At 40.1% G+C, this 126,052-nt stretch overlaps 4 protein-coding genes, 1 long non-coding RNA gene and 1 pseudogene across 5 annotated transcripts; all 6 read right to left on the reverse strand.

The window, feature by feature from the left end:
- Nucleotides 1–29,453: 29,453 nt before the first annotated feature.
- On the reverse strand, nt 29,454–30,395 carry LOC139036978 (olfactory receptor 5AK2-like). The gene has a single exon (XM_070472822.1). The coding sequence runs from the start codon at nt 30,393–30,395 to the stop codon at nt 29,454–29,456; it is 942 nt and encodes a 313-aa protein (XP_070328923.1).
- A 17,663-nt stretch (nt 30,396–48,058) lies between these two features.
- Nucleotides 48,059–71,589, reverse strand: LOC110150410 (olfactory receptor 5AK2-like). Its single transcript, XM_070473715.1, has 3 exons — nt 71,388–71,589; nt 55,686–55,833; nt 48,059–49,016 (listed from the first exon to the last, which is right to left on the reverse strand). The coding sequence occupies exon 3, from the start codon at nt 48,992–48,994 to the stop codon at nt 48,059–48,061; it is 936 nt and encodes a 311-aa protein (XP_070329816.1). The 5' UTR covers nt 48,995–49,016; nt 55,686–55,833; nt 71,388–71,589.
- LOC110150746 (putative olfactory receptor 5AK3) lies at nt 61,073–62,002 on the reverse strand. Its single transcript, XM_070472823.1, has one exon. It carries the CDS (start codon nt 62,000–62,002, stop codon nt 61,073–61,075), a length of 930 nt encoding a protein of 309 aa, XP_070328924.1.
- A 5,716-nt stretch (nt 71,590–77,305) lies between the features above and the next one.
- LOC139029639 (olfactory receptor 5AK2-like) lies at nt 77,306–78,675 on the reverse strand (annotated as a pseudogene).
- A 5,383-nt stretch (nt 78,676–84,058) lies between these two features.
- LOC110150747 (uncharacterized) lies at nt 84,059–101,265 on the reverse strand. The gene is made up of 3 exons (XR_002317853.2): nt 101,123–101,265; nt 84,984–85,085; nt 84,059–84,393 (listed from the first exon to the last, which is right to left on the reverse strand). It is a non-coding gene; the product is annotated as an uncharacterized lncRNA (long non-coding RNA).
- On the reverse strand, nt 94,643–95,921 carry LOC110150745 (putative olfactory receptor 5AK3). The gene has a single exon (XM_020913807.2). The coding sequence runs from the start codon at nt 95,711–95,713 to the stop codon at nt 94,643–94,645; it is 1,071 nt and encodes a 356-aa protein (XP_020769466.2). The 5' UTR covers nt 95,714–95,921.
- Nucleotides 101,266–126,052: the final 24,787 nt, after the last annotated feature.

Here is a 126,052-nt window from a genome sequence, read left to right on the forward strand (position 1 = left end):
CCAGAGGTAGAAGAAGCAAGATTGTCATGTTAGAGAAACAGCAAGGCTGAAGTAAAGTGAGGAAGGGATTCAGTAGTGGGTGCCAGGGTCAGAGAGGAGCTGGGTCAGCCCTGCAGAGCCCTGGAGCGCATGGTGAGAAACTTGGATTAGGACCCACTGAAGGGATTTAACCTGCTGCTGCTGCTGCTGCGTCTCTTCAGTCGTGTCCGACTCTGTGCGACCCCATAGACGGCAGCCCACCAGGCTCGCCCATCCCTGGGATTCTCCAGGCAAGAACGCTGGAGTGGGTTGCCATTTCCTTCTCCAATGCAGGAAAGTGAAGAGTGAAAGTGAAGTTGCTCAGTCGTGCCCGACTCTTCGCAACCCCATGGACAGCAGCCCACCAGGCTCCTCCACCCATGGGATTTTCCAGGCAAGAGTACTGGGTAGGGTGCCATTGCCTTCTCTGGAAGGGTTTTAAGCAGATGGAGACAATGTCTGACCTACACCTTAAAAAATTATATTTATTTTTTTTAGCTGCATTGGGTCTTAGGTGCAGCATGTAAGATCTTTTTGGTGGCAGCATGTGGGATCTGTTCCCTAACCAGGGATCAAACCTGGGTTCCCTGCATTGAGAGTGCAGAGTCTTCGCCACTGGAGCACCAGGGAAGCCTCCTGATTGATGCTTTAACATGGATCCTGTCTGTGGGCAGCTTGCAGGGCACACCGAGGAATAGGCAGATAGTGAGGAGGCTGTAGATATGACGCGGCGTGGGGGAGGTGACGGCAGCCTGGTTTAGATCAGGATCACAGCAGTGGAAATTGGGAGAAGCGATAGAATTCTGTATGTATCTTGAAGATGTAGACACAGGAAGAGGCTGTTTCTTCGAAGATTTGCCAACAGATTGGATGTGAGAAAAGGTAGGAATTAAGGATGACTCCAGGGTGTTTGACCTGAGTAACTGGAAGGATGAATTCACCCTTAAATGGTACAGGAAATACTGTGGGATGAGCAGGTTTTAGGGAGGGACAGTCTGGTTATTTGCAACAGATACAGTGAATTTGAGATATTTACTAGACATTCAAGTAGAAATATAAAGCAAGCTGTTGGGTATAAGAATCTAGATAAAGGGGAGGGTCCTGGCTAGATATTTGAATTTGGAAGGTATAGGCATCTAATGCAACCTCAAGAGGTAGTGCAGGCGCGGTTTCATGGTGTGAGATTAAGAGCTTTAATTTTGTTGACGAGGAAGGAGGGAGCATGATCTTGAAGCATCAGTGAAGCAATAAAGAGGGTATTTGCCCCAACTCCAGTTCCAGTGCCACAAGGAGTGGACGAGAAGAGGGCAGGCATTTGAGATGACTTCAGGCTCCTTGAGGAAGAACCAGGTTTCAGTTAGAGGGGAGAGGCAAGAGCGTGCGGATCCAGGGGAATTTACTGATGAGAGATTTTGAGTTCCAGAGTCATTGGGAAATGAGTTTAGAAGGACAAAGGTGGAGAATGAGTTCAAAAAATGTGGTAGAGCCATATAGGCCTTAGAATCGGTGGATGGGGATGAGCTGGGAGTCCTGGGTCTCATGGGGTATCTGACATGAACAAGGAGAAGGACCATAGGCAAATGATCTTAATGGTCCTAAGGCAGGAGTTGAGAGAGAAACCTAGTGTTGAAAGGAAGGAAAAATTGATAAGACTGGATCTCTCCGACTTGACATGCAGTATATTCTTGGGACCTAGCTGTTGGGATGGGAATGGATTTGAGTAATAGCCTTATGCTGAACTCAGAATTGTGGCTTCTTTCAGGTGAATAAGATTGTTTCTGAGTTAAGTTTTTAAGTTTTTTTGTGCGTGTGTGTGTTGGGCTCCTTCCTTTTTAGAAGGCTGGAGTATAATTGCTTTACACTATTGTGTTAGTTACTGTTGTACAACAACACGAATCAGGTACATGTATACATATATCCCTCTAGACAGCATGTTGAAAAGCAGAGACATCTCTTTGCCAACAAAGGTCCAGTCAAGTCTTTGGTTTTTCCAGCAGTCATGTATGGATGTGAGAGTTGGACTATAAAGAAAGCTGAGCAGAGAAGATTGATGCATTTGAACTGTGGTATTGGAGAAGACTCTTGAGAGACCCTTGGACTGCAAGGAGATCCAACCAGTCCATCCTAAAGGAAATCAGTCCTGGGTGTTCATTGGAGGGACTGATGCTGAAGCTGAAACTGCAATACTTTGGCCTCCTGATGCAAAGAGCTGACTCATTGGAAAAGACCTCGATGCTGGGAGGGATTGTGGGCAGGAGGAGAAGGGGACAACAGAGGATGAGATGGCTGGATGGCATCACCGACTCAATGGACATGAGTTTGAGTAAACTCTGGGAGTTGGTGATGGACAGGGAGGCCTGGCGTGCTGCAGTCCATGGGGTTGCACACGACTGAGTGACTGAACTGAACTGAACTGAACTGAATATCCCTCTAGAGCCTGTCTCCAACCCCCCTCCACCCTCTAGGTCATCCCAGAGCACCGAGCCGAGAATCCTGTTCTCTACGGCAGGTTCCCACTAGCTGTCTATGGGCTTTGTCAATGCTACTCTTTCAATCCATCCCACCTTCCGCTTCCTCCCTGTCCACATATCCATTCTTTATGCCTACCTCTGCATCCTTATTCCTGCCCTGTGAATCGGTTCGTCTGTACCATTTTTCTAGATTCCACATATATGCATTAAGTTTCTGTATTGATTCTCAGCAGCTGTTCTGAAAAGAGACTGTGGCCAGGATTTCTCCAGTTTCCCAGAGGCCCTTGACCCCAGTCAAGAGTCCAGGTGCAATCACAGCTACCCGTGAGATAAATCCTGGCATGTGACACAGTTGCCTTATCTCCTTTGTCCTGTCTCTTGTGCCAACCTTTCCACTACTTACTTATGCAGAGACAACACACGATTTTCTTCTATGGAGACGTGCAATCATTGGGAGGAGAGGAGACGAGTTCCTGCCAAGTGCTGAGAGTCAGATTTTTCTAGTTTTGCAAACCACATCTCCATGGTGAGAATCTCTTGTGTTTAATCCCCAAGGAAGAGTCTAAGAGAACCTTCACAGAATGGGCTTTGGTGCAAGATTTGGATTGAAAATTCTGCCCACTACCTCCTGGCTGCATAAGCTTAGGCAAATAATTTAAAATTTGAACCTTAAGTTTTTCTTTTTTCTCCTGATTAAAGGTGTGCAATTTTGAGCTGTTGAATAACAAATAGACCTGTGAGTTATGACACAGTTTGCATAATTCTCAGCAGCATATTAAAAAGCAGAGACATTACTTTGTCCACAAAGGTCCATCTAGTCAAGGCTATGGTTTTTCTAGTAGTTATGTATGGATGTGAGAGTTGGACTCTAAAGAAAGCTGACCAGAGAAGAATGGATGCTTTTGAACTGTGGTGTTGGAGAAGACTCTTGAGACTCCCTTGGACTGCAAGGAGATGCAACGAGTCCATCCTAAAGGAGATCAGTCCTGGGTGTTCATTGTAAGGACTGATGTTGAAGCTGAAACTCCAGTACTTTGGCCACCTTATGGGAAGAGCTGACTCATTGGAAAAGACCCTGATGCTGGGAAAGATTGAGGGCAGGAGGAGAAGGGGGCGACAGAGGATGAGATGGCTGGATGGCATCACCGACTCAATGGACATGAGTTTGGGTGGACTCCGGGAGTTGGTGATGGACAGGGAGGCCTGGCGTGCTGCGGTCCATGGGGTCACAAAGAGTCGGACACGACTGAGTGACTGGACTGAACTGAGCAGCAGCACCGGATAATGTTGACTCCTTCAAACTCTCTTCCCTTGGCTTCTCCTACTGAACATTTTCTTGATTTTCTTCCTACGTTAGAATATTCCTCTCCTATTTTCTTTTCTGACTTATCCTCCACTACCTAATCATTATGTTGAGATTCCTTAGGGCTTGGTCTAAAGCCACTTAAAAAGCTTACTCTCTAACCTCATCCTATGTGATTTCATTCATGCCTTCTATATGCCAATGACTGTTAAGATCATATCCATAGCCTAGACCTCTCTTTGATCTCTAGAAACATGTGTCTGCACAGTGTGTCTACCTGGATATCCCAAAGCCATTTTAGCCTCATCGTAGCCACGGAGAAGTTCATATATCATTTTTCCCCTAGATTGGGACTTCTTCAGTGATCCTGCTGTCAGCAAGTGGCTCTTCCAAATACCTTTAAGACGTTCTGAATTCTTCCTTTTTCCTTACCCTCCATATCCTTTAATTCAGTGATTCAATTTACTAAATAAATCTCAGACTCTTTCATTTTGTGCTATTTCCTCTATTGCCATCCCAAGCCATCCTCATCTCTAGCTTTGACCACTGTTAGCTTTGCAAATGGCAACCCACTCCAGCGTTCTTGCCTGGAGAATCCCAGAGACGGTGGAGCCTGGTGGGCTGCCGTCTGTGGGGTGGCACAGAATCAGACACGACTGAAGCGACTCAGCAGCAGCAGCTTTGCAAAACCAATGCCCCAGTGTCCACTCTGTCTTTTCCTTCTCATCTGTTCTACACATAAATAGCAAGAGTCATCTGGGGACTTCCTTGGTGGTCCAGTGGTTAAGACCTCATCTATCAATGCAGGAGATGGGGGCTTGATGGCTGATTGGGGAGCTAAGATTTCATATGCTTCGTGGTCAACAAACCAAAGCATAAAACAGAAGCAATGTTGTAGCAAATTCAATAAAGACTTTAAATATGGTCCACATTAAAGAAAAACTTTTTAAGAAACAGCAAGAACCATCTTGTCAAAGCCTGATGTGAATATGTCATTCCACTGTTTCTGACACGTCAGCCTTCATAAAATGAAAATTCTTGGTGGCTTCTTATTGATTGCCACCATAGCCCACAGGGCGTGACCCCTGCCCAGGTGGCTCTCTCCCCAGGCTTAATCTTCCACGACTCTCTCTCTGCCTCAGGACCGCAGCCACGCTCATCTTTCATTTCCTGGACTGCACCACTCTCTCTCCCATTTCAGGCTCTTGCCTCAGGCTGATTCTTCTTTTATAGAGTGCCTTCTCGCTTGGTTTGTTAGCTCCTGTTCGCTTTTCACATCACAGTTCAAATTCCGCTTTGTTTCCCGATCCTTTCTAGGTTAGACATCCCTAGACCTGGGCTTCCAGGTGGTTCAGTGGTAAAGAATCCACCTGCCAATGCGGGCGGTACAGGAGATGTGGGCGGGAAGATCCCCTGGAGGAGGAAACGGCAACCGCTCCAGTCTTCTTGCCTGGAGAATCCCACGGACAGAGGAGCCTGGTGGGCTACGGCCCACGAGGTCACAAAGAGTTGGACATGACTAACCGTACATGAGACCAATAAATGTCACATTCCTTCACTTTGTGCTATTTGCAGTTTTACAATGTTTTGTCACTGTGTGATTTTATAGCACTTAGAATAATTCATAGCTAACAATTTTGGTGATTATTTCATGACTGCCTATTACCCCACTAGGCTGTGTACTTCATGGGCACAAATACCGCAACATTTTAAAAATTTTTTTTTGGTGGAACATTGTACCTCTGGGCTTGGACCAGTGACTGTCTCAAAATAAACACTCAGTAATACTTATGAATACATGAATGGGTAATAGCTTCTATTTATTGGATACTTACCGTGTGGTAGGCATTTGATGAACCACTTTATAAACATTTACCCCTCTTGGCAATCCTACAATGTGAATATTATAATTCATCCTGTTTCGCAAATAAGGAAATAAAGTTACAATGGTGAATGGACTTATCCAAGTCCCCTCTAGCTGGCTAGAATGCACATCCATTTGTCTGCAAACTCTATTACCTCACACCTGAGTGATATTGCCCATCATGTCCTGCTGCAGTTAGAAATGCTTTGTGCTTTGTTCAGGAGCTGGCACGGCCTCCTTATCGCAGACCCGGACCCTTCCACTCCTCATCCGTGATGGTCCTTGTCTTCCTCCTCTAACACTGCCAGTGATTTTAGTACCAACTGTAGAGACTTGCTGTGAACTTCCTGTGAGCTCATGGATATAAAACCTCTAGCACCATACACTGCACACCGCAACATGGTTGTCAGATGCAAAGTTCCATTCCAAGTTCTGAATTCTCTTTTCCAGTAAATAAGCTTTGATTAGGATTTGCTCTTAGCACTTCAGGCTGCCTGTGACTGTTAACCCCTCCACGTCGCATCCTCCGTCACTCTCCGCTCCCCGTTTTACATGTTAGCATCCAACCATTCTTCGGAGGCTAGGTCCTGGGGTAAAGCTTCTTCAGGAAGGTCCCACGCCAGAGAAGGAAAGGCAGTATTTGAGTCAAACAGTCTTGGGCAGAGAGAAAATAATTTGAGGTTAAGGAGTCATTTGCTGACCTGGACATTCCCAAGAGCAGCACCGTAGACGTTCCCTTTGAAGATGACAAGGTGTTATGTTGCTTTGTAAGACACAGACTTTTCCAAACCTGGGGGGCTCAGATGCTAGAGGCTGGGGTTGGAAACCTTCCTGCTCAGAGGCTTGGTGCTCTTGGATTTGCCGAGAGGGCTGCTCTGACCATCTACGCGTTCAGCGTCTGTGTTTCCTTAGTTTGTGAGTAGTTCAGGGTTGCTCAGTTTTTGTTTTTGTTTCCTGGAGGCCTGATGGAAGGGAATAACTACTGCAGGGTCACCTCTTAGGGTTGTGTGGCTGCATCCAGCACAGGCGCCCTGTCGAGGGCGTGAGTGGTGCTAAAGTCTGGCTGGTGCTTTGCTTGCTGAGCTGTGTGTCTATCTCTGTGTCTCTCTGGGGGAGGAGGCACCTATTTCTAAGTGCTCAAGAGGCCGGTGGGCTAATGCAGGCTCCTTTACACATTTAAACTTGCGTGCGTGCGTGTGTGTGTGTTTGTGTGTGCAGACTACCTATAGTGTAACTTTTGAGAATAACCTGTGGCCTTATTTTAAAACCAGTGATAGGATACCTTCAGAATTTTAGCTTCAATACACTGTCAGCAAATCCCCACATCCTCTGTGTCTGGTCTCTTTGCTCCCCCTGACCGCCCCTCACTTCTCTGGCTTTTAGTTCGAAGTATATTAATACCACTGGGTGTTCATGATCATGCTTTGTCTTTCTTTTAAAATTTCATTTATAATTTTAAATCCTAATTCTCAAATCCCATTTTAAATGTTTCACAAGCATTTTAAAGAATGTGCATGTTTTTGCAAACTGTAGGTTGTCTTTTGTGTCTGAGTCTTCACTACAGAAATGGTTTAGTGTTACATTTCTCATTCTTGCTTTTTTTCTAGTCTGCACAATGTTTCTAAGATATAGCTGTTTTTAATTTTTTATTGCTTTACCCACCTCCCTAATTCTCTTCGGCCTTCTTGTTTACATGGCTTATCCAGGTGAGGGGCAGTTGCAATAGTCTCTTTTCGGGTGAGTTTTCCCTCATTCGTCTGATGTTAGGCTCCCTCTTCTGGGCTCCCAAGGTATTTGCAGTCTTCAGTTGTACTAACGATCTCATTTTGCAATTAAAAACAAAAAAAATCTATGTTGAGCTTTCCATGGAAGAGACTGACATTTATGCAATTCTAGCACCTAACTTAGCTCTTGGAACATATATTTTCAACAAATGTGTGTTGAATGTATGAATAATAATGATAATAACTATCATATACTGAGTGTGACACTGTTCTATTGAATCATTTGATTCTCAATCACCATTGCATTGAGCTTTAGGGCTTCAGCATATGAATTTGGGTGTGGAGGGGCACAGACATGAGATTCATAACATCCAGCTTAACCCAGGAGGATACTGCTTTTGCCAGGGCATAGTGTTGGGCTTTGGGAATGGATATGTAACCCAAGCCTGTTCAGTCAGGACCAGGCTTCCAAGGTGGCGCAGTGGAAAAGAATTCACCTGCAATGCAGGAGATACAAGAGACGCAGTTTCAATTCCTGGGTCGGGAAGATCCCCTGGAGGAGGGCATGTGGACAGAGGAGCCTGGTGGGCTACAGTCCATGGGGTTGTAAGGAATCGGGCACAACTTAGTGACGAAACACGCACCCGTTCAATCTGGACCCAGTAAAGGGGGAATCTTGGGCTATATGCTTGAGTAATGGGATGAAGAATAATCTTCCCATTTGATGTGTAACAGAGAAAATGTAAGCCAGAAGCCTAAAGTGCCTGTAACATGGAGATTATACACTGAACTCCTGAATCCATGCCTGAAGTCAGCTCTATGCCTGGCCTTTTCATTTTAATAACTTACTACAGTGTGAGCTCTGTGAGCACAAGGCCTTCACTTCTGAGTTAACTTCAGTGCTTAGAACAATGTTCACTATCCAGGCAGCTCCGAGCTGCCTGGTCTGTGGGAGAATCTCTCCTTTCAGCAAGGGCCAGACACCTCCTTTAAGGACTTTCACCTGATTAAGTCAGATCATCTCCCTTCTGATCAACTAAAAAGTCAACTGACCTGGGACCTTAACTACATCTTTAAAAATCTCTTCATTTCAGGGATCTATGTAAACATATAGTTGATTCATGTAGAGCTTCACAGATGGCTTGGGGTAAAGAATCCGCCTGCCAGTGCAGGAGACACAGAAGACGTGGGTTTGATCCCTGGGCTGGGAAGATTCCCCTGGAGGAGGAAAGGCGACCCACTTCAGTATTCTTGCCTGGAAAATTCCAGGGACAGTGGAGTCGGAAGGGTTACAGTCCTTAGTGTTGCAAAGAGTTGGATGTGACAGAACAGCTAAGCTGAGCATAGCTGATTTACTTTGCTGTACGACAGAAACTTTTAATAATACAACATAATAAAGCAACTATACTCCAATAAAAGCTAATTTGGAAAAAAAATATCTGTTAAGGAATTGTTTATTTTAAAAAATAAATCCCTTCATTTCTTCCTTTCAACATAACTTAATCACAAGAGTGAGATATCATAATGTGTTAGGTTGGTCAAAAAGTTTGTTTAGGTTTTTCTGTAAGATGTGCTAGAAAAACTTGAACGACATTTTTGGCCAGCACAATACATAGCTCCCACCCATGCTCTTGGGGAGGGGATTACATAGGTCATGCACACTAGGGGTGGGAATCTTGGGAGGCCTTTCTAGAATTCTGCCTACTCCAGCATCCCTAGCCTAAACCAAATTCTTTGCTGTACAGATGAAAAAACCGAGGCTGGCAGAGCCTTGAAGTTGAGACGCTAGGTCTTCTGCTTCCTGCTCTGGTGCTCGTTGCGGTCCTTGATTGTGGAGCTGTTGTTGAGCCTTTTTTTTAAGGTCTATACAGACTTTGAACTTGCGGGAAAAGAAACCTCTGTGCTTCGGTCCTTTTTGCATCATTCTCTCCAACCTCCACTGCATCCAGCAGACCCACATGCAAAAAATGTTTTTAGAACTGATTGACTAAAGAGCCATGGATTAATTCTTAGTAATTTGAAGGCCGAAACGAACTGACCCAATGTCTAATACCGAGCCAGTGCGGGATTCAGACACGGAGGGAACCTTAAGGCCTTCGATGAAATATTAATAGAGTCCCTGTTGGTGACAGTCGCATCTCTTCTTCCAGCGTCAGCGGTGACCTTTACAAGTTCAGATCCACCCTGGGGACTCTGCCTATAGGGTCGGGCCCCCTGCTTTTCAGCTACGGGAGCCGCTCACCAGTGATGGTCATGCTGGGGCTTGTGGAAGAATGCGATGAATAAGTAAAAAGGATGTTAAAATGTCAGCGGACGACCCCAGAGCAATTCACTTGGGAATCTGTTGGGTTCTTAAGAAGCTTGCACCTCCCAGCTGTTTCAAGACATTTGAATAGATTTTGCTCTTCTCCTCGTAGTCCAGGTTTATTAGTATGAAATAGGCATCTATCTGAATTGAAGGGCCAGCAAATAGAATCATGTAGGAGATACAGGTATAAAATATTTTATCACAACTTCCCAGGACTGCATTTTTAACAAGAAAGAATTTTTCTGAGTTTTGGATATCCATCCCATTTCTTGGAAAAGGGCCAATTTCATGGGAATGATCAAATTCTGAGCTTAATCTTAGACCAGCATGTTGCCTGAAAAAGAGAAAAACTTCTGGGAAAATAAGAAAGGCCAAAGATTGGTTTGTAGCATGAGAGACAGATAGAGGGCAAGAAGGAAAAGTTTTTTCCCCCCAAAAATGTAGGCTTTGGAAATGCACGTTTGATTAGATAATGTATGAGTTTTCTACTGCTGTATGGCAAATTAACCTGAAACTCAGTGGCTTAAAATAGGGAACATTTATTAACTCACAGTTTCTATGGGTCCAGAACCCAGATGTTGCTTAGCTGAGTGCTTCTGGCTCAGAGTCCCTTTCAGGTTGCTTCTCTGGGAGTTGGCCAGGACTGTGGTCTTATCTCAAGGCTGCACTGGGGGCGGATCCCCTTCCAAAGTCACTCACATGGCTGCTGGCCAAAGACTTCAGTTCTTTCCATAGGGAAACTCACAACATGGTAGCTGGCTGCCCTCCGAGGGAACGTGGGAGAGAGACGGAGCAGCGAGAGGGAGAAAGAGAGCGAGACAGAGATCTTGCTCATCTCAGCATCTCATGACTTTCTCAATACTCTATCCACTGTAAGGGAGTCACCATGTCCCACTTATGCTCAAGGGGTCTGCTGCTGCTAAGTCACTTCAGTCATGTCCAACTCTGTGCGACTCCATAGACAGCAGCCCACCAGGCTCCCCGTCCCTGGGATTCTCCAGGCAAGAACACTGGAGTGGGTTGCCATTTCCTTCTCCAATGCATGAAAGTGAAAAATGAAAGTGAAGTCGTTCAGTCGTGTCCGACTCTTAGCGACCCCGTGGACTGCAGCCTACCAGGCTCCTCCGTCCATGGGATTTTCCAGGCAAGAGTCCTGGAGTGGGGTGCCACTGCCTTCTCTGCTCAAGGGGTCTAGCGGAGGAGATGACTCAGGGAGTGTGTAGCAGGAGGCAGAGGTCAGCAGAGGGTCACAGCGGCGGCCCAGGAGAGGCACAAGAAGGTCCGGGCAAGTCCCTGTTGGCACCGGACCTCATCGTAGCCTTGCGTCACTCAGGCAGGCCCAATTCTCAACAAGGTCCAGAGTGACCGTCACGCCGTAGCCAAGCCTTTTTGTGACCATGCAGGGTGTGAACCGAGATCTCCTTCAGCAGAATATCTCCTCATCACAGTACAGACAGAGGTGGGGTGCGGAGGCAGTTCAGGGGTGCGCATACAATTTCCAGCAAAGACAGCAGGACAGACTTCCCATGGGAGACATTTATGATGGAATTTGAGAGGAGGAGAGGGACATCCGTGTCACACAAAGTGAAGTAAGTCAGAGAAAAACAAATATTGTACATTAAGGCATATGTGTGGAATCTAGAAAAATGATGCAGGTGATCTTTGCAAAATAGGACTAGAGACACAGATGTACAGAAGAAACATATGGACACCAAGGAGGGAAAAGAGTAGGTGGGATGAGTTGAGAGACTGGGATTGACAAATATACACTACTGGTGCCATGGATAACATAGACGACTCACGAGAACGTAGCGTACAGCGCAGGGAAGTCTACTCCGTGCTCCGCGGTGACTTAAATGGGAAGGAAACCCCCAGAGTGGGGATATGTAAACACACAGCTGATTCACCTTGGTGTACAGTAACTCAGAAGTATCTCAGAAACTAAAGAAAATCAAAAGGAACAAAACCTTTTTAAAATAATGCACATTTCCTTCAGTTCAGTTCAGTCGTTCAGTCGTTTCCGACTCTTTGTGACCCCATGGACTGCAGCTCGCCAGCCCTCCCTGTCCATCACCAACTCCCGGAGTTCACTCAAACCCATGTCCATTGAGTCAGTGATGCCATCCAACCATCTCATCCTCTGTCGTCCCCTTCTCCTCCCGCCTTCAATCTTTCCCAGCATCGGGGTCTTGTCCAATGAGTCAGTTCTTCGCATCAGGTGGCCAAGGAACAGTCCTAGAGCTTCGCACCCCACCTTTGGGAACTTCTGCCATTTGGAATGCAAATACAAACCCATCATCCTGTTTCATGTATCAGGATCAAATGATGAGCTGCATGTTACAGGAATTCATGGGAACTTCAGGCTTGTTTTGCACGAAAACACGCTCACCGGTTGTACAGATATCTTCATGTCCTCTTAGTGATACTCTTCCAGGCATATCAGAGTCCACAGGATAACAGCACCAGGCTCCTAAAGTGGGTATCCCTGAAGACCAAGTGTTCTAGACTTTTCATCCTCTTCAGTAGGATATCTTAGTTTAAATCTTCAAATACTGTGGTTTGACCAAGAAACAGCAACCTTCCACGTAATGTTGCTTTTTTACTTAGGTATGCATCAAAAGCAGCAATTTCCAAACCAGGTTTGGTGTTAGAATCCAGATTTGTCAAATAACCTTTTCCCTGCCATATTTGTATATAAGCCAAACATTATATTATGGAAACTAACAAAACATTGTAAAACAACTATATTCCAATAAAAATTAATTAAAAAAAAAAAAAAGGAAGAGAGGATAGGGTGAAGAGCAGAGGCAGGATGGAGGGGAACGTCCTTTCAAGAGGAGGATGGGGTGGACAGAGTCCCCCAACTTCCCCCCCGACACACACCAGAGGTGGGGAAGAACAGGTCACGTCTGGAGGAAGCCACACTGTACATGGATGCTGAAGGTCAGAGATGTCAGTAAAGGGACTTGGGACGCACCCTCTCCACATCGCCTTCTCTGCTCCTTCATGCACTCTCCAAGCTCCACCTGATACTGTGTTATTTCTAATGGAAGCACAGCCTCGTGATTCGTACAGTTCAATGTCCCCATGTCTGCTTCAGGGAAATGATTTCAGAGGTAACTCAAATCTTCTGTGTCAAAGAGTAATCGCCAGCGTTTCTACATAGCAAATTCTTTGATATATTCACTGCCCAATCCATTATACAACTATTCAAGTTGGAAAGCTTGGCTTCTCTAAACCTGGTTTTCCTTAATTATTCTAGGGCAAATTGCATGGGAAGGCAGTCAAGTTCACAGATAATTTCAGAAAGGCCCCCCAGCCCACTTGACACAAAGTACCTAAATTTCCATCACTCTAATAAATCTGCTGTGTTAAAGCCTTTGTTCTAGAAGGCTTCTGTCAAAATGCAAAGAACAATCCCCTAATTCATTATTCAGCTGGGAGTTCCTGGCGGTGAACTAATCACTCGCTAGTTGACGTCAGAGGGGGCGGACCAGCTGAGGTATCACGTGTCGGGGACGCATGGGCATCGGGACGCCCGAGGGCAGATGGAGGAGGGCGCCGACAGCGGAGGCCACGGCAAGAATCCTGTGAGGTCAGAGCCGGAGGAGCCTAAGAGCCTGCCAGGACCATTTTATTTTTTTTGTGGGAGTCTCTGTGCAGGGGAATGGAGATCGTGTGTGCGGAAAGACAGGCCAATGATGGAGCAGAGGCTGGAACCCATGGCTCCTGAAGATGAAACTGAATGACCCGCTCCCACGACACTCGAGTCTAAGTGACCATCCCAGACCCGCCTCAGAGTCAGCCTCTCTCCGCCCTCCTGCCCTTTGCTACACCTTTACATGGCCGATCTCAGTCTATCTTGTATTAAAGTGATGTGCACAGGGATTTATCTTTCTCCAAGTAAACAGACATCTATCATTTGTGCTCTAGTATTCAGCCTCTATGAGGCGGGCACAGTGACCCACTCCAGCATTCTTGCCTGGAGAATCCCATGGATGGAGGAGCCCCAGAGGGTTGAGGAGAGTTGCACACGAATGAGTGACTGAGCATGCATGCACTCAACCTCTATAGTGTATTAAAAAGCAGAGATGTCACTTTGCTGACAAAGACTAGTCAAGATGGTTTTTCCAATGGTCGTGTATGGATGTGACAGTTGGACCATAAGGAAAGGTGAGTGCCGAAGAACTGATGCTTTCGAACTGTGGTGTTGGAGAAGACTCTTGAGAGTCCCTAGGACTGCAAGAAGATCCAACCAGTCCATCCTAAAGGAAATCATCCCTGAATAATCATTGGAAAGACTGATGCTGAAGCTGAAGCTCCAATTCTTTGGTGCTTCACATTTTTATTCTCCAAACCAGATGGCAGAAGCTTCCTTATTAGTCTAAAATGGTACCTCTTTGATGCCATTTCACGCCAGTCAGAATGGCTGCTATCCAAAAGTCTACAAGCAATAAAAGGTGGAGAGGGTGTGGAGAAAAGGGAACCCTCTTACACTGTTGGTGGGAATGCAAACTAGTACAGCCGCTATGGAGAACGGTGTGGAGATTCCTTAAAAAACTGGAGATAGAACTGCCATATGACCCAGAAATCTCATTGCTGGGCATACACACTGAGGAAACCAGATCTGAAAGAGACACGTGCACCCCAATGTTCATCGCAGCACTGTTTATAATAGCCAAGACATGGAAGCAACCTAGATGCCCATCAGCAGATGAATGGATAAGGAAGCTATGGTACATATACACCATGGAATATTACTCAGCCATTAAAAACAATACATTTGAATCAGTTCTAATGAGGTGGATGAAACTGGAGCCTATTATACAGAGTGAAGTAAGCCAGAAAGAAAAACACCAATTCAGTATACTAATGCATATATATGGAATTTAGAAAGATGGTAATGATAACCCTGTATGCGAGACAGCAAGAGAGACACAGTATTGAACAGTCTTTTGGACTCTGTGGGAGAGGGTGAGGGCGGGATGATACGGGAGAATGATATTGAAACATGTAAATTATCATATGTGAAACGAATCACCAGTCCAGGATCGATGCATGAGACAGGATGCTCGGGGCTGGTGCACTGGGATGACCCAGAGGGAGGGGATGGGGAGGGAGGTGGGAGGGGAGTTCAGGATGGGGACACAGGAACACCCGTGGAGGATTCAAGTCAGTGTATGGAAAACCAATACAGTGTTGTACAGTAAAATAAATTAGTTAATTAATTTAAAAAACCAACCAGCCAAACAAACAAAATAAAATCGTACCTCTTTGAGCTTAAGAAAACTTAAGACAGGGGATCTAGGAGGGACTATATAAGAAGAGTTTTCAAAGTGCATTTGACTATATTTTCTCAAAGTATTCTCCTAACATTCATTTTTGATAGCTCATTATAGATGAGAGGATGACAGCCTAGTGAGATTTACAGATGTGGGACTGTTGACAAAAATGGCCTATGGCTTCTTCCCCAGTGTAGACAGTGGTTTAGCTGCATTAGTCAGCCTGACTCCAGTTCTTATTACTGTTATGAATAAGCTGTTTTAAAATCATAGACTGCAGACCTCCTATGTCAGACTCAGTCTGAGAATTTCACATGTTAAAAAGGGAAGATAAGAAAGCTCTCTTAATGCGCTAATCATTACATACTTACTTAACTGCTACAACCAGAAAGCTAGGTATCCTCTTTAAAGATGGTTCACTGTAGGCCCTTGAATCCTCTCTCCTAATGAGTACTTTCAGGAAGTAAACTCTGAGTTCCTTTTCTTATGAAAAGTCCCTTTCCTTATGAAAAAAGTCCTTTATCCCCTATTTCTTACTGTAGTTGAACCATATTTTCTTGGATGCTATGATTTTGGCATCTTCAGCTAAATTCTGGACTGGCTGTGATAGGGGGGATGCTAGTCTGTAAGCTCCATGAAGGGAGAAGTCACGTCTGTCTTGCTCATTTTTATGTCCCCACTCAGCTTAGACTCTGACACAGAGCATCCATTCCAAAAACTTTTGCTGAAGAGATGAATTTCTGAAAATTGATTAGGGAATGTCAAGTAAGAGTTAAAGCTACCATAGGATAATTAAGATTTCTGTAATGTAATCATAGACATGAGTTGAAAAGGAATGCTGAAAAATGGAGATGCAATGAGTTTTAGAGGAAAGAAAATAGAATAATACAAAAAACCTCTAATTGCCCATCCTTGAGATTTCCTGGCTGAGGGATTTGGAAAGCCTTTGCCTGTCCTAAGTATCATTTTCTTCAACAACACAGGGTGGTCTCACAGATTTGCTGTGAGGGTCAGATAGGATGGGGAATGGAAAAGAACTTTGCATAGTTTTGAGCACTTTGCATATCTCTGCTGCAGAAATTGGGGAAAGGAAATGATAATCCTAATGTGAGTTAAAGGAGAGCATTTGATGTGAAAACTAGCCAAGTAGAGGGCCCTTCCTCAATTAGCTGACTCTATGGGTAGACCTTACGGTCTTGTCTGGCACATTCACCAGTTGATGTCAAAGTAAAAAACATTCATCTTTGAAATCTTTCACATGTTTTGCTTGACTGGGCCACAGAGTTTCCTATATTGATGATGCAAGTTTTAGGGAGCTATTGGTGGTAGGGGGAAAGGCCACATTTTACTCTGATCTTCCTTACTGAAGAAGCTATGCTAAGACAGCTCTCTTAAATTGAAGAAACTCCTAACAAGCTAACTTTGAAGACCCCAGGACCATGCTGACTTAGGCTACCTGAGTCTTTGGGTCAAACACAGAGCTGGGGTCTATAGCACCCAGGAGTACTGGGATCTGGGAAACAGGAAATCAATGCAGTTGAAATATCTACTTGGGTTTCTCTAGGTCAGGGGATGATTTCCTTTTACCAGCCACTTAGCTCTTGGGAGGCAGGAGCCTTGGGCCACCTGAGTTCAGATGGAACAGCCAGGACCACACCTGGTGCTTATGAAGAGTTTCTGGAACTATCTGGGTGTGTGCAGAGGAAAGGAACCCTGGGAAAAGAGGAAGCTCACAGATCCCATTTCTGAAGTCCTACTTTAATCTTAAAAAAAGTAATTCTCAAGCTCTGGAGACTAAATAGCAGCTGCAGCTGTTAGTCGCTCAGTCGTGTCTGACTCTTTGGGACATGGAATTCTCCAGACAAGAATACTGGAGTGGGAGTGGGTAGCCTTTCCCTTCTCCAGGGGATCTTCCCAACCCAGGGATAGAACCTGGGTCTCCTGCATTGCAGGGAAAGTCTGAGCCACTGGGGAAGCCCCCTGGAGACTAAACAGGGGCAGCTATGAAAGACTCCAGTGACTTGGAAAGGACGGAGGACATGGTGGATGTTTCTGGAGTTTTATATAATCTTGAGCTTCTGTGACCCAGGGACATATGTGGGCTGCAGCGTGGTTTACTAGATAAGATCTCAAATTTTGGAGTCCTCCTGTGTTAGATTCATTGCTATATTAGATTCCGCCTTCATTAGATTCAACATACTCCTGTATTAGATTCAAATACAGGCTATATCTCTCATTGTCAGTGCAATTCTAGGTGTCTCTACAGCTCACGTTTTTCATCTGTAAAATGTGCATGCACATTAACGTTTGGTTATTAAACACATACCATGTGCCAGGGTCAGTGGGAGTCTCTTTACTTACATATCAAATTTACTTGAAAATATCAACCTTATACAGTGTTAGTGAGATTAAGTAAAGACATGCAAATAAAATACCTATTCCAGCCTCACAATAACCATTCATTAGATAGTTGTTATAATTATCATCATTATTGGCTATCATGACAGAACTTTAGACATTAGGTAGGTTTGTGCTATTGGAGGTTGTGGTTAAACTTGAAAGTGAGCTTTTTAGAGTAACAGTCTCTCACCTTCTTATAATCTTCCTTACGCTTGTCATCCTCCTGAGATTATATTGGGGCTCAGTTCTCTCTGAGTCTCCAGTCTGGATTTGTTAACCAGAGCGCACTTCTTTCTGAAGGATGGGAGACCCATCCTGGCCAGGAGAAGATGCAATTCCAATAATTCTGGAATGTCATGACAGGTCCCAATGTCACATAGAGACTCATCTGCAGAGAAAGGGAGAGGGAGTGAGGATTGATGTGGGTCTGCTTTAGGTCTAGATGTTTATTAGATTCTCAGTGTCCTGAAGACCTGAGCAGTCTTGACTTGAGAACAGCGGTCCCCAACATTTCTGACACCAGGGACTGGTTTTGTAGACAATTCTCCCATGGACTTGGGCAGGGTGGGGATGGTGTCAGGACAATTCTCGTAAGGAACCTGCCACCTAGATCCCTCACATGTGCAGTTCATAAGGTTCACTCTCCTAGGGGAAATGAATGCCACCGCTGATCAATGGGAGGTGGAGCTCAGGCAGTAATGGGAGCAATGGAGAACCCGATGAAACTTCACTTGCCGCTCACTTCCTGCGGAGCAACCTGGTGCCTCCCAGGCCACGAAGCATGGCCCGGAGGTCCACGGTCCATGGATTGGAGCCTGGGAACCCCCGACTGAGCAGATGTTCTGGGTTGAATTGTGTTCCCTCTCAAATGTCATGTGTTGAAGTCCTAACCCCTGGTACATCAGAATGTGTCCTTATTTGGAGATAAGGTCTTTACAGAGACTTTAATCAAAATGAGGGATGGGATGGGGAGGGAGTTGGGAGGGAGGGTCAGGATGGGGACACATGTACACCCATGGCTGACTCATGTCAATGTATGGCAAGAGCCACCACAATATTGTAAAGTAATTAGCCTCCAATTAAAATTAAAAAAAAAATGAAAAAAAAAAAGAAAATGAGGTCATTAGTGTGGGTCTTAGTCCAGTGATTGGTGATCACATAAAAGGGGAGATTTGGAGACACATATACGGAAAGAATGGCGTGTGAACACAGGGACAGCCATCTGTGCACCCAGAAGAGAGGCCTGGCACGACTCCTGCTCTGGCAACTCAGAAGAACCAATTCTGCCAACGCCCTGATTTCAGACCTCACAGCTTCCCGAACTGTGAGACCTTAGTGTTTTGTTGTTTAAGTTACTTAATTTGTGATGCTTTGTTACAGCAGCCCTATCCGATGAATACACTTAGGAGCAAGTTGGCTCTTTGAAGGCATTGATAGCATCCTGATGGCGTGGAACGGTCATGGAGAGGTGAGGCATAGACATTTCCAGCCATTCTCAAAACAGAAGTGGATCACCGCTGAAAGTCCACTCTTTGGGTAAACATGAGCTGGGATTCCAGAAAGTGTTTACAAGGTTCATTTCCCTTAGACGAGGGAGAAACGTGACTCATATTATGGTATTAAATAATGACAGTAATATGTATTTTCAAGGACTAGGAATACAGCAAAACAAGTAGATTGTGTGAAATGGCCAGCCTGAATCATCAGATCCTTTTTAAAGAAATAAAAGACATTTAACATACACAGTAACGGAAGCAGGGTAAATTATTTGCTGCCTAGTAGAAACCCGTAACAGAGAAGGCAATGGCACCCCACTCCAGTACTCTTGCCTGGAAAATCCCATGGATGGAGGAGCTTGGTAGGCTGTGGTCCATGGGGTCGCTAAGAGTCAGACACGACTGAAGTGACTTAGCAGTAGCAGAAATTGCTAAATCACTTATGTTCATGACTGAACAGAAAATTATTTTATACAAATGTGGTATTCTGTTTATACCTGAAGATCTTCTTCAAGTGATGTTTCCTAGCAAGTACTTCAATAGCCTACTCTAGTTATTTTTATAAAAACATTTAGCCAGATTTTTATTTTATTTTATTTGAAACAGGTATTTTTCAAACTCTGCTATATAGGAAACATCGGTTCCAAGCTATTAAAATGTGTTGCCTTTGTTGTATCAGATAAATTGAATGATTCACCATCAGTCTTATAATTTTGTTGTTGTTCAGGCACTCAGCTGTGTCTGACTCTTTGTGACCCCATGGACTGCACCGCACCAGGCTTCCCTGTCCTTCACTATCCCCTGCAGTTTGCTCAAACTGATGTCCATTGAGTCGGTGATGCCATCCAACCATCTCATCCTCTGTCATCCCCTTCTCCTCCCACCTTCAATCTTTCCCAGCATCAGGGTCTTTTCAAATGAGTCAGTTCTTCGCATCAGGTGGCCAAAGTATTGGAGTTTCAGCTTCAGCATCGGTCCTTCTAATGAATATTCAGGACTGATTGCCTTTAGGATGAACTGGTTGGATCTCCTTGTGGGTATTAGAATAATCCTAATATCAGAAATATTAAAGCATGAGAGAAATGTGCACTTTACAACCGAGACAACAGAGCAAACAGTCCATAGATTAAAAAGGGTCTTGTGTCTAAAATTCAGGAAATGGCCTAACTTTCACCACTACTTGACCTTGGAATCCTTTTCACGTTGAGCTGTAAGAATACATTTTCTGGTCTTCATTTTGGGTAATGCTGGACCGAGACAAATTTTGTTGACAGTTTCCTGGATTGACAGCTGTCAGATTTTGTGATGTTAGAGAGAGAGAAGTGTTCCCTTGTTTTGCCAGCTTTGCCACTGACTAGGCAGGATGCTTCTAGACTTAATATTATTAACAGTAGGCAGAGCCGGGTGGGAGTTTTCCGCATGGCAGTTCTCTGCTGGACGAGGCTGCCAACACACCGGTCAGTCTACATTCTCCTCTGTCTCTGGGGTCCCTGACAGCTTCAGCTCTTGGCTGAGGGCTTCTGAATAGTGACGGGATAATATGAATGCTTTACTCAGAGGATTTGGGGACACTTTCCTATGGCTGACTGCCCTTGGAGATTTTGCTCAGTGATGAACTTTCATGGGATGTGCTTAATATTTTCTTCTTATTTTTTTGCTCCCCAGTTCACCTCTTTATGGACTATTTTCTGCTTTCCCAGAGCACAAGAAGTTTCCCCTTTTACCTGTAACTCTTCTTGGAAGCTAATGTCACTTCCCTCACGTTGATACTGCACTAGTCGGTCTTCAAAGACTCTGAATAATGTTGCTGTAGCATATGGATGGCTGATTTTCACAGTTTTTGTAAAGAGCAGTCATTAGCAAGAGAGTCTTGCTCATCAGGCAGAAGGGTGAAGTTGCCTCTCCAGATAAATCCATCTCTGTGAAAATTTGATAATCTTTCATGCAATTTAGAGATTCAGGGAGGTCGACATGTTTTTGAAGCTCCCGGAAAAATTGCCCCAGGCACATAGCATCTTGTGAAAAACCTATTTGGATGCCTCTTTGAGCCTAATATTAGAAAATGCGGTCTAGTTCATGAATATTTCTTTGCTTTCATGATCAGAGTTTCTGTCACTTCCTTATGTTTTACGTTGTAGATCACGGAGGTCACCTTCATGGCCTTGTTAGAATCAGGCTGTAAGTGCACAGAAGCAAGGGTTTGTAGGAGAGATGACAGTCACAGTAGCCACTCTTTCCTCCTTCCTGGTGACATCATCAGGAAATCAGCCAGCATGTCTGAGTAGGAGAATTTGACTGCCGAACGTGACAGCCAATGCGGTGCTCACGTTAAACTCCGTGAAGGCAGTGATTGCCATTCTGATAAACACAGGAGCACGGCGTGTCAAGCACTGGGAGTTCATCACAGAAAAAGTGATTGGCGGCATTGGATATGCAGAAGGATAATGAAAAGATCGGATGTGCTTATAATAGCTCTGTTAAACCCCGTGAACTCTGAGCCAGCTACTCACAGGATGCAGACTTCTGAGTGATGTGACTAAGAATTGCTCATTTTACTGTGTAAACTATAGCTCCATAGAAAGTGTGGGGAAAAAGCAACATGCGACTCAGAAAAAAATATTCCCGTTAAGTCATTTTTTCTTTAGTTGAGAACACAGGCTCTGGGATTAAATGGAAATCCTGGTTTCACAATTTAGTTACGTGGATTGGTCGGTTGCTTGCTCTGAGTTACATAGTGTGAAAATATGGATTATAAATTTTTGATAATCTAAAACTGGGGATGATTTTTGTCAAAGTTCATTGAGGTTATGCACTTTCCTTTTTAAAAAGTATTTCTTATTTATTTTTGGCTTCGCTGGGTCTTCCTGGGGCCCTGGAGCGTTCTCCAGTTGTGGCGAGCGGGGGCTCCTCTTCACCGTGGTGCCCTGGCCTCTCACTCCTGTGGTTTCCCTTGTTTTGGAGCATGAGGGTGTCAGTAATTGTGGCATCTGCACTCAGTAGCTGCCGCTCGTAGGATCTACAGCTTGGGCTCAGTAGTTGGGTCTCCCAGACTTAGCTGCTCCATAGCATGTGGAATCTTCCTGGCTCGGGGATTGAACCTCCATCCCCTGCGTTGGCAGGAAGAGTCCCATCCACTGTACCACCAGGGAAGTCCCGATAAAGCATTTTGTATATGCTGGTAGATAGAAAGCCAATACTAATGTTAGCTAATAATAATTCTTTCTCCAGTCCTGTGATAAACTTTCTTGCATGAAGGAAGAGCATCCATGGCATCTGTCCAGGGAATCTTAAGATTCAAGGGTTCTTTCATCAAATGACTTTGCAGCATCTTATGGACATGGGTTTGGGTGAACTCCAGGAGTTGGTGATGGACAGGGAGGCCTGGCGTGCTGCAGTCCATGGGGTCACAAGCAGTCGGACATGACTGAGCAACTGAACTGAACTGAACTGATTCCCAATGTTTGATCCTCTGCATCTTCTTCTTTACAATTTTTAAGGCAAAGTTCCCATTTTTCTTCCTTCCAGTTTCCCGGCTCCCCTTTATGCTACTTACCAGAAAATGTGAAAACTCAGTAGGCTCAAGATGATGCAAGGCTTACCTTTCAGTCTTTTATAAGTCAGAGGATTATGGTGCTAGTATGAACTGAAGCTACCTCAATTTCTGACCAGTTATGATGAAGTTTTATAAAATAATTTGCCTCAATTAGGATGTTTTGTCCACTTATTTAATAGGTGTTTCAACATTAAAATCACTTTTATAGGCTGGTAGCTGATAAAAATTGCTTTGTGTTATTACAGTGGGTTGAAGTTTCTCTAATAAAATTTTAAAAACTTATGTTCAGAGAGCTCACAATACACTTTAAGCTTTTTCTAGGAACAAGACAGGAAACAGATGAAGAAATGCATCCCAGAATATATTTTTAAATTATTTTGATCCTTGTATTATCTACTAGAAAAGAGGGAAATTGAAAAAGATGATGATTGTGGATTCCTACTGTTATAGGAAGAGATATTACTCATTTTTACTGAAGAAAAACAGGTCTATGTAGAAAACAAGTTAATCCTGTGACAGGCTACAAAAATGAAAAGGAATAATGAGAAAAATCTAAGAGATAGTAGTTGCAATTATATCAGCAGCATTTTTGATAGTTCTAGGAGTTAATGAGGTTCAAATCTGGGGCCGACGAGAAATGTTTATTATTTTTATGTACGGTAGTAAGAACTTCTAAACCTTCAGATGTGAGCACACTTATAGCCTCTCCTGTCTGGCTCTGACAAATAGCTTTAGGGTATCAGTGGGCAGCTTAGGAAATTGCCTGTAGATGAATTGATTTGATAAATCATTAGAAGTTTTATCTTCATGAATATCGATAACCTTATAACTGACATCCTATAATCAAAGTCAAAATAAGAATTTGGTAAATGGGGCATAATGCAAATTAAGTCATCTCCGTTTCTTTCAAATCTTGAAAAAAAAAAGACTCACAGCTATAAGTAACCTTTTAGCAAGAAAATAAGCGGCAATTTTGCTTCAATTCTACCTTTATGAAAGATTCTTCCTTGAGAAAAGTCTATAATGTATATAAATGAACAAAGTTTGGTATCTTCTTTCAAGCAGTTTTGAAGATAGTGGGAGACAGGGCACGATGGTATACCAGAATATCACAGGACTGGATTTGCTTTAATCATGGTGGAATGATGACATAAACATTGCCAATCATTTTAATTTTCTTTTATTGATTCTAAAATTAAGCCACCTGGCTTGTTGTTTATTGTTGTTTAGTTGCTAATTTGTGTCTGACTCTTTTGTGACCCCAATCTCTAGCCTGCCAGGCTCCTCTGTCCATGGGATTTCCCAGGCAAGAATACTGGAGTGGGCTGCCATTTTCTTCTCCAGGGGATCTTCTCGACCCAGGGATCGAACCCAGGTCTTCTGCATCGACAGGTGGATTCCTTACTATTGAGCCACCAATGTTACCTGGACAACAAATTAGATAAAAGGTGAAAAGTGATTTAACATTATATGGGCACTTTTCCAGCTCACTGAAAGTCAAAAGGATTCACGGGTGTGCCTGAGTGTTAAAAGAAAGATGGATATGAAATTCTTTAGTCTATTATAAAAGCATTTTTTCCCCTTAAGCACTTTAAGATAGTGGTCAACCCAGTTTTCACTTGCATTGTTTATGAGAGGAAACCTGTTTTTATCCTTACTTTTATTCTATGGCTCTTACTGTGTCTTTTTTTCCTCTGGATGCATTTAAGATTTCCTCTTTATTTCTGGTTTTGGAAAATTTGATTATGATGTGCCTTTGTGTAGTTTTTGCATGTTTCTTTTGCTTGGGATTTTTTTGTGATGATTGAATGTGTGGTTTTATAGTTTCATCAAATTTCAAAGTTTTCAGCATTAATTAAAATTTTTTTTATACCAAACCTGTTTTTCTGGTCCTTCAGGGATTCCAGTTACACATATATTGCCTTCTTGAAGGTGTTGCATGATTCTCTCTGTGTTGTTCATTTATTTTTTTGAGTCATGTTTCTCTTATTTTGAATAGTTTCAATTACTAGGTCTTCAAGATCACCAGCCATTTCTTTTGGAATGTCTAAACTCCAGTTAATCCCATTCAATGTAACTGACTTTTTTTTTTAATCATCAGACACTATTGTTCCAAGCTTGTCCTTCACATCTCTACTTGTCTTTTTTGAACTTATGGAGTACAGTTAGAATAATTGTTTCTATGCTCTTGATTGCTAATTCTGACATTTTTGACAGTTTTGGTGGGTTTTGACCATTGAATTTTCTTCTCCTTATGGCATGTTTTCCTGATTTTTGGCATGTATGGTAATTTTTTATTAAATAACAGGCATGTGAATTTTAACAAGTGTGTTGCTAGGTATTTTCATATACTTACAAATATTCTTGAGTTTTGTTCTGGAGCACCATTAAGTTACTTGGAAATTGCTTGATCCCTTTGAGTCTTGCTATGTAGATTTGTCAGTTGTAACTGGAGCAGGGATCATTTTAGGGCTATTTAGGCAAGGCCTTTCTGCATGCTCTACCCAATGCAATGCATCATGAATCTCGAGATTGTCTCATTCGGGTGGTGAGAACAGATGGCATTGCCAGCCTTGTGTGAGCATCAAGCACTGTTATCTATAATCTATTCAGTTTCTTTCCCTCCCTCAAATTATTTCCTCGTGTGAGTACTGATTAGTACTCAGCCAAGTAATTGGTGGTCTTCCCTGGTGGCTCAAATGGTAAGGAACCCACCAGCATTGCGGGAGATATGGGTTTAATCTTGAGTTAGGAAGATTCCCTGGAGAAGGGCATGGCTACTCACTCCAGTATTCTTGCCTGGAGAATTCCATGGAATGAGGAACCTGGGGGGCTATCGTCCCTGGGGTCACAGCGTTGGACATGACTGAGCAACTAACACTTGTACAAAGTAACTGATGAGTGATCTTCTGCAGATCTCGGGGTTCTTTCTCTGTACAACTCACTTTCTTCAGCATTCTATTATGCAAACTTTAGTTGCCTTGCCATTTCCAAATTTTCAGCTCCGTTTCCTTTAGGAAGCCCACTAAACATTTCCTGAGTCTTCCCTCGCTGCACTGTGGTCTAAGAGCTCAAAACAGAGAGCTGGGGAAATTTTAAGGCTTATTTGTTTTTAGCTTCTCGGGAACCACCGTCCTTTACTGCCTGATGTACAGTGTCTTGCAAACTAGTATTTCATATGTTTTGTCCAGCTTTTCTTGTTTCCAGCAAGAGGGTAAATCCAGTTCCTGTTACTCTATCTCAAGCAGAAGTGGGAACTCTGGAAGGGGACTTTTAATTGGATGAATAATACCTATATTCTAAAATTGTCCAAATTATATTGCATCCTATTATACTGTATTTAAAGCAACTTTGAGGCTTTATCTTATACTACCTACAATGAAAAATGGATAGGCTTTGAAGATGGAAAAATCTAGATTTGAATCTTAGAACTGCCATTTAATATTTAATAGGTATGTGGTTTACTAGACCTGTAAGTTCCCTCAATCTCAGATTGATAACCTTATTTGATAAAATAAGGTGGAAAAAGTTTACCTTAAACACAAAGATACTATGCATTACTGTATTTTTTTAATAGCAAAAATTTGGCAATAGATACTGAAACAAATCAGACTTAATCCGTAGTTTGTACCTTCATGAAACACCTAATAAGAATGAGAGAGATCTATATTATTCTTAGGGAAAATGTTAATAACATACTGTTACATGAGTAAAGCATTTTTCAGAAAAACCAGTGGAGTGTGAACTGATTTTTAATTTAAAAATTTCTGTGTGTGTGTTTACATGAAGAGATCGCCATCTGGAAGGATATATGAACAATTTAAGTGAGTTGATGAGTTGGAAGTAGGGCTAAGGTTTTTTAACTTTGAAAAACTTTTAAATACAACTTTTTTTTTAACCAGTTGCATTTAAAAAATAATGAGAAATAGCTAGTGGAAATCTGCTATATAACACGGGGAGCCCAGGCTGGCACTCTGTGATGACCTAGAGGGATGGGATGGGGAGTTTGAAGTGGGCTCAAGTGGGAGGGAAATAGATGCATATAGTTATGGCTAATCTGTGTTATTGGATGGCAGAAAGTTAAAGTTAGTCTCTCACTTGTGTCGACTCTTTGTGACCCCATGGACTGTAGCCCACCAGGCTCCTGTCCGTGGAATTCTCCAGGCAAGAATACTGGAGTGGCGATCTATTTCACATATGATAATATACGTGTTTGAATGCTATTCTCTCAAATCATCCCACCCTCGCCTTCTCCCACCATCCAGGTTCGATGTATGAGTCAGGGTGCTCAGGGCTGGTGCGCTGGGATGGCCCAGAGGCATGGGATGGGGAGGGAGGTGGGAGGGGGTTCAGGATGGGGACACATGTACAGCCATGGCTGATTCATGTGAATGTATGGCAAAAACCATCACAATATTGTAAAGCAATTAGCTTCCAATTAAAAACAAAAAAATCTAGAGAAGGCAAACTGTAATGGAGGGAATCAGATCGGGGATGTCTGGGGATAAGTATAGAGGAAAGGATTAACTGTAATGGACCAGGAAGCAATTTTTTGGGGTGATATCTATTTATGTTTTGATTTGTGTGGTGGTCACATAATAATATACATTTCTCATGAATTGCTGACTTGTACAATGACAAAATACACATTTTACTGAGTGTAAATCATACCTCTATAAAAGTGATTAAATTTTTTAGACCAAAAAAAAAAAAAAAAAGAAAGAATACTGAAGTGGGTTGCCATGACCTCCTCCAGGGGCTTGAACCCAGGTCTCCCGCATTGCAGGCAGACTCTTTACTGACTGAGCCCCCAGGAAACCCTATGGCAGAAACCCACACAACATTGTAAAGCAGTTATCCTCCAGTTAAAAAGAAATGGACATGTATTAATTTCTTTCTGCAACAAAAACAGGTAACAGCAGAAGTAAAGTTCAAGAGGAATAACAGATGCGCCTGCACGGTTCACACTGTCGGAGCCACCAGCCAACCAGCACCAGAGCACGGGCGTCGGCCCTGGAGGGACCAGAGTGCTGGACAGGAGGAGCCTGGGAGGGCCTCTCACAGGGTTTAGGGAATCATTTAGGAATTCAGTGATTGAATATTTTGATAATTTGTACCTAAGAGGTGACAAAATTAAAGTGAGAAAAAGAAGAGGCATTTACTCATTTTATTAGGAAAAGGAGAATGTTTAGCTATTTTTCTGGTTGCTAAGAGTCCTTATCTCACTCTTATTTCAGGCAAACTCACAGGGTGGCCCTTTTTTCTGTCTTGGCCCATCTCAGTCTTGGAGTGGCCTTGGTTTATCGCTCAGGTTCTGTATGGGTTGTTTATGTTCAGTTGGGGGGAACGTTTTTAGCTAATATTTTAGCTGTCATCTTCAGGACCATTCTATGATTTATCCATGCCATTAGTAATTTTCTCTCTCCATTTATAGTTTATTTTGCTGATGATAAAATGGCTCTAGTCAATCTTAGGATTAATTATGCTAGTGTATTGGCTCTAATCCTACAGATTTTACTCTCCTCCTCCTATTCCAGAGTTATGCAAAGCTAAATAGGAAACATGCAATCTGTTTTTAGATTTTCTTCCCAGACAAGGGCAGGCTGCCACCCACCAGATGAATTCCCCACGGAGAGAGTTTATAGCTGAAGTCTATGAGATTACTACTTCTTCCCTTGAGTGCCTGTGACTACAGGTGCTGAGACAGGATCAAAGGGAAAAAACCTTTATTAATTAGTTTTCTGCTGAAGGAGAGAGGAGTTTCCCAGAGGGGAAGGTTTTCTTGTTGCAAATCTTAAGAGGATTCTTATCAACTCTGAGTGTGTGTGTGTGTGTGTGTGTGTGATGAGGTTGTTCTTGTAATATCTGTCATACCCATATTGAAATAATCCTTGTTACTACTCATTGGAGTAGGAAATGGCAACCCACTCCAATATTCTTGCCTGGAAAATTCCATGGACAGAGGAACCTGGTGGGCTACAGTCTATAGGACTGCAAAGAGCCAGACACAAGTGAGGAGCAACTGAACACACCCCCCCCACACTCATTACATTTAACATTTATCTAGAATTTATGAGTGTCAGGAACTATAATTTCTATGCATTATCTTTTCTGTTCTTAACAAAGAAGCCAACAAACACACTGAAAAATCTCATGAGATACTTGTTACTTGGAGAAACAAGGCTAGAAAAATCAGTTAACGTCCAAAAATACACCTCTGGGGAATGGCATGGTTGGGACATAAACCACATTCTAAAAGATTCTAAATCTTGTCCTCTTAAAAACTGCTTTCTAGTGGAGCATGCAATTAAAGCACCTACAATTCTAGTATCTACAATTCTACATATGTAGATACTTAAAGATATTGGGCACCACCTAGTATTACTGAATTGATATCTCTAGGGCTGGGGTGTAGCAATTTACACTTTAAAAGCTTTTCCTGGTCATTTGAATGCTGCTAGCTACAGACTGCTGTTCAGAGACAATAAGGGTAGGCTATATCCTCACATAACTTCCAGTCAGAAAGCTGCTCATAGTATTGTTTTTTTAATCATCATTCATCCATCCATCCGTCCATTCAATATTCATAGACTACCTACTGCATCTAAGGATCTATACCAGATGTTAAAAGGTCATGAAAGAAAGTGTATTTCAACTGCTCATAAATGACAGTGAAGATCTTATATTTAATAAATAATTTAGATAGGAAGTGATAAATAAATAATATTTATTGATACAAGAGAAGCATTATGGGTTCACTGGAAGGAGAAATTACTCCCAGGGGCAGAAAGGTGGCAGGAAACAATCCTGAGATAACAGGGTGTTGGGGCATCCTTTTTCCTTACATCACGGCGATTAATAGACATTGCTTTTCTTTTCCAATTTTTGCCAGTCATTCTGGTGTAAGCTGGCTATCTCACTGTTACTTTAAATTTCAGTTCCATGTTAATAAGTTGAGCAACTTTATGTTGTTTGGCCTTTTGCTTTGATTTCTTAAAAACTGTCACTGTTCGTCTGGTGTAGAGAACCAGAAATCAAGGATTAAACCTGAAGTATTTTTTTCCTATCCCTTTCAGGGCTTCTCTCACATCTTGGTTCCTCAGACTGTAGATGAGGGGGTTTAACAAGGGGATCATAACCCCGTAAAACACAGAAGCCATTTTTTCTTGCTCTTGAGACCCTGTGGTGTGATGGTGCAGATACATGTAAGAGAGCGTCCCACAGAAGATGGTGACAGCTATCAGGTGGGAGGCGCACGTGGAGAAGGCTTTCTTCCTCCCTGCAGCAGAAGAGATCTTCAGGATGGCGATCAGGATAAATATGTAGGAAAAGATGACGACTGACATGGTGAATGTCAAGTTAAACCCCACAAAGGCTGCTAGTACCATGACATTGAAATAAATATTGGAGCATGAGAGGGCCAGAATTGGGGGTTCATCACAGAAAAAGTGGTTAATTTCATTGGATTTGCAAAAGTTCAGTGAGAAAGTAAAACTTACATTTACACAAGCATTTAGGAAGCCCATGAAGTATGAACCAATCAAGAGTTGAATGCAGGCCCTCCAGGACATGACTGTTGGATAGTGGAGAGGGTTACAGATGGCCACGTAACGGTCCACTGCCATAGCAGCCAGGATGTAGCTGTCACTTGTTATAAAAGCCCCATAGACTAGTAATTGCACCACACAGCCTATGAATGAGATGGACTTTTTTGTGCCCACAAAATTCTGCAACATTTTGGGTGTGATAGCAGAGGCATAACAAAGATCAACAAAAGCCAAGTTTTGGAGGAAAAAGTACATGGGGGTGTGAAGGGAAGAGTCAGTCTTGATGAGGAGGATCATGCCAATGTTACCCACCACGGTGGCCACATAGATCACTAGAAATACTGTGAAGAAGATATGCCAATACTTGTGTTGACCAGCGAATCCCAGGAGAATGAATTCAGCTACTTCAGTGCCATTGTTCTGTTCCATGGCTGGCAAAATTAAATATCAGTTGAAAAGTGGCAAAGAAAAAACAGAGAAAGCGAAGGCCATTGTGATTCTTAGACTAATTCTGGAACTGGAAATGCCATAATATTTGGTTTTTCAGTGGGATCAATGCATATTTCCTATGGTGTAATTTACTCGGACTTTACAGGCAAACGTGCAGGTGGCTGAAGCTTGCTACCCAACTTTGAGAACTTGACACACAGTTTGGGCAAATTGCCATGGGCCAGAAGCTGTGTTCTCAGTGTGAGAACTGATTCACAAATATGTCAATGAAAGATCACATGGAAACATTTTTATCTATTTTTGCTTCCTTTTACTCACCATATAATTTTATTAAAAGACTGCAATATACCATATTACAAATTATTTTATCCAAAAATCTTGACACATCCATAGAATTCTGTGCAATTGTGCCCCACTTTACTCCCTGTCTGATCTTACATCTCTTGTCTCCTTGTTACTGTGCCCCCAGCCTCCCTGATTCCTCCTGTTCCTGCTCGCCTCCATTCCTGGCTCTTCCGGCCTGGCGTGTGCCTCCTGCTGCCTTAAATACTCTCTGGTCCATTTTCTACTTCTACCAGCACTTCCACTGCTAGCTCTTACTCTTTCGGTGGTCTCAGTTTGAGTGACTCTTCCTCCAGGATTGTTCTCACACAAGTATGTCATTTCCTCCTGCCATGGGTCTTGTTCTTTAGGATTTATATCAGTTTTAATAATTCTTTGTAAGATTATTTCTACACCTTTGCTTAATTTCTATTTTCTCATAGACTGTAGGTCCCAAGAACATAGCCGTTAGGGAACATTCCTACCTCTACAAATAGTGCTTAACTGGATACATGGATAAACGAACGAGTGAAAGAATCAATAAATGAAGAGATTTATGAAATGTAGAAAAACAGCTACTTAAGTTACATAGAGTTTTATCAAAATGAGTACACACTACTTTGTTTTCTTTTAAGAAGCTGCATTTATTTATTTTTCTTTAGTATGCTTCTCTGATTCAAAGAGCTAAAACACACAGCTAGGATCAAAAAGAAGTTAAACATTCATGCTTTCTTTGGTTTATCTTCTTAAAAAATAATTACGGTTTGTTTACTCTGGGCGAGGCACGGAATAGTTGCTGACAAACCACTGTTTGGTGCCTATGCCTTTAGGATCGCCACTTCTCTTGCTCGGTTACCATTACATAAGATCTCTCACTGTCCGTGGCAGTTTTCTTTGCAGTAAAGTCTGCTTTGTGTGATATTAATATAGCCACTCGTTCAATCCTTTGATTAATGTTTTCACGCTAAATCTTTTCCTTTCTTTAAACATACATATAGAATTATTTTGAAATGATACACAGCATACAGTTCCATCATGTTTTCCTATCCACTCAACTCTTTCTTTTCATTGAATTAATCTTGGAATATTAAGAAATAAGAGAGAACATGGAAAGAGCAAAGATATGAATAAATACATTAGACTTACCTTCTCTTAAGTTTTATAAATTATATTTGACAGCTAAAATAAAAATTTTGACCCTGTATAATGTGGTTCTCAGTGTATGTGGAAGGAATATTTATGATGAGTATTAATGCATTCCAAATGGAGAGAGTAAAGAGATGCAAAGGGAAATAAGGTTTCCACGCTCACTCAAACTGATAAAATGTATTTGAAGAAAGACATTTCTACAGTGTATAAAAAACTGTCAATCTCAACATTAAAAAACAAAACAAAGTAAAAGTGAATAATGACATAGACGATTCACCAGAGAGGGCTACAATAGGTAGGTAAGTACGTGAAAAGATATCCAATATCATTAGACAATAGGAAAATGCAAATTCAGAATACAATGAGATATCACTACAAATCTAATGGAATGGCTAAAATAAAAAACAATGATGATACCAAAATATTGTTTCATAACAGCTTCATTTGCAATAGCTGCAAACTGTAAACAACCAAAATGTCCTCCAATAGGTGATTGGTTAAAGAAACGGTGGTACATCCATACTGTGGAATATTGCTCATCAGTAAAGAGGCATGGGTTATTGACACTCTCAAAAACTTGGATGAGTGTCAAAAGCATTATGCTAAGAGAAAACTAGCCAATTGTAAAAAAGTCACATAGCATCAGATGTTTCCTTTTATCTAACATTTTCAAAATGACAAGATCGTAGGGATGGAGAATAGATTCAGAGTGTCAGGAGGGGATTGGTGTGATTAAGGGAGATCTATTGGAATCCGATGGAGGGTGGATCCACATCTTGATAGTAGTAACACAGATCTACAGATGTGATCAGATGACATAGAGCTATACACACACAGTCACATATACCAATATAAAAATCCTGCTTTGATGTCATACTATAGTTATGTAAGATACAGCCTTGGAAGGAAAACTTGGTGAAGAATACATGGGACTTCTCATTACTATCTTTGAAACTTTTTGTAAATGCATGCTTATTTCAAAGCAAAACTTCATGAAAATGAAGAAAAAGGGGAAGAAGTAAAGCCTGTTTTGCAGAATCATGAAGATCAAGTAAGTAAATTTATGTAAACTTCCCAGCAAACGGGCAGGTATTGAATTAGTGTTCATCAAGTAGCCATCATAACACATGCAAATAATGCATTAAGGGTGTGAATACTGACTGACTGATCTATTGATCGACTGAGTCATTTCACTCTTTAATCACTGATGTCCTTATCCAGGCAGTGCTCAGCCCACTGAGTTCCCGCACTCCATTTCTAGTCTATTACTATTGGTCCTGGGGCACATGGAACTTTGACTCTGACCCTTCTCTTGGCCACTTCCTGGACACACAGCAATGATATGCAGCCGATGCTGAAAAATGGAAATTATATGGCTTTACTTACCTAGGAGCAGCCTCCAGATTCTCTTCCTGCAACTGGTGGAGGCTGATGGCTCACCAAGTCTCTCTGTGTGTTTCCTTCCCATCAGGCAATTTCTAGCTGGGGCTTAAGGGATCAATGCTATGTCCCTTGGGAGCCTGAGGTTCTGACCCTGAGGTTTCCATCTCAGTGGAGGAAACAGGAAAACAGTGTTTAATAGCTATTTTCTGCTGAAGAAAATTTCAGTTTTCCAGAGGGGACAAATCTATTGTGTGTTCCTGCCATCAGGGACTCTTTCCTTTTGTTTTTGAAGGTTGTCCTGCTTCTGACAAATTGCTTTTTATTTTGCTTCTCTGCCTGCCTCTCCTCCTTGTCTTCATCCTCCCCACTCCTTTCCCCCCATGTTCCTTCCTTCCTCCCCGCTTCTCTCTCCTTTCCCTTCTTCCCACCTCCCTCCTCCTGTCTCCTTCCTGTGTGTGTGTGTGGGGGTGGTGGGCACGGGGGTGGTGGTAAAACAAACGGTCTACACGGTTAATAATTCAGATGTGCAAAAGTTCATAGAGTAAGACCTGAGTCTCCTTCTATCCCTTCATTCCCAATCTCTAGTATGCCTCTCCGAAGATCACCGCTGTTAAATTCTTCTGTTATATTTCCAGATACAAACATTGCATTGCGCTTGTAAGCATGCTAATATTTATGTTCTTTATCTTCGCTCACACAAGTGGCAACATATTACACACGTCGTTTTCAGTGCGCATTCACTTAATACTACTGAGAGGTCAGTTGTTGCAGTCCAGCCATTCAGTTGTGTCCGACTCTCTGTGACCCCATGGACTGCAGCACGCCAAGCTTCTCTGTCCTTCACCATCTCCTGGAACTTGCTCAAACTCACGTCCATTGAGTTGGTGATGCCCTCCAACCATCTCATCCTCTATCGTCAAATCTCACTCTTTTTCGTAATTGCATTACATTTCATAGAATAGCAGCATTCCTTAGTTTATTCAGACCACTGTCATGCACTATTGGCAGACAAATATGGTTTCCAACCCTACTAATAAAAACAATGCTATAATAAATGTACTAGTGTGCATAATGTGAATATACTTTTAGGACTTAGAAGTTATTTAAGGGAGAAATCTATGAGTCTTTGGGTGGTTACTATCTAACTGCTTTCCAGAAGAAGGTGCTATCAATTTAAATCACTTCTAGAAAATCCAGGGTATTTCTCCAGATATCCATCACATTGCAGAGAAACTTTTATATACTTTGTCATTACGATAGATGAAAACAGTATGCCTCAGTTTGTCTTTTTCTCCTATGAGTCAGGTTGAGCATCTTCCCACATGTTGACGAAAAAGTAATATTTCTTTTTCTGTGAATTATCTGTTTACATATGTTGCTCTCTTGATAAAGTATTTTGTTTGATTTTATACTGATATTTTGAGTCAAGTACCCTTCCTTATAAGAACTGCAAATATATATGTCTCAATATCGATTGTTTTACTTTGCTAATGGGGTGTTTTCCTATGAGAAAACTTTGAATCTTGTACAGCAAATTTATTTTGCATTTTGTGTCATGTTTACAAAGGCTTTTACTCCAAGGTTTAAAAAATTAAACATTTTCTTTTACTGTCTTTAAAATTTAATGTCTTTAAAATTTAAATAATTGAACTATTTAAAATTTATTTTTATGTAGTATGTGAGATGTTTCCAGTTTTACTCACCCCAAATATCTAGTCATTTTTACTGCTATTTATGGCATGATCTATTATATGCCATAACTGCAGTATCACCATTGTCACGTAATAATTTATCTTATGGATTTGGACCTATTCCTGGACTTTCATATCTGTTGTATTGATCTTCCAATCTCCCTGTGTTTCAGTACCACACTGTTTTATTATAGCTCCATAATGTCTTAGTAGCTGGCTGGGTTACTTTCGCCTTATTATTTTTTTATAACCCCTAAAATTTTTGACCACCAGTGTTTGTCATTTTCTTCATACAAAATGCAGAATAAGTTTACAATTTACTACCATTCAACAAAATATTCTATTTGTTTATTTATTGGGTTCATATCAAATTTATATTAACATATGAGGATCTGCCAAGGAACGGGAGAATATTTCAATTTGTTGAAGTCTGCTTTTTATAGATTTCTTGATGAGCTCTTTCTCATTTCTTATTAAGTTTATTTTTAGGTCTTTCGAAGGATAAATTTATGTTCTTCCATTATTTATTGTTTTAAGCATTATTATTAATTTATGTGGAACGATTTTTAACTAGACTTCTTGCTGAATTTCCCTGTTGCTTATAACAGTTGATTCTCTGGGCTTGCTAGAAAAGAATCATGTTATTTAAAAATAAATATATTTTGAAAAATCATCTTTGTTGAGGCATAATTTACATACAATAAGGCACACTCATTTTAAGGTTTTTTTTTTTTTGAGTTTAGAAAGTATATATCCATGAGATTATTACCAGACTAAAAATAAAAGAAGCTTTTGTCATAAAAAGAAATCTTGTGCTTTTTCCCAGTCATTAACTCTTTTACGGGTAACCATAGATCTGATTTCAGATTTTCCTGTGTTGTTGCATATATTCATAATTCATTCATTTCTATTGCTGTATTGTATTCCACCAAATTAACATTCTACAATTTGTTAAGGTATTTAAATCACCACTTAATGAACATTTTTCTTGCTTGCATACTTGGATATTATGAATAAAGACGCTTATGAACATTTTTATGTTTTGAACATATGTCTTCACTTCTTGTGGATAAACAAGTAGGAGTGCAATTGACGGGTCATGTGACAAGCATTTATTATTTCCTTCTTTATGTTGGCCTTGCATTTCATTTGCTTCTTTTTTTTGGATCCTTAACAGTGTTCTTGCCTGGGGAATCCCATGGGCAGAGGAGCAAGGTGGGCTACACTCCATAGGGTCATAAAGAGTTGGACACGACTGGAGCAATAGCACTCATACAGGCAAGGGTATAATACTTGATTATTGACTTGGGATATTTCTTCATTTTTAATGTGACATTCACAGCTGTAAGTTTCCCTCTGACTGCAGCTTTCACTGCATCTCATATGTTTTGTTATACTGTGTTTTTGTTTTCACTCAACACACTCATCATCAGGGTATTTTCTAATTTCCCTTCGATTTCTTCTTTTACCTGTTGGTTAGACTGTGTTGCTAAATTGCTACATAGGGCTTCCCTGATAGCTCAGTTGGTAAAGAATCCGCCTGCAATGCAGGAGACCCTGGTTAGATTCCTGGATCGGGAAGATCTGCTGGAGAAGGGATAGGCTATCCACTCCAGTGTTCTGGCCTGGAGAATTCCTGGACTGTATAGCCCATGGTGTTGCAAAGAGTCAGACATAACTGAGCGACTTTCACTCACTTGTGAGTTTTCCAGTTTTTCTTCTGTTTTGACTTCTAGTTTCTTTCCGTTGTGGTCAGTGATAATACTGAGTGTGATTTCAGTCTTTCAAAATTCATTGACATGTTTTGTGGTATAACATATGGTTTATACTGGAGAAATGTTCCATACGCACATACATTCTGTGGGTTTTGGTGAAGTGTTCTTTAGACTTCTGTTAGATCTGATGTTTTTTGGGTGTCTATTTTCTTAAGGACCTTCTATGTAGATTTTCGCCTTTTTTTCCCCACTGTCTGATATTGTTTTATGCTTTTTTCATAACAAATCACCTTTTTATTTGCATAAAAATTGTTGATAAAGTCTTTTTTGATTTATTTATTTATTTTTTAATTGAAGGATAACTGCCTTACAGAATTTTGTTTTCTGTCAAACCTTAACATGAATCAGCCATAGATATACATATATCCCCTCCCTTTTGAGCCCTGCTCCCATCTCCCTCCGCATCCCACCCCTCTAGGTTGACACAGAGCCCCTGTTTGAGTTTTCTGAGCCATACAGCAAATTCCTGTTGGCTATCTATTTTACATATGGTAATGTAAGTTTGCACGTTACTCTATCCATACATCTCACCCTCTCCTTCCTCTCCCCATGTCTGTAAGTCTATTTGCTATGTCTGTTTCTCCATTGTTGCCCTGTAATAAATTTTTCAGTGTTACTTTTCTATATTCCTTATATATGCATTAGAAGATGATATTTATTTGTCTCTTTCTGACTTACTTCATTCTGTATAATAGATTCTAGGTGCATCCACCTCACTGGAGCTGACTCAGAGGTGTTCCTTTTTATGGCTGAGTAATATTCCACTATGTATATATGTACCATGACTTCTCTATTCTTTGATCTGTCGATGGACATCTAGGTTGCTTCCATGTTCTAGCTATTGTAAATATTGCTTCAGTGAACAATGGGATACATGTGTCTTTTTCAATTTTGGTTTCCTCAGGGTATACGCCTAGGCGTGGGATTGCTGGGTCATATGGTGGTTTTATTCCTAGTTTTTTAAGGAATCTCCATACCATCTTCCATAGTGACCATATCAAGTTACATTCCCAGCAACAGTCCAAGAGTGTTCCCTTTTCTCCACAGCCTCTCCAGCATTTATTGTTTGCAGACATTTTGATGAGGGCCAATCTGACTGGTGTGAGGTGATATCTCATTGTAGTTTTGAGTTGCCTTTCTCTAATAATGAGTGATGTTGAGCATCTTTTCATGTGCTTGTTAGTGATCTGTATGCCTTCTTTGGAGAAATGTCTGTTTAGGTCTTTTCCCCACTTTTTGATTGGGCTGTTTGTTTTTCTGGTTTTGAGTTGTATGCATTGCTTGTACATTTTGGAAATTTAATCCTTTGTCAGCTGTTTCATTTGCCTTTACTTTGTCAACTTTCTGTGGGTTGTCTTTTCACCTTGCTTATAGTTTTCTTTGCTGGCAAAATCTTTTAAGTTTAATTGGGTCCCATTTGTTTACTCTGGTTTTTATTTCCATTACTCTAGGAGGTGGGTCATAGAGGACTTTGCTTTGATTTATGTCATCGAGAGTTCTGCCTATGTTTTCCTCTAAGAGGTTTATAGTTTCTGGTCTTACATTTAGGTCTTTAACCAATTTTAAGTTTATCTTTATGCATGGTTTTAGGAAGTGTTCTAATTTCATTCTTTTACAAGTAGCTGTTCAGTTTTCCCAGCACGATTTATTGAAGAGGCTGTGTTTGCCCCATTGTATATTGCCTCCTTTGTCAAAAATTAGGTACTCATAGGTGTGTGTGTTTATTTCTGAGCTTTCTATCTTGCTCCATTGTTCTCTATTTCTGTTTTTGGGCCAGTGCCATACCGCCTTGATGACTGTAGCTTTGTCGTATAGTCTGAGTCAGGAAGGCTGATTCCTCCAGTTCCGTTCTTCTTTCTCAAGACGGCTTTGGCTATCCAGGGTCTTTTGTGTTTCCATATGAACTGTGAAATTTTTTGTTCTAGTTTTGTGAAAAATGCCATTGGTAATTTGATAGGATCTCATTGAGTCTTGTAGATTGCCTTTGGCAGTAAAGTCATTTTCACAATACTGATTCATCCTACCCAAGAACATGGAATATCTCTCCATTTGTTTATGTCATGTTTGATTTCTTTCATCAGTGTCTTATAATTTTCTGTGTAGAGTTCTTTTGTATCCTTAGGTGAGTTTGTTCCTAAATATTTTATTCTTTTTGTTGCAATGGTGAATGGGATTGATTCCTTAATTTCTCTTTCTGATTTTTCATTGTTAGTATATAGAAATGCAAGTGATTTCTGTGTATTGATTTAGTATCATGCAACTTTGCTAAATTCACTGATTAGCTCTAGTAATTTTCTGATTCTATCTTTAGGGTTTTCTATGTACAGTATCATGTTATCTGCAAACACTGAGAGCTTTACTTCTTTCTCAATCTGGATTCCTTTTATTTCTTTTTCTTCTTTGATTGCTGTAGCTAGGACTTCCAGAATTATGTTGAATAATAGTGGTGAAAGTGGACACCCTTGTCTTGTTCCTGATCTTAGGGGGAATGCTTTCAGTTTTTCACCACTGAGAATAATGTCTACTGTAGGCTTATCATATATGGCCTTTGCTATGCTGAGGTAGGTTCCTTCTATGCCCATTTTTTTTTTTTTTTTTTAATTTTTATTAGTTGGAGGCTAATTACTTTACATCATTACAGTAGTTTTTGTTATACATTGATATGAATTAGCCATGGATTTACATGTATTCCCCATCCCAGTCCCCCCTCCCACCTCCCTCTCCACCCGATCCCTCTGGGTCTTCCCAGTGCACCAGGCCCGAGCACTTGTCTCATGTACCCAACCTGAGCTGGTTATCCGTTTCACCCTAGATAATACACATGTTTCAATGCTGTTCTCCTGAAACATCCCACCCTCGCCTTCTCCCAGAGTCCACAAGTCTGTTCCATGCATCTGAGTCTCTTTTTCTGTTTTGCATATAGGGTTATCGTTACCATCTTTCTAAAGTCCATATATATGTGTTAGTATACTGTAATGGTCTTTATCTTTCTGGCTTACTTCGCTCTGTATAATGGGCTCCAGTTTCATCCATCTCATTAGAAGTGATTCAAATGAATTCTTTTTAATGGCTGAGTAATATTCCATGGTGTATATGTACCACAGCTTCCTCATCCATTCGTCTGCTGATGGGCATCTGGGTTGCTTCCATGTCCTGGCTATTATAAACAGTGCTGCGATGAACATTGGGGTGCATGTGGCTCTTTCAGATCTGGTTTCCTTGGTGTGTATGCCCAGAAGTGGGATTGCTGGGTCATATGACTATGCCCATTTTTTGAAGAGTTTTAATCACAAATGAGTGCTGAGTTTTGTCAAAGGCCTTTTCTGCATGTGTTGTGATTATCATATGGTTTTTACCGTTCAGTTTATTAATACAGTGTATCACATTGATTGATTTGCATATACTGAAGAATCCTTGCTTCTCTGGAAAAAACCCAACTTGATCATGGTGTATGAGCTTTTGGATGTGTTGCTGAATTCTGTTTGCTAAAATTTTGTTGAGGATTTTTGCATCTATGTTCATCAGTGATATTGGCCTGTAGTTTTCTTTTTTGTGTTGTCTTTGTCTGGTTTTGGTATCAGGGTGATTGTGGCCTCATATAATGAGTTTGGAAGGGTTCCTTCCTCTGCAGGTTTTTGAAAGAGTTTTAAAAGGATAGGCATTGGCTCTTCTCTCAGTGTTTGATAGAATTCTCCTGTGAAGCCATGTGGTCTGGGCTTTTGTTTTTTGGGAGATTTTTGATCACAGCTTCAATTTCAGTGCTCTTATTTGGGTTGTTCATAATTTCTATTTCTTCCTGGTTCAGTCTTAGAAGATTGAACTTTCCTGAGAATCTGTCCCTTTCTTCCAGGTTATCCATTTTATTGCCATATAGTTGTTCACAATAGTCTCTTATAATCCTTTGTATTTCTGTATTGTCTGTTGTAACCTCTCCTTTTTCATTTCTAATAATATTGATTCGATTCTTCTCTCTTTTTACTTTATGAGTCTGGCTAAAGGTTTTTCAATTTTGTCTATCTTCTCCAAGAACCAGCTTTTAGTTTTATTAATCTTTACTATTGGTTTCTTTTTCACTTCTTTCTGTGCTGATCTTTATGATTTATTTTCTTTTGCTAATTTTGGGGTTTCTCCTGTTCTTCTTTTCCCAGTTGTTTTAGGTGTAAAGTTAGGTTGTATATTTGATGTTTTTCTTGTTTCTTGAGGTAGGATTGTATTGTTATAACTTCTCCCTGGGAACTGCTTTTGCTGCATCCCATAGATTTTGAGTTGTCTTGTTTTCATTGCCACTGTTTCTAGAAATATTTTGATTTCCCTTTTGATTTCTTCAGTAACCTGTTGGCTATTTAGAAATGTATTGTTTAACCTCCACGTGTTTGTGTTTTTCACAGTTTTTTTTTTCTTGTAATTGCTATCTAGTCTCATAGCTTTGTACTGGGAGAAGATGCTTGACACAGTTTCAATTTTCTTAAATTTACTGAGGCTTGGTTTGTGACCCTAGATGTGGTCTATCCTGGAGAATGTTCCATGTACACTTGAGAAGAAGGTGTATTCTTTTGCATTTGGAGAGAATGTCCTGAAGACATCAATGAGATCCATCTCATCTAATGTATCATTTAAGACTTGTGTTTTCTTATTAATTTTCTGTTTTGATGATCTGCCCATTGGTGTGAGTGGGGTGTTGAAGTCTCCTACTATTATTGTGTTACTGTCAATTTCTCCTTTATGTCTGTTAGTGTTTGTCTTATGTATTGAGGTGCTCCTATGTTAGTTGCATAGGTATTTACAACTGTTATGTCTTCCTCTTGGACTGATGCCTTAATCATTTCATAGTGTCCTTCCTTATCTCTTGCAGTCTTCTTTATTTTAAGGTCTATTTTGTCTGATATGAGGATTGCTACTCCAGCTTTCTTTTGCTTTCCATTTGCATGGAATATATTTTTCCATCCTCTCACTTTCAGTCTATATGTGTCTTTAGGTCTGAAGTGGGTTTCTTGTAGACAGCATATATATGGGTCTTGTTTTTGTATCCATTCAGCCTGCTTGTGTCTTTTGGTTGGAGCATTTAATCCATTTACATTTAAAATAATTATTGATATATATGTTCCTATTGCCATTTTCTTAATTGTTTGGGGTTGATTTTGTAGATCTCTTTCTTCTCTTGTTTTTCTTGACTATATAAGTCCCTTTAGTATTTGTTGTAAGGCTGGTTTAGTGATACTGAATTCTCTTAAGTTTTGCTTGTGTGAAAAGCTTTTCCTTTCTCCATCAATTTTGAATAAGATCCTTGCTGGGTACAGCAATCTTGGTTGTAGATTTTTCCCTTTCATTACTTATATATATCCTGCCATTCCCTTCTGGCCTGCAAAGTTTCTGCTGAAAGACCAGCTGTTGAATGTATGGGGTTTCCCTTGTATGTTAATTGTTGCTTTTCTCTTGCTGGTTTTAATATTCTTGTGCTCAGTCTCTGTTAATTTGATCAATATGCATCTTGGTGTGTTTCTCCTTTTGTTTATTGTATTTGGGACTCTGCCCTTCTTGAACTTGACTGGCTATTTCCTTTTCCATGTTGGGGGAAATTTCAACCATCATCTCTTCAAAAATTTTCTCATACCTTTTCTTTTTCTCTTCTTCTTCTGGGACCCCTATACTTCAAATGTTGGTGCGTTTGATATTGTCCCAGAGGTCTCTGAAATTATCCACAGTTCTTTTCATTCTTTTTACTTTATTCTGCTCTTCAGAAATTATTTCCACCATTTTATCTTAACTGTTCACTGATTCATTCTTCTGGTTCAAATATTCTGCTATTGATTCCTTGTATTTTTAATTTCAGTAATTGTGCTGTTTGTCTCTGAATGTTTATCCTTTAAAACTTCTAGGTCTTTGTTAATTGATTCTTGCATTTTGTCCATTTTGTTTGCAATCATCTTTACTATTATTATTCTGAATTCTTATTCAGGCACTTTGCCTATTTCTTCTTCATTTATTTGGGTTTCTGTGTTTCTAGTTTTTTCCTGCATTTGTGTAGTATTTTTCTGCCATTTCATTATTATTATTTTACCTCATCGTGTTTGAGTTCTCTTTTTCCCAGTCTTCAAGGTTGAATTTTTTCTTCCTTTTGGTTTCTGCACTCCTATGATTGGTCCAGTTGTTTGTTTAAGCTTCATATAGGGTGAGATTTTTGTTGAGTTTTTATTGTTGTTTGTTCGCTTGTTTGCTTGTTTGTTTGCTTGTTTGTTTGTTTTTCCTTGGATGGGCAAGGCTGGGTGATATGGTAATCCTGTCATGTGATGATTGGGTTTTTGTTTTTGTTTGTTGTTTAGATGAGACAGCCTGCACAGGGTGCTGCTGGTGTTTGGGTGATGCCAGGTCTTATGTTCTAATGGTTTCCCTTGTGTGAGTTCTCAGTGGTTGATGACCCCTAGGGTTCGTTCCCTGGTAGTCTAGGGTCTTGGAGTCAGTGCTGACACTCCAAAGGCTCAGGGCTTGATCTCTTTAAGGCCACAGGGAGATGCTTCCTCAGGATTCCTGTAACATCTGCAGCAGTTGTGGGCCTTGTAAGTGGAATATCTTGGCAGGTACCTTAATCCCACTGTAGGGAGTTTGTCCTCTCCCCAGTGTTGATTCCTTACTCCAACTGCCAAGCGCTGGTACAGCTGGTGCCACTTTGGGGAATTTTGAAGTGACAGGTGGTATCAGCAGTTCCTAGGGCCTTACACAGAAATCTCCCAACCCGAGTGGCAAGGGGGTTGGGGGCAGCTGGCCACAAGCAACAAAGCCCATGGAAGGCTCCCCCCAAATTGTCATCTAGTCCAAGCTTGTACTGCTTACAGCACCATAGGCCAACAAATCGAGAAACAAGTTGCTGGGACAAGGAAGAGTTTATTCAGAAAGCCAGCAGACTAGAAAGATGGTGGACTCAGGTCCCAAAGAATCATCTTCGATTTAAAGTCTTAAATAGTAATTCTAATGCCTGTGCTTTTTCAGGGATGGTTTCTACTGACTGTTTTCTCTATGATGGTGACTTTTTTGAGTTAAATGTGTATTCTTCATCATGTGTGGCCACTGAAGTTCCTGCTCAGCTTCAAAGTGTGAAAATGAAAGTTTTAGTTGCTTCAACTCTTTGTGAACCCAGGGACTATAGCCCTCCAGGCTCCTCTGTCCATAGGATTCTTCAGCCAAGAATACTGGAGTGGGTTGCCATTCCCTTCTCCAGATGATATTCCTGACCCAGAGATCAAATCCAGGTCTCCTATATTGCAGGTAGATTCTTTAGCATCTGAGCCACCAGGGAAACCTCTAATTTAGCAGTCAGCTAATGATTAGCAAGTGATTTATTTAAAAGCCTGGAACCAACAAGCGTCTCAGACTTTGCCAGGGGTCTCTGGCTGTGTGTTTGGGTGTGCCCTCAACTCTCTTCCAGGCAGATTGCAACTCCATGCTAGCCTTCACTTCCTGCTTGAGTATATCCTCAAGGTTACCTGGAGTGATGGCTTAAGACTTTCTTAGTTCAGTCTTGAACAAGCACACAGCCCCTCCTGATGCTCTTGTTCTAGATTCTCAAGATCGTGGAACTTTTAAGTACCCTTATGGCTATTTCATTCATGAGGTGTTTTTTTTTTTTTTAAAAAATTATTTATTTAGTAGGTTTCATTTGGTCTTAGTTGTGGCTCGTGGGATCTTTCGTTATTGTGGATGGACTCTCTAGCTGCAGAGCATGGGGTCAGTACTTACAGCAAGTGGGCCTAGTTGCTCTTTGGCATGTAGGATCTTAGTTCCCCGATCAGGGATTGAACCCGTGTTCCCTGCATTGCCGTGCGGATTCTTAACCACTGGACCACCAGGAAAACCCCTCTGTTCCCGAACTTTTTGTTGTAAGCCTTTCGGACCCGCCTATCGTTTGCCTTAACTCTTGCCTACGTCCCTGCGCTGTGCTTAGTTGCTGGGCTGTGTCTGACTCTTTGCAATCCCATGGGCTGTAGCCCTCCAGGCTGCGCTGTCCATGGGGATTCTCCAGGTAAATTCTACTGGAGTGGGGAGCCTTTCCCTTCTCCAGGGGACCTTGCCAACCTAGGGATCAAACCCAGGTCTCCCACGTTGCGGGGGAATTCTTTACCCTCTGAGCCACCAGGGAAGCCCCAGAATACTGGAGTGGGCAGCCTGTACCTTCTACAGGGGGTCTTCCTGACATGGGAATCAAACGGGTCTTCTGCATTGCAGGCAGATTCTTTACCGGCTGAGCTACCAGAGAAGCCCAGGTAGTTGCAGGATTAAACAATTAATCGTCTCTGATTGTTTTTGGCAAATGACCCCAGAAAAAAGGCTCTTTGCACTGAGTGAGCTTCAAGTCAGGACAAATACTGACAAGTCTGGCAAGTAGGGCCTTCCAAAGAACCATCACACGGGCCAAAGGAAACTGCTCTGTGAATGGGGCTATCAAAGAGCTCCAACCCTGATCTGCTCCAACTGGTTGCCAGGCCGCTGCTTTTCAACCTGACTGCCAGCTCTTGGTTTTTAGGGCTTCCCAAGAGATGGGAAGGGAGAGGATGAGAATAAGGCACATTAAAGCACCTCTAAGCTTGGCATTCATACTAAGCCTAAATTGTGTTTCATAAATAAAAGCTCCTTGGATTGCTGCAAGTCTTTTTTTAATTTCCAGAGTTCTGAAAAATTTGATTGTGATTGGGGTGTGTGTGTGTCTGTGTGTGAATATGTGCACACCTGTATCCTAGTTGCTTTTATAGAGGGATTTTCAGAAGATCTTACACTGAGATTTTCACTGTCACCATTAGCCCATTTTAAAATAAACAGCTTCATCATTGGGTTGGAAGTATTCTTTGTATATTCTTAACAGAGAGATTTTGTCATATGTATATATGATATATGCATATAATTTTATCATTTATATGCTATATATAGTTTTGTCATATATATAATTTTTCCTAGCTTGTGTTATATCTTTTCATTTCCTGATGTTTTTAGAAAAGCAAAATTTCAAATTTTAATGGTTTATTTACTATACCTCTACAGTTAGTCTTGAAATTAGATAATGTATATTCTATGTCTCTTTATTTTAAAGAGGTTTTTTTTTTTTGGTTGTTCTAGTTTTTTTTGCATTTGCAAATAAGTTTTAGAACTAGCTTGTCAATCTCTATAAAAATCCAGTTGTTAATTTGGTTGAAATTTCTTTGAAAGTATACATCAGCTTGGGGAGAATTGAAATTTTTACAATATTGAGTTCTCCATTTCTTAAGCATCATGTATCTTTCTGCTCATGTAGGATTCTTTAATTTTTCTCAGAAAAGTTTGCAGCTTTCATCATATACATTATACACACTTAAAAAAATTTATTTCTAAGTGTTTCATGCTTTGGATAATTATTGTGTTATTTTAAAAATCTATTTTTACTTTCTGCTGGTGTATAAAATTAAGATTGATTTTTCTTTTAGTATGTTTAGTTGCTGTTTTACTATTATATTTAGTCTAATGATTTATATATAATAATTTAGTGTAATGATTTATGTATGTTATTTTTTGTCTAGTCAACTTATTAATTTCTATTGTTTATAACAGTTAATTTACTTGGATATCCAGAAAAAAATGTCATCTTCAAATTATAATTGTTACTCCTCCTTTTTTATTTGCATTCTTTTCATTGATTTCTATAGTCTAAGTGATTTGATCAGTAGCTCCAGAATAATCTTAAGAATAATTTTGATTCAGTTCACCTTTTTCATGTTCAACCTTAGAAGAAATATTCTCAATGCTTTCTCATTAAATAATTTTATTAAAATATTTTGTTTTCAATTTGATCTCTCATGGACTAGAAGAGGTGAATCAGCATTTCTATTAATATTGTGTTTCTTTTGCTCATGTATTCCTGATTTTTTCACTCTATGAATATTAAACATTATTAGGTACATAGATTCTCCATGACTATTTTATATTTCTGCAGAGCTCAGGTCCTCTGAGGAAAGGCATTTATAGCCATTATATTTAAGGATGTTTGTATAAGGTGACATAATATCACCTCACTAAAATGTAGAGATGTCTCTCTCCCTGAAGATGGTCTAGGTTGATAGTGTAAAATCTTCTTCATCCTCTGGAGAGGATTTGCTTATATTATGTAGTGGAAATGTTTCTCTTTACAGAGGGGACACAGGAAGGTAGGTTTATACAAGGTCAGAGTTTCCTAATTGGGAGATTCCTCTCCTTTAATGCACCCTGCTGCATGGGTTGATAGCATCTGGTTTCTCTTAGTATTGGTTGGGTTACCATTGGCTCCCTATTGGAGTATTCCTGCCTTGGTCCATGGATTTGGAATTTCTGAAAATGTTGGGAAAGAATAAACTCCCATTCTGTCAGTCTTCTCAATAACTTATCTATGGTTTCACTGACAAAGAGGATTGGGAGAAGAAATGAAAAACACGTGATGTCAGCCTTCTGTTTACACTGCCTGTCCAGAGAAGGGCTGTGTGCTTGCTCTTTTCTTTTTTGTTTAATCCAAATAGCGAGACCATCAGGGCATGAGCCTTGACTTCTAGAAATAAGCCCAGAGTCCTGCGTTTCTCTTCATTCTTGGAGATACAGAGGTATAAAGTAACAATTCTGCAAATAAGCCTGCTTTATAGCACCAGACTGCACTGGATTTTGTTAATGTAATACACCTGTAATGGGATTTAATTGGAGATTAAAGTTAGATTTACAGAAGATAAAATTAGTAAGATACACATCTTTCTGACTCTAGAGTCAATATCCTAATGTTTAGGGAACTTGTAGAGAAGGAGGGGTATTGATTTTCAGTGTCCCCAAATCAATGGAAATTCTCCTCCTCTTCTTTTCTGTGCATTTCCTCTGAAGAAATGAGTCTTTCAAAAATTTTTTTTTCTACAAAATCAAAGTAGCTGCGCTATACAAAAATTGCAGAGTATTAGTACCTCTTAATAGAAGATAAATAGATTTTTCTCCTAATGATTCCTTATAATCTAGTTAATAGAGGTATTTATTTAATATATTCATATAATACAATTATGTGTTTCTCCTTAATTCATTTTTCTTTTCCTTTTTAATGTTGAGTATTTGAAGAAGGTGCCTCAAAAAGTGTAAAAGAAGTATCAAAGATCTTCTTTTTAGATGTTAGATGTTTCCTTTTTGAGAAACAAATGAATTCGAATCTTGTTTAATCATTTGAGATGCTTTTCAATATTTTTCAGATGCTCCTGATACACCTAAGGGATGCTTTTGTGTCTTACGAACACTTGCTACATCTTCTGCTGCTGAGAAATCTTGGTTCACTTGTTGAACCCTGTTGAGTTAGTCATTGGTGTTAAAACCAGAAACACTTCTTTCCAACTCCTTTCAGGGCTTCTCTCACATCTTGGTTCCTCAGGCTGTAGATGAGGGGGTTTAACATGGGGACCATAACCCCATAAAACACAGAAGCCATTTTTTCTTGCTCTTGAGACTCTGTTGCACGATGGTGCAGATACATGTAAGAGAGCGTGCCGTAGAAAATGGTGACAGCTGTCAGGTGGGAGGCACACGTCGAGAAGGCTTTCTTCCTCCCTGCAGCAGAAGAGATCTTCAGGATGGCAATCAGGATAAACATGTAGGAAAAGATGACAACTGACACAGTGAATGTCATGTTAAACCCCACAAGGACTGTTAGCATCATTTTGCTGAAGTAAATATCAGAGCATGAGAGGGCCAGAATTGGGGGTGCATCACAGAAAAAGTGATTAATTTTATTGGATTTGCAAAAGCTCAGTGAGAAAATAAAACTTACATTTACAGAGGCATTTAGGAAACCTATGAAGTATGATCCAACTAACAGGTGAATGCAGACCCTCTGGGACATGACTGTTGGATAGTGGAGAGGGTTACAGATGGCCACGTAACGGTCCACTGCCATAGCAGCCAGGATGTAGCAATCACTTGTTATAAAAGCCCCATAGACTAGTAATTGCACCACACAGCCTATGAATGAGATGGATTGTTCTGTTCCTACAAGGTTTTGCAACATCTTAGGGGTGATGGCAGAGGTGTAGCAGAGATCAACGAAAGCCAAATTTTGGAGGAAAAAGTACATGGGGGTGTGAAGGGAAGAGTCAATCTTGATGAGGAGGATCATGCCTATGTTACCCACCACGGTGACCATATAGATCATTAGAAATATTGTGAAGAGGACACACCAAGACTTGTGTTGACCAGTGAATCCCAGGAGAATGAATCCAGCTACTTCAGTGCCATTGTTCTGTTCCATGGTTGGCAAAATTAAGAATCAGCTGAAAAGGTGCAAAAAAAGACCAGAGAAAGTTAAGAGGACTGTGATCATTTACCTAATCGTGAAACTCGAAATGGTACAGTATTTAATTTCACAGTTAAGTCAGAGAATGATTTTCATGACATAACTGACTTAGATTTTAAAGGCTGAACCTTGATACCTGACTTAGACATTTTCATCTGTAATTAGGGGAAGTGGTCATGGACCATTGTCTATGTTCTCAGAATTCAGAGTGATTGGTATTTCATAAACATATCAATTCAGGAACAAGTGAGATATGCTTAAATATGCTTTTATTTAATTATGCTTTTGTATGCATTCTATATTTTAATTAGAAATCCAAGTTTGCTTAAGTAATAATGACTATATTTGAATTCTTGACATATCCACAGAGTTCTATCTGATCTTGCTCCCCTTTATCTCCACATTCTCATTTTATCCCTTACCTCACCCTTAGGAACTGTTCTCTGCCATGATGGACTCATGGACCTGTAGTGGTCCATAAACCTTTATGGAAGTGTTTATCAAAGTATAGATGGCAAAGAATAATTTTCTTTGTAAAATTTGCAACCTGTTGTGGCTTAATATTTTTGTAAATGTCAGTAAAAAAAATTCTTAGCATTGTCAAAATTCTGTAATAGTTTTATATGCTCCATCTCACTTCTTGTCACTGCCCCATCATAGAGTGGAAACAGAGAGTCCAAGGACTGGTGCCGGTCCATGGACCACACATTGAGTAGCACTGCTCTATGATGTCTATCCATCCTGATTTACCTGCATGCTTTCCTAGTGATGAATAGCAGACTGCCTCCAATTTGTCTTCACCACAAATAACTCAGTATGATAAATTTTCTAGGGTGTTATAATAGGGGCAAAAATTTTGAGTCTGAGGGTATGCACATATTTAACTTGACCAATTATTCCAGATCATTTTCCTTGATGGGTGTGCTAGCATACACTCCTAATTGTGCACAGAGGTTCCTATGTCCTCAATGCTAGTGAACTTGGTATTTTCCTAATACTATTTTTGGTCAGGAAAATAGATACAAACTGATATCTAATTTTTATTTTTTTCCCTAACCTAAAATGACTTTGCTCACTGTCTAATATTCTTAGAATTTTGGGTTCCTATTTTTCTGTAAATTGCCTGTTAATACTTTTTCCAAATGTTCCTATGATTCAATTTATGAAGGCTCTTTTTAATGTAGATTTGAATACTTTGATGTTGACTTGACAAAGATTTTTTTCACATTCTATCTATTATCTTGGTCTTTGGTATTTTTCACAGATCAGAAGTCCTTAAATTAAAAATAGTAATTCATCATTTTTGCCCTTATAGTTTTTCCTTCTGAAAAAAAAAATGACAAAGTCCATTCCTGCCTCTAGCTCATATACCCAGGAGATTCAGATGTAATAATAAAATTTATTTTCTTCTTTATACTGGTACATAATATTTGAGCCATAATATTTCATAGCATACATATAATTAGAAAATAGTTATTTTGTATTTACTCAATTTTTTTCTAGAAAAAGCAGACTAAGTGGGCAGAGAATGATAGTAACTCTTGTGTGTGTGTTTGTGTGTTTGCCTGTGAAATATTAAAATATTATTTATCTTTTTTTGGGAAACAAATTCTTTAATGGTTTCCAGTGTTTTTTCTTCCAACAAATTTGAAGGATTTAAAAATTATAATATTCAAACATAATCAATTTGTTAGCTTCTAAGTCATTTTTTTGGGCTCCAAAATCACTACAGATGGTGATTGCAGCCATGAAATTAAAAGACACTTACTCCTTGGAAGGAAAGTTATGACCAATTTAGATAGCATATTAAAAAGCAGAGATGTTACTTTGCCAACAAAGGTCTGTCTGGTCAAGGCTATGGTTTTTCCAGTGGTCATGTATGGATGTGAGAGTTGGACTGTGAAGAAAGCTGAGTGCTGAAAAATTGATGCTTTTGAACTGTGGTGTTGGAGAAGACTCTTGAGAGTCCCTTGGACTGTAAGGAGATCCAAGCAGTCCATTCTAAAGGAGATCAGTCCTGGGTGTTCATTGGAAGGACTGATGCTGAAGCTGAAACTCCAATACTTTGGCCACCTCATGCATAGAGTTGACTCATTGGAAAAGACCCTGATGCTAGGAGGGATTGGGGGCAGGAGGAGAAGGGGATGACAGAGGATGAGATGGTTGGATGGCATCACTGACTTGATGGACATGGTTTGGGTGGACTCCGGGAGTTGGTGATGGACAGGGAGGCTTTGCGTGCTGCAATTCATGGGGTCGCAAAGAGTCGGACACGACTGAGCAACTGAATTGAACTGAACTGAAGTCATTAAAGATTTTTGATGGTAAACAACAATTGGATTTTTTTAAAGTTTTTTTTTTAATTGAGGTATATTTGATTATTATATAAGCTTCTGGTATGCAGCATGGTGATTTACAATTTTGAAGGCTATTTTCCATTCGTAGTTATTACAGAATATTGGCTAAATCCCCTGTGCTATACAGTATATCTGTAGCTTATTTTGTACATGGTAGTTTGTACCTCTTAATACCTTACCCCTATATTGCCCCTCCTCCCCAAATATTCAAATATTTTGAAACAATTAAGTGATTTTGCTATTTTAAAATTTACTCTCACAGGGATTTCCCTGGTGGTCCAGTGGTTAAAAATCTGCCTTGCAATGCAGGGGATGCCATTTTGATCTCTTATCAAGAAACGAAGATCCCACATGCCACGGAGCAAGTAAGCCCAAGCACCGCAGTTGTGAGCCCTGTGCCAACTAGAGCATCCACGTTCTGCAATGAAAGGTCCCGAATGCCAATGCTGCCAAATAAATAAATGAATATAAAAAGGACACACTTTTCTCACACAAACATTTGGCCTAATTATGCTACAGGAAAATTCTACAAATATTTAGGACAAAACTGATTCTATATTATATAAACTTTTCTTGAAAATCACAATAAAGAACATTCTCTAACTCACATCAGTATAAAACTGAAGCCAAAGTAAATAAAATATGAGAAAAACATTGGGATGAATCTCATTTGCAAATATAGGTGCAAACAGCTTTAAAAAATATACATTCACTAATCAAACTCATTTACACATTAAACAATTACTAGGGTCTCAAAGAGGCTCTAGTAAGTAGTTATTCTCTTCCTGCCCAGGGTCTGGACAAACTGAGACATGAAAGGTGGTGAGTAGGCAGAAACCATGTCACCTCTGGATACCTGGGGAAAGACTTTTATGTTTCTGAGTGAAATATTTGTTGCTGAAAGACACTGTAAGTAGACAGGCTCGTCCACTCAGTCTTGGCGGCAGTGACCGGGACACGCCTCTTGCACTTGCTGGGGAAGCATCTCTGAAATGCAGGGGCACCAGGCTTCAGCAGGCTGGCTGCTCCTGAGGATAAGGGGGAGCAGAGTATGCCAGCTTGTCTTCAGGTTTACTAGTCAGACACGTCACTCCATCTTTCTAGGGACCGTGTGAATAAAGTGGTGTTGGAATGGCCATGATTACACAAAGTCAGCTTCCTTGGCAGGAGAGAAACAGCAGAAGCATGGAAAAATTATTTTCCACCAACAATCAAGACGAAGTTGTATCAACATGATATTCCCCTTCAAATTATTTTCAATGAAGTGCTTAAGAGAATTTTATGCCCACCTTCACAAACTTATAAAATTTATCTAGAAGAGAAAAGAGCTAAAAAATAGCTAAGATGATTTCAGTAGACTAAAAGGAAGAACTTGTTCTATCAGATATCAGAACTGATTATAAAGCAATAATAATAAAGACAGTGTGGTACTGGTGTGAAGGTAGACAAACAGACCAATGGAACTGAGGAAAGAAAAACCATAAACAGATGTTCAAGTCTCTGGAAGCTCAATGTATGAAAATCGTAGCTGGTCCATCAATGAAAAATGGTCCAGTAAATTGTGGTCTATACATACTTATACATATGAAAAAATTATATTGCTTTTCTACTGTACATTTTATCCAAATAGATGAAAAACTTAAATTACAAAGCTATGAGAATAAAATACAACAGAATGTTTATGACTTAACTATGCAGTGGAAATTTAAATAAGGCATAGGGTCACAAAATGTAAAACATTGAAAATTCAACTATATCAAATGTAAAGATAGCAACATTATTAAAAAAGGAAAGACCAGATACTGACTGAAAATTACTCAGGTAAATTGGTTTCAAGCACATATAAATGTTAAAGAATTCATATCCAGTATATTTAAGTAATTTCTACAAATTGCTCCAAGGGAAAATATCACAAAATTTACAATCAGGACAATTATAGAAGGAAAACTTAAATGGCCAATAGAAATATGGATATATGCACAACTTAATAGTAATCAGATAATTGTATGTTAATACTGCATTGAAATGTAATTCTATACTCTTCAGTCTAAAATGTAAATTTTAGGTGAGAATGTGGTGGGAATATAAATTAGCACATTCATATTGAAGACAAATTTGGATATATTAGTAAATAATATATGTCTCTGTATGGTCCAGAATTTCCAATATAGGTACATATGCTAGATAAATATTTGACCACATAAGCAAGGATGCATAGATACACATAACCATACATATGCGTGTAAGTATATGTATGAATATGTGCATATGTAAGTATATACACAGATTATTCATAGCAGTATTCTTGAACATGGAAAAATATTATTTATTAAATGAATCAGTGAGAATAGACTGTGTGCTTAGGTTGCTCAGTCATGTCTGACCCTCTGCGATGCCATGAACTATAGCCCCACCAGTCTCCTCTGTCCATGGAATTTTTCAGGCAAGAATACTGAAATGGGTTGCCATTTCCTACTCCTGAGAATCTTCCCAACCCAGGGATCGAATCCACGTCTCTTCAGTCTCCTACACTGGCAGGCAGATTTTTACCACTAGCACTACCTGGGAATCACATGCAAATTCACTAAATTGGAGCAATACTGTCTGTGTGGATAAATGTCTCAAAGAATGTGCTAAGTAATAAAAAAAAGCAAGTTTGAGAAGTTAGATGGAGGCTACATGAGTGGTTCTTATTTTAAATATATTTTTATGCACCTTGAATATTGTGCAATGACAGAAGTTCTTCACAAAAACCCCACATCCCCATACATCAGTAGGGGGCTCCTTCCTCTGCTTTCAGTAACACCAGGCAGCACTGTGGCTCCACAGATGCTATGGTCACTTTGGCATAAGAATGGGCCTCTAGTGGTGGGGAGTGTAGGAAACCAAACCTGTGGTTGATGTGGACAATCTGGTTCTTTGAAACACCTTGAGAATTGAAGAGAGTGGGATAATTCTGTCGTGAAGGAGCAAGAAACAATTCTCTCATTTCAAATGTCAACGTTGAGGGAGGGCTAAACATTACAAGTGTTAGCTACCTCATCAGGAATATTTGCCGTGAAAAAGACTAAATGCAATCCTTTCAAGGAGACTTCCATCCTGTGGGTGACAGCATTCATCAGAGGAAGCTAACATAGGTCATGAGTTCACTTAAACTAGAATCTTGATGTGATAATGACACTTACCATATTAACTTAATCTATTTGAATTCAAGTAAAATGTATGATATAAGGGGGTATTTTTAAAGAGTTATGAAACATCAGTACAAGGCATAAAACATATACACACACACACTTAAACCAAGTACCTGAGCATTTTGGACTTGCTTAACCTATACTGAACCCTGATGCTTTTGAAGCTTCATTTGCAGTCATCACTATGCAGAAGAAAGGAGACAGACTGACCTGGAGTTGAATTCTGGTTGCACATTTAGAGACAATACATGTAATTCCTTCAGTCCTCTGTCCCACTCCCTATAAAACTGAGAGCACGGATGACCTACAAGGCAGTGATGTCCACTGTAACACCATGTACATTAGCATAAGATTGGAAATAGGGTTTAATAAATCAAAGTAGATACATGAGTCAATACATAATCTAAAAAGTATGAGATAAATATATACTCTCGTGGAAAGGTGCTCATGTTGCATTATCAAATGAACAAAGCATGTTTCAGAATAATACGCAGAGCTGGACCCTTACGAAAGAAAATTTTCTTTCACGTTCATTCTCATTTTCCTTATTTATCCATGGAAAAGTTCAGGAAGAATTCACACCAAATTTCTAATGGTTATCTTTGGGCATGGGAGTGGGGGAGAGAGAATCCTTTAAACTTATAAACTTTGTCCCCTTTTCTTTTTAAAATAGCTTTAATTGCTTTCAAGATTAATAAAATAGAGTAAGAGAAAGAAGCTAAGTCTGCTTTGTAACGATGACTTAGAGTGAGGTGATTTCTATAAAGTTCCAAGCACAGGACCAGGCTTTGCATGGGCACTCAAAATATAATGGTTAAAATAACACATGCAAATAATGCACTAAAGCCATTTGCAATGCATCCATTCACTCAGTTAATCTTTCAATCATTTGTTCACTCATATCCTTCTTGGGCAACACTCAGCCGATTTCACTGCATTTTTCATTACGCCACCAGGGATGAAGACTTTATTCCTGGTCTTGGGGTGAAACTTACTAGAACATGGGTTCTGATCCCTTTGCTCCATCATTTCCAGCACACACTGGGATGACACACGGCTGATTTTGAAAAATGGGCTGACCTCTGTTTTACTTACATGAAAATTGCGTCCAGATTCTCTTTCTGCAGCTGGTAAAGGCTGATTGGCCACGATGGTCTCTGTGTGCCTCCTTCTACCTGGGGAGTCTAGAGGTGGAGCCTAAGGGATCAATACTTGCTCCCTTGAGAACCCGAGCTTCCAGGGGCTATGATGGAATTGGAATAAACAACGTTAGTAGTTATTTTCAGCTGAAGAACAATTAAGCTTTCTCTAGAGAAGATACATTTAATCATGTTACTGTCATTAGGGATCCTGTGTGTGTGTGTGTGTATGTGTATGTGTGTGTTGCCTTATTATTGAACTAATTTTTTTTCCTTTTTATGAGTCAGGTTGAGCAATGTTTACTTTATCTAAAAATTTGTGTTCAAGTCTATGAACTGACCTTTCATTCATTCTTTTTTATTGATTTCTGTAATGTGAGTGCTTTGATTAATAGTAGCTCCAGAATAAATTTAAGAATACTTTTGAGCAAGGCCATCTTTTATTGGTTTCTGAGTTTAAGTGAAATGCTCTCAGTATTTTCTGGTAAATATGATCAAATATTTTGGTTGAAGTATTGTACCTTTTATTTAATCACTGGAATTAAAAATAAATATTTAATTTTAGCAAATGTTTTTATCTTTTGACATGATTTCATGATTTACTCTGAAAATTAATGCATTTTTAAATTAATAGATTTTATAATATCAAAGTATTCTCTTCTTCTATAATACAACTAACCTGGTTACAGTGTGTTATTGCCTTCTGTGCTACTGAGGTTTTTTTCTTTTTGTACTTGCATTTTTACTGGGCTTCCCAGGTGGCACTAGTGGTAAAGAACTCGCCTGCCAAAGCAGGAGACACAAGAGATGTGGGTTTGATCCCTGGGTTGGGAAGATCCCCTGGAGGAGGGCATGGCAACCCACTCCAGTGTTCTTGCCTGGAAAATCCCATGAACAGAGGAGCCTGGTGGCTGGCGGGGTATACTACATAGCGTTACAGAGTCGGACACAACTGAAGCAATGTAGCACATCTGCATGTATTTTTCTTATGCATTTTTATATTGATGTTTGAGAGTGGCATTGTCCTATAATTTCTGAGCTGTTTTTGCTAACTTAGTCATAAAATTTATTCTGAAACATCCCTTCTTTCCCTATGTTCTCCAAGAGTTCAACCATCATCATTATTATCTATTTTTAATAATTGATAATAATTGGTGTTTTTTTTGGGAAGAAGATTGTACTCTTATCATTTTATTTCTTCTGTTAATTGTTCTTTAATCTCTTTTGTGGTAACATTTTTACAATCAGTCTTCCCTTAGAAGAACCATTCATTCTATCAGATTCTCTAATACATTTGTGTATTGTTGTTATGCATTCTCTTATCTAAAATTTTTTTCTTTGTTCTCCAGCATTATTTCTCTTGATAAATTAGCAAGTGATTTATCCATTTTATGGTTATCTTTAGCTTCAGAGAATGTTTTTGAATTTATTATTGCTGTCATTTAAGAGATTTTAAACATTAATTCAAAAATATTATTACTCTCTTTATATTATTTTCTCATGTCTAAAATGTATGGTTAATTAATTTATTCAGTTTAGCTCAGTTCAGTTGCTCAGTCATGTCCGACTCTGCGACCCGGTGGACTGCAGCATGCCAGGCCTCCCTGTCCAACATTAACTCCTAGAGCTTGCTCAAACTCATGTCCATCGAGTCGGTGATGCCATCCAACCATCTCATCCTGTTGTCCCCTTCTCTTCCTGCTTTCAATCTTCCCCAGCATCAGGGTCTTTTCCAATGAGTCAGTTCTTCACTTCAGGTGGCCAAAATATTGGAGTTTCAGCTTCAGCATCAGTCCTTCCAATCAATATTCAAGACGAATTTCCTTTAGGATGGACTGTTTGGATCTCCTTGTAGTCCAAGGGTCTCTCAAGAGTCTTCTCCAACACCACGGTTCAAAAGCATCAATTCTTCAGCACTCAGCCTTCTTTATAGTTCAACTCTCACATCCATACATGACTACTGGAAAAACCATAGCTTTGACTAGACAGACTTTTGTTGGCAAAGGAGTGTCTCTGCTTTTTAATATGCTATCTAGTTTGGTCATAGCTTTTCTTCCAAGGAGCAAGTGCCTTTTAATTTCATGGCTGCAATCACCATCTGCAGTGATTTTTGGAGCCCAAGAAAATAAAGTCTGTCACTGTTTTCATTGTTTCCCCATCTATTTGCCATGAAGTGATAGGAGTAGATGCCATGATCTTAGTTTTCTGAATGTTGAGCTTGAAACCAGCTTTTTCACTCTCTTCTTTCACTTTCATCAAAAGGCTCTTTAGTTCTTTACTTTCTGCCATAAGGGTGGTGTCATTTGCATATCTGAGTTTATTGATATTTCTCCCGGCAATCTTGATTCCAGCTTGTGCTTCATCCAGCCCAGCATTTCTCAGGATATACTCTGCATGTAAGTTAAATAAGCAGGGTGACAATATAGAGCCTTGTTGTACTCCTTTCCTAATTTGGAACCAGTCTGCTGTTCCATGTCTGGTTCTAAATTTATTATTATTTCCTATTTATTAACACTAGTATTTATAGAGCTATGCAATTTTATTTGAAAACTCCTTGTTGTTTATAGATATTTTTGCAACAGTTTGCGAAATATTATCTTATGGATGTCTGGAAATGTTTTCATTTTATATTCAACCTAAGATTTGTTTAAATGAGAATTTTCTGTGTTTAGTGGTAGAATTTTAGGTGTTTTTACTTTAAAGTTTTATTATTAAATTCTAGATCTAGGGATAATCTTTCCAATTTTTATAATTTATTGTATTTCTGTAATTTTCATGGGCACATAAATGAGAAAAAAGATAGGAGGAAGGAAGAAAAGGAAGAAGAAAAAGGAAAAAAAAACAGAAAGAAAGATGTTTTCTTGCTTTTGAGTTACTATTAACTCAACTGACAAAAATCAGTTCTCCTAGGAATCAGATTATGATGTGTCTAACACGGTGTTAATGGTCTCAAAAGACAGTAGGAGAAAGTGTTTCTAACTGGACCTCCGATGTCCACAAGGCAACAGTGACTGAGTCTTCTAAATGACTGCGATATTTTCTCACCAGCGACATAATTTTCCTATTGTATTCCTTCCCCCTCTTGAGCAATGCTTACTGAGATATCTAGTTGCTGATCTATCTCTGCTTTTTGAGAGTATCTAAATCTAGAGAGTACCTACTTCCCTCTCATCCGTACATGGATGCATTTAGCAGAGCCCATACTCTAGAAAAAGCCCCTCTCTTCCTTTCTATGAAAAGCTCCCCTTATAGCTCAGTTGGTAAAGAATCTGCCTGCCATGCTGCAGACCTGGGTTTGATTCCTGGGATGGGAATATCTCCTGGAGAAGCAAGTGGCAACCCACTCCAGTATTCTTGCCTGAGAAATTCCACGGACAGAGAAAACTGGGGGGCTACAGTCCTTGGGGTCACAAGAGTCAGACAAACTTAGTGACTAAACCACCATCTCCCTTCTTACTGAGTTGTCCACAGCTTCTGTGCAGTGTGCACTGCAGAAGCAGAATTTTGACTTCCAAACTTTTTGTGTTCTTTTGCTGAGCTTTAATAATATAGAGTTTCTGAATACGAATTTTTTCTCATTACGTCAAATAGATCTTTTGTAACTTTATTTTAAATTTTTTCTTAACTTTCTATGTCATGGACTGGAAGAAATACATCTACTATGATTATGTGGTTTTTGTCCATGTATTTCCTCTTTTATACTTTACAAATGTTAAAGTAATATTATTTAATACAGAGATTTTTTCATGAACTTTTGTGCATAGTTCAATTCTTCTATGCAAGGCATTTTCAGTCGTTGCATTTAAGAATGTTTCTATAGGGAGATGCATCAGGATAATAAAGCCTGAAAGTTGTCTGTCTCTAGACAGTTTAGGGTAGTAAAGGTGAAGACCTCTCCCTCCTTCTCAGGATATGATTTGCTAATCAAATCAGGACATTATCTGATTTTCAATTCCAGATTGAATTTAGGGTTTCTCTCTGCAGAGGGTATTATGGGCAGGTCACCAGGAATCCTAAGTAGTTTCCTACTTTCGGGATTCATCTCCCGTAATGCACTCTGCTTCATGGGCTAGTGCCGTCTGAATTTTCTTGGTATTGTTCAGGTTGTGATTTGCTCCCAGTAAGTGTTTCCTGCCTCAGTCCGTAATTTGGAATATCTGGAAATGTTGAGAAAGGCAGTGAACTCCCATCCTGTCTGTCAATCATCTAATTCACAGCTTCCTATGGTTTAACTGATTAATGAAATTGAGACGAAATATAACATGGTATCTCAGGCTTTTTGTTAACACTCTTGTCCACAGGATGGCTGTGTGCTTGATTCCGCTTTTTCCTGAGTGGATAGAACATGGTGTTCAAGCCCAGGTATGACTTCTTGTGTTAAACCTGGATTCTTTCAGATAGTGGGAAATAAGGCTTCATTTCTGGGTAAATGAGTTTGATCTGTGGCACCAAATTCTGCACTGGATTTCTACGCTTGCAAGAGGGTACAGCTGGGGATTCACTTATATTAAAAACAAAAATTTAGTAAGAATAAATGGATATGATCCATAGTTACTGGATTCCTATGTTACTTTCCTAGTTGGTTAGAGACCGTGTGTAGAAAGGAGGAATACTGATCCATAAAGTCTGAATATGTATGAGGATTCGTTCAGTTGTTCTTTTCTCCCCCTCTTTCTTTTCGGCACATTTTCTCCAAAGAGATAGAGAACATCTTTAAATTATTCATTGCAATACTAAACCAGCTTAGTTACAGAAAATAGCAAGAGTAACAGTACCTCTTAAGAGAAACCAGCAAAAATGTTTGCACTGGTGTCTTTATCCTACTGTTGCTAGAGGTAATTTACAACATTGACTAACACGTTTCTTTATTGCTCTTTTCTATTTTAACAGCAAGGTATTTGAAAAAAGGGCTCCTCAGAATGTACAAAAGCAATATCGAAGATCTTTTTAGACGCCTTCTCTCTAAGTCGCAACCCCATTGACTGTAGCCCGCCAGGCTCCTCCGTCCATGGGATTTCCTACACAAGAATACTGGCGTGGGTTGTCATTTCCTTCTCCAAGGGATTTTCACAACTAGGGATAGAATCCATGTCTCAAGCAGATTCTTTACTGTTGATCCACTGGGGAAACCCTCTGAGAAATATGAATTAGAAGGTTATTTGATCATTTCAGATCATAAAGTTGATCATCTTTCAAAAGCTACTGATACAATCAAGGAAATATATTTTGTATAATTTTTTGTTTGTAACTCAGAAATATCTTCTACATCTTCTGCTCTTGAGAAATAAGAGAGAACTGTCTGTTGCTTGCTGAACAATGTTGAGTTAGAAATTGATGTTCAGTCTAGAAACACTTCCTTCCAACTCCTTTCAGGGCTTCTCTCACATTGTGGTTTCGCAGACTATAAATGAGGGGATTTAACATGGGGATCATAATGCCATAAAACACAGAAGCCATTTTTTCTTGCTCTTGAGATTCTATGGTGCGATGGTGCAGGTACATGTAAGAGAGCGTCCCATAGAAAATGGTGACAGCTGTCAGGTGGGAGGCGCACGTCGAGAAGGCTTTCTTCCTCCCTGCAGCAGAAGAGATCTTCAGGATGGCGATCAGGATAAACATGTAGGAAAAGATGACAACTGACACAGTTAATGTCAAGTTAAACCCCACAAAGACTGTTAGGAGCATGATGTTCAAGTAAATACTAGAGCAAGAGAGGGCCAGAATTGGGGGCGCATCACAGAAAAAGTGATTAATTTTATTGGATTTGCAGAAGTTCAATGAGAAGGTAAAACTTGTGTTTACAGAAGCATTTAGGAAACCCATGAAGTATGAACCAGTTAAGAGTTGGCTGCAGACTCTCTGGGACATGACAGTTCCATAGCGAAGTGGGTTACAGATGGCCACATAACGGTCCACTGCCATAGCAGCCAGGATGTAGCAATCACTTGTTGCAAAAGCCCCATAGACTAGTAATTGCACCATGCATCCTATGAATGAGATGGATTGTCCTGTGTCTACAAAGTTTTGGAGCATTTTTGGAGTGATTGCAGAGGTGTAGCAGAGATCAACAAATGCCAAGTTTTGGATGAAAAAGTACATGGGGGTGTGAAGGGAAGAGTCAATCTTGATGAGGAGGATCATGCCAATGTTACCCACCAGGGTGACCAGATAGATCACTAGAAATACTATGAAGAGGACACGCCAATACTTGTGTTGACCAGCGAATCCCAGGAGAATGAATTCAGTCGCTGTAGTTCCATTGTTTTGTTCCATGACCAACAAATTTAAATATCAGCTGAAAAGGTGCAAAGAGGTCAGAGAAAGCTAGGAGGATTGTGATACTTTAACTAACACTATATTTAATTTCAGAGCTTCCCTGGTGGCACAGACAGTAAAGAATCCACCTGCCAATGCAGGAAACCCTGGTTCAATTCCCTGGAGAAGGGAATGCCTACCCACTCCAGGATTCTTGCCTGGAGAATCCCATGAACAGAGGAGCCTGGTGGGCTAGAGTCCATGAGTTGCTAAGTGTTGGACATGACTGAATGACTAAGCACTCACATATTTAACTTCATAGTGAGAGGGATCAGAGAATATTTTCCATGATTTAATTGAATTAGATTTTAAAGGCTGAACCTTGGCACCTAACTTAGACATTTCCATTGATAGTTTGGGGAAATTGCCAAGGACTAGTAGCTGTGTTCTCAATAGGCAAACTGACAGTACTTCATACATACATCAGTTCGGAAACACATAAGAACATTGTTTTATTTAACTAAGCTTTCTTTTGTATTCCCTATATTTTAATCAGAAATACAAATTTGCCTAAATACTAATCATTATATTTGAAATTTGACATACCCATGGGGTTCTATATTATCTTGTTCCTGTCTACCTCCATATTTTCATTTTTTTCTTTTTCTTCCTTGTAGATCTTCCCTGCCATGATGGCTTCTGGAATTGTAGAGCCCTTTGTGGAACTGTTTATCAAGGTATTAGCATAATTTTCTTTATAACATTTCCTATTTGTTGTGGCCCCGTGTTTGTAAAAGTCAATAAATAGGTCTCAGCATTGTTAAAATTCTGTAATAGTTTTAAATGCTCCATCCAATTTCAGTCATTGTCTCATTATACAGTAGAAACAGAGAGTCCAAGGACTAGTGCTGGTCCATGGACCACACATTGAGTAGCCCTGCTCCGTGGTGTCCATCCATCCTAATTTACCCATGTGCTTCCCTAGTGATGGACAGCAGACTGCCTACAACCTGCCTCCACTATGGTTAACTCAGTGAGAAATTTTTGTAGGGTGTAATCCTAGGGACAAAATTTTTGTGTCTGAAGGCATGCACATATTTTATCTGATCAAGTTTTCCCAGATCATTTTACATAATGGATGCACCAGTGTACCCTCTTGCTAATTGTATACGTGGGTTCCCACATCCTCACTTCTGAGTGAGCATTGATATTTTCCTAATTTTTTTGGTGGAAAATAGGTGTAAAGTGATGTCTTATCTTTCCCTTTTCCCCTTTAATTACAAGTAGATTTGATCATTATCTAATAGTCTTAGAATTTGGAGATTTTATTATTTTGTAAATTGCTTGTTAATTTCTTTTTTTAAAAAATGCTTCTTCTGAATTGATTTCACATGTTCTTTATTTATCCAAGATTTAAATCTCCTCTCGGTTGACTTGGTAAATATTTTCTCACATTCTGTCATCTTTGATGTCCTTCACAGACCAGAGAACCTTACATTTAAAATAACTATCATTTTTTTTTTTTTGCCTTATGGTTTGCTCTTTTAAAAAATAATTGAAAGAAGTTGTTTTCTTTCCTAATTCATATCTCCAGTGGAGTAAAAAGCAATTATCATATTTTTCCATTTAAACTTGGTTGCTGGCATATGGTGATTGTTGCATCATGACATTTTATATCAGAAAAAAAATTTTAAATGCTATTTGTGCTTTCCAATATATTAAAAAAAAATAAAGCAGACTAACAGGATAGAAAGCAACTGTAGTCACTGTGTGTGTGCATTTGTGTGTGTCTGTGTGTGGGTGAGTTGTATAAAATAATTATTTTAATCATTATGTGATTTGACTTGACATTTAAAAATCTATGCACAAACACTAGACCCAGTTATGTTACAGGATTTCTACCAAACTTTATAAAACTAATAATTTTAATATATACAATTTTTTCCCGTGAGTCTCAAAAAAAAAAAAAATCAGCTAGTCATTTCATAAGGCTAATATAACCTTGACACGCATTTAATTAACTTTTGAGGAAAAAAAAATTAGAAGCAACTTCATTTATGAGTGTAGAAACAAACAGCTTTAAAAATATACTTTCAATAACCAAATCCACCCATACACTGAACAGACAATTGCTAAAGTCTAAAGAAGGTTCCTGATCGTTGAGGAAGTCTTTCTTATCTCTCCTTGCTGTTCTTTGGAAAGCTGCATTCACATGGGTATATCTTTCCTTTTCTCCTTTGCATTTGGTTTCTCTTCTTTTCACAGCTATTTGTAAGGCCTCCTCAGACAGCCATTTTGCCTTATTGCATTTATTTTTCTTGGGGATGGTCTTGCTCCCTGTCTCCTGTACAATGTCATGAACCTCTGTCCATAGTTCATCAGTCACTCTGTCTATCAGATCTAGACCCTTAAACCTACTTGCCACTTCCACTGTGTAATCATAAGGGATTTGATTTAGGTCATATCTGAATGAGTTAGTGGTTTTCCCTATTTTCTTCAACTAAAGTCTGAATTTGGCAATAAGGAGTTCATGATCTGAGCCACAGTCAGCTTCTGGTCTTGTTTTCACTGACTGTATAGAGCTTCTCCATCTTTGGCTGCAAAGAATATAATCAATCTGATTTCGGTGTTGACCATCTGGTGACATCCATGGGTAGAGTCCTCTCTTGTATTGTTGGAAGAGGGTGTTTACTGTGAAGAGTGCATTCTCTTGGCAAAACTCTATTAGCCTTTGCCCTGCTTCATTCTGTACTCCAAGGCCAAACTTGCCTGTTACTCCAGGAGTTTCTTGACTTCCTACTTTTGCATTCCAGTCCCCTATAATGAAAAGGATATCTTTTTTGGGTGTTAGTTCTAGAAGGTCTTGTAGGTCTTCATAGAACCTTTCAGCTTCAGTTTCTTCAGCATTATTGGCCGGGGCATGGACTTGGATTACCTTGATATTGAATGGTTTGCCTCGTAAACGAATAGAGATCATTCTGTTGTTTATGAGGTTGCACCCAGCACTGCATTTCAGACTCTTTTGTTGACTATGATGGCTACTCCATTTCTTCTAATAGATTCTTGCCCACAGTAGTAGATATAATGGTCATTTGAGTTAAATTCACCCTCTCCATTCCATTTTAGTTCACTGAGTCCTAGAATGTCGACATTCACTCTTGCTATCTCCTGTTTGATCACTTCCAATTTGCCTTGATTCATGGACCTAACATTCCAGGTTCCTATGCACTATTACTCTTTACAGCATCAGACCCTGCTTCCATCACCAGTTACATCCACAACTGGGTGTTGTTTTTACTTTGGCTCTGTCTCTTCATTCTTTCTGGAGTTATTTCTCCATTGCTGTCCAGTAGCATATTGGGCACCTATTGACCTGGGGGGTTTGTCTTTCAGTGTCCTATCTTTTTGCCTTTTCATACTGTTTATGGGGTTCTCAAGGCAATAATACTGAAGTGGTTTGCCATTCCTTTCTCCAGTGGACCACATTTTGTCAGACCTCTCCACCATGACCCGTCTGTCTTGGGTGGCCCTACACGGCATGGCTCATAGTTTCATTGAGTTAGACAAGGCTGTGGTCAATGTGATTAGATTGGTTAGTTTTCTGTGACTGTGGCTTTCAGTCTGTCTGCCCTGTTATGGAGAAGGATAAGAGGCTTATGAAATCTTCCTGATGGGATAGACTGACTGAGGGTGATATTGGACTTTTTTTCTGATGTGTGGAGCCATGCTTAGTAAGTTTTTAATCCATTTTACACAAAGATGGGCTCAATAAAGGACAGAAATGGTATGGACCTAATAGAAGCAGAAGATATTAAGAAGAGGTGGCAAGAATACACAGAAAAACTGTACAAAAAAGATCTTCACGACCCAGATAATCGTGATGGTGTGCTCACTTACCTAGAGCCAGACATCCTGTAATGTGAAGTCAAGTGGGCCTTAGGAAGCATCACTATGAACAAAGCTAGTGGAGGTGATGGAATCCAGTTGAGCTATTTCAAATCCTCAAAGATGATGCTTTTTAAGTGCTATACTCAATAAGCCAGCAAATTTGGAAAACTCAGCAGTGGCCACAGGACTGGAAAAGGTCAGTTTTCATTCCAATCCCAAAGAAAGGCAATCCCAAAGAATGCTCAAACTACCACACAATTGCACTCATCTCACACACTAGTAAAGTGATGCTTAAAATTCTCCAAGACAGGCTTCAGCAATACATGAACCATGAACTTCCAGATGTTCAAGCTGGTTTTAGAAAAGGCAGAGGAACCAGAGATCAAATTGCCAACATCCACTGGATCATCGAAAAAGCAAGAGAGTTCCAGAAAAATATCTATTTCTGCTTTATTGACTATGCCAAAGCCTTTGACTGTGTGGGTCACAATAAACTGCGGAAAATTCTGAAAGAGATGGGAATACCAGACCACCTGACCTGCCTCTTGAGAAATCTATATGCAGGTCAGAAAGCAACAGTTAGAACTGGACATGGAAAAGCAGACTGGCTCCAAATAGGAAAAGGAGTACGTCAAGGCTGTATATTGTCACCCTGCCTATTTAACTTATATGCAGAGTACATCATGAGAAATGCTGGGCTGGAGGAAGCACAAGCTGGAATCAAGATTGCCAGGAGAAATGTCAATAACCTCAGATATGCAGATGACACCACCCTTATGGCAGAAAGTGAAAAAGAACTAAAGAGCCTCTGGATGAAAGTGAAAGAGGAGAGTGAAAAAGTTGGCTGAAAGCTCACATTCAGAAAACTAAGATCACGACATCTGGTCCCATCACTTCATGGTAAATAGATGGGGAAATGTTGGAAACAGTGGCTGACTCTATTTTTCTGGGCTCCCAAATCACTGCAGATGGTGATTGCCGCCATGAAATTAAAAGATGCTTACTCCTTGGAAGGAAAATTATGACTGACCTAGACAGCACATTAAAAAGCAGAGACATTACTTTGTCCACAAAGGTCTGTCTAGTCAAGGCTATGGTTTTTCCAGTGGTCCTGTATGGATGTGAGAGTTGGACTATGAAGAAGGCTGAATGCTGAAGAATTGATGCTTTTGAACCGTGGTGTTGGAGAAGACTCTTGAGAGTCCCTTGGACTGCAAGGAGATCCAACCAGTCCACCCTAAAGGAAATCAGTCCTGAATATTTATTGGGAGGACTGATGCTGAAGCTGAAACTCCAATACTTTGGCCACCTCATGCGAAGAGCTGACTCATTTGAAAAGACCCTGTTGCTGGGAATGAGTGAGGGTGGGAGGAGAAGGGGACAACAGAAGATGAGATGGTCGGATGGCATCACTGACTCAATGGACATGAGTTTGAATAATCTCTGGGAGTTGGTGATTGACAGGAAGGCCTGGTGTGCTGCAGTCCATGGGGTCGCACAGAGTCGGACACGACTGAGTGAGTGAACTGAACTGAACTGAACTGAAAGGAGATTCCAGAGAACAGCTATTTTCTTCCTTTCCCAAGATTTGAACAAGTTGAGAAATAAAAGTAAGTGTACATATGGAGACTGTAATATCACCTCCTGACATGTGGGGGGAACTTTCAAGTTTCTTAGTCTAGTTACTCGCTCCTAGTGAACACTGTAAGTTACCAGGCTTGTCCGCCCATCTTGGCAGTGGTGATTGGTCTTGCCCCTTGCACGTTCTGGGGAAGCACCTCTGAGATGCTGGGGGGCACTGGCCTCAGCAGACTAGCTGCTTCTGAGGTTGAGGGCAGAGCCAAGCATGTCAGGCTGTTCTCAGATTTACCAATCAGATACATCACTCCATCTTTCTAGGAAGTGAGTTAATAAAATGATGTCAGGATGGCTGTGATTACACCATTTGAACTCCCACTGCAGGAGAGAAACATCAGAAGCAGGGGAAAACATTTTCTAATAGCAAGCAAGTCCAAGTTGTATCAACATGAAATTTCCTTCATATTAATTTCAGTGAAGTGCTTGAGAGGATATTATGCCCACTTTCACAAACTTATAAATTATATATGAAAGAGAAAAGAACTCAAAAATAGCTAAGAGACTTTTAAAGGGAAAAAAGTGGGGAGTTGTCCTAGCAAATATCAGAAATTTCTATAAAATAATAACAATAAAGACAGGTGTTAGTAGTGGTACAAAGAGAACAATGGAATTGTGAAAAAGAGAGCATAAACAGGCCTACAAGTCTCTGAAAGCTCAATGTATGAAAACAGTAGCATGTCCATCAATGAAAAATAAGCTGTGAAATAAACTGTGAAAAATAAACTATGAAAAATAAAGTACGCCAATAAACTGTGGCATGTAAGTGCTTATACTTTGGAGGAGGAAATGGCAACCCACCCCAGTATTATTGCCTGGGAAATTCCATGGACAGAGGAGCCTGGTGTGGTACAATCCCTGGGGTTCAAAAGAATCAGACAACTTTTCGACTGAGCATGTAAATGCACATACATATGAAAAAATTATATTGTGTTTCTACTTTTAACTTTACCAATTCCAAATGGCATTAAATTATAAAAGTGTGTGGGTATATAATTTTACCCTTATATTATAATTATAAAGGTGTAAGGGTAAATCATATTAGAATATCTACCACTTAGCTACGCAGTAAAGGTTTTTAATAAGACATAAGTGCACAAAACACTAAATATTAAAAAGCTTCTCTGGTGGCTCAGACGGTAAAGAAATTAAACATATCAACATTATAAAAAATACTGGAAATTTGCTCAGTTAAATTTGCTTGCAACACATATAATTGGAAAAATAATTAGTATCCAGTATATTTAAATAATTTTCATAAATTGTGCTGAGGAAAAAATTCACCAAATATATAATCAGGATATTTACAGAAGGAAAAACTTAGGCAATTGATATATGGACATAAAAGGATATAACTGCCTAGTAGTATAGTATATAAATACTGCATTGAAATATAATTTTAGGCTAAAATGTAAATTAAATGTGAGAATGCAAATTAAATGTGAGAATGCAGACTCACATTCCAGGTGGGAATATAAATTAGAATAGTCATATTGGAGACAAGTTTGGAAATATTTATAAAATTAAATGTATGCCTCCCTTAGGTTCAGAATTTGTATTATAGATATGTACCTGGATAAATTATTGGTCATGTAAACAAGAATATACATACATACACATGTGAGTATATGCATGAATATGGGTACATATAAATGTAATTACACATGGGAAGATCCATAGCAGCGTCTTTGAGCATAGGGGAAAAAAAAAACTATTAAATAAATCATCAAGAATTCAGCCTACTGGTGCTATAATATCTATGTAGATAAATTTCTGCAATGGAAAGCTGAGTAATAAAAAGTAAGCTACAGTAGTCTAGGTGGTGGCTGCATGCATGGCTGTTTCCTTTTGTTAAACGTATTTTAATGTGCCTTAAATTTTGTGCAATGAGAGAATTTCCTCACCAAAAACCCAGCATCCCCATACACCAGTAGAGGGCCCCTTCCTCTGGAGTCAGTCATGCCAGGCAGGGCTGTGGCTCCACGGACACGCTGTGATGAGAAGGGGCCTTTAGCGGTGGGCTTCCCTGGGGCCTCAGACAGTAAAGAATCCATCTGCAATGCAGAAGACCTGGCTTCAATCCCTGGGTAGGGAAGAGCCCCCTGGAGGAGGGCATGGCAACCCACTCCAGCATTCTTGCCTGGAGAAGCACCTTGGACAGAGGAGCGTGGCGGGCTACCGTCCATGGGGCTGCAAAGAGTCGGACACGACTGAGCAACTAACACATTTAGTGGTGGGGAGCGTAGCGAACCACACCTGTGGTTGACGGGGACAATCTGGTTTTTTCAAACATCTTGAGAAATGAACAGAATGGGATAACTCTGTAGTGAAGGAACAAGAAACAATTGTCTTCTTTCAACATTTAGAGAGGGCTAAAGGTTAATAAGTGTAAGTTACCTCCTCAGGTCAATTTACTGTAAAATAGATTAAACGCAACACTTTCAAGGAGGCTTCCATCCAGTGGGTGACAGCCCTATCAGAGGAAGCTAACAATCATCACAAGTAGACTTAACTAGACTCTTGGTGAGATAATGACATTTGCTTTGTTAAGGTAATCATTTTGAATTCAAATAAAATTCATGACATGGGGATGTTTTTAAGAGCTGTGGAATGTTGGTATGAGGGTTATAACACACAGGCATACTTACGACATACAGACACACACAGACACACATAAGCACTCACACCAAGCACCCGAGTATTTCGAACGTGCTTAACCTATATTGAAACCTGGTGCTTCTGAAGCTACATTCAGTGCTGCGCCTTAGGAAGGAAACAGGCCGATCTGGGTTTGAGTTCTGGTTGCCCTGCCTCATACAGACAAAGCAGGCAGCTCCCCTTGGCCTCAGTTCCGCGCTCTAGAAAACGGGCGGGCACAGGATGGCCTACAAGGTAGTCATGTTCACTGTGACACAGCGCGCAGCAGCAGCAGTTTGGAAGCAGTAAAATGCACGGGTGATTCATGTTATGAATCAACACATCGCCCGAAAGGTAAGAGACTGGGAAGGTGCTTACATCACACTGTCCAGTGAACAGAGCAAGTTGCAGAGTAATATGGAGAGCTGGACCTTTGTAAAATAAAATTTTCTTTCACTCCTTTCTTTTTCTTATTTTATTTATGCATGGAAAAGCACAGGAAGAATTCATGCCAAACTTCTAATGATTATCCTTGAATGTGAGAGTGACAGGGAATGTCTTTAAACTTATGAACTTCATCACCGTTTCATTTTAAAGTGCGCTGTGCTTAGTCGCCCAGTCGTGTCTGACTCTGTGAGCACACGGGCTGTAGCCCACCTCACTCCTCTGTCCATGGAGATTGTCCAGGCAGGAACTCTGGAGTGGGTTGCCATCCTCCCATGCCCTCCTCCAGGGGATCTTCCCAACCCAGGGATTGAACCCAGGTCTTCTGCATTGCAGGCAGATTCTTTACCATCTGAGCCACTGGGAAAATCATTTTAGAATAGATTTATATATTTTGAGAAAGAAGAGTACAAGAAAGAAGTCTGCTTTGTAATGATGTGACTTAAAGTATAAAGTGACTTGTGTAAAGTTCCCAGAACAGGGCCAGGCTTTGAATAGGCACTAAAAACTGGTCATAATAACACATGCAAATAATGCACTACATGCATATTATAATACTCATTCATCATTTGTTTAACCTTTCAGTAATTTGTTTATTCATATCCTCAGGCAATACTCAACCAAGTTCAGTTCCCTCACTCCGTTTCCACCGTGTCACCAGAAGTGAAACCTTCATCCCTGGTTTCAGGATCAAACTTACTAGGACTTTGGCTCTGACCCTTTGTTTCAGCATTTCCAGCACACCCTGGGATGACACATGGCTGATTTTGAAAAATGGGCTGAGTTCTGTTTTACTTACATGAAAATTGCATCCAGATTCTTGTTCTGCAACTGATACAGGCTGATTGGCCACCAAGGTCTCTGTACGCCTCCTTCTAACTGGGGAGTTTAAAGCTGGCGCCTAAGAGATCAGTACTTGCTCCCTTGAGAATCTGAGCCTTCAGGGGCTATAATGGATTCAGAATAAACAGTGTTCAGCTGAGACATTTATGCTTTCTCTGGAGAAGATACATTTAATCATGTTACTGTCACTGTGGACTTTTGTGTGTGTGTTGTCTTGTTATAGAACAACTCCTTTAACATTTTTCTCATTATGAATCAGCTTAAACAATTTTTACTATGCCTAAAAAATTGCGTTCAGGTCTAGAAAACTGACCTTAATCAGTTTTGTCACCATAATCAGCAAAAAGCATGGCTAAATGAAAAAAGAAATCCAAAGCTAATGTAAGTTTAAGGGCATGTGCATCTAATGTGACAAATAAGAATTAGCTCAGTGGTTAAGAAACCGCACACCAATGCAGGAGACATGGGTTCAATACTTGGTTTGGGAAAATCTCCTGGAGAAGGGAATGGCAACTGAGTCCAGTATTCCTGCCTGGAGAACCCCCATGAACAGAGGAGACTGATGGGCTAGTCAGTGGGGTTGCAAAGAGTCCCACATGACTGAGCGACTAACACTTTCACTTGACTTTCACTATTTAAATGTCTTATATTACCACTTTGAGCAATTTTTTTTCCATTTATTTTTATTAGTTGGAGGCTAATTACTTTACAACATTGCAGTGGTTTTTGTCATACATTGAAATGAATTAACCATGGATTTACATGTATTCCCCATCCCGGTCCCCCCTCAGTTTTTTTTTTTTTTTTTAATTTGGAGAAAACAATGACTCTTGACCTCTTCTTCCAATTTTTTTCCCTAAAAACCGGATATATTAAAAAAAACTCAGCCCTGGATAATAGCATCTTTTCTTCCAATTACACTTTGCACCATTAAAATATTTCAGTTAACAATTGTGGAATAAGAGATTTTCAGTAGTGTTTGACTTTGAGGTTGCTAGGGTTACACCTTTAATCAGTGAAAGAAGACAGCTAGATTTAGTCAGTCTGTAGCTTCTTGATCAAGAGGTGGCTTCTAAAAGTTGAAGAAATTAAGGAAATGAATTGTTCCCTAGTTTATCTAGAAAAGAATATAGCCCCACTGACACTTGATCTGGAGATTTCTTTTGAACTGCTTGCTTCCAGGACTCTAATATATTTGTGTTGTTTTCAGTTCAATCCAGTTGCTCAGTCATGTTCAACTCTTTGTGACCCCACGGACTGCAGCATGCCAGGCTTCCCGGAGCTTACTCAGACTCATGTCCATTGAGTCGGTGATGCCATCCAACCATTTCATCCTCTGTTGTCCCCTTCTCCTGCCTTCAATCTTTCCCAGCATCTGCAGGGTCTTTTCCAATGAGTCAGTTCTTCAGATCAGGTGGCCAAAATATTGGAGTTTCAGCTTCAGCATCAGTCCTTGCAATGAATGTTCAGGATTGATTTCCTTTAGGATGGACTGGCTGGATGTCCTTGCAGTCCATGGGACTCTCAAGAGTCTTCTCCAACACCACAGTTGGACAGCATCAATTCTTTGGCGCTCAGCTTTCTTTATGGTCTGACTCTCACATCCATACATGAATACTGGAAAAACCATAGTTTAGATTTTGTGTTGTTTTAAGCCACTAAAATTATGGTAATTTGTTGTAGCAGTGGCAGAAAACTAATATACCCCTAATGGTAATATTTTGCAAAACTAAAAAAATATCACAACCAGATTATTGACATTGATGCATTCCACTGATTTTATCCAGATATCCCCAATCTGCCCCGTACTCATTTGTGTGTATGTGTTTGTAATAATTTATAAAAAATTTTATGGTCTACAGTGATCCTGTACTCACCATCACAGTCAAGACATTGAGCAGCACAAACAAGAATCCCATGTGTTCCCTTTATAGCACGACCTAACCTCACCCCACCCCTTCTTCACTCACTCCTAATCCTGGTACCCATTAATCTGTCCTCTATTACTACATCTCTGTCATTTCAAATATGTTATAGAACTGGAACTAGACAGTGTACAACTCTGTGGTTTGGTTTTTTCACTCAGCATAATTCCCTGGAAATTAATCGAAGTTGTATACCAAACTTTCATTCACTTTTATTCTTGAGTGATTTCACTTTTTATGAGGGTATCCCTTTGATGACTGAGCTTTAGGCTTCTGCTTCTGCTTCATGGACATGTGCTTAATCTTCATCCCGTTTTGACATCTAGCTACCCTTCCAGATGGTTCTCTCAGGCTCCCAAGCTGCTATGCTAGGCTGTGAATCAGTCCTGGTTCTATTCCTCCAATTGCTTTGGAAAGAAGATGAACAGGTTAATTATAGTATTATTTTCTTTCTTTCTTTTGAGCTATCTCAGTGCTCCTAAATCTCTTGCTAGAGACTATCTGATTCAATTATGGGTGTCCTATGACTCTATACTAGTAAATGTTTAAATGTAAATGTTTAAAATTGTATGAAAATATATAAATGAGTGCACAAAATGCTGGTTTATTCAAGAGTAGGGTTTATATTTTTTGCTTCCCTCAGTATAGTATAGAACCACACAGCTGAAAGTAAAAAATTGGAAGTAGAACTGCCATATGACCCAGCAATCTCACTGCTGGGCATACACACAGAGGAAACCAGAATGGAAAGAGACACGTGTACCCCAATGTTCATCGCAGCACTGTTTATAATAGCCAGGACATGGAAGCAACCTAGATGTCCATCAGCAGATGGATAAGAAAGCTGTGGTACATATACACAATGGAATATTACTCAGCCAGTAAAAAGAATGCATTTGAATCAGTTCCAATCAGGTGGATGAAACTAGAGCCTATTATACAGAGTGAAGTAAGCCAGAAAGAAAAACACCAATACTAACGCATATATATGGAATTTAGAAAGATGGTAACAATAACCCTATATTCGAGACAGCAAAAGAGACACAGATGTGTAGAACAGTCTTTTGGACTCTGTGGGAGAAGGTAAGGGTGGGATGATTTGAGAGAATAGCACTGAAACATGTATATTATCATATGTGAAACAGATTGCCAGTCCAGGTTTGATACATGAGATAAGGTGCTCGGAGCTGCTGCACTGGGAAGACCCAGAGGGATTGGGTGGAGAGGGAGGTGGGAGGGAGGATCGGTATGGGGAATACATGTAAATCCATGGCTGATTCATGCCAATGTATGGCAAAAACCGCTACAATATTGTAAAGTAATTAGCCTTCAATTAAAATAAATAAATTTATATTAAAAATAAAGCTCATATTTATGAAAATTACATGATTATGCAACATCAGACCATTACTGGTCTGTGTAATGTCAGAAAGGAAGGCTGTTTCTTGGACAAGGTCTAATGACTGCTAACTCTTCGTATGTCAGAACTGATGTCAACTGTTTTTTTCTTCACGTAAACCTCAGAGATTTTGCTGCTTTTGTTTATTTGTCATGGAGTTTATTTCATTTTGGGATTTCTTTCACCTCAGTATTGAAGGTAGAGCACTGTGTGACTCTGCATTTTGAGTGTTATTTCTTATTTGGCCACATAGACTTAACAATGTACACTAAATTTTTTTTTTAATCTTTTATTACATTTTTTTTTCCATTTATTTTTATTAGTTGGAGGCTAATTACTTTACATCATTACAGTAGTTTTTGTCATACATTGAAGTGAATTAGCCATGGATTTACATGTATTCCCCATCCCAGTCCCCCCTCCCATCTCCCTCTCCACCCGATCCCTCTGGGTCAATGTACACTAAATTTTTCTTTGCTTTATCATCTTCCTCCTATCAGCTTTATTGAGATATAATTGACAAAATTTGTATACATTTAAGGTATGTAATTTGCATTTTGATACAGGTTGTGACATGATCACAATAATTAAGCTCATTAATAGATCTATCACTCACATATTTCTTTTCTTATTTTTTCCTTTCATTCCTTCCTGTTTCTCCCTTCCTCCCTCACTCCCTCTATTCCTTCTTTCCCTCTTTCCCTCCTTCCTTCCTGTGGTGACAACGCTTAAAATCTTTTAAGCAAATTTCAAGTATATGGTACTGTATTTTAACTATAGTCACAACTCTGTGCATTAATCTCCAACTTTCCCTCCAAGGTCTCAGGACATCTTTTGTCTGTGTTCCATGATTCTCAGTTACTGTCCCTGACCTTTGAAGAAACATGGGCCTGCCCTGGAGAGAAGGTTACTTCCTTGATAGACAAACTCTTTGCTGGGCAGAGACTGGTTCTGCTCCACTGACTTCATGTTACCCTTACTCTTCTCTTAGAATTTAGGTAGAAGAGTGTATTTGAAAAGATATATTTTCTTTTTTTGCCCAATAGTTCTTGTGTCATTTAATAGTAAGTACATTTTTCTTCCCTGGTAGCTCAGACGGTAAAGCGTCTGCCTACAGTGCAGGAGACCTGGATTCGATCCCTGGGTTGGGAAGATACCCTGGAAAAGGAAATGGCAACCCAGTCCAGTACTCTCGCCTGGAAATTTCCATGGACAGAGAAGCCTTGTAGGCTACAGTCCATGGAATCGCAAAAGAGTTGGACATGACTGAGCGACTTCACTCACTCACTCGCTCACATTTTTCTGGCCAGTTCATTAGACTGGCTGGTATTATTTTATGTGAAACCTGCTCTTTTATCTAGCTAACATGGCATTTTTAGAGTCATCTGAGGGTTTTTTGCCAACAGTCTGTCTTCCTGATTCAAAGCACTCTTGGCCTTTTCATTTTCTCATTTAAATAAATGAATGAACACTGTCATTTTCGAACCATCTACAGTCCAGGTTTTTTATTGCTATGGAAGTAAGATATATAAAAAGACACTTGCTCTTTGGAAAGAAAGCTATGAGAAACCTAGATAGCATATTAAAAAGCAGAGACATCACTTTGCAGACAAAGTTCCATATGTTCAAAGCTATGGTTTTTCCAGTAGTCATGTATGGATGTGAGAGTTGGACTATAAAGAAGGCTGAGCACCGAAGAATTGATGCTTTCAAACTGTCATGCTGGAGAGGAGTCTTGAGAGTCCCTTGGACTGCAAGGAGATCATATCAATCAATTCTGTAGAAAGTCAACCCTGAATATTGGAAGGACTGATGTTGAAACTGAAACTGAAGCTCCAATACTATGGCCACCTGATGGGAGGAGCCAGCTCATTGGAAGAGATCCTGATGCTGGGAACAACTGAGGGCAGGAGGAGATGGGAAAGGACAAGGAAGCTGCAGTCCATGTGGTGGCAAAGAGTCAGACACAGCTAAGCAACTGAAGAAAAACAATAGCCTGAGTCATAAGGCACTTTTCAAAGGAGTACATTTATTTTACATTTCAGGTTATGTAGAAAATTTAGGGAATGTGTTTAAATGAATGGGAAATTATGAACCTTAATTTTAATATTGATTGAGCTTCCCAGGTGGCACAGTGGTAAAGAATATGCCAGCTAATATAGGAGACACAAGAGATACAGGTTTGATCCCTGGGTTGTGAAGATCTGCTAGAATAGGAAATGGCAACCTCATCCAGTACTCCTGTTTGGAAAGTTTCATGGACAGAGGAGTCTGGCAGGATGCAGTCCATGGGCTCTCAAAGAATTGGGCACAACTAAGCACTTAGCAGCACAAATTCAAAACTGGGGTTTTCTACTCTTTAAGAATATATCTGAAATATATTTGAAATAACTATATATTTTGTCAAGTCTATACACACTTTATATCTTATAATCTCAAAATGAGAGATTATACTATAAAAAGCCCCTTTTCATGGGTAGTATGGGACATGGTCCTCAAACTAAAACCAAGGGAAAATAAGTCCTATGATATGTTACTGAATTTCCTGCATTCAAAGACATTATCTACTGGAGGTAGCATTGAGGCTTCCCAGTAAAAGGAAGTTAATAAAAAGCAACCCAGTAAAGGGTTGCTCAGTCAGTAAAGAATCTGCTTGCAGTGAAGGACACCTGGGTTCAATTCCTGGGTCGAGAAGATCCCCTGGAGAAGGAAATGGCAAACCACTCCAGTATTCTTGACTAGAAAATCCTATGGACAGAAGGAGCCTGGTGGGATACAGTCCATGGGGTCGCAAGAGTTGGACATGACTTAGCAACTAAACCACAACCACAACCAAGATGTGAAGAAGTTGTCTATTTCAGAAATATTAAATAGTGGTCAAATAGCTATACTGGATGCTTTGATGTGCTGAATTTTAACACTTTGGATTCAATCTGAAAAAGAATTTTTTCCATATGACTTTCAGAGCTTCTTTTACCTCCTTATTTCTCAAACTATAGATCAGGGGATTCAACATGGGAATCACAATGCCATAAAATACAGAGGCCACTTTCCTATTTTCATGGGAATTATGCAAATAAGACTGTAAGTACATGTAAGAGAGCTTTCCATAGAAAATGGTGACTGCTGTCAGGCGGGAGGCCCAAGCAGGGAAGAGATCCTCAGGAGGGCAGCCAGGAGAAACATGTAGGAAATGATGGCTGACACAGTGAATGTCAGCTTAAATCCCACAAAGACAAGAATCAGCATGATGTTGATGTCAGTGTTGGAGCAGGAGAGGGCAAGAACTGGAGGAACGTTGCAGAAAGAGTGACTGATGCTATTACCCTTGCAGAAGACCAGTGAAAACGTAAAACCTGTGTGCACAGATGCAGTTGTGGAGCCCATGATGTATGAACCAGCTACCAACTGGATGCAGACTCTTCGGGACATGACGATGGGATAGCAAAGTGGGCTGTAGATGGCCATGTAACGGTCCACTGCCATAACAGCAAGGAGGCAAGAGTCACTGGTTACACACGTTGTATAAACCAATAACTGCATGACACAACCCTTGAATGATACTGATTGACTTTCTATTATGAAGGCTTGCATCATCTTGGGAGTGACAGCGGAGGTAAAACAGATAGCAACAGAAGCCAAATGCTCTGGGAGAAAGTACACGGGTGTTTGGGCTCTGGAATCGGTCTTGATGAGCAGGATCATTCCAATATTACCCACCATGGAGGTCACATAGATGACCAGAAACATAGTGAATATACAAATCCCAGAAGGAAGAGTTCAGTCACTTCAGGGCTATTTCTCGGTGTCATGAGCACAAAAAGTCTAGAAGGACCAAGAGGGAGACCAGAAAAAGAAAAGAAATGACTTGTTGACTAGAAGACACCCTTAGCACTTTATGTCACTTTGTAAAAATTATATTTTCATGAAATTATATTTTCAAATTTATTTCCAAAATTTCTTTCAATTTTTTTTAAAATAAGAAATCACCACATAAAACCAACATATTAACCATAGATTCATTTTCAAAACAAAGAAGTTTTCACAAAAGAAGATTCACTTTTAATATTTGGATTCTAAGAAACATAGATTGACATACATTTCACCAAATCTGCCAGTTTCCTTTCCATAGCCCAATGCTGAACATAAATGAAGCCTCAGAAGCACCGAGACTCAGCAGAGGTTAAGCACATTCAAATTACGTAGGCAGTTGGCCTTTCTTCATAGTAATCATTTAATCAGCAAAGACCTTCATCATAAATGAAACAAAGAATTTCATACTGAGGCTGAGAGAGTCATTTCCTAGGCAGGGTGATAAGAAGTCTAGGGGTCCCCAAGGAGAGAGAGGTCTGGGATAGTCAAGGAGGAAGAAAGGACAAACTTTTCTACTTTTTTTCCTCTACATTCCTTAGGATTATATAACAATAATGTATTCTGCCTGAGGACAGTCTTTGGATTAAACCCTCTGGCTAATTCTGTTATCTTAAAACATAAATTAAGGAGTAGGTCTGGTCTTTACAAGGATGTATGTATCGTGCCTGAGAACAGTCTTTGGATTAAACCTTCTGGCCAACTCTGTTATCTTAAAATGTAAATTATGGGAGAAGGTCTGGTGAGGTCTTTACAACCTCCAGACATTCTTTGGATTCATTGGAGAGTATATAACTCCATTGCTAACACTAGCAAAGGGGGTACTCTTTTGCCCCCTTCTGATGCCTATGTCAGAAGCTTTCTCTATCTCCTTTATACTTTAATAAAACTTTATTACACAAAACCTCTGAGTGATCCAGCCTCGTCTCTGGCCCCAGATTGAATTCGTCTCCTCCGGAGGTCAAGAATCCCACGTCTTATCATTCAGCAACAACCTTTCAAGACAACCCAAGCTTAAAACATACACGTTATGTGTCAAATGTGGGTGGTAGGACTTGCATGGTTTCATTAGCTCTTGAAAAGTCTTCATAATGTCATATCTATACTTCACTAGAATTCAGAGTGATGAAAGTCAAGTTGATATAGTAAATGTAATGATAATTATCCTATCATGAGACGAGTGCTCAGACCTGGTGCACTGGGAAGACCCAGAGGGATCGGGTGGAGAGGGGGGTGGGAGGAGGGATCGGGATGGGGAATACATGTGTATCCATGGCTGATTCATGTCAGTGTATGACAGAAGCCACTACAATGTTGTGGAGTAGTTAGCCTCCAACTAACAAAAAATAAAAAAAGAAAGAAAAAAAAAAAAGAAAAGCTTTTTGGTTATTCTTGACTTCTTCTTCCATACAAGCTTTATAATCAATTTATTTTAACCTCAATATAAAAAAACTCAAGTAGGATCTTGTTAGTGTTATATTTAATCTACTGATTCATTTCTGAGAATTCATATTTTGTGATATTAAATTTTTCTATCCATGAAAAAAAAAAGATTCTGATTAAGTGGACCCCTGATCTATTCCAGCTTCCTCTAATAAGTACTTGTATACATGAGTGACTGCTTCCTTAAAAGTGTTGCATTTCAATTCTTTTATACCAGGTTATCCCGATGAAGGAACTTGCACTAATTTATTTCTTCTTGGCCCTCGTTAAACACTGAATTAAAGAATGACTTCTTACCCTTACAATGAAGTTATCCAACTGTGCTTATTTCTCAGATGGTTTTGGAGAACCAGAGGAGCCTGTGTCAACAGGAGGCTTAGTCTGCACCATTCTTGACACTAAAAGTGCCTTCTTACTAACCGTCTCATTATGGAGGTGCGTTGCTTGGCTTACAGTTATTTATACGATGAGGTTACTTTAGCCTAATTCAGTTCAGTCACTCAGTTGTGTCTGACTCTTTGTGACCCCATGAACCCCAGCATGCCAGGCCTCCCTATCCATCACCAACTCCTGGAGTTCACCCAAACCCATGTCCATTGAGTCAGTGATGCCATCCAACCATGTCATCCTCTGTTGTCCCCTTCTCCTCCTGCCCCCAAACTTTCCCAGCATCAGGGTCTTTTCCAATGAGTCAGCTCTTCACATCAGGTGGCCAAAGTATTGGAGTTTCAGCTTCAACATCAGTCCTTCCAGTGAACACCCAGAACTGATCTCTTTTAGGATGGACTGGTTGGATCTCCTTGCAGTCCAAGAGACTCTCAAGAGTCTTCGCCAACACCACAGTTCAAAAGAATCAATTCCTCTGCACTCAGCTTTCTTCACAGTCCAACTTTCACATCCATACATGACCACTGGAAAAACCAAAGCCTTGACGAGATGGACCTTTGCTGGCAAAGTAATGTCTCTGCTTTTTAATATGCTATCTAGGTTGGTCATAACTTTCCTTCTAAGGAGTAAGCATCTTTTAATTTCATGGCTGCAATCACCATCTGCAGTGATTTGGGAGCCCAGGAAAATAAAGTCAGCCACTGTTTCCCCATCTATTTGCCATGAAGTGATGGAACCAGATGCCATGATCTTAGTTTTCTGAATGTTGAGCTTTTAGCCAACTTTTTCACTCTCCTCTTTCACTTTCATCAAGAGGCTCCATAGTTCCTCTTCACTTTCTGCCATAAGGGTGGTGTCATCTGCATATCTGAGGTTATTGACATTTCTCCTGGCAATCTTGATTCCAGCTTATGCTTCATCCAGCCCAGTGTTTCTCATGATGTACTCTGCACATAAGTTAAATAAGCAGGGTGACAATATACAGCCTTGACGTACTCCTTTTCCTATTTGGAGCCAGTCTGTTGTTCCATGTCCAGTTCTAACTGTTGTTTCCTGACCTGCATACAGGTTTCTCAAGTCATAGGTCAGGTGGTCTGGTATGCTCATCTTTTTGAGAACTTTCCACAGTTTATTGTGATCCACACAGTCAAAGGCTTTGGCATAGTCAATAAAGCAGAAATAGATGTTTTTCTGGGACTCTCTTGCTTTTTTGATGATCCAGCGGATGTTGGCAATTTGATCTCTGGTTCCTCTGCCTTTTCTAAAACCAGCTTGAACATCTGGAAGTTCACGGTTCACATATTGCTGAAGCCTGGCTTGGAGAATTTTAAGCATTACTTTACTAGTGTGTGAGATGAGTGCAATTGTGCAGTAGTTTGAGCATTCTTTGGGGTTGCCTTTCTTTGGGATTGGAATGAAAACTGACATTTCCCAGTCCTTTGGCCACTGCTGAGTTTTCCAAATTTGCTGGCATATTGAGTGCAGCACTTTCACAGCATCATGTTTCTGAAATCAGACGACTATCTGGCTTTTGAAGAGTATCAGTTAAAGGGAAGTGCGTGGTAAGGATCATGGTACAAAGATAATGGACCAAACATATATGGTTATGAATGTCACAAAAATTTTTTCCTCTAATTAAAAAGATACTAATTTCAGGAAATTGAACTGGGATTAAAATGATAAATGGCTGAGAAAAACTATAGGTTGCTGAAAATGTACATAAATTGTGTTTGAATATTGCTTTATGAAACTGGATACATGAAACTATGGATACATGTGTGTATGTGTGTTAGCTGCTAAGAAGTGTCTGACTCTTTGTGACCTCATGGACTGTAGCCCACCACACTGCTCTGTCCATGGAATTCTCCAGGCAAGAATACTGGAGTGGGAAGCCCATTCCCTTCTGCATGGGATCGTCCTGAACTAGGAATCGAACCCAGGTCTCCTGCATTGCAGATGGATTCTTTCCATTTTGAGCCACCAGGGAAGCCCTTATCCTTACCATGAACCTGCATTCTTCACAAGCCAGATGGTCCTCTTATTTCATATATGTATCAGGGGAAAGTACCCTCATTGTATAAGTAGCTCTAAGCCAAGCTATGTACCTCTATACATGAGATGATTAGTAAAAATATACTTTTAGTGTTAGGAATGTTGCAAACTAACTTATGAACAGGTGTGAAACTGAGTGAGACAAAAACATCACTTTAAAGACTTATAAATCTCTGCACTTTTTCTTTAATTAAAAAATGCTTTTTAAAAAATATTTTTTGTTTTAAAACAAAGATGACCATTTATATTTTATGGACTAACTGATTTGCTAAGGCTTAAGTCTACCATTTTAAGTATATTATTTCTGGTTTTGCTTATTCGTTTGGATTTCTGTGGGTCACTTGAATTTTTTTAAGAATGTCACTTTGATTTATTTATAGTGTTTTTTTAGTCACAGATATTTATATAACTTTTTTGTGGCTACTTGAGAGATTCTATTGTGTGTATGCATAGCTGGTGTTACATTTTACCAGCTTGAGTGAAATGCTATATATATTGAGAATCACATTAGTCAGAATTAAGCTTTCTACTTCTACTGTCAAACATAGTTTAGAAATCTCAAGAGAAAAGTCAATTTTATTTATTCATACTTTTCTCTTTCCTTGGCTTTCTTCTTTCTTATTGTTAAAAGATATACTATCTAAAACCGAATAAAAGAAAGAACTTGATTAGGTGCATAGATAAGAATGACACAAATACTGTGTACCGGAAACCTACTTCACATAGAATGATATATGTATGTTTCAAAGAAAAGAAAAAATATATACTTGTTTGAACATCAGTCAAAAAATGAAAGACTGGCTATATTAATAGCAGATAAAGTAGACTTCACAGCATAGCAAATTAGCAAAGATAGTGGGATAGTGTGTAACGATATAAGGGTTAACCTACCAAGAAGAAGTAGAAATCCTAAGGGTATGAGTACCAAAGAAGAGAGCTGCAACATATGTGATGCAAAAACTGATAGAACTGAAGGGAAAAATAGACAAGCATAGTTATAGTACATACATTAACACTCTTCTCAACACTTGGTAGGACAACTAGACAGAAAACAATAAGGATATGAAAAAACTCAGCAGCACCATCAAACAACTGGATTTAGTAGACATTTACCAAACATGCCATCTAAAAGAGAATATAAATTTTTTATAGCATCAGCAGAATATATGTCAAGATAGACCATATCTTAAGTCATAAAGAAATCCTAAGAATTGAAATCATGGTGTATCTTCCCTGAATGTGATGGTATCAAATATGGCAGCTTCATCTACTATCCTTGCAACTTCCTGTGAATGCATTTTTATTCAAAATGACAATATAAAAATGAAGAAGAAAAAATGTAAAACCTTCTTTGTACTGATGTGAGTTTCAAGTGATCAAACTTAAATAAATTTATCATCATGAGGACAAGTATTGAATTAGTGTATGTCAAATGGCCATAATAACACATGCAAATAATACACTATGAGCATAGAGTATTGAGGCAGTGATTGATCAGTGAATTAATTAATCCAATTGTTTGTTCATTTATGTTCTTTCTCAGGCAACTTGCTCTGCCCAACTGACTTCCCTCACTTCATTTCCATTATATCACCAGTGATGATGGGATTCCTCTTGCCCTTGGGGCAAAACATGATGAACTTTGACTCTGACTTCCACCTGCCACTCCCTGCATGCAGTTCAGTGAGACATGGCTGATGTTGAAAGGTGAAATTTACTGTTATACTTACACCAATGCTCCTCTCAGAGTCTCTTTCTGCAACTGGTGGAGGCTGACTGCCAAGGCTCTCTGTGGGGTTCCTTCCTGACCAGGAGCTTATAGCTGGGGTTTGAGAGATCACTACTGGATCCCTCGAGAACCTGAGCTTCCAGAGGCTGTGGAAGAACTGGAAAAAACAACATTCATTAGTTATTCTCTGCTGAATAAAAGTTCATATTTCCAGAGGGGACAAAATGTAATTTTGTGTTACTGCCTTTAGGGAATTATTGATTTCACTGCTGAAAGAGCTGCCCAATTAGTAACAAATTACCTTCCTGCCCTCCCTTGCTTTCTCCCTCTGTTTTTTCTTTCTTCCCTGTTTTCTTTCTTTCCTCTTCCCTTCCCCTTTCTCTCCCTCCTTCCTTTCCCCCTTCCTCCTTCCTGTCTCTTTGCCATCCTTTTTATTTGGGGGGAGTGAGGTATATAAGAAACCATCCATAAGGTTAAAATGCAGAAGTACCAAAGTGCATAAAGTAAGACACAACTCCCCTCTATCCCTGATTCCCATTTTCTAGTTTCCCTCCTGGGAGAACATCACTGTCCCAACTTCTGTATTCTTCCAGTTTAGCCTTGAATTGCATTTGCAAACATACCAATATTATATTCTTTATTCTTCAGCCATACAAATGACAGTGTATCACTCACATTTTCCTGTGGCCTGCAGTTCACATAATATTTCTGGGTGACCTACATGGAAAGGGAAATCTCACTCTTAACCTGGTTGCATAGTATTTCATGAAACAGTTGCATTGCTTGCTTAATATGTTTAATGAAACTCTCTTCCCTATTAGTAGATATTTAGATGGTTTCCAATCTTCCCTAAAAAACATACAATACATATATTAGGGTGCATAAGTGTGAACATATATCTCTAGGATTGACAGATATTTAGGAGAAGAACCTCCAAGTCAAAAGCCATGAACACTATAAATGTTGATAGATATTGCCCAAATGTCCTTCAGAACAAGGTTCTGTCCATTTAAATCACTTCTAGCAAATCTAAAGTGATTATTTCTGTAAATCTTCTCTAACAAAATGCTAAGAAATGTCATTAAACTTTGTAACTGTGATAAGTAATGGACAGTAGAATTTAGTTTTATTTGCAGTTTTCTACTACAAACCAGACTGAGCAACTTTTTCAATGTCCAAGAAAGATTAGTATCTCCTTTTCTGTGAGTTATCTGTTCGTATATATTGCCCTGTTAAAATTTTTGATTTTACATTGATGTTTGGAGTCAAGAACTATTCCTTGTAAAATCTGCAAGTATTTATTTCTCAATATTAAATATTTAACACTGCTGTTGTTTAGTTGCTGAGTCATGTCTGACTCTTGGCGACCCCACAGACTGCCACATGCCAGGCCTCCCTGCCCCTCACCATCTTTCGGAGCTCACTCAAGTCCATGTCCATTGAATCGGTGATGCCATCCAACCATCTCATCCTCTGTTGCCCTCTTCTCCTTTTGCCTACAATCTTTCCCAGCATCAGGGTCTTTTCCAATGGGTCTTTGACCAGTTTTGCCACTAGCTCTGTGATCTTGGGTGTGTTATTTATGTCTTGAGCCTTAACTTCCTCACTTGTAAAATGAGGACAATGAGAGTGTCTGCTTCAGAAGGGTCGTGAAGGTTTATAGACTTTAAAATAAAGGCTGTGAAAAGAGACAAAGAAGGACACTACATAATGATCAAAGGATCAATCCAAGAAGAAGACATAACAATTATAAATATATATGCACCCAACATAGGAGCACTCCAGTATGTAAGGCAAACGCTAACAAGAATGAAGGGGGAAACTAACAATAACACAATAACAGTGGGGACTTTAATACCCCACTCTCACCTATGGACAGATCAACTAAACAGAAAATTAACATGGAAGCACAAACTTTAAATGACACAATGGTCCAGCTAGACCTAATTGACATCTATAGGACATTTCAACCCAAAACAATCAATTTCACCTTTTTCTCAAGTGCACATGGAACCTTCTCCAGAATAGATCACATCCTGGGCCATAAATCTAGTCTTGGTAAATTCAAAAAATTGAAATCATTCCAGTCATCTTTTCTCACCACAATGCAGTAAGATTAGATCTCAATTACAAGAAAAAAAAACTATTAAAAATTCCAACATATGGAGGCTAAATAACACACTTCTGAATAACCAACAAATCACAGAAGAAATCAAAAAAGAAATCAAAATGTGCATAGAAACAAATGAAAGTGAAAACACAACAACCCAAAACCTATGGGACACTGTAAAAGGAGTGCTAAAGGGAAGGTTCATAGCAATACAGGCCTACCTCAAGAAACAAGAAAAAAGTCAAATAAATAACCTAACTCTACACCTAAAGCAACCAGAGAAGGAAGAAATGAAGAACTCTGCCGTTAGTAGAAGGAAAGAAATCTTAAAAATTAGGGCAGGAATAAATGCAAAAGAAACAAAAGAGATCATAGCAAAAATCAACAAAGCTAAAAGCTGGTTTTTTGAAAAGGTAAGTAATATTGACAAATGATTAGCCAGACTCATCAAGAAACAAAGGAAGAAGAACCAAATCAACAAAATTAGAAACGAAAATGGAGAGATCACAACAGACAACTCTGAAATACAAAGGATCATAAGAGACTACTACCAATAGCTCTATGCCAATAAAATGGACAACTTGGAAGAAATGGACAAATTCTTAGAAAAGTATAACTTTACAAAACTGAACCAGGAAGGAATAGAATATCTTAATAGACCCATCACAAGCACGGAAATTGAAACTGTAATCAGAAATCTTTCAGCAAACAGAAGCCCAGGACCAGATGGCTTCACAGCTGAATTCTACCAAAAATTCAGAGAAGAGCTAACACCTATCTTACTCAAACTCTTCCAGAAAATTGCAAAAGAAGGCAAACTTCCAAACTCATTCTATGAGACCACCATCACCCTGATACCAAAACGAGACAAAGATGCCACAAAAAAAAAAAAAAAAAAAAGAAAACTACAGGCCAATATCACTGATGAACATAGATGCAAAAATCCTTAACAAAATTCTAGCAAACAGAATCCAACAACATATTAAAAAGATCATACATCATGACCAAGTGGGCTTTACCCCAGGAATGCAAGGATTCTTTAATATCCGCAAATCAATCAATGTAATACACCACATTAACAAATTGAAAGATAAAAATCATATGATTATCTCAATAGATGCAGAAAAAGCCTTGACAAAATTCAACATCCATTTATGATAAAAACTCTCCAGAAAGCAGGACTAGAAGGAACACACCTCAACATAATAAAAGCTATATATGACAAACCCACAGCAAACATTATCCTCAATGGTGAAAAAGTGAAACCATTTCCCTTAAAGTCAGGAACAAGACAAGGGTGCCCACTCTCACCACTACTATTCAACATAGTTTTGGGAGTGTTTGCCACAGCAATCAGAGCAGAAAAAGAAATAAAAGGAATCCAGATAGGAAAAGAAGAAGTAAAACTCTCACCGTTTGCAGACGACATGATCCTCTACATAGAAAACCCTAAAGACTCTACCAGAAAATTACTAGAGCTAATCAATGAATACAGTAATGTTGCAGGATATAAAATTAATACACAGACAACCCTTTCATTCCTATACACTAACAATGAGAAAGCAGAAAGAAAAATTAAGGAAACAATACCATTCACCATTGCAACAAAAAGAATGAAATACTTAGGAGTATATCTACCTAAAGAAACGAAAGACCTATATATAGAAAACTGTAAAACACTGATGAAAGAAATCAAAGAGGACACAAATAGATGGAGAAATATACTATGTTCATGGATTGGAAGAATCAATATTGTGAAAATGACTATACTACCCAAAGCAATCTATAGATTCAATGCAATCCCTATCAAGCTACCAATGGTATTCTTCACAGAACTAGAACAAATAATGTCACAATTTGTATAGAAATAAAAAAACCTCGAATAGCCAGAGCAATCTTGAGAAAGAAGAATGGAACTGGAGGAATAAACCTGCTGACTTCAGTCTCTACTACAAAGCCACAGTCATCAAGACAGTATGGTACTGGCGCAAAGACAGAAATATAGATCAATGGAACAGAATAGAAAGCCCAGAGATAAATCCACGAACATATGGACACCTTATCTTCGACAAAGGAGGCAAGAATATACAATGGAAAAAAGACAACCTCTTTAACAAGTGGTGCTGGGAAAACTGGTCAACCACTTGTAAAAGAATGAAACTAGAACACTTTCTAACACCATACACAAAAATAAACTCAAAATGGATTAAAGATCTAAATGTAAGACCAGAAACTATATAACTCCTAGAGGAGAACATAGGCAAAACACTCTCTGACATAAATCACAGCAGGATCCTCTATGACCCACCTCCCAGATTATTGGAAATAAAAGCAAAAATAAACAAATGGGACCTAATGAAACTTAAAAGCTTTTGCACAACAAAGGATACTATAAGCAAGGTGAAAAGACAGCCCTCAGATTGGGAGAAAATAATAGCAAATGAAGCAACAGACAAAGGATTAATCTCAAAAATATACAAGCAACTCCTAAAGCTCAATTCCAGAAAAATAAATGACCCAATCAAAAAATGGGCCAACGAACTAAACAGACATTTCTCCAACGAAGACATACAGATGGCTAACAAACACATGAAAAGATGCTCAACATCACTCATTATCAGAGAAATGCAAATCAAAACCTCAATGAGGTACCATTACACGCCAGTCAGGATGGCTGCTATCCAAAAGTCTACAAGCAATAAATGGTGGAGAGGGTGTGGAGAAAAGGGAACCCTCTTACACTGTTGGTGGGAATGCAAACTAGTACAGCCGCTATGGAGAACAGTGTGGAGATTCTTTAAAAAACTGGAAATAGAACTGCCATATGACCCAGCAATCTCACTCCTGGACATACACACCAAGGAAACCAGATCTGAAAGAGACACGTGCACCCCAATGTTCATCACAGCACTGTTTATAATAGCCAGGATATGGAAGCGACCTAGATGCCCATCAGTAGACAAATGGATAAGAAAGCTGTGGTACATATACACAGTGGAGTACTACTCAGCCATTAAAAAGAATACATTTGAATCAGTTCTAATGAGATGGATGAAACTGGAGCCCATTATACAGAGTGAAGTAAGCCAGAAAGATAAAGACCAATACAGTATACTAAAGATATATATGGAATTTAGAAAGATGGTAATGATAACCCTATATGCAAAACAGAAAAAAAGACACAGATGTACAGAACAGACTTTTGGACTCTGTGGGAGAAGGCAAGGGTGGGATGTTCTGAGAGAATAGAATTGAAACAAGTACACTAACAAGGGTGAAACAGATCACCAGCCCAGGTTGGATGCATGAGACAAGTGCTCAGGGCTGGTGCACTGGGAAGACCCAGAGGGATGGGATGGGGAGGGAGGCGGGAGGGGGGATCGGGATGGGGAACACATGTAAATCCGTGCCTGATTCATGTCAATGTATGACAAAAACCACTACAATATTGCTAAGTAATTAGACTCCAACTAATAAAATAAATAAATAAATAACCCCCCCCCCCGAAAAAAAAAGAAGGGTTGTGAAGGCTTAAATAAAATCAAGCTTGCAAAGCTCTTAGCACTCATTAGCTAGTCTTTAAACTCTTGAGTTTAGACAATTTATAGCTTGAGGCCATGGAAATGAGACTAACTTTAGAGACCAGTATTGAGTAGCAAGGGCTGTGAGCAGGAAGAGCAGAGGACAATCCAGGAGGATTTCCTGTAAGAATGAGGTGTGTGTGGAGCACATGTGAAGGATGGGAAGGCAAATGGGACAACTTAAGGGGTCTTGGAGGTGGGAATCAGATGGGTGTGCTTTTCGGACAGAGGAGTTCAGACTGCCCAGCGGGTAGGAAGAGCTGCCCAGTGGTCCAGGAGATGAGGGATTGTTGTGCCAACTCTGGGAGGTCCAGTGAGAATCTCACAGGGCAGACACAGCCTGTGTGGGCAAGAGCCTCACAGTCCTGGAAACTGCTCATGGGCTCTGATTAAAACTTGGGTGCACAGGGAAGCTGATATGTTCTGCCTTTTTATCAAATCCCAATTATACTTCTTGGGGCTGCTTAGTGGGTGGGTGTCATCCCCGTGTCTCAGTTCTGCTTTATCAAGTCATGAGTCCTGTCCCCGCCCTCTCTTCCCTGGTCAGAAACACAACCACAATAATTTTTCAGCCATGAAAAGCAGAGACATTTCTTTGTCAACAAAGGTCCGTCTAATCAAGGCTATGGTTTTTCCAGTGGTCGTGTATGGATGTGAGAGTTGGACTATAAAGAAAGCTGAGCAGAAGAATTGATGCTTTTGAACTGTGGTGTTGGAGAAGACTCTTGAGAGACCCTGGGACTGCAAGGAGATCCAACCAGTCCATCCTAAAGGAGATCAGTCTTGGGTGTTCATTGGAAGGACTATGCTGAAGCTGAAACTCCAGTACTCTGGCCACCTGATGTGCAGAGCTGACTCATTGGAAAAGACCCTGATGCTGGGAAATATTGAAGGCAGGAGGAGAAGGGGACGACAGAGGATGAGATGGTTGGATGGCATCATGGACTCAATGCACATGAGTTTGGGTAAGCTCCGGGAGTTGGTGATGGACAGGAAGGCCTGGAGTGCTACCGTCCATGGGGTCACAAAGAGTTGGACGCGACTGAGCGACTGAACTAAATACTAGTGAGGGAGCATTCTCCGTCCCCCTTCTGATGTCTGTGTCAGAAGCTTTCTCTATCTCTCTTATACTTTAATAAAACTTTATTACAAAAAAGCTCTGAGCGATCAAGCCTCGTCTCTGGCCACGGATTGAATTCTTCTCCTCTGTAGGCCAAGAATCCCGGCATCTCTCGTGGTTCAGCAACAACCTTTCACACTGGTCAACATATATTCCTTATATTATTGCAAAATTTGTTTACCATGTCTATAAATTAGACGTGATAATAGGCAGCTAAAGCCCTGAAACTTTGGTGTTCATTAGAAACTTTTTTTTGATCATTCTAGGTGTTTTTTGTTTTTTTCTTTCCAAACGGATGTGGTGCTTTTTTTAGGGGAAGGCTGCACTATCACGACTGTCTTCTATGTTAATTGTTCTTTAATCTCCTCTCTGTTACCTTTTTGGCAATCAACATTCTCTTAGTAAAAAAAAAAATCTAATTTCATTAGGTTCTCAAATACATTTGGATATTGTTGATCTCAGTGTTCTTCTCTTATTTTAAATTTTCTTTGTTCCCCAGTATCATTTTTATTGATAAGCTGGCAAATTATTTATCCACTTTATTGTTATTTTTAGCTTTGGAGAATTCTGCTGCTGCTGCTAAGTTGCTTCAGTCATGTCCAACCCTGTGCAACCCCATAGATGGCAGCCCACCAGTTTCCCCCATCACTGGGATTCCCCAGGCAAGAGTACTGGGGTGGGTTGCCATTTCCTTCTCTTTGGAGAATGAGTTCTTTCATTTATTATTTCTGTCATTTATGGGGTTTTCAACATCAATTAAAAATAATTGCTACTCTCTTCTCCTTTCTTTAATATTATTTTCTGACGCCTTGAAATGTATACTTACTTAATTTATAGTTATTTCCTACTTATTAACTCAAGTATTTATAAAGTTATAAAATTTTATTTGAACACCACTTATAGTTTGTAATGTAATGATTTGTAAAATATTATTTTATATGTATTTGTCAATTTAGTTTTAATCAACCAAAGGGTTGTTTAAATGAGAATTTCAGTTTTAAGTGGTAGAGTTTTAGGTGTTTTTAACTTCAAGCTTTAAAGTTAAATTCTAGATATACTTCTTTAGATCAGAGAATATTTCTACACTATTTCTGATTTTTGGAGTCCATTGTATTTCTGTAATTCTTCCAGGGACATATAAAAAGGACATAGGAAAGAATAAAGAAAAAAAAAAGGAAAGAAGAAGAAAGGGAGGGAAAGAGGAAGGAAAGAAAGAGAGAAAGAAAAGGAAGGCACAAAGAAAGATATTTGTCTGATTTCAAGTTATTTTGAACAGGAAAATCAGTTCTTCCAATAAATCAGACTGTGACGTGTCTAACACAGTATTAAATGACCACAAAACACCAACTGTTTCTTGTTGGTCTACAAGGAAACTTCCCCCAGTCTACAAGGAAACTGTAAAAAGACTAAGAAATCTCTAAGTATCTGCTACTTTCTCACTATAACTTTTCCTACTTTATTCCTTGTACCTCTTGAGCAATGATTACTGAGATGCCCAGTTGCTGATCTTCTTTTTGCCAGTAACTAAATCTAGAGAGAGTACCTGCTTCCTTAATTCATACTTAGATTCATTCAGCAAAGCATGTATTCTATAAAAAGCCCATTCCCACTTATTGAGATGTCTACAGCTTCTGTAGAGTGAGCTACAAAAGCAAAATAAACCTAAATTTTGATTTTAGGTGTGTTTGATTGGTAGGCTTCCACAATATAGTTTCTGTATATATTTACTCTCATTTATGATATCAAATAGTTTTTCTGTAACTTTATTTAAATTTTTTTTTCTCAACTTGATCTTTCATGAACTGGGAGAGGTAAGTTTAACATTTATTATTACAGTACCATTGTGCATTTTTCATCCACGCATTTTGTGATCTTTCACTTTGTATATATTAAGGTGATATTATTTAATATACAGATTTTTTCATGAATATATCTACACAATCAAAGTTCTCTATGCAAGGTATTTAAAGATATTACATCAAAGAATGTTTGTATAAGGAGACTTATCAAAATAGTAAAACTAGAATTGCCTCTGTCTCAGAGATGATTCAGGGTGGTAAATATAAACATCTTTCCTTTCTTTTCTGCAGAGGTTTCTTTACAGTTCAGGTGAAGATAAGGTTTCTCTCTGCAAAGCAAATATGAGCAGCTCACCAGCAACCTTAAGCAATATCAGAGTTTCATGATTTTAGGCTTTCTCTCTGAGAGTGCAGAAAAACGCACACTGTTGCATGGGCTGGTGTCACCTGGTTTCTTTTGATTCTGTTTGTGTAACAACTGGATCCATATCTCTATGCTTCTATGCTCATCATTCAGTCCACCATCTGGAACTGCTGGAAATGTTGAAGAAGGCAATGAACTCCTCTCAATTACAACATCCTATGATTTAACTGACTAATGAGATTGAAAGAAGTATAATAAGTGATCTCAGTATTTTTTTTTTTTTAAACATGCTTGTCAACAGGATGGGTGTGTGATTAATTCTTTTTTTTTCCTCCTCAAGTTCAAGCTTAGGTATAACTTCTGTTCAACCTCAACTCCTCCAACCTCAAGGCCTCGCTTTTGGGTAAATGAGTCTATTCTGTAGCACCAAATTATGTATTGCATGTTATACATGTGCAAGATGGTATTGCTGGAGATTCATGTTATATTTAAAATACAGTCTTACCCAAATGAACTGATATGATCTGCATTTGCCTGACTCCTGTGTCAGTTTCCTAGTTGGTTAGAGAACATATACAGAAAGGAGGGGTACTGCTCCGTAATGTCTGCATATGCATGCAGATTCACGGAAGTGGATTTTTTTCCCCTTTCCTTTCTGCATGTTTCCTCCACAAATGGCACTTTCAATTATTCTTTATAAAATTAAAATAGCTTAGTTATAGACTCGCAGCGAGAGTAATAGTATCAGACACCAAAAAAGATTTTTGTCCTGAGACTTTTTATATTATACATATAGAGGGTATTTAAAAAATTTTATACACTTTATTTTCTTGTTCTTTTTTAAGGACAGGTGCTTGAAAAAAGGGCTCATCAAAAGGTTCAAAAGGAGTATCAAAGACCTTTTCAGCCACTTTCTTTTCAAGAAACATATAAATTAGAAAATTATTTAATCACTTAAGATGTTTTCATAAAATTTCAGATTTATTGATATAATTAAAGAATGCCTTTGGAACTCACAGGCTTCCCTGATAGCTCAGCTGGTAAAGAATCCATCTGCAATGCAGAAGACCTTGGTTCAATTCCTGGGTTGGGAAGATCCGATGGAGAAGGGACAGACTACCTACTCCAATATTCTTGGGCTTCCCTGGTGGTCTCAGACGATAAAGAAACCATCTGCAATGTGGGAGACCTGGGTTCGATCCCTGGTTTGGGAAGATCCCCTGGAGGAAGGAATGGCTACCCACTCGAGTATTCTAGCCTGGAGAATTCTGTGGACTGTATCGTCCATGGGATCACAAAGAGTAAGCATGACTGAGTGACTTTCACTTCACTTGGAACTCACAAATATTTGCCACACCTTCTGCTGTTGAGAAATAAGAGACAATTGCTCCTTGCTTGTTGAATCATATTGAGTTAGTAATTGATGTTCAGTCTAGAAACGCTTCTTTCCAACCCCTTTAAGGGCTTCTCTTACATCTTGGTTTCTTAGACTGTAGATGAGAGGGTTTAACATGGGAATCACAATCCCATAAAAAATGGAAGCCATTTTTTCTTGCTCTTGAGACTCTATGGTGCGATGGTGCAGGTACATGTAAGAGAGCGTCCCATAGAAGATGGTGACAGCTGTCAGGTGGGAGGCGCACGTGGAGAAGGCTTTCTTCCTCCCTGCAGCAGAAGAGATCTTCAGGATGGCAGACAAGATAAACATGTAGGAAAAGATGATGACCAGTACAGTGAATGTCAAGTTAAAACCCACAAAGGCTGCTAGTACCATGATGCTGAAGTAAATATCGGAGCATGAGAGGGCCAGAATTGGGGGTTCATCACAGAAAAAGTGGTTAATTTTATTGGACTTGCAAAACTTCAGTGAGAAAGTAAAACTTACATTGACAGAAGCATTCAGGAAGCCCATGAAGTATGAACCAGTTAAGAGTTGACTGCAGACTCTCTGTGACATGACAGCTCCATAGCAAAGTGGGTTACAGATGGCCACATAACGGTCCACTGCCATAGCTGCCAGGATGTAGCAATCACTTGTTACAAAGGTACCATAGACTAGTAATTGCACCATACATCCGAAGAATGAGATGGAATTTTTGGTGCTCATCAAATTATGCAACATCTTGGGAGTGATAGCAGTGGCATAACAGAGATCAACAAAAGCCAAGTTTTGGAGGAAAAAGTACATGGGGGTGTGAAGGGAAGAGTCAGTCTTGATGAGGAGGATCATGCCTATGTTACCCACTAGCGTGGCCACATAGATCACTAGAAATACTGTGAAAAAGACATGCCAAGACTTATGTTGATCAGCGAATCCCAGGAGAATGAATTCAGTTACTTCAGTACCATTGTTTTGTCCCATGGCTTGTAATGACGAAATAATGGCTAGAAAGTTGCAAAGAAAGAGCAGAGAAAGCTGACTATTGTGATTCTTAAATTCTAGAACTGTAAATAGTACAACATATAACTTCACAGTAGGGTCAGAGAATAATTTCCATGACATAATTGACTTAGATGTTTAAAGGTTGAACCTTGATATTCGACTGGGATATTTTAGTTTGGGGATGTTGTTGTGGACCAAACAGCATCTGTATTCTCAGAGTGCAGTGATGGGTATCTCATATCAATCCAGGAACAAATGAGATATACATAAAGAAATACTCTAATTATTCTTTCTTTTATGCTCCCTATACTTTAATTGGGCTTTCCAGCTTGCTCAGTGGGTAAAGAATCCGCCTGCAATGCAGGAGACACAGGAGACATGGGTTCAACTCCCATGGAGGAGGGCATAGCAACCCACTCCAGTATTGTCTAGAGAATGCCATGGACAGAGGAGCTTGGTGGGACAGTCCATGGGTCACAAAGATTCAGATGTGACTAAAGCAACTGAACATGCAAGCACACATGCATACTTTAATTAGAAATTCTAATTCGTTTCATTACTAATCATTGTATTTTTGTATTTGAAATCTTCACATATTCATAGAATTCTATAAGATCTAGTTTACAGTCATCTTCACATTTTTTCACTTTATCCTTTTCCTTTCCTTAGCAGCTCCTCTCTATGATGGTCTCAGTGAAATTGTAGAGTTTCTTATGGAAGTGTTTATTACAGTATTTATGGCTGGTAAAGGATTTATTTATTTATAAAATTTCCAATCTGTTGTGATCCTTTACTTTTGTAAAAAACGAGACATTCTCAGCGTTGTGAACATTTTGTGATAGTTTAAGTGCCCGATCTCACTTTCCGTAGTTGCCCCATCACAGACTAGAAACAGAGAATCCAAGGGCGGGTGCTGGTCCGCGGACCACACAGAGAGTACGCTGCTCCGTGGTGTCCATCCGCCCCTGTGTGCTTTCCTGGTGATGGACAGCAGACTGCCTACAATGTGTCTCCACTCCAAATAACCCAGGATGAAATTTCTGTAGGATGTATTCCTAGAGAAAAATTTTTTCATCTGGAACTGGAGGTATACTCGTATTTAACTTGGTCAAGGTTTTTCAGATCACTTTCCATAATCGATGTCCCAGTGTACAGTCATACTATTCATGCATGGGGATTCCCATGTCCTTATTTCCTAGTGAAAATTTGTTATTTTTCCTAATGTTTTTCTGCCAGGAAAATAGGTACAAAGTGTTGACTCATTTTTATTCATTTGTCCCTTTTAATTACAAAAATGTGATTTTTGTCTATTATTCTTCTTAGACTTTGGGAGTTCTATTGTTTTGTAAATTGCCTATTTATATTATTGATAAATACTTCTATTGATTGATTTTGTGTTTTTTGTTTATCTAATATTTGAATATCTCATCAGTTTTTGTCTGAAAATTTTTCTCACATTCTATCATCTATTAATTTTGCTTATGGTATCCTTTAGAAAACAGAAATTCTTAAATTTAAAATAACAAGTCTTCATTTATTTGCCTTATGCTTGTTCATTTGAAAAGTAAACTTAATTTCCCAGTTCATTTCCCCAGGATAGTAAAATGCAATAATAGAACTTTTTTCATTTTAGGTTGCTGGCATATGGTGTTTGTGGCACTGTACATTTTATATCATATATATAATTTGATAAATATTATTAGTGTTTTCTCAATATTTATTTTTTAAAAAGGAAGCAGGCAGACAGGATAGAGTAATAGTAGTCACTGTGTGTCTCACTCTGTGTGTATGCGCAAAATATTTAAATATTTTAAAACCATTATGTGATTTGACTTTTATTAAGTTTATAGATAATAGACCCAAGTATGTTATAGGAAACTTCTACCAAACATTTTTGAAATGATTAATTCTAATATTTACTCACGTAAATTTGTTTGAAACATATACAAATGTCAAAGAATTAGTATCCAGTGTAAGTAATTTCTATAAATTGCCCCATGGGAAAAATTCACAAATGATATAATCAGGACAATTGTACAAGGGAAACTTATATGCCAATAGGAAAATATCACATATAACAACTCAGCAGTAATCAGATATGTGTATATTAGTACTTCCTTGAAATAGAATTTTACACTTCTCAGTCTAAAATGCAAAGTTTAGGTGAGAATGTAGACTCACATATTTCTGATGTGAAGGTAAATTAGGATAGTCACATTGGAGACAAGTTTGGAAATATTAATGAAATTAAACACATACTTCCCTTTGGTCCAGAATTTCCATTGTAAGTACATACTCTACACCAAATATGTAACTGAGCCTCCAATGAAAATAACGATGGCTAAGCAGCTTGCAGCAGTTGAGTACATAGATCTGTATATGATCAATGATTGTAATAGTGTCACTCTAGCTATGGGAAGGTGCAAAAAGAGTGAATGTTTTCCTGGACCATAGAAGACAGGTGTCCAGAGAAGTTTAATTATAAGACTGAGTACAATAATAGCACATCGAGTGGTCTATCAGCAAAACCTTCTCTAGAACTGGGAAAGAGCCTAGCAATGTGGGATGGAATGGTCATGAAACGCCTCCCAGAGTACTGCTGAGTTTATGACCACTTGGGGAACCTGTCAACTACAAACTGGCACAAATGCCAAGGGCATTTGCCAGCGACTGGACAACAATGCCAAGGGCATTTGCCAGTGACTGGACAACAATGCCAAGGGCATTTGCCAGCGACTGGACAACAATGCCAAGGGCATTTGCCAGTGACTGGACAACAATGCCAAGGGCATTTGCCAGTGACTGGACAACAATGCCAAGGGCATTTGCCGTCTGCCTCCGCAATTTCTGCAGATTGAATCCTGTGCAACTGTTGACTTTTGACATGCCCTGAAGGGAGTTCAGGGTGGAGATTCAGGCACTTTGTGCTCCAGGAAAACTGGTACAACAAGTCTTTAGGGAGATAGATATTTTTAGGACCTGATTTCACGATCTGAATCCTTGCATCTCCTCATATGTAGGAAAGCACTAAATCCCTTTGTGATGACATCAGCTCCTCACGACAAGCAGAAAGCCTCTTGACTGCACTGAACTCCTCCTTCACCAAAATCATATATTTTGAGCTTCCCCCACTACCTCCTCGGAGCAGTCTCTCAAACTATCTAAGGTGCTGTCTCCAGCACTGCAGTCCTTATTTTGCCTCAAATAAAACTTAACTCACACACACACAAAGTACATATTCTAGATAAATTAATGACCACATAAACAAAGATATATAGGCACACTAGACCTGTAAATATGTGTACATATGAATGCATACACAGAAGAATGTTCATAGCAGCATTCTTGAACACAGGAAAAATATAACTCTTATTAATATTATAAAAAATAATATTAATAAACCAGTGAGAATTCAGTAAACTGGTGCTGTAACATTTAAGTAGATATATTTCTGAAGTGGAATACTGGGTAATAAAAAGCAAGTTGCTGAAGTTAGATGGTGACTACATGAATGATTCACTTGAAAAGACCCTGATGCTGGGAAAGATTGAAGGCAGGAGGAGAATGGGACGACAGAGGATGAGATGGGTGGGTGGGATCACCGACTCAATGGATATGAGTTTGAGGGATATGAGTTTGAGTAAACTCTGGGAGTTGGTGATGGACAGGGAGGGCTGGCGTGCTGCAGTCCATGGGGTCACAAAGAGTTGGACACAACTGAGCAACTGAACTGGACTGAACTGACATGAATGCTTGTTATATTATTTTAAATACATTTTTATGCACCTTCAATATTGTGCAATGACAGAAGTTCCTCACAAAAACCCCACATCCCCATACATCAGAAGAGGGCTCCTTCCCTGGAGTCAGTAACTCCAGGCAGAGCTGTGGCTCCACGGATGCGATGGTCAGTTTGGGGTAAGAAGGGGCCTTTAGTGGTGTGGATGGAGTGTAGCAAACCAAACCCCGTGACTGATGTCGACAATCTGGCTCTTTCAAACATCTTGAGAAATGAATAGAGTGGGATAACTCTATAGTGAAGGAACAAGAAACAATTCTCTCCTTTCAACACTGAGTGTGAGCTAAGGGCCAATAAATATGTGAGTTGCTTCCTCAGCTAAATTTACTGTGAAATAAATTAAATGCAGCACTGTCAAGGAGGCTTCCATCCAGTAGGTGAACGCACTTTTCAGAGGAAGCTAACACTGATCATAAGTCCACTTAACTAGAATCTCAATGAGATGATGACATTTGCTGTGTTGATCATTTTGAATTTAAATAAAATGTATGCCATGACACTTTTCAAGTCATTTAAAAATCAGTACAAAGGCAGACACACACACACATACACACAAGAACCTAAATTTTTGAACATGCTTAACCTATTCTGAAACCTGCTGTTTTTGCAGCTTCATTTGTATTCAGGACTATGCAGTAGAAAGGACCTGAGTTTGAACTCCAGTCCTACAATTTCACAGAGATAAATGATATAACTCTACCCCCCAACCTCAGTTTTACCTTATATAAAATTGGGATCACAGAATTACTTATAAGGTATGAGGCTCATTCTGACACCACGTACAGCAGCAAACGTTTGGAAACAGAGTTAAATAAATCAGAATAGATTCATACTATGAATCATGGGTTTCCCTTGTGGCTCAGACAGTAAAGGATCTGTCTGCAATGCAGGAGACCCAGGTTCAGTCCTTGGGTTGGGAAGATCTCCTGGAGAAGGGCAGGACAACCCACTCCTGTATTCTTGCCTAGAGAATTGCATGAACAAGGAGCCAGGCAGGCTACAGTCCATAGGGTCACAAAGAGTCGGACACAACTGAACAACTAACACTTTCACTTTTTCTTTCATGAATCAATATATAGTCCAAGAAGCATGAGATAAATATATACTCTTATGGAAAGGTGCTCATATCAGATTGCCAAATGAACAAGCCAAGTTGCAGAATAGTATGTAAATCTGGACTATCTTAAAATAATACTTTTTTGTTTTGAACTCACCCTCCTTTAGCTAATTTTCTTTGTTTATCCATGAAAAAGTTCTGGAAGGATTCATGTCAAACTTTCAATTGCTATCATCAGGCATGGGAGTAGATAGAGGAGGTCTTTAAATGTTAGCACTTTTTCATTTTAAAATAACTTTGTTTTACATAATGAATGTGACTTAAAGTGATGTGATTTATACAAACTCTCCAGCACAGGGCCAGCCATTGAATGGGCACTCAAAACTGGTCATAACACATGCAAATAACACACTAAAATCAGGTACTACTGACCACTAATCATTCATTAAATCTTTTAGTCAGTTGTTCATTCATATCCTCAGACAACACTCAGCCCAGTTCAAAGTTCCCTTACTCCATTTCCACTGTGTCATCAGGGATGAAGCCTTTATTCTTGGTCTCAGGATGAAACTTACTAGAACTTTGGCTCTGACCCTTTTGTTTGACCATTTCCAGCACACACTGGGACGATACATGACTGTTTGAAAAGTGGGCTGTGCTCTGGTCTACTTACATGAGAGTTTCATCCAGGTTCTCGTTCTGCAACTGGTGCCGGCTGACTGCCCACCAAGGTCTATGTGTGCCTCCTTCTAACTGGGGAGTTTAAAGCCGGTGCCTAAGGGATCAATACTTGCTCCCTTGAGATCCTGAGCTTCCAGGGGCTGTAATGGAATCAGAATAAACAATATTCAGTAGTTATTTTTGCTGAAGAACACTTAAGCTTTCTCTAGAGAAGATACATTTAATCATGTTACTGTCACTGGGGACTTCTCTTTGTGTGCTGTCTTGTTACAGAACAACTCCTTTAAAATTTTTTTGTTATGAGTCATGCTGAACAATTTTTATTATGCCTAAGAGTATGCGTTCACTTCTAAAAAACTGGCCTCATCATCAAAATCAGAAAAAAAAATAGAGCTATCTGGAAAAAAGAAAATCCAAACTGATATAAATTTATAATCAGACAGAGTTACTACTATTTGAATACATTTTTTTATATTACCACTTTGACCATTTTTTTTTAATTTGAAGGAAAAACTGACTCTGATCCGTTTCTTTCTAATAATGTTTATATTTTAAAATAAGCCCTGGATAAAGACCCTCTTTCTTTCTTTCTTTTTTTTTTAAACTAACTGTTCTAATTTTATTTACTTAGATCCAATCAGATTCCTAAGCAGGGCTGTGTTACAATTTGTGTGCTCCCATGTTTGGGAGCATTTAGGGGAATGCTTGTTAATAAGTTTATTATAGTCTTAAGTAGGAATAGTCTCATATAAACCAAAATATCTATTTGTTTGTTACAGTGAGTTAAAAGGTTTTCATTCAAACTAGACTTTTGTGACCTAATAATTATTCCCTACTGTCACTTGCCAATTAAACTAGTAAGCAAAAGAAAAATAATAGATGTTTGGGATAATTAAATGTACTTTTTTTTAGACATTTGATTTTTTTGTTAATCTATATGACATTCTAATTTTATGTTTATTAATTTTCTCTTTATAGCCTTTGTTCTTATATGTCTCTAAGACTATTCGTGTATGTTGTTCAATTGCTCAGTTGTATCTGACTCTTTGTGACCCCATAGACTACAGCATGCCAGGCTTCCCTGTCCATCACCAACTCCCGGAGCTTACTCAAACTCATGTCCATTGAATTGGTGATGCCATCCAACCATTTCATCCTCTGTTGTCCCTTTCTCATCCTGCCTTCAATCTTTCCCAGCATCAGGGTCTTTTCCAATGAGTCAGTTCTTCACATCAGGTGGCCAAAATATTGGAGTTTCAGCTTTAGCATCAGTCCTTCCAATGAATATTCAGGATTGATTTCTTTTAGGATTGACTGGTTGGATCTCCCTGCAGTCCAAGGGACTCTCAAGAGTCTTCTCCAATACCACAGTTTGAAAGCATATGTTCTTCAGTGCTCAGCCTTGTTTATGGTCCAAATCTCACATCCATACATGACTACTGGAAAAACCATAACTCTGACTAGATGGATCTTTGTTGGCAAAGTAATGTCTCTGCTTTTTAATATGCTGTCTAGAGTTGTTATAACTTTTCTTTCAAGGACACCATCTGCATTGTAAAGACCCTCTTTCTTTCGGTTACAGTTTGCACCATCAGAATGCTTCAGTTAACAGTCTGTGGAATAAGAGATTTTGAGTAGTCCTTGGCTATGAGGCTGCTAGGGTTAAATCTTTAATCAGTGAAAGGAGAAAGCTAGATTCAATCAGTCTGTAACTTCTTGTTGAAGGAAAGTGATTGGCAAAGGCTGGTGAACTGACTTTCAATATTCCTTATGGCATGAGCAGTGTCTCAGGAGTGTGTTCCATTTTGAATAGATCAAAATCCAACTTATTTTTGGCTGTTACTTTTGTAAAAAAGACTCATTTTTCCTTCATAGTAATCATTTTGGAGTTAAGGTTCACATTTTGTGATTTTCCTAGTCCCTTCCACATGCTGGTTGCCTCACAGTCTAACCTGTCTGCTCTAGTGCTAGACACTACACTTCTTTGCAAATCAGGAAAAAGCATCCCAGAGGGAAGGGTGACAACCGCATACACACGCGTGATCAGGAAGACAGAGCTGTGCCCAGGCCCAGCAGACTTCTGCCTGCCTCTCTCGGAGCTCTGGCTCTGTGGACTGTGCTGCACGCCTCAGTGACTCGACTTCAGTGCTCCTGTGCTCACCGGCTCCACCGGTGTTACTGTGGCAGGTTCCCGGCGGCGTGGCTCTGCTTCTCTGCCTCGGGAACATCTCGTATCCTGTGGAAGATCCTGAGTGACCAGCAAGCGGTGGGGGAGGAGAAGGGAATAACTGCCTCACGCTCTTGTTTTCCAGAGGGACAGGCATGTGGGACATGTTAGATAGTTTAGCAAAACCCCTCGTGTCACTGAGCTGCAGTTTCCTGGGTGTCAGACAGATGACACAGTCACCTTTTTCTTGCTTTGGTCCTTCTATATATCATTCTTCTTGCTCTCTCCTTGTGCTGCTTGGACAATTCTCTCCCAAGAGTTTCCTACACTGCATAGTATGAGGGAACTGTCCCTGTAGGACGGGTGTCAGTTCAGACAATGGCCACAACGTCAAGGGTCCTCAGAGCCACTCGTATTTGTTGTTGTTGTTTAGTCAAGTCATGTCTGATCCTTTGTGACCCCATGGACTGCAGCACACCAGACCTCTCTGTCCTTCACTATCTCCCAGATTTTGCTTAAGCTCATGTCCATTGAGTCAGTGATGCCATCCAACCATCTCACTCTCTGTCACCCCCTTCTCCTCCTGCCCTTAATCTTTCCAAGCATCAGGGTCTTTTTTAGTGAGTTGGCTCTTCACATCAGGTGGCCAAAGTATTGGAGCTTCAGCTTCAGCATCAGTCCTTCCAATGAATATTCAGGGTTGATTTCCTTTAGGACTGACTGGTCTGATCTCCTTGCAGTCCAAGGGACTCTCAAGGGTCTTCTCCAACAGCACAGTTTGGAAGCATCGATTCTTAAGTCCTCAATCTTCTTTATAGACCAACTCTCACATCCATACATGACTACTGGAAAAACCATACCTTTGACGAGACAGACCTTTGTTGGCAAAGTGATGTCTCTGCTTTTTAATGTTCTGTTTAGGTTTGTCATAGCTTTTCTTCCGAGGGGCAAGTATCTTTTAATTTCATGGCTGCAGTTACCATCCATAGTGATTTTGGAGCCCAAGAAAATAAAATCTGTGTTTGTAGATGGCTGCAAATTAGGGGTCTCAACAATCATCCTTTGTTTTGCTGATTCACTAGAACGACTCAATGTCATGGACTGAATTTTCATTCTCAGCTGTCAAATTCATCTTTGGAAACTTTAACCCCGGAGTGATGGGTTTAGGAGGTTGGGCCTTTTGGATGTAATTAACTCATGAGGATGCGGACCAAATGAACAGGTCTATTGCCATTAAAGGAGACCCCGGAGAGTTCTCCAGTTCTTTTCCCACCCTATGAGGACACAAGTGTGGCTCTCTGCAACCCAGGAGAGGGCTCTCACCAGACTCCAACTTTGCTGGCACTCCAACTCAGACTTCTAATCTCCAGAACTGCTGGCACTCCATCTCAGACTTCTAATCTCCAGAACTACTACAAGTAAATCTCTGTTGCTTAGGAGCCACTCAGTGTATGTAAATTGCCATACAGCCTGAACTGACACATATGAAATGTGCTGTACATATAATTACAGTATTACTATAGCAAAAGGATAGAAATAATAACCAGCCAAAGGAAGATACATGGAGGGCAAAATCTGTCAGAGCTGCAAGCTTGTAGCTCCCATCATCCTGAGGGATGCACCACCTTCTGGGTGTAAACGTCTGGCAATACACATGAGTGTGGCCAGCCCGGCAGCTCACCTGAGCCTCTGGTGTGCACAGCTCCTTTCTGGGCTGTGTGCCGTTGCTCATGTGGTGGGCCTCTATTTTGCAATCACTTTTGGAGGTTCAGTTCTTCTGGATGTCGGAACCGATAGGGCACATCCCAAGCTCCCATCATATATCACATTGTTAAGACTGTCCAGTGTCCAAAACCTCCAGGCAAACAAAAATGCTTCTAGGGAAAGCATTTCAGGGGCTTTGAGTTGACCTCCTGAAAGGTGAATGCTAAGGTTAATTCTTCACTACACACCCCACAGACATTACCTTTACCCAAGGCCATATCTCAGGAATGCTAACTAAAACACATACCATTCTAGCGACAGCATAAACTGGAAAGTAGAATATCTATTTATTGGGTGCATTACCTTCTATATGGGTTCATTTTAGGTAGGAATAAGAGGATAATGGACAATGGATAGGAGAACAAATATATTTTGCTCCAGATACTGAATACATGTAAGGAATTGTGCATAGGTTCTTTAAGTTCTGTAGGTATTTTCTTCAGGTCATTCTTGCTCAGAAATTTTATGTGTGATACTGTATATTATTCCATCTTGGTCTAGACTAACATTTTCTATAAAGTTAGGCATCTTTGTTAATTCTTGACTTCCAATTTTGGTTGAAAATTGAGCCTTGATCACAATGTCTTAGAAACAGATGCTGGATCCCTGAAGCCCTTATGATATGGGATGTAACAAGAACAATTAGCTGTTCTGCACTGTAGCTAGCATTCTTTCTCATTGCACTGACCATGGTTAGGCTTTTTTGTGCATTATCTATTCATTCTTTTAGTAAACATTTTACAGGTACCTAATATATTTCTGAATTATTAGATACTGGTGTTACAATAATGATCAAACTGCAAATTATCTTTGATCTATAGAGATTAAATTTAAGTTCTTCTCATATATATATACCTATGGCAGTCTGATGCTGAAGCTGAAACTCCAGTACTTTGGCCACCTCATGCAAAGAGCTGACTCATTTGAAAAGACCCTGATGCTGGGAAAGATCGAAGGCAGAAGGAGAAGGGGACGACAGAGGATGAGATGGCTGGATGGCATCACCGAGTCGATGGACATGAGTTTGAGTGAACTCCAGGAGTTTGTGATGGACAGGGAGGCCTGGCGTGCTGTGATTTATGGGGTCGCAGAGGGTCTGACACGACTGAGCGACTGAACTTAACTGAACTGAACTGATGGCAGTATGAAAGAATTGATCAGTTAAAATATACATATATTTTAAAAATATTATTAAAGTATAGTTGGTTTATAATGTTGTATTGGAAGGACTTCATTGGAATCAGTCCTTCATTAGAAGGAATGATGCTGAAGCTGAAACTTCAATACTTTGGCCACCTGACGTGAAGAACTGACTCATTGGAAAAGACCCTGATGCTGGGAAAGATTGAAGGCAGGAGGAGAAGGGGACGACAAGGGTGAGATGGTTGGATGGCATCACTGATTCAATGGACATGAGTTTGAGCAAGGTCCAGGAGTTGGTGAAGGCCAGGGAAGCCTGGCGTATTGCAGTCCATGGGGTTGCAAAGAGTAGGACATGACTGAGTGACTGAACTGAACTGAATGTTGTATTAGCTTCTAGTATACTGCAGAAGTGATTCAGTTATACATATATATTTTTCATATTCTTTTCCATTATGGTCTATTCACTCGATAGTGAATACAATTCCATGTGCTATACAGTAGAACCTTGTTGTCCATCCATTCTATATATATTAATAATTTGAATCTCTTAACCCTAAACTCCCAATACACGCCTCTCTACAATTCCTCCCCCTTGGCAATCACATCTGTTCTCTATGTCTGTGAGTCTATTTCATAGATATATTTATTCCTGCTGTATTTTAGATTCCACATACAAGTGATATCATATGGTGTAAAAAGTAATTAGTCCAGGCAGTAACAAGTTGAGTAGGTTATAAAAATGACCACAAATTCTTTCCTTCAATACAGTCTCAACATTTCAAGGTGATGTATCAGATCCTTTCACTAAATGGTGGAGTCAATTCCTCTAACTCCTTAAATCTGATTTGGCCATGTGACTTGCTATGGCCAATGTCATATCAGCAAATGCAGCAGAATACTCACAGCTTGGTTATGCCTGGCACTCATTGTCAGTAGTTTGTGCCCAAGCAAGAAGGACTTATTCCTTACTGACTGTAGAGCTTCTTTTGCTTCCTCATGTCATAGGCAGTAGATAAGGAGGTTTAACATGGGGTCATAATACCACAAGATAAGGATACTTTTCCCTATTCTTCAGAGTTGATAGATCTAGGCTGTAAGTACATGAGAGAGGGAGCTGCGAAGAATGATGAGAGCTGTCAGGAGCAAGATGCCTGTGGCAGAGGACTTTTTCTTTCCCCATAGCAAAGGGAAAGCTCAGGACAGTAAAAGATATGTGTGTATGAGAAAATAAGTACCAACACAGCTCAAAATGAAGTTAATATATAGAATAGATTAACATTTTACTAAGTGTATTTTTAATGACTCATTGAATGATTATAGATTTAATTGCAGCTGTAGGAAATAATACAGGGAGATCCTTTGTTCAGTTTTCCCAGATTCCTCTTGTGAGAGGCAGAGTAACAGTTCCCAAAGATCTTCATATCCTAATACCTGGAATCCATAAATCTGTTAGGCTACATGGCAAACAGGAAGTAAGACAGCAGATAGGCTAACCTAGAGCTGGTGATACTATTTTGGATTTTCCAAGAGTCTTTAAAATTGGAAGAGTGAGGCAGAACATTGACAGAGATTTGAAGATGCTATGTGATGTTTGTATTGAATACAGGTGGCTTCTAGAAATTGAAATAATCAAGAAAGTAGATTTTTATAGAGTCCCCCAAATGAACACAGCCCTGCTGACACCGTTATCTAGAGACCCATTTTTACTTGCTAACTTCCAGAACTCTAAGATAATATATTTGTGTTGTTTTAAGTCATAAATTTATGGTAATTTGTTACAGCAGCAATAGAAAACTAATACATCCCTAATGGTAGCATTTTATAAAACTGTATTATTAATATTACAAGCAGGGTATTGACCTTGATGTAGTCCACTGATTTACTCAGATTTCTTCAATCGGAGTGTTTGTAGTAAATCCTGTTAACACTTTATCACCTCTCTAGCTCCCTTTGTTCACCACTACAGTCAAGATACTGAGCACTTTCAATAAGGCTCTGCCACAAGGTTTCTTGTAAACCACCTTGATGGGAAAAGACCTTCTGTTTGGTTAAAAAAAAAAAATTCCTCATGAGCATTTCTAACTACCACCCTGAATTCACATGAGTTTGCAATTGAAATTTGCATTATTAGGTAATAAATTAACAGAACCTTGAGCTGGGTTGTGAATTCGTTAGCTATCTGGCAGAAACAAAGTAAAACTATGAGGAGTAATATAACACTATTCCAGATTACCTTAAGATTCCTGCTGGTAAAATCAGTAAAAAAAAAAAAAAATTAATATATACAAATATAAAGAAAAAAGTTATCCTGAACAAAACTAAGCAGAAACAACAGATAATATAATAACATAGGGTTTGGAATTTTGGAATTACCAAGTACAGAATATAAAATAATAGATTTTTTTTTTATTATTTAAAAAAATTTTAAAAATTAACATAAGACTCTCTTACATTACCAAAACCACTTAGTGCTGTGCTAAGTTTCTTTAGTTCTGACTGTCAGATCCTATGGACTATAACCTGCCAGTAATGATAAAACACAGAAGTGAGCAGAACAAAATCCTCAAAGTGTTGAGAGAAAATAATCACAGTCTAGAATTGCACATCCATGGATCAATTATGCAAAGTGGGGCAAAAGCATGATCTACATTGCTTTAATGCCAGAAATATTTATCCTGAATCTAATCATGATTAAGCAATCTGAAAACAATTCAGATGATAGGAACTTTTCCAAAGTTTTTTTCTTTTTGGGAAACCTAAAAAAGGTCGATTTCATAAAACACAGACAAGAAACAAAACTAAGAACTGTTTTAGATTTTAAAAAGACTAGAAAGATATTATAACTATCATAAACAATTCTTGATCGAATCCTTAATTTGAGAATAAAATATCTACAAAAGATATTGTTGGGACAAGTAAGGAAATTTAAATAATGAGTACACAATGTTGTTGTTTAGTTGCTAAGTTGTGTCTGACTCTTTGCGACCCCATGGACTGTAGCCCGCCAGGCTCCTCTGTCCATGGGATTCTCCAGGCAAGAATACTAGAGTGGGCGGCCATTTCCTTCCCCAGGGGATCTTCCCAACCCAGGGATCAAACCCGTGTCTCCTGTGTTGGCAGGCAGATTCTTTACCACTAAGCCCCCTGGGAAGCTGAGTACACAACAGACCATGTTATTTGTGTGTGCTCAGTCTCTCAGTCATGTCCAACTCTTTGCGACCCCACGGACTGTAGCCCACTGTCCATGGGATTCTCCAGGCTAGAATACTGGGGTGGGTTGCCATTGCCTTCTTCAGGGGATATTCCTGACCCAGGAATTGAACCCACATTTTCTGTGTCTCTTGCATTGGCAGGCAGATTCTTTACCACTGAGCCACTTGGAAAGCAATATTAAGTTCCTCTGACAAGAAAGCTTGGTTATAATAGAGATTTTCTTTGTAGGAGATAAATGCTGAATAGCCCTTATCTATTTGTCAGGAGGGGCGGCTGTGAGGAGATACCCCTCGTCCAAGATAAGGAGCAGAGGTAAAGTGATGGAGCAGCTGTAAAGTGATGCCCCACATGCAAGGTAAGAGAAACCCAAGTAAGACGTTAGTTGTTGCAAGAGGGCATCAAAGGGCAGACACACTAAAACCATAATCACAGAAAACTAGACAATCTGGTCACAGCTCAGTAACAGTCTAGTGCCCCTGAGGTTTTCTGCCTGTGACCTTTTTGTTTTGAAATACAAGATGTTTTTCTCATTGTTAGTGTATAGGAATGCAAGGGATTTCCATGTGTTAATTTTATATCCTGCAACTTTAATACATCCATTGATTAGCTCTAGTAATTTTCTGCTGGAGTCTTTAGGGTTTTGAACAGAAAGAGAAATTAAGGAAACAATTCCATTCACTATGGCAACAAAAAGAATAAAATACTTAGGAGTACATATACCTAAAGAAACAAAAGACCTATATATAAAACTATAAAACATTGGTGAAAGAAATCAAAGAGGACACAAATAGATGGAGAAATATGCTGTGTTCATGGATTGGAAGAATCAATATAGTGAAAATGAGTATACTACCTAAAGCAATCTATAGGTTCAATGCAATCCCTAGAACAAATAATTCCACAATTTGTATGGAAATACAAAAAACCTCAAATAGCCAAAGCAATCTTGAGAAAGAAGAATGGAACTGGAAGAATCAACCTGCCTGACTTCAGGCTCTACTACAAAGCCACAGTCATCAAGATAGTGTGGTGCTGGCACAAAGACAGAAATATAGATCAATGGAACAAAATAGAAAGCCCAGAGATAAATCCACGAACCTATGGACACCTTATCTTTGACAAAGCAGGCAAGAATATACAATGGAGAAAAGACAATCTCTTTAACAAGTGGTGCTGGGAAAACTGGTCAACCACTTGTAAAAGAATGAAACTAGAACACTTTCTAACACCATACACAAAAATAAACTCAAAATGGATTAAGACCAGAAACTATAAAACTCCTAGAGGAAAACATAGGCAAAACACTCTCCGACATAAACCACACCAGGATCCTCTATGACCCACCTCCCAGAATATTGGAAATAAAAGTAAAAATAAACTAATAGGACCTAATTAAAATTAAAAGCTTCTGCACAACAAAGGAAACTATAAGCAAGGTGAATAGACAGCCTTCAGAATGGGATAAAATAACTAAAAAGAATTCATTTGAATCAGTTCTAATGAGATGGATGAAACTGGAGCCCATTATACAGAGTGAAGTAAGCCAGAAAGATAAACACCAATACAGTATACTAACACATATATATGGAATTTAGAAACATGGTAATGATAACCCTATATGCAAAACAGAAAAAGAGACACAGATGTACAGAACAGACGTTTGGACTCTGTGGGAGAAGGCGAGGGTGGGATGTTTCGAGAGAACAGCATCAAAACATGTATACTATCTATGGTGAAACAGATCCCCAGCCCACATTGGATGCATGAGACAAGTGCGTGTGGCTAGTGCACTGGGAAGACCCAGAGGGATCGGGTGGAGAGGGATGTGGGAGGGGGAATCGGGGTGGGGAATACATGTAAATCCATGGCTGATTCATGTCAGTGTATGACAAAAACCACTACAATATTGTAAAGTAATTAGCCTCCAACTAATAAAAATAAATGGGAAAAAAATAAGAATGGGATAAAATAACAGCAAATGAAGCAACCGACAAAGGATTAATCTCAAAAATATACAAGCAACTCCTGAAGCTCAATTCCAGAGAAATAAATGACCCAATCAAAAAGTGGGCCAAAGAACTAAACAGACATTTCTCCAAAGAAGACATACAGATGGCTAACAAACACATGAAAAGATGCTCAACATCACTCATTATCAGAGAAATGCAAATAAAAACCACAATGAGGAACCATTACACGCCAGTCAGGATGGCTGCTATCCAAAAGTCTACAAGCAATAAATGCTGGAGAGGGTGTGGAGAAAAGGGAACCCTCTTACACTGTTGGTGGGAATGCAAACTAGTACAGCCACTATGGAGAACAGTGTGGAGATTTCTTAAAAAACTGGAAAAAGAACTGCCATATGACCCAGCAATACCACTTCTGGGCATACACCCTGAGGAAACCAAATCTGAAAGAGACATGTGCACCCCAGTGTTCATCACAGCATTGTTTATAATAGCCCAGGACATGGAAGCAACCTAGATGCCCATCAGCAGATGAATGGATAAGGAAGCTGTGGTACATATACACAATGGAATATTATTCAGCCATTAAAAAGAATTCATTTGAATCAGTTCTAATGAGGTGGATGAAACTGGAGCCTATTATACAGAGTGAAGTAAACCAGAAAGAAAAACACCAATACAGTATGCTAACACATATATATGGAATTTAGAAAGATGGTAATGATAACCCTGTATGTGGGACAGCAAAAGAGACACAGATGTATTGAACAGTCTTTTGGACTCTGGGAGAGGGTGAGGGCTGGATGATATGGGAGAATGGCATTGAAACATGTAAATTATCTTATGTGAAATGAATCGCCAGTCCAGGTTCGATGCATGAGACAGGGTGCTCAGGGCTGGTGCACTGGGATGACCCAGAGGGAGGGGATAGGGAGGGAGGTGAGAACGTGGTTCAGGATGGGGAACACATGTACACCCATGGTGGAGTCAAGTCAGTGTATGGCAAAACCAATACAATGTTGTAAAGTAAAATAAATAAATTAATTAATTAAAGAAAAAAGAAAAAAAGAAAAGAAACACAGACGTCTACAAGGGAGCATAGCGGGAGAAGAATGCCAGGTGCAGAATATAATTCATATGGAGTCAGAGGGTAATTAGCTTTGTGAAAGACATGTCTAACCTACAAGTGCTTGTTAGTAGGAACAGCCAAAGAATAACTCAGATTGTTTAACTCTTGCAGACCTGTTTGGCTGGTTTGTGTTTAAGGTCGTTTATTCATTTCTGTTTTTGCTGCAACATTAATCCTGCTGTGGTCTTTAGAGGAAAGCTCACAAGCATTACCCTAGATTCTAGGGTTCTAGGTTCTAGAACCTAGGTTCTATAATCTAGGTTCTAGATTCACTGAAGAGGGTGAAGCATGGTAAGTAATGCTGGTCACCACTGTCAGGTTCAGTGTAGATTATCTGTTAAGTACAGTGAGGATTTGGCCAATCAAGTTACTACTACTACAGTGTCTGCCTACTAGGTAGATATTCAGGCAACAGCTTCACCCTCTCTCACTGAATTCCTTCCATGACTCCTCATTCTTTTGGGATAAAATTCAAACTCATTTTAGAGAGCCTTTTTTTATGTTCTTGAGCTCAACTGCTGAGGGATTCTACAGAATTCAAATCCTTTCTCCTTCAGGCATTAGATGCCCTGGCAGGGACTCTGGCTGAAAAACAAAAAGTTGTTATAAATTCATATTTTATTGCCCCCTCTTTTTACATTTGGTAATCTCCAGTATTAAATGGCTGTTTTTCATTTTTTACCTAGCTGGATGGGCAAGGTGGTAGGCTGTATGTCACATGAATTTTTTTTTTTCATTTTGCTTTTCTTTTTTTTTTTTCATTTATTTTTATTAGTTGGAGGCTAATTACTTCACAACATTGCAGTGGGTTTTGTCATACATTGACATGAATCAGCCATGGATTTACATGTATTCCCCATCCCGATTCCCCCTCCCACCTCCCTCTCCACCCGTTCCCTCTGGGTCTTTCCAGTGCACCAGGCCCGAGCACTTGTCTCATGCATCCCACCTGGGCTGGTGATCTGTTTCACTATAGATAATATACATGCTGTTCTCTCGAAACATCCCACCCTCACCTTCTCCCACAGAGTCCAAAAGTCTATTCTGTACATCTGTGTCTCTTTTTCTGTTTTGCATATAGGGTTATCATTACCATATTTCTAAATTCCATATATATGCATTAGTATACTGTATTGGTGTTTATCTTTCTGGCTTACTTCACTCTGTATAATGGGCTCCAGTTTCATCCATCTCATTAGAACTGATTCAAATGAATTCTTTTTAATGGCTGAGTAATATTCCATTGTGTATATGTACCACAGCTTCCTTATCCATTCATCTGCTGATGGGCATTTAGGTTGCTTCCATATCCTGGCTATTATAAACAGTGCTGTGATGAACATTGGGGTGCATGTGTCTCTTTCAGATCTGGTTTCCTCAGGATGTATGCCCAGAAGTGGTATTGCTGGGTCATATGGCAGTTCTTTTTCCAGTTTTTTAAGGAATCTCCACACTGTTCTCCATAGTGGCTGTACTAGTTTGCATCCCACCAAGAGTGTAAGAGGGTTCCCTTTTCTCCACACCCTCTCCAGCATTTATTGCTTGTAGACTTTTGGATAGCAGCCAATCTGACTGGTGTGTAATGGTACCTTATTGTGGTTTTGATTTGCATTTCTCTGATAATGAGTGATGTTGAGCATCTTTTCATGTGTTTGTTAGCCACCTATATGTCTTCTTTGGAGAAATGTCTGTTTAGTTCTTTGGCCCATTTTTTTGATTGGGTCATTTATTTCTCTGGAATTGAGCTTCAGGAGTTGCTTGTATATTTTTGAGATTAATTCTTTGTCTGTTGCTTCATTTGCTATTATTTTCTCCCAATCTGAGGGCTGTCTTTTCACCTTACTTATAGTTTCCTTTGTTGTGCAAAAGCTTTTAAGTTTCATTAGGTGCCATTTGTTTACTTTTGCTTTTATTTCCAATATTCTGGGATGTGGGTCATAGAGGATCCTGCTGTGATTTATGTCGGAGAGTGTTTTGTCTATGTTCTCCTCTAGGAGTTTTATAGTTTCTGGTCTTACATTTAGATCTTTAATCCATTTTGAGTTTATTTTTGTGTATGGTGTTAGAAAGTGTTCTAGTTTCATTCTTTTACAAGTGATTGACCAGTTTTCCCAGCACCACTTGTTAAAGAGATTGTCTTTTTTCCATTGTATATCCTTGCCTCCTTTGTCAAAGATAAGGTGTCCATAGGTTCGTGGATTTATCTCTGGGCTTTCTATTCTGTTCCATTGATCTATATTTCTGTCTTTGCGCCAGTACCATACTGTCTTGATGATTGTGGCTTTGTAGTAGAGACTGAAGTCAGGCAGGTTGATTCCTCCAGTTCCATTCTTCTTTCTCAAGATTACTTTGGCTATTTGAGGTTTTTTGCATTTCCATACAAATTGTGAAATTATTTGTTCTAGTTCTGTGAAAAATACCAATGGTAGCTTGATAGAGATTGCATTGAATCTATAGATTGCTTTGGGTAGTATAGCCATTTTGACAATATTGATTCTTCCAATCCATGAACACGGTATGTTTCTCCATCTGTTTGTGTCCTCTTTGTTTTCTTTCATCAGTGGTTTTATAGTTTTCTATGTTATAGGTCTTTTGTTTAGGTATATGTACTCCTAAGTATTTTATTCCTTTTGTTGCAATGGTGAATGGTATTATTTCCTTAATTTCTCTTTCTGTTTTTTCATTGTTAGTGTATAGGAATGCAAGGGATTTCTGTGTGTTAATTTTATATCCTGCCACTTTACTATATTCATTGATTAGCTCTAGTAATTTTCTGGTAGAGTCTTCAGGGTTTTCTATGTAGAGGATCATGTCATCTGCAAACAGCAAGAGTTTCACTTCTTCTTTTCCTATCTGGATTCCTTTTACTTCTTTTTCTGCTCTGATTGCTGTGGCCAAAACTTCCAACACTGTGTTGAACAGTAGTGGTGAGAGTGGGCACCCTTGTCTTGTTCCTGATTTCAGGGGAAATGCTTTCAATTTTTCACCATTGAGGGTGATGCTTGCTGTGGGTTTGTCATATATAGCTTTTATTATGTTGAGGCATGTTCCGTCTACTCCTGCTTTCATAAATGAGTGTTGAATTTTGTCAAAGGCTTTTTCTGCATCAATTGAGATAATCATATGGTTTTTATCTTTCAATTTGTTAATGTGGTGTATTACATTGATTGATTTACAGATATTAAAGAATCCTTGCATTCCTGGGATAAAGCCCACTTGGTCATGGTGTATGATTTTTTTAATATGTTGTTGGATTCTGTTTGCTAGAATTTTGTTAAGGATTTTTACATCTATGTTCATCAGTGATATTGGCTATCACATGAATTTTAAAGCATGAACTCTCAGAGACATTTGGCCTGTGCCCAAAGCCTGGCTCTGTTACCCACTAACCTACTGAATGTGGGTGAGTTACTGAACCTCTTACAGACTTTGGGGTTTGTGGGCTTAAGGATTCTATCATACATTAAATTGTATAATCCAAGCAGTACTTGGCTAATTAGTACTCGCGGCCCGGTGGGGAGGCCCTTCTCCTGCAGACATTCTGGTTGTAGTACTACCTCTGTTGCCTACTATATGTGTGACCTTGAGCAAGTTACTTAACTTCTCTGTGCCTCTCTTTCCTCACCTATAAAATGGGGGTAGGAGTATCAATTTGGTGAGGATTATGTGTTTATGCCTGGCATAAAGTAAGTACTAAATAAATGTCAGCTGGCATTAATATTATTGCCTAAGCTTACCAATAATAGGAGTCAAAGTGCACGTGGGAGTAAGAGCAGCCGTGAAAATGCAGCTCGCCGCCCTGTCCTGACCACCTGCAGCACAGTAACCAACACAAAGGCTCTGCCTGCTGCTGCCGTGGCCGTGACATTCGCTGGAGTCCCCAGGTTGGAGGGGAGGGCTGGGGAGCAGATGGTTTCTCCCCGCTGTGGGCCCACCAGGACCTCTCCTCCAAACCCCCCGGGAGCCGGGCCTCACTGGGTGTGTGCTCACCAGCAGCCCACCATAGGCAGTGGGCTTCCTTGTATGGGAGGTGGTCCTGCCCAAAGACCCAGCACCAACCTCGGCTGGACAGGTTTCTGAGAGCTGAAGAGGGTGATGGAGGAGCAGCGGGGATGCCCTGGAAGAGACTCCTTCCCTTCCAGCTCGGCCACGGGCAGCGACAGGTTCTCAGCCAGGTGGCTGCGGCCTGGGGGAGGCCATTCTCGAGCAGGAACCCGTCCGGGGCCACGGACAGCGGGTGGAACGTCTCGCAGTCACCTGCCAAGGTCTGCTTCCAGACTCGCCCTTGGCTTTCTCGGCCTGTTCTTCCGTCAGCTTTTCCTTCTCTTTATCACAGCGCGCCTCAGGCCAGGGCTTCTCCAGCAGCTTCTCCAGGACCAGTGAGAGGGAGCCAGAGCCCTGGCTATGCACCGTGGCCTCAGGTGTCTTCTCTTCGCTCCGCCTTCTGGGGACAGAACCGCCGACCCACGATGTGGGCAGGTACTGCGCAGGCGCTGCCTCCAGCTCCTCATCTCAATGTGTCCGACGACGCTCTGCAGTGTTAATTTTATCTTTATATAAGGCTGTATATTGTCACCCTGCTTATATAACTTATATGCAGAGTACATCATGAGAAACGCTGGACTGGAGGAAGCACAAGCTGGATTCAAGATTGCCGGGAGAAATATCAATAAGCTCAGATATGCAGATGACACCACCCTTACGGCAGAAAGTGAAGAGGAACTAAAGAGTCTTTTGATGAAAGTGAAAGAGGAGAGTGAAAAAGTTGGCTTAAAGCTCAACATTCAGAAAACTAAGATCATGGCATTTGGTCCCATCATTTCATGGCAAATAGATGGGGAAACAGTGGCTGACTTTATTTTTTTGGGCTCCATAATCACTGCAGATGGTGACTGCAGCCATGAAATTAAAAGACACTTACTCCTTGGAAGGAAAGTTATGACCAACCTAGACAGTATATTAAAAAGCAGAGACATTACTTTGTCAACAAAGGTCTGAACTGTGGTGTTGGAGAAGACTCTTGAGAGTCCCTTGGACTGCAAGGAGATCCAATCATCCCATCCTAAAGGAGATCAGCCCTGGGTGTTCATTGGAAGGACTGATGCTGAAGCTGAAACTCTAATACTCTGGCCACCTGATGTGAAGAGCTGACTCATTTGAAAAGACCTTGACGCTGGGACAGATTGAGGGCAGGAGAAGGGGAAGACAGAGGTTATGATATTTTTTGGATGGCATCACCGACTCAGTGGACATGGTTTGGGTGGACTCCGGGAGCTGGTGATGGACAGAGGCCTGGCGTGCTGCGGTTCATGGGGTCACAAAGAGTTGGACATGACTGAGTGACTGAACTGAACTGAACTGATAGAAGGGAAACTTAAATCATCAATAGAAATATGGATATATACACACACCACATGTACAATGGACATGAACTTGGGGAAACTCCAGGAGAAGGTAAGGGACAGGGAGGCTTGGCATATTGCAGTCTATGGGGTTGCAAGGAGTCAGACATGATAGAATCACTGAACAGTTCAGTTCCATTCAGTTGCTCAGTCAAGAGCAAGGTGAAAAAACAGCCCTCAGAATGGGAGAAAATAATAGCAAACGAAGCAAGAGACAAAGGATTAATCTCAAAAATATACAAGCAACTCCTGAAGCTCAATTCCAGAAAAATAAATGACCCAATCAAAAAAATGGGCCAAAGAACTAAACAGACATTTCTCCAAAGAAGACATATAGGTGGCTAACAAACACATGAAAAGATGCTCAACATCACTCATTATCAGAGAAATGCAAATCAAAACCACAATGAGGTACCATTACACGCCAGTCAGGATGGCTGCTATCCAAAAGTCTACAAGCAATAAATGCTGGAGAGGGTGTGGAGAAAAGGGAATCCTCTTACACTGTTGGTGGGAATGCAAACTAGTACAGCCGCTATGGAGAACAGTGTGGAGATTTCTTAAAAAACTGGAAAAAGAACTGCCATATGACCCAGCAATACCACTTCTGGGCATACACCCTGAGGAAACCAGATCTGAAAGAGACACGTGCACCCCAATGTTCATCGCAGCACTGTTTATAATAGCCAGGACATGGAAGCAACCTAGATGCCCATAAGCAGACGAATGGATAAGGAAGCTGTGGTACATATACACCATGGAATATTACTCAGCCATCAAAAAGAATTCATTTGAATCAGTTCTAATGAGATGGATGAAACTGGAGCCCATTATACAGAGTGAAGTAAGCCAGAAAGATAAAGATCATTACAGCATACTAACACATATATATGGAATTTAGAAATATGGTAATGATAACCCTATATGCAAAACAGAAAAAGAGACACAGATGTACAGAACGGACTTTTGGACTCTGTGGGAGAAGGCGAGGGTGGGATGTTTCGAGAGAGTTTCTGTATATTATCTATAGTGAAACAGATCACCAGCCCAGGTGGGATGCATGAGACAAGTGCTCGGGCCTGGTGCACTGGGAAGACCCAGAGGGAACGGGTGGAGAGGGAGGTGGGAGGGGGAATCGGGATGGGGAATACATGTAAAGCCATGGATGATTCATGTCAATGTATGACAAAAACCACTACAATATTGTAAAGTAATTAGCCTCCAACTAATAAAAATAAATGGAAAAAAAAAGAAATAAAGGTAAAATCTACTTTCACAACAACTTTCAAGTACAGGACACGGAAATGTTAACTGTAGTCACTATGCTGCTCATTAGATCGTCAGAACTCATTCCTCTTATAACTGGAAGTTGTGCTCTGTGACCAACATTTCCTCCATGCTCTGGCCCATGGAAACCACCATTCTACTCATAGATATTTTCAAGTAAATTTTGATTCTAGACCTGACTTCCCCCTTTCCCAAAGTGTTAACGTAATTAAGATGGATTATCTCAGTCACAAAACTTTCATGGAGCATTGACAATATCCGAGGCATTGTTTTAAATACTGATGTTCAAAATGTTCCCAACTCACCCCATCAGCAAATCCTGCTACTAATTTTAACTCCTGATTTTTCTGGAAGAGGATTCTTCTGGATCCTGCAAAGAATCAGAGATAAAATTCCTGGTGTGTTTTTCTGACATATAGGCTTGGAGTTTCCTTCCAGACACTAAAGCAAGTGTCTGCTTAGAGAAAATATGACAGTAGTTATTTTTTTAGAAAATCTTATTTAATGTTAGGATATCCCTTTCTACACTTGTGGCAAGGTGATATTTTGCTTCTGCTGCAACTGGGGGGGGGTGTATTTTTGAGGGCTGTGGGATTAAGAGCCATTTTTATGAGAATCTCAGTTACTGGGGACTGAGTTAAGTGTACAGAATTGAACTTCCCAGCTGAGACCATTAAAAATTTTTTTTTTCAAGTTTCTGTCCTTTCGGGACTTTGCATTTGTTTACCATAAGTTTGGGAACCATCTGTTTCAACCAGGAGCTAATCTTGGACTTTGAAAATCTGGCTTTGCATACTGGATTTTTCACTTTAAACCGTTTGAACAGTAGCGGTAATGACACTGCACATGGCTGCCTCCGTAGTGTTGGAAGAACAAGTGAGGAATCTACATGCATATGCCTTTGGAACCCTAGGGGCACTGCCATGAAAAGGATTATCAGAATTATTCTTTTTGGAAGACTTCTCCAAATCTGGGTGCCCCTCTTTCTTTTTCCCTTGATGCAGTTTTCCTCATTACCATATACCTAAAGGACTCTTGGGGATTTATACAGCCAGGTTCCTAACCTAAGGTCTGTCCTTATCATCATCAGAGACATTCACAAGCCTCAACTGATTAACATGATTAACTTCCTGCCATACTTTATTAATGTTGACAAAGTCTTGGCTTTTTATACACTGATGCTGAATAGAAATATGGAGACAGAGTTTTGGAGAAAAGAGAAAGACTTTGCCAGGCAAAGAAGGAACACAGCAGGTTAGGGACTCAATAACTGTGCCCTCCTCCCTGGGAAACAGGGAGAGGTTTTACAGTTAGGATTTGGGGTTTGGGGTAGCTGGAAAGGATCAGAGTGGTGAAGGTCTTGCATTATTTTTTTCTTCTGCTATATTTATGGCCAAAGCTGGAGTCAGGCAGCTGAGTATCTGGGTCTGGTGTCTCTGGGGTTATCAGTTCATGAACTCCTTTTTGAACCACGAGGGAGTGTAGGGGGAGAAGAATGCCAAGTGCTGAGCAAAATTCATGTGGAGTCAGAATAATCAGATTTGTGAAAGACAAATAGTTACAAGTGTTTGTCAGTAGTAACAACTAAAAATAACCAAGGTTGTTTAACTCTTGAAGACCTGTTTGACTGGTTTGTGCTTAAGGCCATTTATTCATTTCTACTTTTGCTGTAACATTAACCCTGCAGTGGGCATTAAAAGAAAGCTCACAGATGTTACCCTATAGCTCTAGATCATGATTTTAGAGAACACTTTATATATTCTTGAGCTCAGTTGCTGAGTGATTCTGCAGAATTCCAATCCTTTCGCCACCAGGGAGTAGATGCCCTAGCAGGGACTCTGGCTATCGCTGGCTGAAAAATGAAATGCTGTTATAAATTCATATTTTATTGCCTCTTACATTTGGTGATTTCCCAGTATTAAATGACTGTCTTCTTTTTTTTTTTCTCCTAAGAGGATGAGCAAGGTAATAGGCTGTATGGCACAGTAGTTTTTGAAGCATGAACTCTGAGTCATTCTGTCTATGTCTAAAGCTTGGTGGTATCTCCCATTAACCTAGTGAATATGGGCATTACTGAACCTCTTGGAGACTTCAGAGTTTAGGTTTTGTGGGTTTAAGGATGCTGTTGTTATTTAATTGCTCAGTTGTTTCTGACTCTTTGTGACCCCATGGACTACAGCCTGACAGGCTCCTCTGTACAAGGGATTTTCTGGTTAAGGATACTGGAGCTCGTTGCCATTTCCTTCTCCAGGAGATCTTCCCAACCCAGGGACTGAATCTGCCTCTGCTGTTTGGCAGGTGGATTCTTTACCGCTGAGCCACCTGGAAGACCATTTATTGCCTTAGTTCATGTCTTTGCCTCCTAGGCTCAGGATCATAAAAGTAACTTCCTAATTGACTTCCCACTTGCTATTCTCACCTTCCACAAATCTTATCTTTCTTAAAGACACTTCTGGTGATCTTTCTTCTCTCATTGAATTCCTTCCCTGACTCCTCATTCTTTCAGGATAAAATTCGAACTCCTTTGCTCAGCACACAAGATTCTTTATAATTTTTCCACCAGGAACTGAGGATCTGACAGTGAATAAGAGGTAAGTTCTTGATGGTCAATAAGTGTACATTCTGGTAGAGAAGATAGATGAAATGCTATCAAAGATATTAATAGAAATTTTGAGGGTACATAAAATGGTACTCAGACTCATAGGTACAAGATAGTCCATCTCACTATGAAAACTTTTAGTGAGGTAGGTGAACTTTATCAGAGGTAGGTGAAAACTTACCATTCTAACACTTTGATTTAGTTTACCACATGAGAAGTTCAAGGCACAGTGGCCAAAGCCCAGCAGGCATTGTTGCCAGGGCTTTCTTATTCTGAAAGACCACACTGACTCGCTAGAGTCAGTCTTAATTATTGCTGTCTTTATTTTTTTTCTGCTTCTTTTTAACATTTGAATGTTGATGTCCATTTCAGATATGTGAAATGATATTTTTGATATGTTTTTAAGAATAATCCATATATTTTATGTTCATATTGAAATATTTCTGGATGAAATTATATAATATCTAAGAACTGATTGAAACTAATCAGATGTGGGGAATGGAAGGTGTTACAGAAAACAAGATTGGTTATCAGTTAAGAATTATGGAAGCTGAGTAATAGTTACCTGGAAGTTCATTGTAGAAGACATTTTGCATTTGTAAAATTTTCTAGAATAGGATTTAAACAAAAGCAGAGCATGACAATGCTTTGGTACAGGTTCCTGAATTATTCCTACATTCCGTACCAGCTCCTGGGATCCTTCCAAAAGCCGCAGCCTGTATGTTTCTAACTAACCTGTAGAAAGCTTAGCAGACCCCTCTGAAAAGTGGGCCATGTTTCTGGTAGTGGGTTCACATCTAAGAGGTGTGAAAACAAATAAATGTACACCGCATTCACTCTAAGGTAAAACAGGAAAAGGAATAGAGTGTGATGGAGGAAATTTAAATATGACATTTGTCCTGGCTGGGCTACAGAAAGTTTTCCTTCGTGCCAGTGGCAAACGCCACCTACAAACTAGCACTTGCCATCTACTCTGCAGGTGTGAAATTATGAGCCACTGGAGCTGCTGACCTTCCGCAAACCTGGACGGAGCTCAGCACGGATATCAGGAATGAGGGGCTCTGTGCGCTGGGAAAAACTGACAAAACAGGATTCCAATATTTTCAGAAGAGGATTTTATGACCCCAATTCTTACATTTCCTCTTACTTAGCTAGAAGAAAACAAAAAGTCCTTTATGGTGATATTTGCTTCTGGTAACTGGCAGCAAACGTCTGCAAAAAGTATGTTCTTGATTTCATGTCTTCTCCCTTCATCAAAATCACATGTATATTGACCTCCTCCTACCCCCACCTCCTTGGAGCAGTTTCTCAGAGCTATGTGAAATGCTGTCTCCTGCGCTATAGTCCTCATTGTGCCCTAATACTTAACTCACAATTCTCATCTTGTGGAATTTTTTAGTAGACACTAAGCAGTACTGTGAAGAAAGCTGAGCACCAAAGAATTGATGCTTTTGAACTGTGGTGTTGGAGAAGACTCTTGAGAGCCCCTTGGACTGCAAGGAGACCCAACCGGTTCATCCTAAAGGAGACCAGTCCTGGGTGTTCATTGGAAGGACTGATGCTGAAGCTGAAACTTCAATACTTTGGCCACCTCATGCAAAGAGTTGACTCATTGGAAAAGACCCTGATGCTGGGAGGGACTGGGGGCAGGAGGAGGAGGAGACGACAGAGGGTGAGATGGCTGGATGGCATCACCGACTCGATGGACATGCGTTTGAGTAAACTCTGGGAGTTGGTGATGGCTAGGGAGGCGTGGTGTGCTGCAATTTGTGAGGTCACAAAGAGTCAGACATGACTGAGCAACTGAGCTGAACTGAACTGAACTGAAGCAGTACTTGGCTATGGAGATAGACATCATGGTTTTAGTACTGCCTACCAGCTGTGTAACCTTGGACAAGTTACTTAACTTCTCTGCGCTTCTGTTTCCTTGCCTATAAAACAGGGATAAGAGTATCGAATTTCGTGAGGATTATGTGTTTATGCCTGGCACAGAATAAATGTCAACTGGCATTATTATTATTGTTGCCTAAGCTTCCAAGTAATTAGAGTCAAAGTACACTGGAGGTAAAGAAGCCCTCAGGAAATCACCGTTCACTGTACTGTCCTGACCACCTGCAGCACAGTAACCAACATAAAGTCTCCGACTGCTGCTTCCCTGACATATGCTGGGGTCCCCACTTTGGAGGGGCATGCTGTGCTGAAGGGTTTGGGCCAGGTTTCTCTCCACTGCTGGCCCACTAGGACCTCCCCTGGGAGATGGGGCCTCACTGGGTGTGTGGTCACTAGCAGCCCACCTTGAGCAATGGATTTTCTCATGAGGGAGGTGGTTCTGCCCAAAGACCAGGCACCAGCCTCGAATGGACAGGTTTCCTGATTCTGCTGAGCCATTGGTTGGTGCCATAGTAGGTCCTGCCCACAAGCAACCAAGGGCCAAGAAATGACAGTGAGAGGATTCAGACAACAGTGGAATCATGGTAATGAGGGATCAAGTGAGGGAAGAGGCTGATCCTGGCCTTCTTCACAAGGCCCTACAGCTCACCTGGCCTTGGGCCAGCAGGTGAGTTGAGGGGTCCAGAGAACAGGCTGGGGGCTCTGTCCTGTAGTGTTACCAAAAACACAAGTTCATGTGCTCAAGCCACAGTGAGGCCAGACAATATTAAACCATTGGAATTTCGAAAAGAGAAAGGTTGATTACAGGACCATGCAGAGACAGGTGGCTCATGCCCTAAGAACTCCAAAGTTTCTGAAAGCTTTCAGCAAAGCCCTTTAAGAGCAAGAGGTGAGGGAGGGATGTGGTTAGTTGTTGCAAACTTGTTGATGTCAGATCCTTTGTTCTTGAAGTCAGGTCATGGCTAGGAAACGATGTTTCTGTAAGTCTCTACCAAATGAATGTTATGCTTTGTCCTGCCCAGAAAGGGTAACATCCCAAGGCACAATTTCACCCTCCAATGTCCCAGTCCTGGCGAAGAGGAGGCAGATCTCTGTTGGCAGTTCCCTCAGGGCCAGGTCCCCAGACTCTGCCCAGCTGTCATTGCTGAGGGAACCAGGGGCCCAACCCAACTGGCCCTCAGGCTTCTCAGGCCACCCCAACGAAGAGACCCCAGATGGGACATAGGCAGACTGCCACTGTTAATCAGGTGCCGCGGCCATGATCGGGGAGAGGTTCACCGCTTCCTCGAGGCCTGGGTCAAGGCTGGAGAGTGGCCTCGGTGAGGCCTCTGATGCCCTACAGAACACAGCTCCCAGCCTGTCCTCTGGGCCCCCGGCTAACCGCCGTGCCTAAGGCCAGGTGATCTGGAGGGCCTTGGGGAGGATGCCAGGCTCCTCCCCTACCCACAATGCCCGCCTCACTAGGGGAGAATGTCAGGCTCCGTCCCTCACCTCACAGCTCACCTCACCTGGGGAGAACGCCAGGCTCCGCCCCTCACCTCATTTCCAGCCTCGCCTGGGGAGAACGCCAGGCTCCGCCCCTCACCTCATTTCCAGCCTCCCCTGGGGAGAACGCCAGGCTCCGCCCCTCACCTCACAACCCGCCTCGCCTGGGGAGAACGCCAGGCTCCGCCCCTCACCTCATTCCCTGCCTCTCCTGGGGAGAACGCCAGGCTCCGCCCCTCCGCTCACATCCCACCTCGCCTGGGGAGAACACCAGGCTCCGCCCCTCACCTCATTTCCAGCCTCCCCTGGGGAGAACGCCAGGCTCCGCCCCTCACCTCATTTACAGCCTGCCCTGGGGAGAACGCCAGGCTCCGCCCCTCACCTCACAGCCCGCCTCGCCTGGGGAGAATGCCAGGCTCCGCCCCTCACCTCATTCCATGCCTCGCCTGGGGAGAACGCCAGGCTCCACCCCTCCGCTCACATCCCACCTCGCCTGGGGAGAATGCCAGGCTCCACCCCTCTGCTCACAGCCCGCCTAGCCTGGGGAGAACGCCAGGCTCCGCCCCTCACCTCACAGCCCGCCTCGCCTGGGGAGAACGCCAGGCTCCGCCCCTCACCTCATTCCCCACCTCGCCTGGGGAGAACGCCAGGCTCCGCCCCTCACCTCATTCCACGCCTCGCCTGGGGAGAATGCCTGGCTCCGCCCCTCACCTCACTGCCCTCCTTGCGACTCCCACTCCACAGTCTCAGTCCCTTCACTGTCCTTTCCGAACCGTGGGCCGCTTGTGGGCGGGGCCCTCCGCTGCGCCGTCAGTTGCTGAGCAGGACCCGCTTGCTTGGGAACAGGCTGAGGATAATGACCACAGCGATGGCTGC

This window comes from Odocoileus virginianus, chromosome 10 (assembly GCF_023699985.2).
Source record: "Odocoileus virginianus isolate 20LAN1187 ecotype Illinois chromosome 10, Ovbor_1.2, whole genome shotgun sequence".
Taxonomy (NCBI): domain Eukaryota; kingdom Metazoa; phylum Chordata; class Mammalia; order Artiodactyla; family Cervidae; genus Odocoileus; species Odocoileus virginianus.

Coding starts and splice junctions, on each gene's coding strand:
- LOC110150745 (XM_020913807.2), bottom strand. CDS start 95,713: ATGTCATGGAAATTATTCTCTGACCCTACTGTGAAGTTATATGTTGTA.
- LOC110150410 (XM_070473715.1), bottom strand. CDS start 48,994: ATGGAACAGAACAATGGCACTGAAGTAGCTGGATTCATTCTCCTGGGA.
- LOC110150746 (XM_070472823.1), bottom strand. CDS start 62,002: ATGGAACAAAACAATGGAACTACAGCGACTGAATTCATTCTCCTGGGA.
- LOC139036978 (XM_070472822.1), bottom strand. CDS start 30,395: ATGGAACAGAACAATGGCACTGAAGTAGCTGAATTCATTCTCCTGGGA.